This window comes from Papio anubis, chromosome X (genome assembly GCF_008728515.1).
Source record: "Papio anubis isolate 15944 chromosome X, Panubis1.0, whole genome shotgun sequence".
Classification (NCBI taxonomy): Eukaryota; Metazoa; Chordata; class Mammalia; order Primates; family Cercopithecidae; genus Papio; species Papio anubis.
Window position 1 is genome coordinate 34,927,158 of NC_044996.1, and position 144,179 is coordinate 35,071,336.

Here is a 144,179-nt window from a genome sequence, read left to right on the forward strand (position 1 = left end):
AATTAGGCCTGTTAATGGAATCTCTGCTATTTTTTTTTTTTTGCTTCTGGAGAGGGTATTGGTAGCTCTCAGTTTCATGTCTCTTTTACAAAGTGCTCTAACCATGGAATGTAAATGATGATTATCATTATTGTGCTATTAGCAGAGTAATGTCTATTATTAGAAGCAAGTAGTCCTCGTGCATGTAGCCCTTCATATACAGCAACTGGTCTTCTCAGTTCCCTAATGAGGCCTGCTTGGTGTGGTTCTGCCATCTTAGCAAGATCAAGAGGTTTTGATTAACTGTTGTGACTTTAAAGAACAGCAAGCAGGAAATTAAATGGTTCTCTCTTGGCCTTTAGTACATGTCCACTGACAGATTTAGATGGATCAGATAAGGAGTTTAATTTTTTTTAAAAGCAGTCTTATGAAGATATTAAATAAAATTTATAGGAGCCCATTGATTTGGACTGAGCTCCTGCACTAGACCCAACAGACCAAACCAAAACAGAGCCACTCATGCCAAGGTTGCATTTCACCAAGCTGAAACTAAGTTGTTTATCTGATCTGAGAAATCAAAAGAGTGAGAGGGAATAGCCAAATACCACAAGCCAGTTTTAGCCAGCATGAAAAGTCCCCTCTGCTTTAACCTTTACAAGGAAAGTAACTTTGGAATTTGCTTTTTGTTCTCTGTTTCTGCTCTCCTCAGCCCTTTTCTGTCTATAAAACCAACCTCCTCTGCTCAGTTCATGTGAACACTTATTCTGTTTTACAGGATGAGGTGCTGCTAGATTCTAGAATCACAAAGCCAATTCATATCTTTAAACTGAATTTGTTGCAACTTTGTCTTTTGACAGAGATATAATTCACATTTCACATGCCATGTCACTCACTCTAATTTTTTTTATATAACTTTTGATTATGGACATTGCTAAGCATACACAACAGTAGAGAGACCAGTGGAATGGATTCCCATGTACCCATCTCCCAGCTTCTACAATGAGCATCTTATGGGCAACCTTGTTGGAGCTATCTTTCTGCTCCCCATGCCCCTCATCCCCTCATAGCTGGGTGTATTTGCAAACAAATCTCAGACAACAGATCATATCATCTATAATACTCCAGTATGCATCTCTAACATAGAAAAGATTCTAAAACAACATGCCCACTGGACCCAGTCTGTGTTCACATTTCTAGATCGGAAGTCTCTGTGATGTAGGGTCCTTGAGCTGCAGAGTGGCTCATGAAGGGGCCTCAGAAGATCTATATGTACTCCCTGAAAATCTATGCAAAGGCTTATGTGTGTATTTTGTCAGGGGAGGCCACCAAAGGAGTGTGGGCCTCTGTGTGTATGTGCCTGTGTGGGAAACAGGAGAGACCCAGAGTTTTCAACAAATTCCCAAAGGAGTATATGATCCCATAAGGGCTAAGAGTCCCTGTTCTAGATGAAGGGGCTCGGCTGTCCTGGCCTGATAAAATACTTTCAGTGACCATTCCCAGGTGGTACATTTGCTGGGAAAACTGCTGAGCAGTGTCAGGCTTGGCATGGAAGCTTTACCCATTCTTGCCTGTACTGTATGGCAAATGCAGGAGGCCATATAGTGTCACCAGGGCCCTAAAACTTCTGAATGTAGAAGAGCCCCTGATGTGGTGTTAAACGTGTGGATTCCCAGGCCCCACCTTTCGGGATTCTGAGTTGACAGATCTGGGGTGGGGCCTGGGAATCTGCTCATGTTTACCAAAATCCTGCTTTGAGATACACAGGTGCAGTGGTTAAGAGCATGGGCTTTGGGATTCAATAGACCTGAGTTCGAATCTAGATTCTGCCTCAGATTAGCTGTGTGACCTTGGGCAAGTCATTAAACCTTTCTGTGAAGTGGACCTACTTATAGCACCTCTGCCCTAGGGCTGTTGTAAGAATTAGTTCAGGTAATGTAGGTAAAGCACTTCTACATACTGCCTCGCATGAAGAATAACGCTCCATTGGATGGGAATTCTTTATTTATGTATTTATTTCTAGAGATGGGGTCTTGCTCTGCCGTCCAGGGCTGGAGTACAGTGATGCAATCATAGCTCACTGCAGCCTTTAACTCCTCGACTCAAGCAATCCTCCTCCCTCAGCTTCCTGGTAGCTGGGATTACAGGTGTGAGCCACCAAGCCTAGCTCAGTAGTTCTTATTCTTGTTAAAAATGTCCCAGAGTGAAAGACGATGCAATGGCTCCCCTTCCTTCCACCAGGATTATAAGGGTTTATTGTCCTTTTCATGGAATTGTAGAGATTCAAAAGGTATCAGAAAATCAGAAAGTTCATATGATTCATGGGTCCTTGGGCCTCCACTGATTTCAGCTAATAAGAATAAAGCCCAGAAAATGGATGAGCTTAGTGCTTATCAAGCTGCATAGGCCAGGGTGAAACTGGAATGTTTCTTTCCTTAGGTGCCTTCAGGGATTGGTGGTCACGTTATATCAGTTTTTAGGAACATAGTGCATCAGTCAGGAAACCCTTGATAACGAAGCGAGCCTGATTTGGCAAATATATTTCTTTAGCTACACTGAAAACTCCATGAGAGAATGTGGCCAAGTCAGGGCCAGTCCATCTCACATGTAGCAAAACAACTCAAAACCACTGCAGGAGTGGGGAGTAGTGACACCTTCCTACACAGAGGAGGGCCAACCATCATGCCAATGACTTTTTCTAGCTTCAACATTTTGGTGGCCTTTAGGGACCCAAGGCTAGGAGGTACTGCCATTTCTTCTTTAAGTACAGAAAGGTCCTGCTACACTTCAGACTCCCTGAGGGCAAGGTCCTGTTGAGGCCCCACTAGAAAACCTTAGTATCCATCCAGGACCTGGAGCTTTAACTCAGAATGATCTGCTCATGACCTTGAGACCTAGAGTTATGTCTCAATTTCCTACCCGACTCCCACTTCTGCCATCCCCAGTGTAATTGGGCTTTCTCACTTTGCCCACATCCTTGTTTTTCAATCCTGCCTCCACTGTAGTGTCTACCTGGTGCCTGACATTTCAGGTCTTATCTCTTGTTTCTCGCTCTGCACTTGCCCTTGGAAATTAACAACCTAACATAGCCTTCCCCACACTGACCCTCTGGCGTCCCAGGAAATATCTTGTACTTTTTTGGAGACTTGAGGTAATTGTCTTGTCTGAGTATATTCAACTCCTAGGCATCCTTCTCAGGGGAACTTGCCTGGTCACCCCTCTACTCCCAAAGGGGTAACCAGAGAAGCTCTGGATGCACATGAGTGTTAATGGGTTCTAGAGAGGACTTGCTGGCCACGTTTCAGTGGATGGGATGACTAGTGACACAAGTGAATGAGTGAGCTCCCTTTCTTCCTCTAACCAGGGTTCCTGCCTATCCAACTGTGCCCAATGGCCCAGGGACAGGGCAATGGCTTTTTAGTATGAAAAAGAACCTTTGAGTCAGGCTGGGGCTGATCCTGTGTCTATTTTCTGATGGGTGACAAGCATGTAGACCACTTTTCTTCCCAGAGGCAGGGTCAGTGGAGTCAGTGGGGGCCTAGGCCTGAGGTCTAGATAACTCTGGCCTTCTTCTCAGCCAAGTAGAACCTTACCTGGGGAAGGGGCTCAGTGGGAATTTCTGAGAAACTGAGGCTCAAACAGAAAGCCTATTTTGTCACCCTCCTTGTCAGAAGAGTTACCACAATGTCTGAGGCTACCTTCCTGCCTTAATGTGCTCAGCCTAGTGACTGTAATGAACCTTTGTGAGGTGGTTCATCTTGATTATCTGGAATCATTGCCCAGGCTAGTGATAGAAATCAACAAAGTATAAAACTGTGGCCTCAAGCTGGGTGCCATGGCTCATGCCTGTAATTCCAGCACTTTGAAAGGCTAAGGTGGGAGGATCGCGTGAGCTTAACTTAGAAGTGCCTGGGAAACATGGCGAAATCCTGTCTCTACAAAAAAATACGAAAATTAACCAGGCATGGTGGCACATGCCTGTAGTTCCAGCTACTCAGGAGGCTGAGGCATGAGAATCGCTTGAACTCTGGGGAGTTTGAGGCTGCAGTGAGCCGCAATCCCACCCCTGCACACTAAGATTACAGCGAGACCTTGTCTCAAAAAAAAGGACTGTGATCTCAGTGTATGTCCAGGTATTCATGCATTGGTGTGTTCATTTGTTTGTTTTGGAATGTTCATTTTTCTTCCCAAAAGAGAGTTGAGAAAAATGTCTGAGGGGGTCCAAGTAAATGACCCTTTATCATCCTAAGAAATAGGACCTTCCAACATGGAATAATTTTGGTTAAGGATAACCTCGGCACTTAGAAAATCAGACAAACAGCAGCATCTGAGGAAGGCTGCCACAGTCAAGGCCAGCTTTTCCTTGGTGCTCTCAGACTAACTTTAAGTTGGGTTTCTTTATTCATTTTAATTTTCTCATGGGGAAGCAGCCCAAGGGTTAGTCAATGAAGAAAGCTTTGTAGTTTGGGGTTATGGAGGACACAGATAACTAAGAAGGACACAAGTATGTCCTTGTGGAGGACACAAATATGAGGCTATGGAGGGCACAGAGAACTAAGAAGAGAGAGCCTCTGCCATCAGCCCCTGGTAAGCCAGTTGAGGAGACACAACATAGACGTAGCATGAGATAGTTTAGTGCTTTTCACTATTCTTTATTCTGATTTCATAGGTCTAGGGTCTGGTGCAGGAATCTATTTTGATCACATTCCCCAGGAGACTTGGGGTCTATGGCAAGTCGCTTCTCTTTCTGAACCTCAATGTCTCAGACTTGCCCAGGCAATGAACTTTACAGAAATTCAGACGAGAAGGAATCCCTTCCTGGACTCAGGTGAGAATGTTCTTTCTTCATGGAAAAGCTCCACACTAGACCTTGAGGGTTGGAGGGAGGTTTTGAAGAGGGCAGAGGAATTATGTGACCAGAGGATCAAGACTATGATAGTGCCACTGCCCTGTTTCTCTGTGTGCTTCTTCTCTGGGGAGTGGAGATGGAACAGTTGGGCCTGGGACAAAAAGTCATTCACATTGAGTACCAGCCAGGGCCAGACCTCAAGTCCCTTGAAATTTCTCAGATTCCATCCCTGCCAAAGTCTGGGAGCTCTCATTAGACACTGACCTGTTGTTATTGGGAATAGGGACTTAGTGAGGCCATGAATTCATTTCACAAACCTTTTCAAATGCCTTCTTTGGTCTCAGTCTTGTGTTGAGTGCTAAAGATAGAGATCAATAAAATATGGTCCCTGCCCAGGAGGGGCCTCAGTTTGAGGAGATAATTACAGTACGAGGAGCATGTTCAAGGCCTTATATGGAACATTAGCATGAAAAGGAGAGATGGTAGTGAAAGGAGAACATACAAAGAGGAGGTGAGGTTTGAGTAAAATTTGAAAAGTGAGTAAGATTCACCAGGTCAAAGGAGGGGAAGGAAGAGGAGCACTTTTTGGATAGAGGTGGCATACAAGAGTAAAATAACATAGCATACCAATAATGAATTAGGGCAGCTCAAAGACCTATAATCTGTCCCTCCTCTTGTTGATGCAAACTGTCTGAGGCCCCCATGAGAAGAAAGAGTGTTGGAAACAATTTAGCTGGGGCCAGGGCTCATGTCTCTCCAAGTATTTTCACTTCACTACAAAGGGTCTGGGAAGACAGGGAGGTGTTTTGAAAGCAAGAAATTGACCTGGGCAGATTAGACTTTTACAATGTTCCCTCTGGTGGTTTTGTAGATGGCAGGGGGATGGAATTAACTGAGTAATAGCAAAGGGGGTATTGAGAAGAATATTGTTCTGGTCCAAGAAGAGTTGATAAATTGGGGGCAGTGCAGTGGAGGAGGACAAGCCATAAGTGCATTAGGGAGCTATTTAGGAATTCAGATCCACACAGCTTGTAGATTAGTTGACAGTCGTGCGCTGAGACAGAAGGTAGTGCTGAGGATGACCTTCCATTTCTTAATTTGGAAAATTGGGTGATAAGGAGAGGCTTAAGAGATTATGAATAAAGGGGAGAGAAGGAGCTCAACTTTGGACAAGTTGAGTTTGAAATGCCCATGGGACATCCAGGTGGAGATGTCCAATAGGCAGCTTGATAACAAGAGAGAGGCCCAGCTTTGAGGTGTTTCTGAGTAGGGATTTCTGGATTCTGTGTGAATTCCCTCCTTTTGCACTCTTAATACACTTCGAAGAACAGAGTTTGCTGATATCCCCAAATCTATATTTTCCCTTCCCCAATGCTCCTATGTCCACCATTTGTAACAGGTCACATATGTTTCCTTGAATTTCCATGATTCCTAAAGACTTTTCCTTAAATTATGAGGGCAAGTAAAAGAAGACCTCGATCACCACTTCCTGACTCCTTGAAGTCAAGTGTGGATATTCCAATGGCAACCGAGCATTTATTCAAGATTCTAGAAATCACATCTACTTTTTTAGGAGTGGGGAGGAAGAAACAGTGGGCCAAGCCTGTGGACATTCTGCCTTGAGATCAGCCCTCCTGGGATGGGTTCACATCACCATCATCAACATAAAAGAGTTAACATTTCTTGGAGCATTTCTTATATGCCAGGTACTATGCTGCAGACTTTTCATTCATGATCTCACTGAAACTTGGGTAACAACCCTAAGGTAGGACTATTATTATCCCTGTTTTTATAGATGAGAAAACTAAGGCACATGGAGTGTGAGTGACTTGCTCAAGAACCCACAGTTAATACTCAGTAAAGCTGGGTTTTAAGCCTGCAGCTGACTGACTCTAGAATCCCTGTTTTTAACCATACTTGATGCCATTTAATTCTCGTTTTTATTGATTTTCTTTCAAAAATTCTTCTAATTTTCTTTAATCTTCAGTAAGTAACCACCTGATTACTCAGCTAGTCAGTCAGCAGCCTGAATTGCATACTAGTTTCACAAGAAAACTCCACTACATGTTGAAGATGGGGTGTGAGACAAAAGAACTAGAAACCATGGTTCCTGTATCCAAGGACCTATCTGGCTTTTGCACCCATGAAATGACTTGAATGTGGTTATGCAGTGTAGGGCCAGGTAGAATTTATAAGGCAGCAAGGCTTCCTGGAAGAGATGCTAGCTGTTTACCCACCTAGAAGAAAGAGAGACAGATGGGGTGAGGAATTGGAGGCACCAGAGAGAATATCTGGTTACTAGATTCTGGTCCGAACTTCTCATTTCCTAGATGAAGAAACATAGCAAAAGAAAAGTGGGGACCTGCCCAGGTTAGGGTCCCTGACATCCCAGTTAGTGGGGCAGGAGAGGCTGAAGACCAGCATGAGCAAAGTCCTAAAGGTGCTGACTGAGAGGTCAAGCGCAGAGAAGAATCAGGCCAGGCACAGTCACAAAGCCACCTTATCCAAGGCACACTTCAGCAAAGTTTGGGAAGTTTTGTTTTGATTTCCACCTACTCTGTGGGCTTCCTTTGACTCTGGCAACAATGTGCAGCTTGCTCTTGCCGTGTGCCTCTGTAGCCCAGGCTGACAGTGTACATTTCATTAGCTTGCCCATGCTGAAGTCATACGTCAGTGGAACATGCTTCTGGCTTCTCTTTATCCAACACAGAATATTTCCAATAAAGAACCAAAGCTGCTTTATTCCAACAACAACTTACATATTTTCAAACAAAGGAACCATAGAGTCTTCATTTATAAACTTCTGGCTGCCCTGGTGTTGGGTCAGGAAATACCAGTTTTTTACATGGTGTCAAAAATTAATTGACTTTGCATTTCCTCCCACAAAAATGTTGCTATCCAGACGTAAGGACATGGGGGTTGGAATCCCACCTCTCCTGGCTCCCACACTACCTTGTCATAAAGTCCTCATAAATCAGGAGGCAACCCTTTCTGCTAGGTCTGTGTTAATCTCTGCAGATGAACAGAGGTGCCAAGTTCTGGAAGAAAAATATCTTTCTGACTCCCATCTGGAATCTGTTGACAGTTCCTTCCTGACTCCAGTTAGGCAGGGTTTAGGGGATAGGTGGATAGCAGCAGTTATGTATTCTTTGACATGACTCCAGAGTGGGCAACTGGGTGCTTCTTTCCCTCCTCACCAGCCCTGAGTCTTTGCCCGTCACCCTGAGCTTTTTGCATTCCAGGTACCCAGGACTTCGCCATCCACCCCTGACCTCTAGCCTGTTAGCCCTTAGCGGGGAGCTCAAAGGAACTGCCATCCTCTTGCTGTAGCTACACTGATGCTGGGTCATGCATTATGCCTACTGGGTTAAGGGGGTGGCGAACAGGGCTGGATGGGCATCAGCAGAATGTACCTCTGATGCATGGAGCTGGTGCACTCGAGAGCTATAAAACTGGCAGGCAAGTTGGGATATGGAGGGAGGGAAATAGATACAGTTCCTACGAAACTGTCCCGTTTAATCTGAATATAATCATTTTAAGAGAAGGGGCTTTGAGGAGCTTCAAGACCCAGAGAAATACCCCACTACTTTTATTAGGGATTTTTAAGATTAGACATCTCTGTACTTTGGAAACTTGTGTCTATCAGTTTCATTTTAAAAATTATTTCTTTTTGTTTGCAATTAATTCTTTAATTCATTCAACAAATACTTATTAAGCACTCTACTATGGCCAGGCACTGTGCTGGCCCTAGTGATGAACAAAACCACACATGGTCCCGGCCCCCATGGAACGTATAGACTAGTTGGTGAGTAATACATTAAGTACATTATCAAGAAATGAATGTTAAAATACAATTGTGAAAAAATCTAGAAAGGAGAGGTAAATGCTATGAGAACACATAATAGGGATGTTCTGTCTTTTCAGGAGACCAGGGAGGGTTTCCTCGAGGCAGTGAGGATTTTGCTGAGACCTGAAGGATGACTAGACTTTAACTAGGCAAAGGGCGGAGGGAAGGGTATTCCTGGCAGAGTGAACAGTATGTGCAAAGGCTCCATGGAGGGTCTGCAAGAAGACCAATGTGGTAGAACAGAGGATCAAGGAAAAGTAGGGTGATAGCTGAGGCTGGCAAAGTCAGCAGGCTTCCAAGGCCAGATCATGACAGACCTTTAAGGAGTCTGCTAAGAAGTTTGGTCTTAACCTTAAAAACTATGGAATCTATTGAGATATTCATGTGGTTTTTGTCTTTGGTTCTGTTTATATGCTGGATTACGTTTATTGATTTGCGTATGTTAAACCAGCCTTGCATCCCAGGGATGAAGCCCACTTGATCATGGTGGATAAGTTTTTTGATGTGCTGCTGGATTCGGTTTGCCAGTATTTTATTGAGGATTTTTGCATTGATGTTCATCAGGGATATTGGTCTAAAATTCTCTTTTTTTGTTGTATCTCTGTCAGGCTTTGATATCAGGATGATGTTGGCCTCGTAAAATGAGTTAGGGAGGATTCCCTCTTTTTCTATTGATTGGAATAGTTTCAGAAGGAATGGTACCAACTCCTCCTTGTACCTCTGGTAGAATTCGCCTGTGAATCCATCTGGTCCTGGGCGTTTTTTGGTTGGTAGGCTATTAATTATTGCCTCAATTTCAGAGCCTGCTATTGGTCTATTCAGGAATTCAGCTTCTTCCTGGTTTAGTCTTGGGAGAGTGTGGTGATTCCTCAAGGATCTAGAACTAGAAATACCGTTTGACCCAGCCATCCCATTACTGGGGATATACCCAAAGGATTGTAAGTCATGCTGCTATAAAGACACATGCACATGTATGTTTATTGCGGCACTATTCACAATAACAAAGACTTGGAATCAACCCAAATGTCCATCAGTGACAGACTGGATTAAGAAAATGTGGCACATATACACCATGGAATACTATGCAGCCATAAAAAAGGATGAGTTCGTGTCCTTTGTAGGGACATGGATGCAGCTGGAAACCATCATTCTCAGCAAACTATCGCAAGAACAGAAAACCAAATAACGCATGTTCTCACTCATAGGTGGGAATTGAACAATGAGATCACTTGGACACAGGAAGGGGAACATCACACACCGGGTCCTTTTGTGGGGAGGGGGAGGGGGGAGGGATAGCATTAGGAGATATACCTAATGTAAATGACGAGTTAATGGGTGCAGCACACCAACATGGCACATGTATACATTTGTAACAAACCTGCACGTTGTACACATGTACCCTAGAACTTAAAGCATTAAAAAAAAAAAAAAAAAAGCTATGGGAAGTTCTTGATCAAGTTCCTTTTGAAAATGTCATACCATTAGAGGAGCAATTTACTACTTAGGAAAGAAAAGAGTTGTTTTCCTTCTTTGAACGTATGTGGTGTATTAATACATAAGTAAACCTCATTTCCTACTTTCTTGGATTCCAAAGGGAAAAGTCCTTCTGAAATTGACAGAAATCATTAGGCTGGAAAGAGCCTAACAAGATGATGAGAACTGTGGCATGCTGGGAAAGGGTCTGGCACTGTTCCTCTAATAGCATTTTCCCAATTCTGATCTTCCTTTTATACCATGTGTCTATATTCTCTCCAGCCACTGTACTAGTTTTAAAATTTAAACAAATTTAAGCCTGTGGTAAAATGCATATAACATAATGTTTACCATCTTAACCATTTAAAAGTGTACAGTTTAGTGGCATTAACTACATTCACATTGCTGGGCTACCATCATTGCCATCCATTGAACTCATTTCATCTTGCAAAACTGAAACTCTGTAACATTAAATGGTAACTCCACATTCCCCCTGACCCCTACAACCCCTGGCAACCACCATTCTACTTGCTGTATCTATGAATCTGAGCACTTTAGGTACCTCAAACAAGTGGATTCATACAATATTTGTCTTTTTGTGACTGGCTTATTTCACTTAGCATGCTTTCAAGGTTCATTGATTTTGTAGTATGTGTCAGAATTTCCTTCTCAGGACTGAATAATATTCTATCATATGTATATACTGCATTTGTTTATCCATTTTTCCATTGATGAACATTTAAGTCGCTATTGTGAATAATGCTGTGAACATGGGTGCACAAATATCTCTTCAAGACCCTGCTTTCCATTCTTTTTTTTTTTTTTTTGAGACAGAGTCTCGCTCTGTCGCCCAGGCTGGAGTGCAGTGTCGCAATCTCAGCTCACGGCACGCTCCGCCTCCCAGGTTCACGCCATTCTCCTGCCTCAGCCTCCCGAGTAGCTGGGACTACAGGTGCCCGCCACCACGCCCGGCTAATTTTTTTGTATTTTTAGTAGAAACGGGGTTTCACCGTGTTTGCCAGGATAGTCTTGATCTCCTGACCTCGTGATCTGCCCGCCTCGGCCTCCCAAAGTGCTGGGTTACAGGCGTGATCCACTGCGCCCGGCCTCAATTCTTTAGAGTATATGCCCAGAATTAGAATTCTGGATTGTGAAGTGATTCTATATTTAATTTTTTAGGAACCACTGTATTGCTCTTGATAGTGGTTGCACCATTTTACATTCCCACTAACAGTGCACAAGGGTTCCAATTTTTCCACATCCTCACCAATACTTAATATTTTCCTTTTTTAAAACAGTATCCATCCTAATGGGTGTGAGTAATATCTCATTGTGGTTTTCATTTGCATTTCCCTGATGATTAGTGATTGTTATCTTTTCATTTGTATATTCTTTGGGGAAATGACTATTCAGGTTTTTTGCCCATTTTTTAATTGAGTTGTTTTGTTGTTGAATTTTTCTTCTTATATTCTAATATGAATCCCTTATCAGATATATGGTTTGCAAATATTAGTATTTTCTTGTATTCCTTGAGTGCCCTCAATTTTATAGAATGACTTTTCTTAAGGCTGGGCACAGTGACTGAAGCCTGTAATCCCAGCACTTTGGGAAGTCGAGGCGGGTGGATCGCCTGAGCCTAGGAGTTCAAGACCAGCCTGGACAACATGGTGAAACCTCGTCTCTACAAAAAATTAGCCTGACATGGTGGCGTGTGTCTGTGATCTCAGCTGCTTGGGAGGCTGAGGTGGAGAGATTGCTTGAGTCCAGGAGGTCAAGGCTGCAGTGAACTGTGATTGTACCACTGCACTCCAGCCTGGGCGATAGAGTGACAAAAAAAAAAAAAAAAAAGAATGACTTTTCTTAGAATAAGGGTCCCAGTTTTGATCCTACTTCTACAGTTGACTAAAATGGGGATAGCATACCCTGCCCTGCCCGAAAATAACAGTAACTAACATTTATCAAGCACCTACTAAGTGCCAGGCACTGTTAAGTGTTTACACATAGTAGCTCACTTAATCTTCCCAACAATACCGTGAAGTAGGTACTATTTTATTTTCATGTTTATTGTACAAATGGAGAAACTGGGTTACAGAGAGTACGTAATTTGCCTAAGTTCATACAGGCAGCATGTGCCAGAACAGAGATGTTACCAAACAACCTAGCTTTAAAACCCGCTTCTGTGAGGAGCCAGGGTAGGAGGAAGACCTGTAGACTGTTAAGTGCTGTATATGAGAGAGGCAAGAGAGGGTTTTCATTTCTGAGCATACTCTAAAAAGGATGAGGGCTCATTGACATGGAAAAGCCACTTCTGGGGCACTCTAGGATCATGAGGAGTCAGGGAGAGGCCTTTGCAAGGGGCAGGGACCTTAGGGTTGAACTTGGAGCCCAGCTCCAAAACCTGAAGAATCTTCACCTTCCTCATTTGGCCTCTGTTTGCCAAGACTCCCATTGTAAATATGTGTCCCCTAAGAATCGTTACTTGCAATGGTATAACACTTAACAAATTAAACACATATATTATTCCATCACATCTTCATAATGATCTAGTCATTCAGGAAGGGTGGAGGTTATTTTACTACTTTACAGATGGGGAAACTGAGACTCAGGAAAATTAAGTGGCTTCCCAAAAGCCCCCATGTGTGGCTAAATCAGAAGAAAACAAAGACTCCTGGACCTTTTCATTCGTTCCTCAATATATCTTTTCACAATCCCATCACAAGAATAGGCATTCTTTTCCCTGGCCATGGGCCAGAAGATCAGGAAAAGCCAGGTATGCTAACTTCTCAGTGACCTGGGCCAGAGCCTGATCCATACTTCCCACATGAAGGTTTTGAGAATTGTTAAGTTTTCCCTTCTTATCCCACTGCTTAGCAGTGGGCGCTTGGCTAAAACCATTGCTTTGAGGGACAGGGACTCAAACATTTAGATACCTCTCTAGGTCAAGGCTGCCTCCCTCCAAGATGCAGCAACAGTTCTACAAAAGAGATCCAGAGGGCATAATTCCCTCCACCTGACAGATGTGGTAATGAGGGTAAGTAACATGCCTGAAGTCATGCAGCTAATAAGTGCTGGAGTTTCTGGCCTCAATATTAATATTTTTTATCACTACACCAAGCTACCAAGTTGCCAAAAGGCAGGGTGCGGACAGTACTTAACCATGAAAGTGCTCGATTACAATGTGGTTGAAACAGTTCAAGTGTGCCGGTGTGGACATTGTGGGCAGCCCTGGCCAGTGGCAGGTAGCAGGCTGGAGCAAGCACCCAGCTATGTGGTAGGACATTGTAGAATAAACCAAGATCACCCAAACAAGAACAAAAGAGGTTATTTATCGAGAGCTTGCTATAGCAAGGGGGTCAATCACCACGATTTGGGTTGGCAGAGACTCAAAGGCAGGCAGGGGGTGGCAAAGCTTTATAGTGAACAAGGGGAATGCTAAACATATGCCCTGATTGGAGGCTGTTGGCAAGGGAAAGCTGGACCAGTTTAACTAGAAACGAGGTATCCTACATGATTGGTGTGCGGGACCTATTTCACTCTCTGTGGTTATTCCTGAGTTGGAAGTGGAAGGGACAGCGGCAAAGATAGTGAATCTGGCCGCATGGTCAATCATGAGATTGACCATGTCCTGACTGCTCTGGAGTGATTGCTGAGAGACTGTGGTTTGGTTGCCTGGCTGGTGCCTGTAGAGGTTGTGGGTCAGAATCTTACTGTCATAGATGGTCCTGGCCATTGTCCAGTCAAACTGTCCTAACTGAGAAATACACTGCTGTGGCTGAAATGTTCATTATCAACATTAGAAAAAAATGAAAGGATTTCCTGAGGTCCTTATGTCTTTCCCCACAGGTTGATGGTACTGTGTTTCTGGAGATTTTTCACACCGGCTCCAACAGGGTTTTCATAATCTGACTGATTCTGATTGACTCATATATGCCTTTCGTCATCATGCATCAGAAAACAGTTTCCTGCATGTGGAAGCAGAGTCCAGATAAAACATTGTGTTTGGAGGGGACAGGGGGCACAGTGTCTGAGGTCCTGAGGCTATGTTCAGTCTACTGAGACTAAGTTGGGGGTCAGAGGAGGGCATTAAAGAGTGGGTGCCCCCAAAATTAAGTGGGGTGGGGCTGCACACGGTGGTTCAAATTGTAACACTAGCAATTTGGGAAGCTTAGGTGAGAAGATTGCTTGAGGCCAGGAGCTCAAGACCAGCCTGGACACCATCACGAGACCTTGTCTCTACAAAACATTTAAAAAAGAAAATTAGCTGGATGTGGTAGCGTGCACCTGTAGTCCTAGCTACTCTGGAGGCTGAGGTGGGAGGATCGCTTCAACCCAGGAGGTTGAGGCTGCAGTGAGCTAAGGTCGCACTACTACACTGTAGCCTGGGAAACAGAGCAAGACCTTGTTTCTAAGATAGATAGATAGATAGATAGATAGATGGATAGATAGATAAATAGATAAATAAATCAAAACAAAGTCAGGGACATGGAGAGTAGAAGGGTTGTTACCAGATGCTGGGAAGAGTAGTGAGGAGCTAGGGGAGAGGAGGGGATGGTTAATGAATACCAACAAAATAGAAAGAATGAATAAGACCTAGTATTCGATAGCACAACAGGGCGACCACAGTCAATAATAATTTAATTGACATTTAAAAATAACAAGAATATAATTGGATTGTTAGTAACACAAAGGATAAATGCTTGAGGGAATGGATACCTCATTCTCCATTCTCCATGATGTGATGGTATTGCCTGCCTGTATCTATATATATACACAAAATATGTCATGTACCCCATGAATATATACTATGTACCCCCAAGACTTAAAAATAAAAAATTAAATGTAAAATAACCATTTTAAAGACTTGTGAAAAAATGAAAATGCAAAATATCTCATTAAAAAGTTTTATTTTAATCACAAAAAAGTAAAAAGTAAAAATAAATAAATAAATAAAAGTAGGAGTGGGCCAGGCGTGGTGGCTCACTCCAGTAATCCTAGCACTTTGGGAGGCTGAGGCAGGCGGATCACGAGGTCAGGATATCGAGACCATCCTGGCGAACACGGTGAAACCCCGTCTCTACTAAAAATACAAAAAATTAGCCGGGTGTGGTGGCGGGCGCCTGTAGTCCCAGTTACTCGGGAGGCTGAGGCAGAAGAATGGCGTGAACCCGGGAGGCGGAGCTTGCAGTGAGCCAAGATCGCTCCACTGCACTGCAGCCTGGGCCACAGAGAGAGACTCCGTCTCAAAAAAATAAAAATAAAATAAAATAAGTAGGAGTGAAGGAATGCCCAAGACATTTTTCAACTCGGACCCTCCATTCAGAACGCCTTTGCAGTTGTTTTCATTCCCCTGTGCCACACCCTACCATGACTTTTTAAAATTACTTTTTTCTATGATGACAAAAGTAGAATATATACTCATTGTGGGAAAAAACGATCTGGTTCAGAAGTACATTAATTTAAAAAGGAAAGATCCCGCCCACCCCGAATTCTCATTCCAGAGGTAACCACTGTTGAGAGAAACCATATAGGCCCTATAGGCCCTATAGGAAGTCATTTAGGAGTGAGTCCTCCTCCTGCGTCTTGCCCAAAAGGTCAGAAAAAAAAATATGCAAGAGATTTCAGATTTGGCAGAAGTTCTGCTCCCCCACTCCCTTGGGATATGGTTGCCATTTCATTTCTTTAGTTGCTTTGAAGTCAGATTCAAGTTTCTGAATAAGACTGCCTGCTTCCTTCCCATACCCCTTTATCAAAGCACCCATTAGTCTCAGTGCCCTGCTGGGCAGAAGCAAGGCCCAGAGCTTTGGGTGAACTGTCAGTTTTTGAGCCTCAGCAGGCTGTGGGCACATAGCTGCTATGTGTGCTCTTGGGCTCTGCTTTCACCTTGGATACTGGGAGGTTTGACATTCTTTTCATGAATTTTCAAGGAAATATATCTCCCATCTGGATGTAGACTGGCTGAAAAGAACTCAGCTGTGCCTCATTGGTGAATGGTTAAGCATACTGTTATACATCCATATCATGGACATTCAATGACAAAATAAGAATGAGGTATTGATACATAAAATGATGTGGATTAATCTCCAGAGAATTATGTTAAGTGAAAAAAAGCCAATCCAAAAAGTTTACATATTACATGATTCCATTATAAAACATGGCAAATGAAAATGAAAAAATTACAGAAATGAAGATTAGTCACTTCCAGGGGTTAAGGAAAAGGAAGGAGGGAAACAGGTATGGCTATAAAAGAGCAGCATGAGGGATCCCTGTAGTGATGAAACGTTCTGCATCTTGACTGCATTGATGTTAATATTCTGGTTTTAATATTATACCATGTTTTATATTAATGATATGTTACCATTGGGGGAAACTGGGTAAAGGGTATGTGGGATCTCTCTTACAACTTGTGATAACTTACAACTTACATGTGAACTAACTGCTTGTGAACCTACCTCAAAATAAGTTTAATTTAAAAAGAAAAGCCCTTTCTGTTCCTCTGTTTATCCCCTTTTCTTGGGTCCCTTGTGTAGGTGAACATTGAAGTACAAATGCTAAGTCATCTTGAGGATGGCAGTAATTCAGGAGGGCAGTTCAGTTCTGTAGTTGAGTAGGTGGCATATAGGAGGTGGCCTGAAAATCTACACCTTCCTTTCCCTCACCCCACTTCAACTCAAATAGCCTCTGCACTGTACTCAGCATGATACTCGAACCTCCTCCCATTAACACCTCTTTTGGGGACCCTCTCCGCAGGCCTACGCTCTTTGTGTTTGGAAACAAGTAATGCATCGATTGGTTGGCTTGATTACTATTACCAGCTGTTGTCACCAGGCACACAGCAAGGCTCTGAGATGCTAAGGAAAAAGGACAGAGACTTTGGGCCTGAGTATAAGAGAGAAGCCAGTGTATCTGTTCTCAAATTTTCCTTTCCAAGGATCATTCAAGAGCCTGCAGTTATCAAAGTATGAAGAACACCTTGGCCTGTGAGAAAGAGATTGCTAAGATAACAAAGAAATATATATATATTGTGATAACTTATATATATATACACACACACAGTTAACATAGATATACCTTTACATGCACACATATGTATATGTATGTACATACATACGTATATATACATATATGTGTGTGTATATGTACATATAGGTATACACACACACACGGCTCTTTTGTTTCCTGGAAGGAAACCAAGAGGCAGATAGGGACATGGTGGTGGTGAAGGGTAAAGATGGGCTTTCATGTTTCATCATTTTATACCTTGTCTACCATTAGAATTTTCCAGCCATTTTTTTCTTTGTCTTTTGGGGAAGTTTTTGGAGGCCAGCTACCCTGGCTACATGCCTCTGGTTGTCCCATTGACCAGTCACTCAGCTCAGGATGTCAGCAGCCCAGGAGGAAGCACTGAAAACTCCTTCTCCAGGATATTAAGGAAGGAAGGAAAGAAAATGACAGCAGGAGGCTGTTTGGGTAGGCCTGTGTGAATCACTGATTCCAGACCCGGGGGGTTGCTTTCCTCTTAGCTGCCTGGCCAAGGAAGCCACAACAATTCTCTGCCCGGCTAGGGGGTAAAAATGCCATTTGCTATGCCAAACCAGTGTCCCTCCTCCAGTGGGGGTGACATCCCTGGCTGGGCCCTTGCTACCCGGGCTGATGGTTGTGGAGAGGGGACGCGTGCAGGTTTTGGATAAGGCTGCCTGTGGGGGCAGTGCCTCACCCCTCCAAGCTCTGGGCTAAGTGAAGTGTGAGTGATAAATGTGTGTGTTTTCTCCCTGCTGGGGATTTTCAGGTTGGAGACTATGACTTTGGCTATGGCTGGAGGTGAGGAAAAAAATTGGATTCTTCCTCCTTCCTGAGCACTGTTCCAATCTCAGGCTCCTGAGGACCAGAGAGCTGGAGGGAGTGGAGGGAATTATTTTAGAGTTTCGTGCAGCCAGGAGAAAGGAGATGAAGGCATCCAGCAAGAAACTGGCAAGGGCCTTCCACATCCTTGCACCTTTACTCATAGCATCATTGACCCCATCTGAGTTCCAGTTTCCACTCCTGAATGGGACAATCTGAAATACAGGCAAACAAGCAGCCAGGTGGATGGACAGGTGTGTGTTTAGAGACATTGTGCAATGTCTAGTTACAAACTCCACTCATCTCTGCTCAGTCAGGCAGATCCCCTAGGACCACACCTAGAGCCAAGTTTGTGTTATGTTATTGGATATATAGCCCGAAAGTAATAAAACTGCATTGTAGACATTCTATACTATACAGACTTCCTCTAAATCTCCTCCACTACAAGAACGAGCCAGGAATGTGGTGAGTGATGGCGACTTTTCCTCCCCCGCTACTCCAACCCCAGCCAGGAGATTTCCAATGACTCTGAATACCGCCTGATGGGAGAGGAGGAGGAATGGGAAGAGGGGGAGGAAGAAGTAGTCAGGACTGATAACTGCCATTAGCAAATGTCTATATAAGCATCATTATGTAAGCATTCCTCCCTAGGAGGCATCCTGTCCTCCCCCTAACCCACCATAGTATCTTGCTGGCTCTCCCCCACCCCATTCCTACTTTTTTGCCCATAATGTGAATTTATATCAGACTTGGCCTGTTTACAAATGTTGGGGGAGGGTTGGTGAAGGTCCCTGCCCTACCAAGTGTACTTTCTTCCAGTCTAGCTCCCTTAAAGGACAACTCTGGATCTGGTGGTCCCACTTGCCCCCAGCCTCCCTAGAGTGTTGTGAGGGCAGATATTCTCAAGGCACTCTGAGAAGCCTGGTGAAATGGCTCCATAGAAGCCATAACTCAGATCTCTAGCTCATCCTCCTGGACTTCGTGAGATGTCACTCCATTTGAGATGCTCTAATCAGCAGGGTCACATGGATGTAGACACTAAACCGCTTTGTCGCTCTCATTTCTCACCCTTAAACCCACCCACACCTTTGCCAGCCTTTAGTAGGAGCTCATTCAGTGAGCCTCAGGAGGTGGGCTGAGGGGATTGGGAAAGAGAAAGCAGGGAGACATGAACCAAAGGAAGGGGAGGAGAGACAGAGAGTGAGAGGGACCTTCTGGAATGGTTTGCACCTGTTCGGAAGTAAGGACATTTCACTATTCTCCATTTCTGGATCTACTGATTATAGAGATTTTTCTTTTCTTTTCTTTTCTTTTCTTTTCTTTTCTTTTCTTTTCTTTCTAGACAGAGTCTTGCTCTGTCACCCAGGCTAGAGTGCAGGGGTGCAGTCTCTGCTCACTGCAACCTCCGCCTCCCAGGTTCAAGCGATTCTCGTGCCTCAGCCTCCCAAGTACCTGGGACTACAGGTGCCAGCCACCATGCCTGGCTAATTTTTTGTACTTTTAGTAGAGACGGGGTTTCACCATGTTGACCAGTCTGGTCTCGAACTCCTGACCTCAAGTGATCCACCCGCCTCAGCCTCCCAAAGTGCTGGGGTTACGGGCATGAGCTGCTGCACCCGGCCGATTATAGAGATTTTTCCAGAGCCGCATGTTTAAAAAGCCTGGTCAGTCCTGAAGGTTTGAGTCAGTCCTGAAGGTTTCAGTTAAATTTGTCCTGCATGTTTTAGAGTCACTGGAATCATTGGTTAGAGCCAGGAAGATCAGATTCCCTCCAAAGCAATGGAGGCATTTATCTAGGAACTGGGGTTTGGAGGGAGTCATCATGGTGTTTGTACTTTGTCTTTTGCTGGAAGCAAGTGGCTGAGCTATGTTGCACCTGGAAATCTACGTTATTGGCCCGGCATCTTAAGAATGTGCCCAATTTTCTTAGTAGAGGTTATTCCCATCCGGAATGCCAAGTAATGGAATGTATGCCCTCTTGGGATTTACAAAGGATGAACACTTTCCAAAATCCAGAGCTAAAAAAAAAAAAAAAACTCTTCCCCGAATAGTTGTTTTTGTAGTCCTATCTTCTTATCCAGCCTTATCCAGCTCCTACCATGTTATTCTAACATTTTCTACTGGTCTGTTCTAATGATGGGCTTTTGGGTATGTGATCATTTTCAAGTCAATGCTATGACCACAGATCCCACAGAATAGTAACCACAAAGTCCCTCAACAAGGTGTTTTATTCACTACCTATGATTCACTCAGCACTGTAACATGGCAAATATAAGAAAAAAATGTGCAGTTTGGGAGGCCGAGGCAGGTGCATCACTTTAGGCCAGGAGTTCAAGACCAGCCTGGTCAACATGGTGAAACTCCGTCCCTACAAAAAATACAAAAATTAGCCAGGTGTGGTGGTGCACACCTGTAATCCCAATTACTTGGAAGGCTGAGGCACAAGAATCACTTGAACCCTGGAGGCAGAGGTTGCAGTGAGTGGAGATCACACCACTGCACTCCAGTCTGGGTGACAGAGCGAAACTCCATCTCAAAAAAAAAAAAAAAAAAAAAAAAAAAAAAGAAAGAAAGAAAGAAAAGAAAAAAAGAAAATGTAAGAAATGTGTGGTTTTTTTTTTTCCTCCAGAGACTTCTAATCTAAGTTAAGGAGAAAAGTTATATGCATTTGAAACACCACAAGGACAACAAAAGACAGTATATAATAAAATGTGGAATGGAAATGGTATGATAATAGCAATTCCTATCAGTTATTGAGGTCTTCCTAAGGGCCAGGCACTATGCTAAAGGCATCACGCTTATTATCTCATTTTAATCTTCATAACAAAACAACCCTTTGAGATGGGTTCTGTTAATATCTCCACTTTTGAGCCAAGGGAACTCAGGTTTACAAAAAGTAAATAATTTGCTGTAAGGCAGCTGGTAAATGCAGGCAGAGCAAACATCCCATTCCCAACTTTTTATTTTGAAAACACTTCAAAATTACAGGTAAGTTGAAGAATACTGTAATGAAGACCCATATATGCCTCACCTACATTCACCAACTATTAACATTTTACCACATTTGCTTTATCATTCTCTCTCTCTCTCTTTCACCATACACACACACACACACACACACACACACACACACACAAAATCCTATGCATTTTTTTCTGACCTAATTGAGCATAAACTGCAGATATCATTACACTTCCTTTCTAAATACTTCAGCATGTATTTCCTTTTTTTTTTTTTTTTTTTTTTTTTTGAGACAGAGTCTCGCTCTATCGCCCAGGCTGGAGTGCAGTGGCACAATGTCGGCTCACTGCAAACTCCGCCTCCCGGGTTCACGCCATTCTCCTGGCTCAATTTTTTGTATTTTTAGTAGAGATGGGGTTTCACCGTGTTAACCAGGATGGTCTCGATCTCCTGACCTTGTGATCCGCCCGCCTCGGCCTCCCAAAGTGCTGGGATTATAGGCGTGAGCCACCGCGCCCGGCCAGCATGTATTTCCTAAGAACAAAGACATTTTCCTACACAATCACAATGCAGTTACCACACCTCAGAAACTTAAACAGTGTCAGAATTTGAACACAACTCTGACACCAGAGCCTTGACCACAGGTGCTATGAGATTTCAGTAGAAGGAGCCATCAATGCAGTTTGGGGATTATAAGATGGATTTTCTGTGGACTCTCTACTTCTGATTATTTGAAGTAATGGAAGGAAGGAGTTACACAGAGAATCACAAAGCATGCATTATCCAAACGCTAAATTAAAGCTCATCGTTTTCAGAGTGTGTTCTATTTGGGTGGGAAGGGAATGATACAGATTTGCCTTTCTAATTAGCTTCTTTTCTGGTCAATATTAAAATTGGTCTTTCTTAACTGCCTGCTGACATTACAACTGGGGTAGGTATTCCAGAAGTTATTCTTTGATTAAAAACACAATTACAGGAAATATACTAAGTGGGTAAGCAACAGCCACATATGAATAATGGAGAACTAACCACAAATTTGAGTTAGAAAGGAATTCTAGTTAGAAATTCTAGCCACAGGTCAGAATTTAGCATCTACAACATAAATCTAGTACTTGCTAAGTTATGTGTCTTTTCCCCGAAGTTAACAAGAGAGGGTCGCATGTACTGCCCTGTCCAGAGACCCCAGCCTACCCACCCAGTGAAATTCCAGAAGCAGGGTGTTGGCTATTTCAGGCTGAAAGGAAGAAAAGGCCTCTGCTACCAGACTTGCCAAGATCCCCTGAAGGGACCCCAGCCTAAATTTCTTCTTTCTTCTTATTCTTATTTGGGCAAACCCAATTTGGAAAGCCTGTCAGATTAGGCCCAGCTGGACAGTGTTTAATGCCCCTCGTGAATACATGCACAGGAGAAATCACGACCTTTTGAAACTCTTGATTCCTCTAAGTCATTTTAAAAAGCAGAATCCTGCATCTGCATTTGTTTCGCGTGTCGCACTCCCACTAGGCACTTTTAAAAAATCAAATAATTGCAGATCTCTGCATCTCAGAGGCCAAGGTAGGGACACACGCCTCTTTATGGGACTGAGACTGGGAAAAGTGCCCTACTGGGTCTTCCAGGCAGTCAACGTTAGGTCACACTTTTGCTCGCTGTCTCTCTCTCTCTCTCCAGTTCTTTTGGTTTTCTGTGGACACAATCTGATCTTCAACATCTCTGAATCCATGTAGTGTAAGCCATGTTATAACTGGGGTTCCCTGTGTACACACAACCTTTGGTAGGGACCTTCATCTCAAGAGCAGAAAATATTTCACAATTTTATGGAAATTCTTGCTTTTTTGGTTCATGGCCCCAGACTGGCTAAGGGAGTAAATAGTTTTCCTTAGGACTGAACAAGAACAGCTTAGAACACCTCAAAAACAGTGTTCACATCTAGATGGGAATGCTTGCAGCTTTGCTACTTAAATTTTCTTTCTTCCCTGTCTTCTCTCTTCTCCCCTCTGCTCCCCTCTCCCTCCAGCCTGCACCATCTAAAATGCCAGAAAGCGACTTATTTACATCTCCTTCCCAAAGCCCTTGAGTGTCCTTTACTGCTCGGATAAAAGCCTCTACTCTTTCCTTAGAGTTTCATCTCCAAATTACTTCTCACACTCAGCCCTGCAGGGATACAGAGAGGCTAAGAAAGAGCATCTGGTATTTTGCACTAAGGATGCAGTAGTGGCGGGAAGATGGAGACAGAGGAAAAAGGGGAGTTAACAGTTCCCAGCCATGTAAGGAACAAGCCCAGCCCTTTTTGGAATGAGATCAGAAGACAGCGAGAGGCCTTGGAGAAGAAATTTTATCTGGCTGGTTATTGCTTCGGCCTGCGGGTCTGGGGCTGCGTGCGTGTGGGCGCTTGAAGTGCCGAGCTGCCCCCACGTGGCAGCCTCTAAGGGCATGCCTACAGCGCGGGCTCCCATGCACCCCAGCAGGCAAGGCACGTAACCGGCCAGCGGCTCCCTCAGCAGCACCATGGCTAGCTTTCATGCTTGCCTCAAGATTTCAGAGTAAGTGGCGGGCGCAGCCGACCTACTCCCCCTAGACACCACGGAGTGGAGGGTGGCAGAACGCCAGCCGGCCTTGCAGGGGCTCCTACCCGCCCAAGTGGTGCGCTCGCCGCAAAGACGGGCGGCGAGGAATGACCCGGGGGTGGGTGGCGGGCAGCGAGACACCTCTGGGCTCGAACTTGCAACATCATTCCCCTGTGCAGCCCGCCGGTTGGGGGCGGTGTCCTCCTGGGAGAGCTCGCGCAGGTGTGCGTGTGCGTGGGAAAGCTCAGCAGCGGGAGAGCCCTCCACCCAGCTTCCGGGACTCGGCAGGTCGGGGGACACAGAGACAGGTCAACTCTACGTGGGGAAATGAGGGCCGGCTGGACGCCTTGAGGCTTCTCTGTGTTTCACGCTTCCTCTCCTTCCTGCCCGGCACCCCTACCTTGCTCACCTGGGCCCTAGGGACCCAGGGGCCAGGACGGGAAGTCGAACGTATTCCCAAGGCTGTTGCAGTTGTGGTTGGTTGACTTGCAAAGGCAAGACGGAGGGAAGCACCAAAGGGGAACTTGGCCCAGCTGCAGTGACTGACCTGGAAATACCTAGTTATTTCCGGGGTTTCCTGTCCTTTACACCGCGATTCCCTACTTCTTGGTGCAGGGATACTTTGTGGCACTCCTACAGCCTTGGCTTTGCCAGGGTTTGTAAGAAATGGCTCAAGTATGAGAAGGGAGATCTGCACAAGGGTGATGTTTATATAACAGACAGACCAGGGAGAGAGACTGGACAAAGCTATAGATTCTCTATGTGTCAAGAAACCTAGCCAACATCATCTCAAAGTAAAGCACCCCACAAACCTGGATTTTACAAGGCTCATTTCATTGATTAGTAACACCATTCAAGTAACTGACGGCAATAATTCTGTCAAATAATGTGGCTCAATTACATCGGAACATGATGTTTTGGCACTAGTAAGCAGCCAGCAAGCAGCTAGAATGACTGACAATAAATGATCTTGTAGGGAGATAAGGGAGATGGGGGACTGGGGCCAAGAAGTGGAAGAGAGAAGAGAGGAAGGCAAAGAGAGAGGTGGAAAGAGAGAGGGAAACACGGATGAGTAGAGAGAAATTACCTTAAATTTTCTGAGTTGTCTTAATTTTCTAAATTTGTTCCAAGCTGTACAATATGCAGTCTCCCAGTTACTTGATGGGGTATTATCTCCAAGATGTATATTCTTATTATGTGTCCACAGTGTTGTTTTTGGATGTTGTGTGTGCATATGTTTACATATTGCAAGCAATTCCAAAAGGAAGAAGATATTAACCAAAATGGATTTAGTCATATGGTTAATTAGTGGGTATGTGATTGTACATGATTATTGTCAATTTTCAATCATGGAGTGAACACTCTTCTTTTCCCTTAACTATTCCAACTTGGAATCACAGCCAGAAACCCATTTCACTCATTGCAAGTCTCCAGTCATTGGGAGTTGCATGGGTTCATCTGGCCCTGCAATTCTCTCCCTACATGGAAACACGCTGCATGAACAAGAACTGGCAGCCTCCAGCCTGCAGGCCCAAAGTAGAATTCCATGTGATTTCTAATGGTACTCCACCTGGAATGCTAAAGTGAAGTGGTTCAGGTACGGACGTGTGGGTAGATTGGCTGCCCATTTCCGCTTCTTCCCCAAGATCAGTACCATAACATGCTCCCATTTTTCTGCTGGTGAGTGGGCCTGGACTCTTGAAATGCTGCTGATCCCCATAAAAAAGTGCCCTTGGCAACTATTGTAAAACCCTGTCTCCAGGGCTATCATCTCACTGTTGTGCCCTCAATCTATGGCCTTGAATGGATGCTGTGGATGTTACAAGGCTTTCTCTGTGTAATTCATGGTAGCACCAGATGACAGAGACATTGTCAGTGAGTGCTTTGGGAGGGCCAAGGGAGATGATAACAGCAAGCATTTTACTCCCAGGTGAGCTTCCAAGCCCTTTCTCCCTGGGGCTCAGTGCTAGCTTATGTTAGATTTTCCTACTTGCAAACGAGCAAGGGGCCTTTCTTGGGGCCCCTTCACCCTAACGTCTACTTTCTGTGGAGGGAATTTGGAGCAACCTGAGGTCTTTTGGTTGGAAGAGGAAAATCAGTGGACAAAATGGCTTGCTCTTATGGCCTCAGGTGAAGAAGTCTCAGTCCGAGCTCATGTTTATTGAATCTGGGCTGAAGGTACAGGAGAAATGATAAGAGGGCATTTGAGATTAAGGAGCCAGGGCCTTTACAAATAAGTGGCATAGAGTGTTTCACAGGACCTAAAAGGGAAAAGAAACTTGGTATACATTTAAAAACAGTGTGTACCTACACTGTAGCTAGCTTTGTGCCGAGCCCTCTGGGAGAAACTTTTCCTTTCCCCTCCCGGAGCCAAGCAAGCACAGTGCCTGGCACAAGTATTTGTTGAAGGAATCTTGTTAACTGAACCAAGATGCACTTAAGGAGCTTGCCTTCTTAGGGGGTGACCAGGCCAGTAAACAACAGTTTGCAAGAGGTGGAGGGTGGGGACATAAGCTCAGTAGGAGAGAATGTAAAGGAGAGTAGGAGCACTTGGAAGCGAGCACATGGAGGAACTCTCGGGTCCTCTTCTTTGAGCTTTTTCCTAGGCTCCACGTGTTGTGGGAGAGGAAGACTGGGAGGGAAATGGTGCTGGCTCAAACATTCACTGCTCCCCCTGTAAACCTTGGGCACTCTCACACCCTCCATCCTCCTAACACTCCCACCTCCCTGCAACACAGGGAGGTTTCCTAGGATCACAACTTGGTCAAATCAGCAGGGTTGCACTTTCTCAATGAAGCCCAATAGGCCTTGAAATTCAAATTTGGGCAAAACACAGGATTGGTTCACAGTCTCCTCTCCCGCATACAATCGCAGTCTAGATTTTATATATAAATATATACATTTATCATAGTGGAGATGTTTGAAATGTCTGGCCAGTGGTGGAATGGGTATGTTCAGAGCAGCCATCCATATTCTTGTGGGTCTTGACTCCATGGCAAGAGCCTCAGTGGCACTTTGCTCTAATCAAATGAGTCTGTAGTTTAAAAACCCAGTTTGGGTTTTTAAATTCCTAACCAGTTACTGTAGATATAGATCTTGCTCAAGATAAGTAGTTATTAAGTTCTGTTACTATTTTCATAGAGATGGAAGGACAGCAGGTTACAGGAGAATTATCAAGAGTGGTGAATATGCTTATTGGAAGAAGGGAGAAAAGAGCAGTAGACTTGAATTATGTGACACCATATTGCCCAAGTATAAAAGGAGATGAAGGCAAAGCAAAATAACTTTTTAAATCCGACAAGACCCTGTAATGGTGGGATGGGTGACAATGTCTTCACTTTAAGGGTAAACAAAGTGGGCCCCAGAGGTTTTAAGGTATTCTCTTTGGGTCATACAGTCAGTGACAATACCAAGATTAGACTCCTGAGTACCCTGACTCCCAGCATAGAGCTGTCTAGCTCAGATAGATGAAAGATCGTCATCTGAGTAGTAGACCAAAATCATACATTGTGGGATACTGTGGCCTCTCTCTCTGGGACTGCTGCAGAGGTCAATTCAGCCTAAGGCAAAATGGTGAGCTCAGGCAACTTTTTGTTATGGTTTTTGAACAGAGTCTCTTACTCTGTCACCCAGGCTGGAGTGCAGTGGAACAATCATAGCTCCCTGCAGCCTTGAACTCCTGGGCTCAAGTGAAACTCCTGCCTCAGCCTCCCAAGTAGATGGGACTACAGGTGTCTACCACCATGTCTGGTTAATTTTTAAAAAATCTTTTTATAGAGACAGGGTCTTGCTATGTTGCCCAGACTGGTCTCAAACTCCTGGGCTCAAGTGATCCTCTCACCTCAGCCTGGGATTACAGGCATGAACCACTGTGCCTAGCCCAGGGCAACTTTGTTTTTGGCAACCCCAGTCTCTCCTGTTACAACCCATTTCCGATTTCAGTACGCCTTCCACTCCACGTGTTCTGGGCCTGAACTTTGCCCTTCTCTCCAAGCCTGTCTTCTCCAGGCCTTTGGCCTTCTAGGCCGTGGATTTCCTCTTGGCCAACACATTGCCATCTTGTGGCCCAGGGGCTAGCTCTTAGCCAACTGACCTGTGATGACAGGTTAGTAGACATTAATGATTAACTCCTGATAATGTGTATTTCAACAGGACCTGGATGCTTTTGTGTCACTCCAGTGATTGCTGGTAATCTTGGGGATCTAGCCAGGATAGTGAGCCCCTCACATCATGCTAGTCAGCTTCTCCTACTCCAAGAACAGGATTCAGGAAAGCGAGGCTGAGAGCTTCTGCAACAGGTACTTGACACCTGACCAGGGAATTACTATTGTAAATTATGTGTCAGTCTGCTCCCCTTGGCTGCAAAACTTCCCTGATGCCCCTGGAAGCAGTGTGGGTTGCAATTTGCGATTAGAAGCCATAAATATTGACTTGTAATGCGGTCCAGTTGCTGGTATTCTGGGGATCCATGCATTCTCTTTTGGCCCTGAGTAGCCCCCTGGAATTCAGATGCTAGAAGACAGCCAACCCTGAAGTGCCCTCTACTGACCTGGGCCCATCTCCCCATAGCATCTGTAACCAGTTCTTCAGAACCCGAGACCTTGTGGCATACCTAGCTGCATGGAGAGAACAATGATGAACATGAAATTTGACTCTATGTGACATTCCAGTTGGGGAAGGCAAATTTAGGCCCTTCGAAAGCACCAAAAATGTGTAGCTGCAGCTTAGCCTGCCAGATCAGACCCAACTTCCACTCCTCACTATAATTAGGAGTGTTTAATGTGGTCATTAGAGATCACTGTGGCACTTCACTTCCTTCTCTCCCTCCCTTCTTTCCTGTTTTTTTTTTTTTTTCCCCTAGTTTTAGAAGAAAGATTGTTAACTCCCCTGGCAAGGGGCTCAGTCTGGGCGTCGCATTTTGCTAGCTTGCATTCACTCAGTTGCATTTTTCATTCATGAGAGCAATAGGAGGATTGATAGGTGCCATTGGAGTGGCAGGTACCAGTGTAGGGGTCGGAGGGAGGAGGTACTGTCCCAGGCCCCTGGCCTCACCCTCTGTAGGGAATTAGGGGGAAACTGGCTCTTGGGTAATTTCTTGAATATATTATTTGCCATATTTACCAGTTTACCTAAAGTTTTTTCTTTCAGTTATTTAGAACATAAAGTATTTAAGTCTTTGCAAAAATTCATTTAGAAGAAAATGATTTTAAAAGCTTTTGGAGATTTCTCTAAACATGTAGTCAACAGGTTTCATTTGGTCTTTAGCAGCATTCTAAGGGATGTTCCATTTGTTATAGGGAGGTTTGGTTTCCTTGGAAACATATGAAAAATGCGGAAAAGTATATTATTTCATCAGGAGCCAGAATTTCAGCATATTATATGGGAATGCTTACATTTGTTTCTTTTAAAAAATTTATGTATTTTCTTGATTGACAATGGAATATTTGTGTATATTTATGGTGTAGAACCTGATGTTTTGATATATGTATACATTGTGGAATGATTAAATCAAGGCAACTAACATATCCATCACCTCATATACTTATTTTTTGTGCACTAGCTTCTTTTGAATCCTTTGAAAGTGCATTTTCAGTTGTACCAACTTTAGCATTTTTAGAATTCTTTCCTCAGTTTCTCATATAGCACAATTTTTTGTTGTGTGTTATTTCTGGAAATTAGTAACCAAAATGTAAAATGCGATGTGATTGCCCCTGTCATTTCCTAATTGATTTTCTATTTTAGCATTCTTTTAGCTTTTTAAACCAATCTGCTTCTTATCCTTCCTTCACAGTTTCATAGTTATGGTCAATGGATAGCAAATTTGAGGAATGAATCCTACAATGTATTATAGTAATCCTTTCTTGGCATCTTTACTCTCCTTCTACTGCTTTACTCTTTCATGAAATCTTCAATAGCTATCAAAACCGCCCATTCAATTCAAATTGCTATAAACTTTATAATTCACTAGAAGAAATTAGTTTTAGTGAATTGGATTGCTTTCAGAAGATCAAGTTAAGTTAGTGAAGGCTTGCCATTTGATTACTTCAAATACATATATAGTAAATACATATATAGTACTTACCTTGACCCAGTACCTCAGGGTCAAGGTAGGTACTTGTTCTCCTACCAGCTGGATGAGCTCACCTCACCTGCCACTCACCTCCTGCTGTGTGGCCCAGTTCCTAACAGGCTACAGACCAGTAGTGGTCTGTGGCTTGGGGGTTGCGGGCCCCTGTTGTATGCTATTACTTCAAATGCATGTATAGTACTTACCCTCAACTGGAGGGTGACAGGGGCATGTGGGGGATAATTTTGCTCCCCAGGGGACATTTGGCAATGTCTGGAGACATTTTTGGGGCCAAGGTATGCTACTGACATCTAGTGGTTAGAGACCCAGGGATGCTGCTAAACATCCAAGGATGAGCAGGAAGAGCCATCCCCTACCTCCCACCAAAGAATTTTGCAGCCCCAAATGTCAATCATCCCTAGATTATGAGATTCTACCTTAAACTAATAACAGTTTCCCAAAGTAGAAGTCTGAGGAGGACCCACCTTAAGAGCATTTAGACCAGCACTGTCCACTCGAAGTTTCTGTGATAATGGAAATGACCTCTATCTCTGCTGTCCAATAAGATAGTCACTGGCCACGTGTGGCTACTGAACCCTTGCAGGGTGGTTAGCATAACTGAAAAACTGAGTATTTAATTTTATTTTATTTCAAGTAATTTAAAATTAAACAACCACATGTGGCTAGTGGCTTTCATATTGGATTCAGTGTTAGAGGCATTATGATCTAGTGGAGCATAGTCCTGGGTTCATGTCCACAGTCTACCACTTTCTAGCTTTATGGTCTTGAGTATGTCATCTAGGCCTTCTGAGCCTCGGTTTTCTCATCTGCAAAACAAGAAGTAACAATGGTACCTACTTTTCAGGATGGTGAGTATCAAATTCAATTATGCCTGAGAAATAAAACATGTAGCAGTATCCAGCACAGTAAGAATTTGAGAGATGTTAGCAATTATTGCTAGAGATTTGTGATAAGTATAGTAATTGTCATCATGTAAGTGAGTCTTGTGCAGGGCTTAAAAACAAGACCTCCCCTGCAACATTATTTAAAGGTCACTTCAGAGGCAGAGCTCCAACTCTCTGCCCTCACAGGATTCCTCTAGGCATGTTCCCATGCCTCTTTGGCCGCATCTGCAAAGTGGGAATAATAAAATGCTTCTCTCCTAGCTGTCTATGCTACAGCATTGTTGGGATGTGCTCTGAAGAGTACAAAGCCCTCTGGAAGTATAAGGTTTGTGCCATAAGTTTGCACATTGCAGCTGTGCTTTCATCCAGATTCAGTACAAAATTCCTGCCTTGGTAAAACTGTCTTAAATTTGGAATGTAAGTGTCTGAATTGGGAAGGTTGTACCGGAGAGCAGCAGGAAACCGGGAGTTCCTCACGATATTAGGCCCTGCTCTGTTGGTCACCTGACCAGGGTATGGCAGGACAGCCCAGGCACCATTTTAAGGATGCATTGAAGCTTGGCATTTGGGGCTGGGAAGCCAGAGCACTATATGGACAAACCTGTCTCCCAGGCTCCTAATGAAGGAGCAAGGCATCTGGTTCAAGGGGAAAGAAGAAAGTATACAAGGGGAAAGTATAGTGTGCCATCAAAGGCCATACTGCCCAAGGGTTCAGCCTCTTAGGCAGAGTGTCTGGACTGACAGATATATATGTACACATGTGGAAAATATTTTGGTACCATATAGTAGAAAGTGCATGGGGCTTTGGAGTCCAATATGGGTTTGAATCCTCACAATGCTACTTACTAGCCATGTGGCCATAGGTGAATGCCTTAACCTTTCTGAGCCTTAATTTTCTCATCTGTAAAATGGAGATGATTCCTACCTCACAGTGTTGTCACAAAGATTAAATCAGGTAACTGGTGGGCACAAGTAGGTTGCCCTCAGTAAATATGAGTTCCCTTGTCACCTTATGTTGACAAACAAAGAGCGACCATTAACCAATTAGCTAGTCATGATCCCATTTCTGTTCCTTTGGGATAGCCAAAGGAAATGAAAGTTTCTGCTGTTGGTATAGGAAAGCCATTTAGTCCTTTCTGGAGAAGAGGAAAGGGGAAGGATTTTCCTTGCTGTGCCACTGCAGTGTCCAAAAAAGCAGTCTGAACTGTTTAAGAACAGACTCGGGTGAAAGGTTAAAAGCACAGGGCCTGGGTGGTCACAAATACAGTTAATGAGGAGCCTGAGCGGCCTCACCTGGGCTTGATACTTGCCCCAAAGAAGTCACTCCATTCTGTGAACCCAGAGAGAGGCTTTCTGGGGACAATCAGTTTCCCAGGAGTCTGGGATTGAAACTCAAGCCATATCTGTGGCCTATTGATCCAATGGTGGCTAATGGGCCAAGGGCACAGGTTGGATCCAGTTGGCTTTGCCCTCACACACCCATGGGCCCCAACCCCCAATACAGGTAACCATTGGACAAACCTGCTGGTTACTGGGGGGCTGATGGAGAGAGTATGGGTAACTGCAGAAGTCTCATCCCCTATTTTCGGGAAACTGATGAAGAGCAGGGAACATAGGTCATTAACACCATGGGGAGGAAAGCCTTCTGGTGGAGAAGAGAGAGTAATACCAATAATAGTGAACATGTATTGAGTGCTTACTGTGTTTTATGCCTCATGCCAAGAGCTTTATATGAGTGATATAGTTTAGATACTTGTACCCTCCAAGTCCCATGTCGAAACCTGATCCCCAATGTTGGAGGTGAAGCCTAGTGGGAGGTGTGTGGGTCATGGGAATGGATCCCGCATGAATGGCTTGGTGCTCTACCAGTGGTAATGAGTGAGTTCTCACTCTATTACTTCACATGAGATCTGATTGTTGAAAAGAGCCTGGAACCTCCTCCCCTCTCTTTTCTCTTTCTTTTCTTTATTCCTTTTTTTTTTTTTTTTGAGATGGAGTCTCACTTTGCTGCCCAGGTTGGAGTGCAGTGGCATGATCTCAGCTCACTGCAACCTCCGCCTCCTGGGTTCAAGTGATTCTCCTGCCTCAGCCTCCTGTAGCTGGGATTACAGGCATGCGCCACCATGCCCAGCTAATTTTGTATTTTTAGTAGAGATGGGGTTTCATCATGTTGGCCAGGCTGGTCTTGAACTCCTGACCTCAGGTGATTCACCCACCTCGGCCTCCCAAGGTGCTGGGATTACAGGCATGAGGCACTGTGCCCACCTCCTTCCTTTCTTTCACCATGTAATCTTCACAAACCAGCTCCACTTCTGCCATGATTAGAAGCTTCCTGAAGCCTTCACCAGAAGCAGATGCTGGCAGTCTTATATAGGTTGCAGAACGATGAGCCAAATCAAAGTCTTTTCTTTATAAATTACCCAGCCTCAGATATTCCCTTATAGCAATGCAAAATGGACTAATGCAGTGAGTTAGTTCACCACGTTGTCTGTGAGAGCAGGGCCCTTCTCTTTATTGAGCACTGCTCTGGGCTCTTCTTAGCACATACCAGGAGCTCAATGAACAATTATTAAATGAATGAATCTTCACAGTTAGCCTATGATGAAAGTACTACACTTAGCCCCACTTATCAGCTAAGGAAATTTAGGTTTTGAGCAGTTCAGTGTCTTGCCCAAGATCACACACCTAGTAATTGACAAGAACTAGGATTCAAACCTAGATTTGTCCAGCTTCATAGCCTAAGCCTTTCACAATTATGTTATGCTTCCTTCTCAGAAGGTCAAAGTGCCAGATTTCTCTTTCTGTGACAAAAGCACATCTGCTTAGAAACTACTGGATCAGAGTCAAGAGCACTACACAAAGACTTATTATGATGTTCATACTTCTTTCATTCTACCTATTCCCTTCCTCTCCTAAATTCTGTCCCCAGACCCTTCTATTATCATGTTCATTCTGTAAATCAGGCAACTGAGGCATGAAGGGATTATATGACTTACCTTAGGCCACACAGCTTGTCAAGATCTGCATTAGTCTGAGGTTCTGGTCCTCAAAAATTTCCCAGCCTCATAGGAAGAGGGAGAGTTTCATCTAATGAGGCCAAGGCCCCAGGAGAAAAAATTAACAAAGGGCCCCATATTGTTAAATCAACTTGCTTGAACTTTTAAAAGTAGAAAAAAAATACTTTACCTATCTAATTTGAACATTTTGAACCATATTTCTTGCTACAAACACAAAAACTTAGAACAATATAATTCAGTTATCTACTATAACATATAAGGGAGATGTTCAAAATGAGAAATAGAAACAAGAGAACAAGAAAAGAAGAGATATGGACCTGGGAAAGTCCAGATATGAGTAAGAAAAGAGCAACAGCACAGGAGGCAGTGTATTTCAGAAAAATATTGCTACAGAAAGTTGATAAAGTCATGTTGCATTTTTACATTAACGAGGTCTTTATTTCTTATTTCCTGGCCTGTGAACTTCATGAGCTAAGGACTAACTAGCCCATCCTATGAACTAAGGATCGTGATACTTCTTCCTTGCTGCATTTAGATCTTCCCTTTCCATAAGCCCAACTGTCCTGGGAAAATGGAGAGGAAAGTAAGTCAAAGGGAGAGTCTTCTGAGCTAATGGGAGAAAGGAAAGGGTCCTGGGAGCACAGGCGCATCTGCCTTCTCAGATTTGCAACAGAACCCAGTAGATCAGGCACGGAAAGTTTCCTCTCTAGAGTTTGCCATCAAGCATGTGAACAGAGGTTTCTGCTTTAGTTCACTGTTCATTTATGATAGTTGGAGGGGTATCCAGAAACCCGTTAAGGGAAAGAGAAGGGGGAAAATCCTCACTAAACCTCCAAAACCTTTTTTTTTTAATGGGGTCTTGCTGTGTTGCCCAAGCTGGCCTCGAACTCCTGGGCTCAAGCAATCCTTTTGCCTTAGCCTCTCCAGTAGCTGGGACTACAGGAATGTGCCACCATGCCCAGCCATGCCCTATTTTTGAAGGACATAATTTTAAGTTCTTCAAAAGAACTTAAAATTGTGAAGAATGTTTGTTCCTTTTGTCCTTGTGGCTCCAGAAGCCAAACATCAATGATCCTGAGACTTATTTTATACAGAAATGGCTTATGTTTGCTTCTTCAGAGTTAGAGGAAGGAGGAAACTCTTTGGGATGAGGTAGTTCTCTTTAGAAGTGGAGGAAATAATGAGTGGGGAAGTTTTAGTTAAATCTGCAACCTGTGCTTTTTTTTTTTTTTTTGGAAAGAGTCTTGCTCTGTTGCCCAGGCTGGAGTGCAGTGGCACAATCTCAGTTCACTGCAATCTCTGCCTCCCAGGTTCAAGCAATTCTCCTGCCTCAGCCTCCTGAATAGCTGGGATTACTGGTGCATGCCACCACGCCCGGCTAATTTTCGTATTTTTAGTAGAGATGGGGTTTTACCATGTTGGCCAGGCTGATCTCAAACTCCTGACCTCAGTTAATCCACCCGCCTCGGCCTCCCAAGGTGCTGGGATTACAGGTGTGAGCCACCACACCCAGCCTGTGCATTTTTTAATGAGAAATATAGCTTAGGTTTCTAAACAATCTGAAAGTAAGACAGTGTTCTGCAATATTGAAAGGCTTCTAAAAGGCTTGCTGTGAAGGCTGGGCCACCATTGGTCAACTCAGGGAGGGCTTATAGTTAGCCTCTGCAAAATCTGGCTACTCTAGGATGAACTGGGAACTTTGAAAGATCATCTCAGGAAATAATGGAATCCAAGAATGCTTGGGCTAAAAATAACCCTAGACTTCAAGTCTAGTTCAACCACTTAGTCCTTAGGGGAGTAAACGGAGGCTCCAAGAAAGGACTCCATGTGCCCCAGGCCTCACAGCTAGTTAATCGCAGAGCTGGGGTTTGAACTGTCCAAAAATTGCTGGAGGCCTCATTGGAGGCTCACACCTTAGAAGTGTTTATTAGAAGAAAAATACCTCCATCTGTGGTCACGATTCTCTCTAGATATCATTCCAATTGCTTTTTCTTCACCACGCTTGCCCTACCATCCATTTCTTTTTATTATTTATTATTCGAGATGTAGATGTAGGAGGTACAAGTGCAGTTGCATTACATGGACATATTGCGGGTAACTGCAGAATGTCTCATCACCTACTTTAGGGAAACTGATGAAGAGCAGGGAACACAGGTCATTAACACCGTGGGGAGGACAGCCTTCTTGTGCAGAAGGGAGAGTAATACCAGTAACAGTGAACATGTATCGAGTGCTTACTATGTGTTATGCTTCTTGCCAAGAGCTTTATATGAGTGATACAGTGTGGATACTTGGTGAAGTTTAGGCTTCTAGTGCACCCAACACCCTAGTAGTATACACTGTACTCAATAGGTAATTTCTCACCATCCACTCCCCTCCCACCTTCCCACTTTCCTGAGGTTCCAATGTCTATTAATCCACACTCTAGCTGCCATCCATTTCTTATGGCTTCCCAATTCAGGTGTTCTGTTTCAGCCATGCCCTGTACCCAAGGTGATTTACAGCAGAGTTTCCTTAAAGCGAGGTATTTGGAGCCCTCACCTCCCAGGAGTCACTTGGAAGGTTCTGGACTTGCAGGTTCCTGGGCCCCACTCCAACTGAAGAAGCAGCATCCCTGCGAGTGGGTGCCAAGGAATCAGTGATTGTTACACATGCTCTTGACTTACAGCCTTCCTCCTTGAACCTTATACTCACAGTTTGCCTTTATCTCTCATGGGAGTTTTGAAAATCCCACTATTTATTGAGCACTTTCTTTGTGCTACTTTCTATGCATCTCATTTATTCCTCACATGCTGGTGTATACTTTTCTCTCATGCTCAAGTGGACAAGTGGGCAGTGTCCAGCTGGGTCAGGGGCCAACCACCTGCCACCCCCATTTAGGAGCTTCTCCTGGTCACTGTGAGGACAGATGCTATCCCCAGTGTGGCTTTTTCTTTTTCCTAGGTCATTCTGACTAGGGATTCTTGTGCCTGAAGTTTAGAGAAGCCCAACAGATTTCTGCTCTCCTGGCGTTCACTGCCACTTTTCTTTTCCTTCCAAGTAGCATACTGCAGGAGGAAGAGCTTGGGCACATTATTCACTCCTTCCTGGTCACTAGGGTTTGTGGATGTCACCTGCTCTCTCTGTCCTCATCCGTAACTCATCTGTGCTGTCTCTCAGTGCCTCAGTGCTCAAGCTGTCAGCAAACTTTTCTGCCTAGCACCTGGAGCATCTTAAGTTCTGCCTTCTTGGCCGGGTGCGGTGGCTCATGCCTGTAATCCCAGCACTTTTGGAGGCCAAGGCGGGCAGATCACCTGAGGTCAGGAGTTTGAGACCAGCCTGGCCAACATGGTGAAACCCCGTCTCTACTAAAAATACAAAAATTAGCCAAGTGTGGTGGCACATGTCTGTAATCCCAGCTACTCAGGAAGCTGAGGCATGAGAATTGCTTGAACCTGGGAGGCAGAGGTTGCAGTGAGCCGAGATTGCACCATTGCACTCCAGCCTGGGTGACAGAGCGAGACACCGTCTCAAAAACAAAAAAAAAACAAAAACAAAAAAAAACCCAACAACAACAACAACAACAAAAACTTCTGCCTTCTCTATTGAGCCTTTCATGGTGACTTCAGCCTGCATTGAGAGGTCCCTTTTAAAAGTCCTTTCTGCTGTAGATGGAGCCACCCGTACAGGCACCTTCTGGTCACTTCTGTAGCTTGATGGCCTCCTATGTTGTTCCCCTTCAGTCTCACCTTCTCTTGTTCTTTGACCTCATTTACATCTAAATCTCAGCATACTAGCCTTGCTTTGCTGTTCCTTGCCATTCTCAGCTTTGCCATGTGTTATGGACACCCTTTTCTGGCTTGATCTTACCCCTCTGCCTCATTTCTGGCATCTAGCCCTCTGTACCACACATGTAAGTAAAGTACACTCCAGCTTTTTGTTCCACAACTCTTGGGGCCTACAGACTCCTCCTATATGTAGCCAGTGCCCTAGGGCAGGGGCGGCCAATATTTTGGCTTCCCTGGGCCACATTGGAAGAATAATTGTCTTGGGCCACACATAAAATACACTAATTATAGCTGATGAGCTAAAAAAAAAAAAAATCGCAAAAAAAAAATATCATGATGTTTTAGGAAAGTTGGCGAATTTGTGTTGGGCCACATTCAAAGCCATCCTGGGCCTCATGCAGCACAGGAGCCGTGGGTTGGACAAGCTTGCCCTAGAGTTTAACCCTGAGAATCCTTGTCCTAACACATGATAATTTTGCCTCATCTTATTTTACAAATGTGAGAACTGAGGTCCAAAGAGGGGCTATGACTCGGGCAGGGCTGCAAAGACAACTTTTTGGAACAGCAGATTTCAGGACACAGGCTTTCTGATTCCCAATGTAGTTCTATTCTCAGTTGTTTCATGTCTATTCTTTCTCTTTGTCATCAGGGAATCGGTCATTTTCTGTAGCACTTATTGGCTCTGGAGTCAAATTGCCTAGATTCAAATCCTACCTTCAGAATTCGAAGTTGTCATGTGCCCTGGGCAGTTACTTAGCCTTTCTGTTTCCTCATCTACAAAATGGGGGAGAAGTGAAGATAACTAGTACCTACCTCATAGGATTGCTCTGAGGATTAAATGAGATGATGCATCCAAAGCACTTCGAACAGCATTTGCACATATTCATTGTCAAGTAAATGTTAACGATTTTATTTTGTCATTGCCTACATAGCGCCTGAAACAGGTCTGAGCACATAGTAGCTGTGCATAAAGACCTTGGGGTTACTAATGAGACAGGCTCTGGGAAATAACGTTCTGACTTTGTTGTCTGATTCAAGGGGAATGATTCTGATGGTGGATATTTTAGGCCAGGTAGAAAGAGAGGGTGGTGCCGTGGCTGGGGTAAAAGGAAAGATTTGGGGCTAGAGAACCTTCGGATAACTCTTCCCATAACTCCAGGTAGGGAGCTGCCTTTGCCAAGCTGCAGGGCTGTCCATGGGATTAGGGTTAAAGAAATCTGAGGTCCTAAAGGCTCAGATGTCACCTTGACTGAGAATGTCCAGTGATCTCAGATTCTTGGAGGCGTTTTTATTTCTTTTCTAAAAAATTTTTAGAAATGTTCTAAAGTTTTAGAATTTTTTTTGTAGAAATGGGGTCTTGCTATGTTGCCCAGGCTGCTCTTGAACTCCTGGGCTCAAGTGATCCTCTGGCCTCGGCCTCCCAAAGTGCTGGGATTGCAGGCATGCAGCACTGCACCCGGCCTTGGCATTTTTATTTCTGTGGGTATGTGCCCTCTGGGTACAATGACATCAGCATCACCCCTCCTTATGCCCATTCCCTTCCTGCTAAGATGAAATTCACTCAGAGACTTCTATATCCCTCCAGAACTGGGAGACCAAAGGCTATTTCTCATAACCATGGGGTGATGCTGAGATTGCTTTCCCCAACCTCCACCCCGTGGGCCAAAAGGCTGCAAGATGAAACCAGAAAGTTACAATGTGCCTGCACAAAGAACACAGATAGTTCAGCTTGGGCTGGGAACACATTCCAGAGGACTGGTTGTTCTTTCTCCCTTATCTCCCCTTCCTCCCCTGGCCAGAGAATGACTCCTGGTGTCTCCACTCCTTGATGGCTTTTGAATTCTAAGGGCAGGACATATCTATATCAAATCCCACATAATCCAATGAGCTATGTAAAATTCACATCCTCCACTAGCAACCCCCTTTTCTTCTACTTTTTTTTTTGAGATGGAATCTCGCTCTGTTGCCAGGCTGGAGTGCAGTGGCATGATCTTGGCTCACTGCAACCTCTGCCTCCCAGGTTCAAGCGATTCTCCTGTCTCAGCCTCCCGAGTAGCTGGGACTACAGGCATCCGCCCCCACACCCAGTTAATTTTTGTATTTTTAGTAGAGAGATGGGGTTTCACCATGTTGTCCGGGATGGTTTCAATCTGTTGACCTCAGGTGATCCGCCCACCTTGGCCTCCCAAAGTGCTGGGATTACAGGCGTGAGCCACCGCCCCCGGCCTTCTTCTACTTTTACTTTTTTTTCCTCTTTGGAGATTTTTACCTCCTCCCTCAACTGGTGTGTTATTGACGGTTAGAAGCAGTAATAACAGCTACTGCAGTAACTCAACAATAAGATCAAAAGCCTTAGACACATTCTGCTGGGATGGGCTTGAGAACTGGCAGAGTATTTGGGGGCAGAGCTCTTGGCACCCAACACATGCTCAAAGCTGTGAAGTCCATCCTTAGGGCCCCTCAATTCTGACTTTTCTCTTGAGTCTTCTAGTATTCTCATGCTTTCCTGTCCCCCCTCCCCAGTGCTGGAACAGTACTTCAGCCTGACCACCCAAGGGTCCCCATGCCGCAGACCTATCTCCTTTAAGATCCCTCATCACAATATACGTATCTAGTGGGTCATTTTTGGCAGGACTCTGTGCACTGTTAAAACGTCAACAAATATCTGCAAAGGTGTTAGGGGCTGCTAATGGCCTGGTGAGTTATTCTATTTTCAGGTGATATAATAGACCAGTAAGGAAGATTCTTTAGGGCAGCAGTGAGTGGGCATTTCAAATTGACCAGATTTTGCCAAGTGAGGAAGGAGAAGAGTATAGTGGTTGAAAATCATGGGCTTTAAAATCCAGAACTGGGTTTGAGTCCTAACTCTATTACTCATAACATGTATGACCTTGCACAGACTGCCTAATTTCAGCAAGACTCAGTTTCCTCATCTGGGAAATGGGGGTGAAAAGAATAAAAGCAAAATAACCATGCCTACTACATAGGACTCTTTTGAGGACTCAATTAGATAATGCACATAAAATAATTTTTTACAGTGCCTGCCTGGCACAGACTGAGGACTCAGAAATTTCATTAGTTGGATTAGTTGTATAATATTAATTGCCCCTCACTGCACAAGAACAGAGCCTTTGATCATAGCATTTGTGGAAAGACGGAAAGACGGAATAGGACTCCCTGTCTGCTAGGCTTTGAGGCCGCTAGAGAGATCTCAGAAAGGACCTTTTAGGCCAAGTTCTTTGCATGTTCGCTGGATGACAATCAGGGTGCTCAGAGGTATTTCTGAAATGGGCTTCCTCGTGATGACGAGGTGGAGAGGGTAGATTCCATTATTCTCTGGCCTCCTAGTGTGTAAGAAAGGCCTCAGTGACAATTGCCCTGCAGCAAGTATCTGAGGCAGGCATCCCCTAGAGCCTATTTGGGCATCTGTTTGACGATCCAGATGTTGAAATACCCACAGGTGAGGGTGTGGGATGTAGAGGGGTGACCTTCTCTCCCTGGTGTGTCTTGCTACTGACATCCATGGACATTTGGAGGGTTGACTTTGCAGAATTTGCTGAAGATGTCATTTTAAGCAGTGTGCCATTGCAGTAGTGAAGATATGGAATCAATCTAACTGTCCATCAATAGATGAATGGATAAAGGAAATGCAGTATATATACACAATGGAGTACTACTTGGCTATGTAAAAGAATTAAATCCTGTCATTCACAGCAACGTGAATAAGCCTGGAGGACATTATGTTAAGTGAAATAAGACAGACACAGAAAGGCAAATAATGCATGTTCTCATTCATATGTGGAAGGTGAAAAAGTTGATCTCATGGCAGTAGAGAGTAGAATGATAGTTACCACAGACTGGGAAGGGTGTATGGGTGGCAGGGATGAATGAAGAGAGGTTGGTTAATACAAACATACAGTTAGATAGAAGGAATCAGTCCTAATGTTCCATAGCAGAGTAGAATGACTATAATTAATAATATATTGTATATTTCAAAATAGCCAGAAAAGAGGTCTTGAAATGTTCCCAACACAAATGATAAATATTTGAGGCGATGAATATCTACTAAATACCCTGACTTGATGATTATACATTCTATGCATGTAACAAAATATGACATGTACCCCATAAATATGTACAAATATAATGCATCAATACAAAATTTCCAAATTAAAAAATATAATAATGTGCCACCAAAGCCATGCATCAGTTTCTGCTTTGGGTAGATATCTACCCAGAGCTCTCAGAGCCAGCATAAATGGCCATCAAGATTGTTCTCCACCACTACACTCCAGCCTGGCAACTGAGACACAGTCTGAAAAAAAAAAAAGAAAAAAAAAGAAAAAAAGATTGTTCTCCTCTTCTACCCAGGTTCCCATGAGGGTGTTCACACCTGCTCCTAGGAGCACAAACAAACAGAAGTTCAAGGCTAGCTAGCTGGCCCTGGGCTTGCTGAGAACTGCTGCTGCTCTTGGCCCTTGCTGGGCAAATGCCAATCATTTTGTCTACATCCCACAGCCCTGATTTGTGCATGGATGTAGTTGTATCCTGGGTGGAACTTGGTATCAAACCCCTACCCCACCAAGTGAACTCTGCCAGTCAGTGGGGTGACTTTCCACAGTGGAACCATGACTACTGGTGGACTCGTGGAATAGGACTTCTGGGGCTCATTGTGTGATCAGAAGGGCAGCCATCTTCATTATGGAGTGTCCAAGGGCTGCATTTCAGGAGCTGGCTGGACCTCTGGTGCTCTCCTGCCAACCTCCTGCAAGAAAAGAGGAAGCTGTGGGATGATTATAGCCTCCTTTCCCCTGGAGGATACTTTATTTTTCAATTAAGGGGTGTAAGGGCCCTTTCTGATACTTTCATTTAAGGTGGTTCCTGGTTCCTCGATGAGTTGGCATCCTGCCATCAGACACTCACTCTAGAAGAATCCAATCACCACCATTCTCTCCTCTTACCACGCCTCAGAATGTTCAAACTCCAGGGCTCTTTAGCCACTGCTTGGTGGATGCACATTCTTGATTGAGGGCACAAAGTATAGCAATAGTTTGAAAGGGTGGGTGCAGTGGCTCATGCCTGTAATCCCAGCACTTTGGGAGGCAGAGGCAAGAGGACTACTTGAGCCCAGTAATTTGAGACCAGCCTGGCCAACATAGCAAGACCCCCCACCACGACAAGAAAAGTTTTTTAAAAAATTAGCTGGGTATAGTGGCACATGCCTGTAAGTCCTAGCTACTCAAGAGGCTCAGGCAGAAGGCTTGCTTGAGCTTAGTTCAAGGTTACAGTGAACTACGATTATGCCATTCCACTCTAGCCTGGGCAACAGAGTGAAACCCTGTCTCAAATAAAATAGTTTGAAAGGGGTTAAAGACATTGTCCTGGGGGTAGGGAAAGCCATCTCAAACAAGCTGAGTCTTTAAAGGGATTTTGCATGTTCTAACATTTTGGCAGGGTCTAATCAGTCCAGCTGACAATTCGCTTGAGAGAGTAGCAACTTAAGTTCTTTGTAAAGAAGTGTTTGCAGTGGGGTGTACTGGGGGAAGGGAGCATATAATCCCCTTGGGTACTTCTATACCAGGTCTGTGTTGCAGTTTACATGGCTCCAAACCTACCCTGGTTTTGGTTTCAACTGCAATTAGAGCTAGAGCCTCTAGGACTCTATTCGTCTTCTATTGTTGTGTTACAAATGACAAAAAAATACTGTCTTATGACAACACAAATTTACTATCTCTCGGTTTCTATGAGTCAAGACTCCAGACTGGGCTTAGCTGAGTCCTCTGCTCAGGGTCTCACAAGGCTCAATCACTGTTAGGGCTGAGATCTCCTCTGAGGTACAGGGTTATCTTTTAAACTGAATCGTTGTTGGCAGAATTCAGTTTTTTGAGGCTATAGGGCTGAGGTTCCTGGTTTCCTTTTGTTCCCCCTCTGAGGCAGGGTCTCACTCTGTCACCCAGGCTGGAGTGGAGCAATCACGGCTCACTGCAGCCTCGACCTCGTGGGCTCAATCAATTCTCCCACCTCAGCCTTAACTGGGACTACAGGCGTGCGCCACCATGCCTGGCTACGTTTTATATCTTTAGTAGAGATGGGTCTTCCTGTGTTGCCCAGGCTGGTGTCAAACTCCTGAGCTCAAGTGATCCTTTGCCTCGGCCTCCCAAAGTGCTGGAATTATAGGCGTGAGCCACTGTGCCCTGCCCAAGGTCCTTGGTTTCTTGATGACTGTTAGCTAAGGGGTTCTCTCAGCTACTAGAGGCCACATGTCATGCCCTGCCATGTGGCCTTTGACAACATGGCAGTTGGTTACTTCACGGCCAACAGGACAGCATCTGCTGCAGCTTTGACTGTCTCTGGCTTCTATTATCTGATCTCTAAACCCTCCTTTTTTTTTTTTTTTTTTACTTATGTTCAAGTTTGTGTTTTGTTTATTTTTTCAACTTTTATTTTAGGTTCGGGGGTACTTGGGCAGGTTTGTTACATGGGTAAATTGCATGTTACTGAGGTTTGGGGTATGGTTGATCCTATCACCCAGGAAGTGAGCATAGTACCCTATAGGTAGTTTTTCAACTCTGCTCCCTCCCACCCTCTCCCCTCTAGTAGTTCCCAGTGTCCAGTATCTGTCATTCCCGTCTTTATGTCCATGCACACGCAATGTTTAGCTCCCACGTATAAGTGAGAGCATGTGGTATTTGTAAACCCTCCGTTTTAGAGGCCCACCTGATTAGGTTAGGTCCCCCCACGCTGAAGGAGAGGGGATTTACAGGACATGCATACCAGGGGGTGGGAATCTTGTAGGTCATCTTAGAATTCTGTTTACCACAGACTCCGTGAAATACATTTCATCCTATTACATTGTTTAAAGAAAACCAACAACATGAGGCCAGCTGCTTCCCATTAGCATTATCCATTCTGGGAGGGCAACAGAGCTGTCAGGAAAAGTCTTCTGAATCCCTGAAGCTGAACCAGGCTGTGGTTTAAAAAATTCAACAACCTTGGAAGAAGGGCCTTTTTCCCTTTTTTCCCCCTCTTTTTCCCCCTCTTTTTCCCCCAGAGCCCTTGTTCAATCCTCCAATGAGTCAGTGTGAGAAGGAAAAGGCAGCTCTGGGCCCTAAGCATCTGGGGTCGGCCTAGAGAAGCAAACAAAGCGCTTTAATAATGACTTGATAATGAGACTCCATACCTCTGCTCTGCCAGGTTTCCTGATAACCATTATTACATGACTATGTTTGGTCCTTGGAAGTGGTTCTGAAAGCCTGTCATAATTTACTGGATAAAAACATATAGTTCCTCTTCCCTTATTCAGTTTGCCAGCTTTTTCAAGGGACTTCATGCAGAAGGGTCTTTTACTGAGAGTGTGTCTCAGTGTGTCCCCATATGTTTAAAAAAGACCACTTTTCCCAATGACTTCTGTTTGCCACTGCAAGACCCTCTCCACCCCCTGCATTTATCCATCCATAAACATATACAGTGAGCACCTCCTGCGTACCTGGTATTGCGCTAGGTGCTGGTAATACTCAGATAATCAAAACAAGGTCCCTGTTCTCAAGGTGATATCAGCTATGACAAGAGGTATGTGCAAAGGGCTGAGAGCATGGGGCATGGGTGGCCAGTACGTTTGAGTTGCGTCTTGAAGCATATGTGTAATTTCAAGGATGTAGGAATTACAGGGATGATGTTCCAAGCCAAGTGCACAACCTGTGCGGAACACAGAGAAAACAAAAGAACATGGTGATTCTGGGAGGTCAGAGCATGGGGGTGTGAGTCGGGGTGGGCTGCTGGGAGACTGGACCCCCTCCAGCGGGCAGAGAACACCAGATTGCAGAGGGCCTTGAGTGTTAAGAACTTGGCTTTTATCTTGCAGGCAGCAGGAAGCTGGTGGACAAGTTTAAGCAGGGGAGGCTCATGGTTATATTTCAGAGAGAACACTGTGCCTTTTTTGAGATTGTGAGGTGACTGTAGCTTTTTCTAAATATCATAAATAAAAGTATAGCTCAGAGAAGGCAGCCCCAAGGTCACCACCAATGAATCATGGTATGATTAAGGAACAAATTTATTTTAAATTGATATTAGCCATAATGAGGCACATGAAAGAAATATACAGTGATGCCTCTAAAAGGACATACTTGGGAAGGAAAGCTTTGTTTAATAAGATCAGCTTGTGGGGGCAAAAGGACAGAAAAGGTGGTGGCTGGAAAGCAGGAAGAGGCAGCGTTTCTTTTACTGAAACCTCTTTCTCCGTGAGGGTCCAGACCTAGCCCAGCTGAATGGGGCTCCACATTCAGGGTTCACCTGGCTAGGATATCTAGGAATGGGCTCTGTGTATCAAGGGAAAGAGGGGTCCAAGAGTGCTTGGTTCTGTACAGGTGAATAATCCAGGGCTGGGAGGGAAGACAGGTCTTGCTAAACTGGAAAACAAGGGGGTTCTTCTTCTAAGACAAGTCTTCCTCTGCCCCCTATAGCATGCCTCTGTGTCTGAAGAAATTTCGGACCACAAAGGTGGTTCTTTTATAGGAACCACTTTTATTTTAATAATATATTTTACTTAACCCAATATAGCCACCATATTATGATTACTTCAACATATAATCACTATAAAAATGATATCAATGGTATATTTTACATTCTTTTTGTTCACAGTAAGCTGCCACATCAGCTGCATCAGTCTCCTGCTCCAAAGCCCCGAGTGACTTGCCATCAAGCTCAGAGTAAAATCCACAAAGGTGGATTTTATTGAATTTTTCAATAAAAAATTGAAGAATTTTTTCTTTTATTGAATTTATGCATTAATTCAACAAACATTTATTGAGTGCCTGCTATTCCCCTGACACACCACATCTGATTCAACAGTGAATCCTTTGCCTCTTTCATTGTAGGTACCATTCTGGGTCCTGGGAGATTCAATGATGACCAAAATAGACAAGGACCCTGACCTTACGGAATTTACATTCAAGTTGAGAAGATAGACAAGAAACTAGTAATTAACATAGAATATAATTTTAGGCAGCAGTGAGGGTTATGAAGATGTTAATAAAGAATAATTGGCCTGGCGCAGTGGCTTACGCCGGTAATCCTAGCACTTTGGGAGGCCAAGGTGGGCGGATCACCTGAGGTCGGGAGTTTGAGACCAGCCTGACCAACATGAAGAAGCCCCATCTCTACTAAAAATACACAATTAGCCGAGCATGGTGGCTGATGCCTGTAATCCCAGTTACTCAGGAGGCTGCAGGAGAGTCACTTGAACCTGGAAGGCGGAGGTTTCAGTGAGCCAAGATCACGCCATTGCACTCCAGCCTGGGCACAAAGAGGGAAACTCTGTCTCAAAAAGTAAATAAAAAATAAATTAAAAAAAAAATAATGGGATGGAGAGAGAGTGGGAATATTTTACCTAGGATGATCATGGACGTGCTCTCTGGGGGAAGTAACATTGGATGCTTGAATGCTGCAAAAAAGCCAACCATGCAACTATCTGGGGAAAGAGTCCTCCAAGCAGAGAAAGCAGCAAATGCAAAGATCCTGAGATTGAAAGGGGGCATTACCAGGAAGGCCAGTGAGGCTAGGTGAAGGGATGAAGTAGGAGGGTAGCGGGTTTGGTGATCAGTGGAGCATGGGGGTGGGCTTGCATCACATAAGGCCCATGGTAAGGGGCTGGGATTTTACTCTGCGCTTAATGGCAAGCCACTGGGGGGTTTGGAGCAGGAGGCTGATGCAGCTGATGTGGCAGCTTACTGTGAACAAAAATAATGTAAAATATACCATTAATATTATTTTTATAGTGACTATATGTTGAAATAATCACAATATGGTGGTTATATTGGGTTAAATAAAATATGTTATTAAAAGCAGTCTCACTTGTTTCTTTTTTCTTGTTAAAAATGTAGCTACTAGAAAATTCAAAATACGTGGCTTGCAATTCTGCTCACGTTAACATTTCTATTTAATGGTGAGGGTCTAGGAAGTGACTGTAGTCAAAGAAGAGAGCCAAGGACAGAGCCCTGCAGTGCTACATTTCAAAATCAGGGAGAGGAGAGAGATCCAGCAAGGGCGACCCAGAAGGAACAGCCAATAAGGTAGGAGGAAAATTAAGGGAGTGTGGTGTTCCAGAAGACAAGTGATAAAATTATTCAAAAAGAAGGGCGTGGCCAATCACATCAGATGCTGCTGAAAGTTAAAGAAACTGGTGGATTCAGCAAGCGCAGTGTTGGTGGACTGGCTTGGAAACAGTTCAGTTTGGAAGCCTGATTGGAGAGCTCATGAGAATAAAAGTGAGGACATAAAGGCAGTAAGTATAGATAACTCTTTAAAGAGTTTTACTTTAAAGAGATGCAGAGGAATGGGATGGTAACAGCAAGAGAACTTGAACTCAAGGGGAGATTTGTGTTTTGCTGTCGTTGCTGGGTTGTTTAGGAGGGGAGACAGCTTCATATGTCCAGTTGGATTGGCTGATGGTGGCGTTGTCAACAGCGTGCCTGCTAAAAGCCTCAGGGTTTTTAAGATTTGGTTGGGGAAGTAAGGCAAGTATGCTACAAAGAATTTCAGACAGGACAGTCTAAGCTCAAGGGTTAAATGCGATGATTCTATTAGTGCTCTAAAAGTTCAGATGCAGCCAAGATGCCCTCTTTCTTTGTTCTCCCTCAACTTTCATATTTTTCTCTTTAGTGTTTTTTTTCCCTTTCTATCTTCTACACTTGACAGTGGTAGGTCAATGACAATGTTAGCCTACCATGGCTTCACATTTTGGTTAACGGGCTTTTTTTCCCACAGGCTTCTCTAAGATAGTTTATTTCCCCAATGTCTAAAAAGGCTTCTATAGCGGCAGGGGTGGGGGTACTGCTGTGTTTATTAAGATGGCCAGGAACTAACCAGTGACACAAATTCCTCCTGTTCTCCCTCTGAATTTCCTAAGAGCTTTTGAATTATTATTATTATTTTTTTTCGAGACAGGTTCTCACCCTGTCACCCTGGCTGGAGTGCAGTGGTGTGATCATGGCTCACTGTAGCCTCGACTTCCCAGGCTTAAGTGATCCTCCCACCTCAGCTTCCTGAGTAGCTGGGACTACAGGCATGCACCACCACGTTTGGCTAATTTGTTTTGTATTTTTTCTAGAGATGTGGTTTTGCCATGTTTCCCGGGCTGGTCTCAAAGCCCTGGGCTCAAGCAATTCACCCACCTTGGCCTTCCAAAGTGTTGGGATTGCAGGTGTGAGCCACTGTGTCCAGTCAGATGTTGAATTTTCATTCCTCTTTGCTCCTGCCAGATCTCCAGATCTTGGAAAACTAGCAGAGACAGTAATGCCAAGGGTAAAGTCATTCTTTCTAGGACAATGCATTGGTGTGTAAATCCATTGATATGGGCTCTCTTGAAGGTCTGTATATGATAAGAAAGGCGCTGTGGTTATGGAGTAGACGGGGTGTGTGTGTGCATGTGTCCCCGTGTGTGTGTGTTGAGGAGGGTAATTATTGATCACTGTGAGGGCCTGGGACTCAGTCATCTTTAGGCAGAATTGTAATATTAACTCATAAAAGTTGAGTGACTTAAAGTATCAATACCTTTCAGCCAGGAATGTACCTGTCATTCAACAAATTGGATTTATTACTTGTGGCAGTGAGGGGGAATTGTGGGGAACCACAGGGCACCTCGGTAAGTGGGTCTAAAGCAATCTTGACACCACAGCCCTGTCAGTTCTCATGGTGACTTGGAACCTTTTGTTCTCTAAGGCTTCAGTCACTCTGGCTATGTGAACTCTCAAGTTCTCCTTAGCCTTACAGCCTGTGGCCACCACTCCCGCCCTCCCACCCCCCAACTCTGGAGATGCATCAGGGATTTACAGCTAGAAAGCAGGACAGGGTGGGCCTGAAGCCCACCCATGAAAGAGCAATGGCAGCATAGCTGTCTGGGAACAGAGCAGATCTGGAGTGGCAAGGGAATTCTAGAATCTACTTAACCCCACTTTACAATAGTTCATTCAGTTACAGCAATACCTCAAGGAGAGTTATCATAGGGGCAAAGTCTCTGCTTGCCTTTCTACGGCCTTCTGGCGTGGATGAATATAGCACACTTTCTCTGGGTTATGGTGCTCATCAGATCCCCCACCCCTCACACACACATACAAACTTACTTTCTTTTTTTTTTTTTTTTTTTAGTTTTACAATTTTTTAATTATACTTTATGTTCTAGGGTACATGTGCACAACGTGGTTGGTTACATATGTATACATGTGTCATGTTGGTGTGCTGCATCCATTAACTCGTCATTTACATTAGGTATATCTCCTAATGCTATCCCTCGCTCTTGTCCCCACCCCACAACAGGCCCCGGTGTGTGATGTTCCCCTTCCTGTGTCCAAGTGATCTCATTGTTCAATTCCCACCTATGAGTGAGAACATGCGGTGTTTGGTTTTCTGTTCTTGCGACAGTTTGCTGAGAATGATGGTTTCCAGCTTCATCCATGTCCCTACAAAGGGCACGAACTCATCTTTTTTTATGACTGCATAGTACTCCATGGTGTATATGTGCCACATTTTCTTAATCCAGTCTGTCATTGATGGACATTTGGGTTGGTTCCAAGTCTTTGCTATTGTGAATAGTGCCGCAATAAATATGTGTGCATGTGCCTTTATAGTAGCATGATTTATAATCCTTTGGATATATACCCAGTAATGGGATGGCTGGGTCAAACGGTATTTCTAGTTCTAGATCCTTGAGGAATCGCCACACTGTCTTCCACAATGGTTGACCTAGTTTACAGTCCCACCAACAGTGTAAAAGTGTTCCTATTTCTCCACATCTTCTCCAGTACCTGTTGTTTCCTGACTTTTTAATGATTGCCATTCTAACTGGTGTGAGATGGTATCTGGTATCTCATTGTGGTTTTGATTTGCATTTCTCTGATGGCTAGTGATGCTGAGCATTTTTTCATATGTCTGTTGGCTGCATAAAAGTCTTCTTTCGAGAAGTGTCTGTTCATATCCTTTGCCCACTTTTAGGACAGGCACAGTGGCTCATACTTGTAATCCCAGCACTCTGGGATGCCAAGGCAGAGGAATCACTTGAGTTCAAGACTAGCCTGAGCACATAGTGAGACCCTGTTTCTCCATGAAATAAAATAAAATAAAATAAAATAAAATAAAATAAAATAAGCTGGGCATGGAGGAGCACGCCTGTAGTCCCAGCTGCTATGATGTCTGAGGTGGGAGGACCTCTTCAGCCAAGGAGGTTGAGGATGCAGTGAGCTATGATTGCACCACTGCACTGCAGCCTGGGCAACAGAGCAAGGCCCTGTCTCTAAAACTAATGTCAACATTGATTTCTAAAAGTTTGATTATCAACTGGCATGCTTCCTTAGAAGCATGACATAGAGTCATGGGAGAATTATCCTTTTTGTGATCCCTTTGGTTGTTTCCCATTTTTAACTATTTGAAACAAGGCTGTAACACACATTCTTGTATGTATATTGTTGTGTGCAAGTGTGACTATTTATCTATAAGGTAATGTTCGAGAAGTGATGTTCCTAGATCAAAAGGTATGTGCATTTTAAATTTTGATAGATATTGCCAAATTGCTCTTTAGAGAGTTAGAACTATTTACTCCAGAGTGTATGAGAGTCCCTATTTTTTCCCACCTTCGTCAGCAATGCAATATCATCCAAATTAAGGATTTTGACAATCTGATAGATGACAATACTCATTTGATATGTTGATTTCTATCTCTTTCATTATTAGTAGGATGGAGCCTCTTCATATGTGGTTATTTGTATTTCTTTTTCTGCTAACTGCTTTGTATTCTTTGTCCCTTTTAGACCAAGTTGTTTGTCTTTTATTGATTTATATGAGTTCTTTATAAATTAAGAAATTTGGCCCCTGTATCTGTCATATTTGTTGCTAGTATTGTTTTCCAGTTTGTCATTCTTTTATTGACTTATTTTTTTTCCATAAGTTTTACTTTTCTTTTTGAGGCAGGGTCTTGCTCTGTCACTCAGGCTGGAGTGCAGTGGCATGATCATGGCTGACTATAGCCTCAATCTCCTGGGTTCAAGTCATCCTCCCACCTCAGCTTCTGTAGTAGCTGGGACTACAGGTAAATGCCACAATGCCCAGCTATTTAAAAAAAAAATGTTTGTACAGATGAGGTCTTGCTATGTTGCCCATCCTCAACTCAAACTCCTGGGCTCAAGTGATCCTCCTGCCTTTGCCTCCCAAAGTGCTGGGATTACAGGAAAGAGCCACTGTACCTGGCCTGAAATTTTCATGTAGCCGGATGTTTCAGTCTTTTGTTTGTGGCTCTGCGTATTTATCAAAACAATTTTGTCTCCCTGGGCACACCATGAATAGTAATAGGCATCCAAAGTTAATGGGCCCCAACTCACAAAACAATAGATCAGGTTTTTGCATTTGTCTTTTTTTGGTAACAGCTTTATTGAGCTATAATTCACATACCATACAAGTCACCTATTTAAAGTATACAATTCAATGCTTCTTAATACAGTCACAGATTTTTGCAACCATCACCACAATCAATTTTAGAACATTTTCGTCATCTCCAAAAGAAACCCTATCCGGGCACAGTGGCTCATGCCTGTAATCCCAGGACTTTGGGATGGCAAGGCAGGAAAATTGCTTGAGCTCAGGAGTTCTAGTTCAACATAGCAAGACCCTGTCCGTACTAAAACTTCAAAAATTAGTTGGGTGTGGTGGCATGTGCCTATAGTCCCAACTACCTGGGGGACTGAGGTGGCACTTTTGCCTGAGCCTGGGAGGTCAAGGCTGCAGTAAGCTGTGATCGCACCACTGCACTCCAGCCTGAGTAACAGAGCAAGATACTGTCAAAAAAAAAAAAAAGAAAAGAAAAAAAAAAAAAAAAAAAAAAAAAAAAAAAAAGAAATCTTGTACTCTTTACCAACCCCCCCGCCCCCTCCACCAAAAAAAAAAAAAAAAAAAAAAAACCCTCCCAGCCCTAAGCAAGACATTCTCTGTGTCTATGTATTTGCTTATTCTGGACATTTTATGTAAATGGAATCATTCGGAATCATTGTCTTTTTTAAAGGAAGGATAACTCTCTGTAATGGCAATTCCATTTGTATATGTTTTCTAGGCTATTTTAAGAATATAACTGAAGGATAAGGGGTAGGGTGAAAGGATTGCATTACGCCCTGACTATCAAATGATGATCTTTTGCTTTTTATTTTATTTTAGTCATCCTACAATGGCTGAATCACTAAGTGAAATTTGTGACAGTCTGGATGTTCTGGAGGCCAGTGATGAGGGTAAGTAACCCAATAAAACTTTGATAACCAGAATTAGATTTGTTCACTGTGTTTATTTAGCTCCTAGGACAAAGAAGCAAGGCACAAGAAAACAAGCTCAGATCATTAGACTAAGTCACGACGTTTACTTTTCAGTTTTCTAATTTCTTCTTTGTCACCTCCAACTCTGATGGTCAAAGATTTGCCTGAGGTCCTGCAATCTTCTTTGAAAATGGTTACCAGATTTTACTTACTAAGGCTTTTTCTGCTTCATCACAAAAAAAGCAATCAGAACAGACCATGATCTGACAAATTCAACTGAGGTTTTACTGTAGATAGTAATTCAGATCTAAGCAATAGATTAATTTGTTGAGGAGTAAAAGGAGGTAGAAACAAAAGATGCCTCCACAGGCTTCTGTTAAATAGGATTCAATTGACAAAAATTCTCTTTGGCAAAACTTACTTGTGTATCCCTTGCCTAAATTGTGGTGCAATCTGTGAGTGATAGGTGATCATGCATGGAACAATTAGAAAGGGAGGCAAATGTCACTAAACAATGATAAGCTTTACACACACAAAAAATAAAAATAAAAAAGAAATCATAAGATGTAATGTGAGACATTGAGTGTAAAGACAGAATTGAATTTAACAGTTTATTGGGTTGTTCTTCCATTCTTTTGCCAAGTTTTCTTTAGTGGTGTATGGTACAGAAAACTTTGTCTGGAAGAACAGAGGGGAATCTCCTTGTGGCTTCCTGGGGGCCTGGCTTCACACATGATGTGGGGCAGGGGATGCTGAGAGCCTGATCACGGATTCTTAATGGCAGTGCTAGGGTCTTCTTCATCTCTGTGTTATCATTGTTTAGTATTGTGTCAGAGAGAGACAGAGAGAGAGAGAGAGAAAGAGAGAGAGAGAGAGAGATTAGGTGCTCCAAAATATTAAATAAATGAATGAATGCATAAATGAGTGAAAGGCCTTCTCACCAAAGCAGACCCAACTACCAAACCAACTGACCTATCTTTTTGGATATGGACTAAACAGATGCCTACAAAAGAAGATGGCAGCACAGTACATCTTGATGAAGAGTGGTAGTAAGGAAATGCCTTTTCTCTGTTCTCAAGTTTTTTTTTTTGTTTGTTTTGTTTTGTTTTTGTTTTTGTTTTTGTAAGACTAAATATTTGAGTACGATTTTAGAAGTTTTAGAACTAGTCAGGGCTGGCCAGAGAATAAGGTGGCTGTTGGGAGGTTAAAGGGAGGAAAGCTTAGTTAGAAATGTTTTCTTTCCAGCTAGGCGCGGTGGCTCACGCCTGTAGTATCAGCACTTTGGGAGGCCGAGGTGGGTGGATCACTTGAGGTCAGGAGTTCAAGACCAGCCTGGCCAACATGGAGAAACCCTGTCTCTACTAAAAATATTTTTTAAAATTAGCTGGGTGTGGTTGCAGGACTGTGTAGTTCCAGCTACTTGGGAGGCTGGTTCCAGCTACTTGGGAGGCTGAGGCAAAAGAATCACTTGAACCTGGGAGGTGGAGGTGGCAGCGAGCCAAGATCACGCCACTGTACTGCAGCCTGGGCGACAGAGCAAGACTCCATCTCAAAAAAAATAAAAAAAATAAAAATTGCCGGGCGTGGTAGCTCATGCCTGTAATTCCAGCACTTGGGGAGGACGAGGTGGGCAGATCATGAGGTCAGGAGATTGAGACCATCCTGTCTAACACGGTGAAACCCCGTCTCTACTAAAAATACAAAAAATTAGCCGGACATGGTGGCAGGCACCTGTAGTTCCAGCTTCTTGGGAGGCTGAGACAGGAGAATGGCGTGAACCCGGGAGGCAGAGGTTGCAGTGAGCCGAGATTGCGCCACTGCACTCCAGCCCGAATGACAGTGCGAGACTCCGTCTCGAAAAAAAAAATAAAATAAAATAAAGTAAGTTTTATTTCCAAGCAGCAATGCAAGAGAACAAGGTCATCATTATGCGATGCATTTTAAAAGCTCATTCAGTTCAATTCAGATGGGTTCCCTGTATGCATGGTGGATAAGCAAACATACAGCTTAGAGGCAACCATTTCTCATTCGATTTAGCTGTGTTTTCTTCTCTGGAGAAAAAAGCAGTCTTCAATGAGCTGTTTTCTGGCGTGTGACACACTGCAGACCCTGACTGGATGAGTATATTGAAAGCTACTTGCTGTTTGGGAATGCACAGTCTTTGGGCTTGGACAGGGAAATCAATGGCTTTGTTATAGAAGTCCAGACAGCTGTCACCTCTCAGCCGTCAGCTCACTGACTGCAACTGCTGTACCCTGTGATGACATAAGTTACCCAGTGTATAGGTGACCTATATAAACATTGCTGGGTACAAATGTGAGTTTTTACCCATACCTGCTGTCTAGATCTTTCTACCCTTTGTGCTTTTCGTAGATTTTGAAAAACAGCCTGTGGAGGGCTCAGCTGCTGGTGATTTAAAGGTGCCCCCACCACACTTTAAAAAATAAAGCTTCAAAGGCCAAATTTATAGACTTGAATATATGGCAACAACCTCAGATTCCATTAGAGTTTCAAAAGCAGCATAGCACGTAGACAGTATCCAGCTTTGTATCTCACTCCCAGGGCTCAGACCAGGGCTTGTCTCCATACATGGGATAGCAGGGGTGGGGGGTGTTGGATACAGTTAGGGGTAGGGCGGTTTCCTAATGGAAAGTAGGCTGAAGACATAGACCCTTGCTGCTGACATTGTATGTCTGGCAGTGGGTTGTCACAAAGGCCGTATCCAGCTTTCAAGTCACTGACCTAGAGCAACAGCAGCCAACTTACCATGTTTGGCAGTTACCATCTCTCCGTGTCTCCCCAGCTCCCTGCTAACAAAGCTATACCACCACTACACTCAGAGCCACACTACAGGATGAAATGGAAACATTCTTTTCTTTCTGGGGTCCATAGTTAAAAGAGACACCCATTGCTTTAGCTGTTGTTGAATCCTTGCTGGAAAATAAGTTGTTGTTTCTGCCCAGGAAAGAATGGAAAATTGGGGGGAAATTGGACTATATGCATGCTTAACTTTTAGCACTTGTTACAGTTCCAAAGTCACTAGTCATTTTGTTAATTTAGGAACATAAAAATGTGTTAATGTATAATTTTGTCCGCTCATACAATGATTATGTTTGTTGAATTCACTATTACAGCCTAAATAGTTTAGTAGACATGTTTTTATCCAGTTATTCAGTGTTTATAGATTGTGTCACAAATGGAGCTACTAGCTGCTGACTCTCTTCTCCCTGTCTTTGCTGGATTATTAGAAGCAGGTTTGCAACTCAAATTCCCTAGCTTTGCTTCCCTCTCTTCCACTATGGGATTTTGCAGCAAGAGGGGCAACAATTGCTGTGTTTCTAAATCTTCTGAGCATAAAGTTGTTCCCCTTTCAGAAGGCCAGAAGGAGATCCACCTGTCAAGAATCAATAAATCGTCTGGGCACAGTAGCTCATACCTGTAATCCAGGCACCTTGGGAGGCAGAGGTGGAAGGATCTCACTTTGTTGCCCAGGAGAGAGTACAGTGGCATTGTCATAGCTCACTGCAGCTTCAACCTCCTGGGCTCAAGCAATCCCCCTGTTTCAGCCTCCTGAGTAGCTGGGCATACAGGCACTAACCACCACCCCCAGATAATTTTTTAAATTTTCAATAGAGATGAGGTCTGGCTATGTTGATCAGACTGGTCTTGAACTCCTGAGCTCAAGCAATCCTCCTGCCTTGGCTTCCCAAAGTATGGGATTACAGGCGTGAGCCACCGTGCCCAGCCTTAAATATTTTATTATTGTAGAAATTAATTTTTTCTGAAAACATTTTTAAAAGGGATCTTGGAGAAAATATACATTTCCTGTTTCATTTTCATTTTTTATTCTTTCTCTCTTTAGGTAGAATTGCGAAGTTTTCCCAACCATGCCCCTATATAGGCACATTCTAGTAGATGAGAAATTGCCGAAGTCATCCAAAACAGAAATTACTTAAGCAGCAATTATCAAGCAAATAGTCCTATAATCTTTCGTTGCTCTATTCCATGCTGGCTTCTGCCTCCAATTTTGCATATTGTACAGTTCACTATTCAGTTATAGATATGGGTCTGCTTCTAATGAACACAGAATTGAATCCAGCCTTGATAAACAAGTAATTACTGAGTCCCTAACACTAGCTCACATTTATTGAGCACTTACTACATGCCAGATCATATGCTAAGCTCTTTACCTATGTCATTTATAATTTGCATCAACTCCTATAAGGGCCAGTGTTTAAATTAATAGTATGCTGAAAGATGACTCTGTTCAGTGGTCTCAAGTCAAGGGAAGTAACAAGCTGTGTTGGTATTCTGCGCCCCCACGTGGACACAGCTGTTACTGCATGCCTTGCACTGTGCTGGATGCTAAGGAGGGCTTGCCTGCAGCCTTGATGTGGGGGTAGTAGCCAAGACATAGGGAACTATAACTTATTTCTTTCTCACGGATACCCAGAACATGATAAGTACTTGACCTTAATAAATATTTGTTGAATAGATGAATGAACGAATGAATGAGTAAGCTAAGAACATTCAGATGCAAAACTTGTGATGCTAACAGCCAAGTTTTAGGTGTTCAGAGGACAGAGAGAAGCATGAGTTTCACTGATTGGTGGGAAACTGGATTTAAGGCAGGCCTTGAAGTTTAGGAACCTTTACCCTGGCAGGCTCAGGAGCAATCGGTGCGCAAATAGGTCATAGCGTTTCAGAGCTAAAGGAACTCTAGTTCAGCATTTCTCAAAGTGTGTTTTGCCAGACATTCTGCTTACACACATTGGGAGATAATATTGTTGCCTGGTTTCTTGGAACTTCACCATATACATAACCATTTTGAAGTTTCAGAAAAGTTTTGTTGAAAAGAAGACTACTGAACTTTGTCTAATCCAGAATTCTCCAGATTGACTGGACTACAGATCCCTGTCTCATGCAACAAACCTTATGAGCATCCCTCTGAACACACTTTGGGAGATGCCGATCAGATGCAATCCTTTAATTTTCCTGCTGAGTCCCAGAGAGGTTGAGTGACCTACTCAAGGTCACAAAGCTAATTGATGGTGAATTTAAGCCTAGGATTCCAGAATTTTCTGACACTTGGATGGTGCTTTCCATTACACCATTAAGCCTTTCATGATGGCTGCTGCATTGGCAACTCCCTTGTCTGGACCCTTCATTGCCAGCACAGAATTGCTGTGCTGATGAGACCTTCTGGAGACCAGACAGTTGGGACTTGGAAAGAGACAACTTAGTTGGCACTTTTTGCATGTGAAATCAATAAGAGCTAATTCCTTCCCTCTGAAGAATGCAGCACGAGTCCTCTCCCCCTTCTCCCCTTTAGTTTCTTAATAAGCACAATAAAAACATGTGCTTATTAAGAAACCAGAGAGGCCCAGCGTGGTGGCTCATGCCTGTAATCATAGCACTTTGGGAGGCCAAGGCGGGTGGATCACTTGAACCCAAGAGTTCAAGTTCGAGACTAGCCTGGGCAACATGGTGAAGTGTCATCTCTACAAAAAATACAAAAATTAGCCAGGTGTGTTGGTGCATGCCTATAGCCCCAGCTACTGGGGACGCTGAGGTGCGAGGATTGCTTGAGCCCAGGAGGTGGAAGTTGCAGTGGGCCGTGATCACGCCATCACACTCCAGCCTGGGTGATAGAGTAAGGCTCTGTCTCAAAATAAATAAATAAATAAATAAATAAATAAATAAATAAAGCCCAAACAGAGAACCTTAAGAGCATTTAAAGCTCACATTCCTCACTGCTGCCCTGGTAATTATTATAGATAGAGCAAACTCTCATTTATCTGCATGTGCAAAGGGCAGCAGCCCTGTAGATAATCCAAACCAATTGGCAAGAGCTGAAGAACACACACAATGATCATCTCTCTCTCACACAGACACACACACACACACACACACACACACACTCCTTGAAAAACTCTTTGGTATCTGATTTTGACATGCCTTTTACACAGGCAGCTTCTTCGCCTGGGCAGCTTTTTCTTCTTTCTGATTCCCAGCCATCTCCCTTGCTCATAAATTCCTTCCTCAAGGAAGTGTTCCTGGACTGCACTAATCAACCGCACTCACTCTTTGGGTCTGCATCCTTTGAGCACGCAGGCTGGGAAGTATCAACTCCCACTTAGACTTGGATTTCTAAGGGTTCTGAAGTGTTTTTCTCATGTGGGAGCTTGGCTCTCCTATTGGATTGCAATGACTCCAGCCATTGGGATAGAGTCAGGGGAGTACCAAGTGCTTTCATTGGCTCAATCATTGCTTCACATGAATGAACTTCTTAGGACAAAGAAAGAGATGTATATGTTAATAGCTGAAATTGAGAGGCAAGTGAATTCCTAGTGAGTTTGGCCTGAATAGAGGCTGCCCAGAGATCACAAGCTGTGGCCTGGGCTTCTCCTTTCACCAGTAACTCAGACACTTTGTTACTGAGTTATTAATGAATGTTGAAGGGTGCTGTCAGCATTGGGGTTGAGTCCAAGCTCTGCAGGCCACCTGGGTGGGATCACGGTCCTCGTTCCTGTCATGAAGGCCCTATTTCCTCTCCTGTCTTCCCTTCTACCATCACACTCTGTCTCATTTTCATTTTTCACTTCCAGGAAAGAAGAAATGCAAATTTAAAGCCCTTAAGAGCTTTTTTGGTAAGAAGAAGAAAAAAGAAGCTGAAGATACCCAGGAAGAAGAAATGCTAGAACTGAGCTCATCCAGCAGCAACATTAACATCTCTTCTCTGGAGCCTGCTCGAGAAAATCAACCAACTAAGGCCAGGTCAGCTCAGATGGGGTGGAGAGTGATGGGGAGACAGGAGAAGAGGCAGACAGTTGGATCTAGGTCACCTTTCGGCAGCCAAATCACCAGGGACACCAAGAGACCCCACCTGTGGGGGCCAGGCTTGCAGCCATTGCCAATGCAGTCATGTCTGGGGTAGGGAATGGTGCTTTTCTCTCTGTGCATATGCATGTTTGTTGTCTGAGCTGCACAGCTCAGTGGGTTGGAGCATGGCAAATGCATACCCCACTTCCCAAGAGCACTGAGTAAGAGGGTGCAGATATTCAGGGAAGCCCTGCCTGTCACAACAAAAATAACTTGAGATGTGGGGCCTGCAGCCAATGAGGACCTGAAGGCCTGTTTGATTTGGTAAGAAGGGCCTACATCATTCAGGAGGCTTGGTCTGGTTTGCTTGCCTGGCTCTCAGACTACAGATCTGGCCAAGATCTCATAACGAGTGATGAAAGCCTCATATAGTAAAGCTATCTAGCTGTGAGTGGGGTGGGTCATGAGCATGAAATCACTGTGTTGCTGTAAAAACACACACGCAAGCAAACAACCCAGATCCCTTTCTCCTTCCATCCCAGGAGACTAGGGGAAATGCTATAGTCACAAAGGGCATGGGGAAGACTGTTTCCAGCTACCACTGCCACCGCTATTCAGATATTCATTTGCAGCGCCCAAATTTCCACATCCTGTTGTGCGATCTGGACACCTAGGATCCCCAGCTGTCTCCCGATCAATCAAATCTCCCCCTATGAAGTTCTACTTAGGACTGTTCTCCTGGACTTAAATACCAGACTTATCTGGACTCCTCACAGAGCTCACCGGTCCTGCTGCCCATTCCAACCAGGCAAAACCTTCATGAGGCAGTTAGCTGACATGTTATACTGTCCCCAATACCTCCCCCAATACATTCTATAACATAATGGCCTCATAGTTATCATATACGGTTCCTTAAGAACAACCTTCATGAGTGCCTCCAGTGTGAGGAATTTCAGATAGTCTTGCTGGAAGTAGGGGAGACGGTTTTGAAAGAGGGGCTCATGTAGTACCTCACAAGTAACACTATTATAGCCCATCGCCTTGCAGTGTTCAGTAAGTCTAAGACTAGCCCTGCTAAAACCTGGAGGTCGGTCAGGGAGGGGCCTTCAGGTTTACTATCCTCTTACTTGTTCCTTCCTTTCCAGAAGTGTGTGTACACGTGAACGAGAGAGAGAGAGAGAGAGAGAGAGAGAGAGAGAGAGGGAGAGAGAAGGTGGGGATTTAACTTAGGGGGTCTGAAGATCACCCCTGATCTCAGTCTTTTGCTTAATGTGCTAGGGGAAGAAACACTGGAAAATGTCACTCTGGAGAAGGGATATCAGCTTTCTTCATTCACTGAAGCAATCAATCATAACAAAACTTATGACCAGCCTTCCCCTGGCCTGTACCATAGGGCCAGCATCTATTTCCAAGACTGTATTAAGCTGTATCTGATGGAATGGACAAATCCCGTTCCTTCATTTGATTTCTTAATGAGTGATGTTATAATAATATACTTCACTGCCCTTAAAGGCTGAGATTTTGTTTGCGATTTTTAATTTATTTTTTCTTTTCACCTCCAGGGAACAGATCAATGAGCACTAGATATGTTAAGTGGACAAGAGTTTTCATTTCTGACAAACTTGGCCACAATTGGTGCTAATTTAATCTTTTGATCAGGGAGGGCTTGGCACGATAGAGCCAATTCAACAGCTTCACTCTGGTTAATGCACAGCATGGAAATGAGAGACATTTCTAAGCCCACTCACAGCCCAAGATTTCCTCTCAGTTTTTTTGCACAAAGCAGAGGAGGCAAGGTAGTCACAGATGCTACACTGGTTCTGAACCTCTGAGCCAGTAGATCATAGAGCAGCAGTGAATGAAAGCATGTTATGTGTGCATACTGAGCATATGCGTGTATATAGAGATGTCTGGAAACATTACTCTCTCAATGCTGAGTCAATCATATCTATGCCCATTAAGTGTTTATCTAGAGAGTCACAGTAATTTTCTGCTGGACTGCTGTTTTATAAAGCAGACTACGTTGCTTCCAACACCAGGGCCACCCGGATAGCAGAGTTTTATAGGGAAAAGGTAAATAGGAGTTTAGTAAAAAGTAGCAGACATCTCTCTCCTCTCCTCTCTTGTTGGCCCACAAGCCATCTTAGAGTGGGTTCTGTTTTGATCCCCATAACATGAGATTGTCCTTATAGTGTGTCATTATCAAATACATCCATATGAAGGCCCCACTGGCTCATAAAGACAGGGCGGGTGCTAGCTCCACAATGCCCAAGCTGCTACTCTAGTTACCATTTAAAGATATTTTTTAAGTGCCAACATATATGTATTGTTCTGTAATAAAGACAATAAGTACAAAAAGGGCATTTAAACATTTTAAAGTTTATTTTATCTGTTTTTAAACATGGCTATCCCTCCCTAAAAGAAATCCTGTACCAATTAACAGTTTTCCCCCTAAATAACCACTAATCTACTTTTTGTCTCTATAAATTTGTTTATTCTGGATATTTCATGTAAGTAGAATCATACAAAGGTTGTTTCACTTAGCATGTTTTAACTTAGCATATTTTCAAGAGTCATTCATGTTGTAGCATGTATCAGCTTACTTGCTTTTTAAATTCTTTTCTTCCTTTATTTTTTTGTGTCTAATCTCATCTCTTATATACATATACACATTTTTTCCTACCTAACAGGAATAACTTTGTTATTTAAAATTTTTATGTGTCTATATAACAGCTTTCTTGAAATGTCATTCACATACTACAAAGTTCTACCTTTTAGAGTGTGCAGCTATCACTATTACCCAATTTTAGGACATTTCATCACCCTAAAAAGAAACCCTGCACCCAGTAGCAGTAATTTTCCATTCCCCTCTCCTCTTTCAAACCACTGATCTGCTTTCTGCCTCTATGGATTTGCCTATTGTGAACATTTCACATGAATGGAATTATACAATATGTGGCTATTTTTGACTGGCTTCCCTTCACTTAGTATGTTTTCAAGGGTCATTCATTTAAAATCATGCATCAAGAACTTGATTTCTTTTTTTGGTAGCAGTTTTATTGAGATATAATTCATATATTATACAATTAAACCACTTAAATGGTAAAATTCAACATTTTTTTTTTTGTAAATCCACAGAGTTGTACAATCATCATCATAATAAATTTTAGAACTTTTCCATCACCTCAAAAATAAACTCCTGTACCCATTGACCAGTCCTCCCTATTCAACCTTCCCCCGACGCCCGCCAGGCCCTAGAAATCATTAATCTGCTTTCTGTCTCTGTGGAGTTACCTATTCTGGACATTTCACATGAATGGAATGTGATCTTTTCTTACTGACTTCTTGTACTCAGTATAATGTTTTTAAGGTTCATTAATGTTGTAGCATGTATCAGAATTTCATCCTTTTTGCTACGGAATAGTAGTCCGTTGCATGACTATACCACATTTTATCCATTCATCAGTTAATGGATATTTGAGTTGTTCCACCTTTTGGATATTGTGAATAATACTGCTGTGAACATTTGTGTACAAGTTTTGGGGCAGATATGTGTTTTTATTTCTCTGGGGTATATGCCTAGGAGTGGAATTGTTGAGTCAAATGGTCGTTATATATTTAACCTTTTGAGGCACTGCTAGACTGTTTTCCAAAGTGGCTGGACCATTTTAACACCAGCAATATATGGGGGCACCACCAGCACTGTATGGGTGTTCCAATTTCTCCACAGCCTTGCCAATGCTTGTTATTATCTGAACTGAATTTTCAATTCTAGCCATTCTACTGGGTGTGAAATGGCATCTCATTATGGTGTTGATTTGTTTTTCCCTGCCAGCTGGTGATGTTGAGGATCTTTTCATGTACTTGTTGGCCTTTTGTATATCTTTGGAAAAGATATTTGTATATCTTTCTTGTTTGGAGAAATGTCTATTCATATCATTTTTTTCATTTTCTAATTGGGTTATTTAAATTTTTATTATTGAATTCCTTAAGAATTCAATAAAAAGAATTCCTATTAGTAAGAAAGAGTTCTTTATATGTTTCAGATCCAAGACTCTTATCAGATATATAATTTGCAAATATATTCTTCCATTATGTGGGTCATCTTTTCATTTTCTTGCTAGTAACCTTTAATGCACGAACATTTTTAATTTTGATGAAATCTATTTGTATTAGTCCGTTCTCACTGCTATAAAGAACTACTTGAGACTGGGTAATTTATAAAGAAAAGAGGTTTAATTGACTCACAGTTCAATCATGGCAGAGGGTAAAGGGGAAGCAAGGCACATCTTGCATGGTGGCAGTAGAGACAGAGTGCAAGCAGGGAACTGCCACACACTTTTAAGCCATTAGCTCTCATGATAACTCACTCACTATCACGAGAACAGCATGGGGGAAACTGCCCCCATGATCCAATCACCTTCCACCAAGTCCCTCCCTCAACATGTGGGGATTACAATTTGACATGAAATTTGAGTGGGGACACAGAGCCAAACCATGTCACTATTTATCTATTTTTTTTTCTTTTGTTACTTGAGCTTTTGGTGTCATATCTAAAAATCTGTTGCCAAATCCAAGATCACAAAGATTTAATCCTATGTTTTTTCTAAGAATGTTATAGTTTTAGCTCTCATATTTAGGCCTTTAATCCATTTTGAGTTAATTTTTAAAATTACACTTTAAGTTCTGGGATACATGTGCAGAACGTGCAGGTTTGTTACATAGGTATACACGTGCCATGGTGGTTTGCTGTACACATGAACCCATCATCTACATTAGGTATTTCTCCTAATGCTATCCCTCCCCTAGCCCTCCACTCCCCAACAGGCCCCAGTGTATGATGTACCCCTCCCTGTGTCCATGTGTTCTCATTGTTCAGCTCCCACTTATGAGTGATAACATGTGGTGTTTGGTTTTCTATTCCTGTGTTAGTCTGCTGAGAATGATGGTTTCCAGCTTCATCCATGTCCCTGCAAAAGACATGAGCTCATTCTTGTTTATGACTGCATAGTATTCCATGGTGTATATGTGCCACATTTTCTCTATCCAGTCTATCATTGATAAGCACTTGGGTTGGTTCCAAGTCTTTGCTATTGTGAATAGTGCTGCAATAAACATACATGTGCATGTGTCTTTATAGTATTTTTATATATGGTGTGAGATAAAGGTCCAACTTAATTCTTTTGCATATGGATACCCAGTTGCTCCAGCACCATATGTTGAAGAGACTATTCTTTTTTCATTGAATAGTCTTGGTACCCTTGCTGAAAGTCAACCATAGACGTATAGGTCCATTTCTGAACTCTCAACTCTATTCCATTGATCTATATGTCTATCTTTATGCTAGTGCTACACTGTCTTGATTACTGTAGTTTTACAGTAAGCTTTGAAATTGAAGTATAAGTTATCCAACTGTGTTCCTCTTGTTCAAGATTATTTTGGCTATTTGTGGTCCCTTGCATTTCACTATGAATTTTAAGATCAATTTTCCGGAAAAAAAAAAGCCAGCAGGAATTTCAATAGGAATTGCACTGAATCTGTAGATCACTTTGTGAAGTACTGCCATCTTAATAAGTTTAAGTCTTCCAATGAATGAACATGGGATTTCCTTTCATTTATTCAGGCCTTTGGCATTTTTCTCATCAGTGTCTTACAGTTTTCAGATTATGAGTTTTGCACATCTTTTGTTAAATTTACTTTCATGTTTTTATTCTTTTGTTGCTATTGTAAATGGAAGTGTTTTCTTAATTTCATTTTCAAGTTGTTCATTGCAAGTGTATAGAAATACAATTTTTGTATATCATTCTTGTATCCTTCAACTTAGATGAATTCGTTTATTAGTTCTAGTCATTTTTAGTGTGTTCATTAAGAGTTTTATATACACAATTACGTCATCTGTGAATAGAGATAATTTCACTTCTTCCTTTCCATTCTGGATGGCATTAATTTCACTTTCTTACCTAATTTCCCTGTCTATAATCTCCCATACACTGTTGAATAGAAATGATAAAAGCAGTCATCCTTGTCTTGTTCCTGATCTTAGGGGGAATACATCCAGCCTTTCACCATGATATTAGCCGTGATTTGTCACAAATATCTTCTATCAAGATTGAGTGCATTTATCATGGAAGGGTGCTGAATTTTATAAATTTTTTTTTCTGCATCTATTGAAATGGTCATATAGTTTTTGTTTCTATTCTATTGATATAGTGTTTGGCATTCACTGCTTTTCACACATTAAGCCGATCATTCCTTGTAAATCCTACTTTGTCGTGGTATATAATTCTTTTTATATGCTGTTGGATTCAGTTCGTGAGTGTTTTATTGAGGATTTTTGCATCTATGTTCATAAGAGATATTGGTCTGTAGTTTGCTCTTCCTGTGATGTCTTTGGTTGAAATTTTTAAAAGGTAAAATACATTACCACACTCCAAAAAGGAGTCTTTCATGTCTTTAGCCTTTCATTTGTTTTTCTCTTTCTTCTGATTTTTCTTAACATGCAATTATCATCAACGTGGTACCATTCCCAATCAGAAGGTATTTTCATCTGGATTTAGTAAGCTTGGGGAAGGGAGGGGCAGGTGGTACATAGGATGACTTTGAAAATAGGATAGATATATTGTAGAGCTCTTGTGTGAAAGAGGAAAGGATCTGATGAATGAAAGCCTCCTGTATCTGAGAAGATCTTTGATATTTTTTTAAATCAAACCAAAAACACTAGAGAAAAATTTGGGTGTGAAAGATCTTTTATAATTCTCACTGTAATAATAGCAAAACTCATGGCCTTTCCTCCCATTCCCCAGAATTGCCACTATTGAATTATATACTTTAAATGGGCAAAATGTATGATATATAAACCATATCTCAGTAAGACTGTTATGTAAAAAGGATATATGCTCATAATGTAAAAAGTAAAATTATACAGAAGGACATGAAGTGGAAAATGAACATTTCCTTCCTGTCCCTAATGTGTCATTCCTCAGAGGGAACCACCTCTAACAATTTGTGGATATCCTTCTAGATTTTTTTCTTTGAATATGAACTATATATGTGTGTATATATTAAATGGGGCCATACCATTATTTTTTTTCACTTACTATCTCATGAGCCGCTTTCTATGTCAGCACATATGCATCCCTGCTCTCCTTCTGAGGTATCTATGGTAGGGCCATATTATGAACATACATTTGTCTTCAGTTCTCATGGCCCTTGGGTTGCTTTTACAAGACCTTTCCTTTCTGTCCAGGGTCAAGAGCAGCATGGGGAGCAAAGCCCTATCCCATGATAGCATCTTCATGTTGGGTCCTGAGCCTGAAAGATCAGCAAGTAAAATGTGTCCTTCTATGGAACCCCAGAGAGGCAGACCTCGGCAGGTAATAGTGGACTCGAGCATCAGTGTCTAATTGAACTACTTCTCTTCTGTTCCCTACTCTAACCCTGCCAAAATTAAAAGGAGTGGAAACTTGATTCTGCTTCTCAGCTGATCCTGCCCCCACAGGGCTGTTGTAAGCCTTGAGTGACAGAATGTATAAATATATAATGTGCCTAATACCTGGCACACAGTGTTGATTAGTGTTGCCATATTCACTTCTTTTTTATTTTATTTTATTTTAATTTTTTGAAACAGATCTCACCCTGTCACCTAGGCTGGAGTGCAATGGCATGATCATGGCTCACTGCAGCCTCAACTTCCCAGGCTCAGGTGATCCTCGCACCTCAGCTTCCCGAGTAGTTGGGACTACAGGCCTGTAACGCCTGGATGATTTTTTGGTACTTTTTGTGGAGACAGGGTTTCACCATGTTGCCCAGGCTGGTCTCAAACTCCTGGGCCCAAGCAACCCTCCCGCCTTAGCCTCCCAAAGTGCTGGGATTACACGCGTGAGCCACTATGCCTGGCCTATATTCACTTATCTTAACATACCATAAGAATAATTATTTTGACAGCAACATTCCACTGTTTATATGCTGGCATACCAATCCTCAAGTTTTTCTCTCTCTCTTACACAGAGATCCCGTATTTCCAGAACTCTGCCTAAACCTAGGAGTAGTGTGCCTGGAGTTGTGTCTGGAGCCATGTTAGGAGCTGTGCTTCAAAATGTGCCTACAAGTGCATTCTGGGTTACTGGCCCCAAGATCACTGAGGTAACAAAGTGGAATTGTTCCGAGCATGGGCAGCTCAGTCAGAAATCAGAAATGGACAGATCTATGCTTGAATTCTTACTCTGCTGCTTACTGGCTGTGTGACCCCTGGACTAGTTGATTAACTTCTCTGAGCCTTCTTTTCCTCATCTACAGTGGTTATAATATTAACATCTACCTCAAAGAGTTGCTTGTGAGGATTGAATGAAGACTCAGAGAAGTTAAAGATAGTGCTCAAGCTCACCCTGGTAGTAAGTTGTAGACTTGGAAATCTGACCCAGGTGTATTGAACTCAAACCCCATGATCTTTCCATTACCCCAAGATACTCAACTTCTTTATACCTGCCTGGAGAGAAAGAAGGGTACACCTTAGTGCCTACGTAATGTAGCATCTTGCCTCCAGCTAATCCTAAATTTATGGTAGGGATCCATTACTCAGTCAGACTATATCTGTGATCCAGAAATGCTTCAGGGGGAGCTGGAGATATTGTCAAGGAGACAACCCTTAACAGCTGTCTTCCCCATCTCAGCCTGAGGGTGGAATTATGCCCAAGGGTCCCTGTGTAAGTGGGAAAGCCACACAAAGAGGAGACCCTTCTCCACTGGAGATATGATTATTTTCCATTTGGCAAAAGGTAAGTGGGGCTTATTTCTGACATGCCTGCTAAGACCCCACATCTCTCACTCTGGTTTCCTTTCTTCTGGATCCATTAGCTATACAGGAGAAAACACTGAGATAGACACTAATAGTGTTGACCCTAAAGTTGTTAAGCAGCCCCTAGGGTCAGAAGACTGTTGCCCTCTTGTACTATAGCAGGAAAAGTCACTTCCATGAACTATTCAATCTTCAGTTTTAAACATCAACACAAGCTTTCACTCACCGCCATAGTTACACTCCCTGCAGCCTCACGACCATGACCAAGTGGCACAGGGTTCTCACATTCAGAAAGAGGAAACTGGTTGCTTGGACTCCTCCATCTTTCCCCTCCTCTCTTAGTCCCAGCAACAGAGAGACTCATATAGCAGAGATATTCCATTTTTTTTTAAAAAAATTATTGTTTTGTGAAAGTTAAAGGAAAATATTCCAGGGGCATTACTTCTCACAAGGAAGTGGTTGGGGAAGGCCACAATAGCCTAAAGGCAAGCTTTCTTAAATGTTTGGTTTGGGCCTACACCTCACACTTTTGGCCTGATCCCTTAGTTGATACCCTGGAAAACAAGGTTGAAGACAGCATAGGGTATTAATAGGACCTAAGTAATCAACAACCAACCTGACCTTTGCATGGGAAACTTCCCTTAAGTACCAAAATGACAACTCCAAATGGAAGGATGGTTGATAGCATTAAGTCAAGGGTCCTGACACCCAGTGCTACATAAAAGCTGGGGCAAGCATGGAATTGGCCAGTGGGATCAATTCCCTTGAAGGGGCAGGATTCTAATGGATTAAGTGACATTCAGAACAACTAGGAGATTGTGAAAGAAGAAATCCAGGTATACAGTTATGTCAGAAATACTGACACTGAACCAATTTTATTTCCTGCCAGATTTTTACCTGATGTCCCATCTGAAGTGTTAGGAATGTGGATGCCTATATTACTCTCCAAGACATTTTCTGTTCCCTTTATTTGAGTACAAATAGTTAAAAAGATATAATGGCAGATTATTAGCATCTTGCTGTTGTTGAATCAAATTGAATTTAGTCATTTAAGAAACTGAGACTTCAAAACAATTTTTCTTACTGCTCACGGTCTTGACTGTCCCTCAGCCCTTCTTAAGGAAGCAGGCACACCATCTATTCCGGTTGTTGCCTTTAAACATCTTGAACTTGGCCTTCCGTATGGGCTCTCCCTTTTCTGGCCCTTATAATTAGGAGACACCAGTTCACAGTGATCAAGAACAAGGGTTATCAAGCTGGACAGACCTTTCAAATGCTTGCTCTGCCACTGGGAGAATTAGGGGAAGTTACATCATCTCTCAAACTTCGTTTTCCCCATCCGTAAAACGGAGCCCACAATAGCAAATGCTTTAAAGAATTGTTGTGAGGCTTCAGTGAGATGTATCTATGGAGAGCATTCCCTGCTTAGCACACCGTAAGCCCTTAGTAAAAGTTAGTTGTCATTATTGTAGTTATTATTAATAAAGCTGGGCTTGGAGTTGGTTGATATGGCCTCTCCCCAAGAGCTCCCAATGGGACCTGGTAGTAATAAGGAAGCACTGGAGAACCTGGCCAGGAGCACCCCAGGAGCATAACCTTGGTAAGCTTCACTGTGGCCCCTTCTTTGGCTATAGTGTCTGAAGGCTGTCTGCCCTGAGCTGAGCAGAGTCTACAACAGAAGCAAGCATGTCAGCTTCATGACAGCAATAATTTGTTTTGTTTATTGTTGTAGGCCCATTTCCTGGAATGGGATGTAATGCATTGTAGATGCTTAGCCAGTGTTTGTTAAACATAAAAAGCAGGGATTCTGACCCACATCAAGAGGACCATGGCAGGGACCACTGCCTCAAATTCAAGTGTACCATTTTCTTCAAAATGGAATCAACTAAACTGTCTGCTGAATCCCAAGGAAAATCCAAATGATCAATTTTTGTCCCTTTAGGAAACCATTCCGTAGATTTTCTTTAAAATCTATAGATTTTTAAATTCTGTAGATTTTCTTTAAAATCCCAGAAAGTCATTCTTGACAGGATTAAGATAAGCAACGAACACAGTCAAGATTCAATCCAAATAATTCATGGAATAATAGGAGCAAAGAGTGTAGTTTGGATGCCAATTCCAGGTCATAACTCAAAGATTCGCCTCTACGAGAACTGGACTTCCAAAGTCAAATTCAGACATTAAAAGAAAGATCAGAACTAAATAAGATTTGTATTTAACATCAGTAAGGAGATAACATCAGGATTCTGATTTTTCACGAACAAGCAATTTGAAGTTTCTGTCTTTGGGGATTGACAAAAGTGTGCAGCACCCCAGAGGGGAAATCAAGGCTAGTAGTCTTTGGTTTGAGTAGGTATTAGAAATGAAGACGGGAAGGTAGGAAATTCTTCCCTGGGCTTATTTTTTTCACTTTGGATTCTTAGTTCTTCAACCAACTTTGGATTCCTTTCTCTTATTAAAGAATAAGAGAAAACCACTAATTTGAGGGAGAGCGCACAGGTTTTAACTTGTTCCTTCTATTCTCCCTCTTGACAGAACCCACCATCACGCCAACGCCGACTCAGCATCATCCCACCTGTTATCCAACCTGACATAATTTCTAAGAACTTGGTAGAAATCTCTCTCGATGATGAGTCACCCAAGAATCCACAAAAGAAGGCTTTACCACATGAGAGTTTGACAGCCACTCAGGTGAGTATATATTAAGGGGCAGGTTGAGGGGGCTCACAGATCAGAGGCATAATTTCTTCTTGTGTCATCTATTCTCCTGCTGGAGCTCAACACTAGGGGGATGATTGGGGAAGGAGCTGACATTCTTGGCTTTTGATTTGCATGGTGGTTTTCCATCCAATTCTACAAACCAAATAATCACCTTTTTAATGTATAAGCAAGAGAAGATAGTATTTTGGAAAAAATAAGTTTGCAGATGTTTTGAGTTATTTCATGAAGATAAAAATAGAGACTTTTACTGAAGCATAGTCTCTACACTTTGAAATCCAGAAAATATCAGAGGTTAGGGCATATAATATTGTTTGACACATATCCATGTGAAAAATCAGCTGACACATGAGAGGGTGATGTGTCTATTTCATACGTCTAGGTTTGTCAACCAGATAATATCAATCAGCGTATAGTAGTGCGTCCCCGTATCAACACTTCCATTCTCAAACTAATGTGTCTTTAATTGAATTGGTTGTTGGTGAACTTGAAAGGGCTCTGAGAGTGAAGTAGAGTTTAGAATGATTAACCTTTGGAAATAAAAAGTAAACAGAAACCTAATTTTTAAGGAAGAGAATTGACCAGTCAGAACAAAACTCTATTTTGATGTTAAAAGATCCTATGAAGTGAAGCAGCCCTCAGTTAGATATGTCAACAAAGAAACAAATTAGGTTAAAACCAAAGTTAAAGCACAGACTGGTAGTAGGTGGATGGATGCTTATTGTTTTATGAATCTGGGTTATGACTACAAGTATTTTCTGCAGGATGCCACTAAATCAGATTAATTGGGATGCATAATCTGAATTAGTGGAAGAATTGAATTAGATAACATTTTTTATTGTGGTAAAATACAGATCACATAAATTTTATCATTTTAACCATTTTAAAGTATACAATTCAGTGACAGTACATACATTCACAATGTGATGCAATCATCACCACGATCAAGGTCCAGAACCTGTTTGGTTCTCCCAAATGCAAGCCCAGTTCCTATTGAGCAGTCATTCACCATTCGTATCTCCCACCAGCCCCTGACAACAAGTATTCTGCTTTCTATCTCTGTACTTGCCTACTCTGGATATTTCATGTAAATGGAATCATACAATATGTGGCTTTTGTGTTAACTTCTTCCACTTAGCATAATGTGTTTGAGGTTCATCCATGTCATGACATTTATCAGTACTTCATTTCTATTTATGATTAAATAATATTTCATTATATGGATGTACCACGTTTTGTTTAGCCATTCATCCATTGATGGACACTTGTGTCCTATCTACCTTTTGGTTATTGTGTATAGTGCTATTATGAACATTCGTGTACGAATTTTTGTTTGAACACCTGTTTTCAATTCTTTTGGGTATATACCTGGAGTGGAATTGCTGGGTTATATGGTAATTCTATGTTTAATCAAACTGTTTTGCCCAACAGCAGTACCACTTGACATTACACTTGTTAGGTTCCTGTTTTAAAAAAATTATAGTCATGCTAGTGGGTGTGAAATAGTACCTCATTGTGGTTTTGATTTGCATTTCTCTAGTAAATAATGATGTTAAGTATCTTTTCATGTGCTTGTTAGCCATTTGTGTATCTTCTTTGGAGAAATATCGATTTCTCCTTTGCCCATTTATTAATTGGGTTATTTATCTTTTTGTTGTTGAGTTTGTAAACCAGAAAAGTACCTAAGACAAATTGTCAGAAACAATTTGAAAATTTTATTTTGCCATGGTTAAGGATGCGCACCTGGGAGGCAGGTCTGTACCTTTCTCTAAAGATGATTTTGAGGACTTCAGTGTTTAAAGGGGAAAAGGTGGATATTGGGGAAAGATGAACACAATTTTAAAAGGTGTGGGAAGATAAGAGACAAATAGTTGCGTTTGAGTCTTTGATCAGTCTTTCACTGAATACACAATTTACATATGAGAGGGGATAGAGAAATGGTCACTTATGCCTTCATCTTCCTCAGTGAATCTGCATTTTTACATCAGAAGAAGCAATCAAATATGCATTTGTCTCAGGTGAGCAGAGGGATGAGTTTGAGTTTTGTCCTTTGTTCCACACCTGTGAAGATAAGCTGTCAATATACCTTGTCAGGGTAAAATTCTTAAAGCTTAAAGTTTGGGCTGATTAAATTCCCTGGCCTCAGTCACATTGCAGGGTAAATGCTGGTAGTTAACATTTGGGTTAAGTTATTCCACTGAATTGGCTAATAAGGAGTTAATTTAGAGTGCTACAAGTTTGCCTCTTTTTGTAATGTCTCATGCTTTACCTGGATGACTTACACCATAATTCCACAGCATTGTATACAAATAAGTCTCCGAAGAACAGAGCCATCTTTTTTTTTAAGCAATCCTCTGCTGCGTATGACTGTAGTCTCAGATACTCAGGAGACTGAGGCAGGAAGATCACTTGAGGTTAGGAACTTGAGGCTGTAGTGCGCTATGATCATGCCTGTGTGTAGTCACCGTACTTCCACCTGGGCAATGTAGTGAGACTCTGTCTCTAAAATAAAATAAAATTTTAGTTTTAAAATCCTCTAATACATCAAAGGAGAACATAATGCTCCTTCCCCCATGATTGCACAAAAATTTACAACTTTCAAAGTGATTTTCCATATATAGTTATATTCAATTCTCTCAGTAACTCTGTAAAGCAGATAGGAAAGACTCTCATTGTAGATGAAAAAAAATTGCAGTTCAGAGAGGTGAAGTGACTTGGCCAAGGCCACAGAGCCAATCAAAGATAGAGCTGGGGCTTGATCCCAGGACTCCTGACCAAATCCATAGCACTTTTCACTGAACTATGTGGCCTCTAGCACTCATCTAACTTTGTATAACCAATGCCCAGCAATAGCAACAACAGCTAACATTTATCAAGACTTTCTTAAGTAACGGGCACTATGTTAAGCACTTTCCTTGCTTATTTTTATTTTATTTAATCTTTACAACAACAAACCAAAGTATGTATTACGATTATTCCCATTTTACAGACATGAAAACTGAGGCTCAAAAGGGCTAGGGAACCTGCTCAAGGTCAGACAGCCAATAAATTGTAGAGCTAGGATGTCATATTCAGGCCTATTTGGTTTCAAAGTCCATGTTCTTATTCTCTATACTAGTTAAGAAATTGAAAAGATTGTGACAGAAGGGGGAGGGGGCTGCAGGGAATATCAGAAATTCCACCTTCAAGAACTTTCAAGTTGGCAAAAATATTGACCACAACAACTTTAAGTAACACAGATTTTGAATGAAGCAGCAGCTGTGCAGGAACTCTCAGGAACGGGCACTTTGCCACACCCAGGGAGTTAAAATCCCTACAGTCATTACTGGGTCTCACACTCTGTGCCAGTACCTCTTGGTGCAGAAGTTTCCCACCAAGAACCACTTTTCCCACCAAGAATTGCTTATTCTTGTGGAGATAGACACATACTTTTAGTTTTGACTCACATAGAACCCAACTCTCCAACATCCCAGTGTCAGTTTCAGAATGTATTTTTTCCCAGAGTGACAGCTTTATGGGCCAAATGCTTGACGAAATCTGGGCCTGAACAGCCACCTGGTAATCCCCTTATTTAAGACATTACAATCAGAGCTTTCCTTTGTCTCAAGAAGACAGTCAACCTTCTCTCTGTCCCTGCTCAAAAGGGGAAAACCCTAGCATCATACAACAGAAAAATAAATCATTAAAAAGTACTACCAAAATGTGCATTATTGACTAAACTCCTTTGCACTGGGTCTAGAAACTTGACAGAAGGGAAAAAAGAAGTGAAAATGTGTTATTATTTTCCAAAGAGAAGCCCTTATCCCAGCTAACAGCAAAGAAATGTCCAGCTCTCTAACAATCAGTGCTGAAGAATCCTTTCCCCTGGCTTGAGGTCCAACCCAGATTCCTTATCTAAGATGATTCTGGATTAGTAGGTACCAGGCCGGGCACGTCTCCCAGATGTTGAGGCACGAGAAGCCCATTTAATTCCAGATATTAATCTGAAGATGTCTGTGCTAAACTCTCTCTAAAACACAGGAGAAGAAATGAAAACATCTCAGCCGTACTTAATAATACGCATAATGGACCAAATGTTCTCCCTTATAAGTGGGAGCTAAATAATGTGTACACCGTGGACATAGAGTGTGGAAAATAAACATTGGAGATTTGGAAGGGTGGGAGCGAGGGAGGAGGGTGAGGGATAATAAATTGCTTAATGGGCACAATGTATATTATTTGGGTGATGGTTACAGTAAAAGTAAAAGCTCAGACTTCACCTCTATGCGACATATCCATGTAACAAACTACGCTTCTACCCCTTACATTTATACAAACGAAAAAATAATATGCAGATTGGGTTCGGACAGGGTATGTCGGCTGTCAGAGTGCATGGAAGGAGAAGTAGGGTTAGAGGGGAGTGAGGATGGAAAAGTAGAGAAAGGTGTCCCACTTTCTCCACTTGTTTTTCTTTCAGAATTCTGCCAGGAAGGGATTCTATTTGCTTTTCTTGGGTAACTCATAAAATCCTGTAGTTGGCTCCTGTGGTAACTTTTTTTTTTTTTTAAAGACAGTCTCGCTCTGTCGCCCAGGCTGGAATGCAGTGGCGCAATCTCAGCTCACTGCAACCTCCGCCTCCCGGGTTCAAGCAATTCTCCTGCTTCGGCCCCCTCGAGTAGCTGGGACTACAGGTGTGCACCACCATGCCTGGCTATTTGTGTGTGTGTGTGTATTTTTAGTAGAGACGGGGTTTCACTGTGTTAGCCAGGATGGTGTCCATCTCCTGACCTCGTGATCTGCCCTCCTAGGCCTCCCAATGTATTAGGATTACAGGCATGAGCCACCGTGTGGTAACTTTTCTAGGTTGCTGCTAACCAATAGGACTGAGGGAAAGAGGACTTAAGAAGGCCTAAGAAGAAGCCACACTTCCCAAAAGGAGTCCATATATTTCTGACTCCTGTTCTAAGGCAACTGACAGAATTATTCCTGAACTTGCTGTACTCATATTTGAAAATGGGAGCCTTTCTCGTCATGCTAGAGGACTAGGCAGTGGTTCTCAACTTTGGCTCCTGGAAGACTCATTTGGAAACCCTGTTAAAGCTCTTCTAAAGCCTTTCCTCTGATATTCTTACTCATTAGGCCTTAATATGTCCCCAAAACGTGCTTTTTCAACATTGGTTCCAGGTGATTTTGGTGCTGGGGGATTCCAGACCATACATTGAGAAATACTGCATAGACTTCCAGAGAGTGTATAGTTTATTTAACTCACTGGTGAGTTAAGGGAAGTCATAACATACACATATAATCTATACTCACATAACATACTCTAAACCTAACAACAGACATCCTCTTAAGACTGTTTTATTTATTTATTTATTTATTTATTTATTTATTTATTATTATTATACTTTAAGTTCTAGGGTACATGTGCACAACGTTCAGGTTTGTTACATATGTATACATGTGCCATGTTGGTGTGCTGCACCCATGAACTTGTCATTTACATTAGGTATATCTCCTAATGCTATCCCTCCCTGCTACTCTCTCCCCACGATAGGCCCCACTGTGTGATGTTCCCCTTCCTGTGTCCAAGTGATCTCATTGTTCAATTCCCACCTAGGAGTGAGAACATGCAGTATTTGGTTTTCTGTTCTTGCGATAGTTTGCTGAGAATGATGGTTTCCAGCTTCATCCATGTCCCTATAAAGGACACGAACTGATCTTTTTCTGTGGCTGCATAGTATTCCATGGTGTATATGTGCCGCATTTTCTTAATCCAGTCTGTCACTGATGGACATTTGGGTTGATTCCAAGTCTTTGCTATCGTGAATAGTGCTGCAATAAACATACGTGTGCATGTGTCTTTATAGCAGCATGATTTATAATCCTTTGGATATATCCCCAGTAATGGGATGGCTGGGTCAAATGGTATTTCTAGTTCTAGATCCTTGAGGAATCGCCACACTGTTTTCCATAATGGTTGAACTAGTTTACAGTCCCACCAACAGTGTAAAAGTGTTCCTGTTTCTCCACATCCTCTCCAGCACCTGTTGTTTCCTGATTTTTTAATGATTGCCATTCTAACCAGTGTGAGATGGTATCTCATTGTGGTTTTGATTTGCATTTCTCTGATGACCACTGATGATGAGCATTTTTTCATGTGTCTGTTGGCTGTATGCATGTCTTCTTTTGAGAAGTATCTGTTCATATCCTTTGCCCACTTTTTGATGGAGTTGTTTGTTTTTTTCTTGTAAATTTGTTTGAGTTCTTTGTAGGTTCTGGATATTAGCCCTTTGTCAGATGAGTAGATTGCAAAAATTGTTCTCCCATTCTGTAGGTTGCTTGTTCACTCTGATTGTAGTTTCTTTTGCTGTGCAGAAGCTCTTTAGTTTAATTAGATCCCATTTGTCAATTTTGGCTTTTGTTGCCGTTGCTTTTGGTGTTTTAGACATGAAGTCCTTGCCCATGCCTATGTCCTGAATGGTATTACCTAGGTTTTCTTCTAGGGTTTTTATGGTTTTAGGTCTAATATTTAAGTCTCTAATCCATCTTGAATGAATTTTCGTATAAGGAGTAAGGAAAGGATCCAGTTTCAGCTTTCTACTTATGGCTAGCCAATTTTCCCAGCACCATTTATTAAATAGGGAATCCTTTCCCCATTTCTTGTTTTTCTCAGGTTTGTCAAAGATCAGATGGCTGTAGATGTGTGGTATTATTTCTGAAGGCTCTGTTCTGTTTCATTGGTCTATAGCTCTGTTTTGGTACCAGTACCATGCTGTTTTGGTTACTGTAGCCCTGTAGTATAGTTTGAAGTCAGGTAGCGTGATGCCTCCAGCTTTGTTCTTCTGGCTTAGGATTGTCTTGCCAATGTGGGGTCTTTTTTGGTTCCATATGAACTTTAAAGCAGTTTTTTCCAATTCTGTGAAGAAACTCATTGGTAGCTTGATGGGGATGGCATTGAATCTATAAATTACCTTGGGCAGTATGGCCATTTTCACAATATTGATTCTTCCTATCCATGAGCATGGTATATTCTTCCATTTGTTTGTGTCCTCTTTTATGTCACTGAGCAGTGGTTTGCAGTTGTCCTTGAAGAGGTCCTTTACATCCCTTGTAAGTTGGATTCCTAGGTATTTTCTTCTCTTTGAAGCTATTGTGAATGGAAGTTCATTCCTGATTTGGCTCTCTGTTTGTCTGTTACTGGTGTATAAGAATGCTTGTGGTTTTTGCACATTTATTTTGTATCCTGAGACTTTGCTGAAGTTGCTTATCAGCTTAAGGAGATTTTGGGCTGAGACAATGGGGTTTTCTAAATATACAATCATGTCATCTGCAAACAGGGACAATTTGACTTCTTCTTTTCCTAACTGAATACGCTTTATTTCTTTCTGTTGCCTGATTGCCCTAGCCAGAACTTCCAACACTATGTTGAATAGGAGTGATGAGAGAGGGCATCCCTGTCTTGTGCCAGTTTTCAAAGGGAATGCTTCCAGTTTTTGCCCATTCAGTATGATATTGGCTGTGGGTTTGTCATAAATAGCTCTTATTATTTTGAGATGCATTCCATCAATACTGAATTTATTGAGAGTTTTTAGCATGAAGGGCTGTTGAATTTTGTCAAAGGCCTTTTCTGCATCTGTTGAGATAATCATATGGTTTTTGTCTTTGGTTCTGTTTATATGCTGGATTACGTTTATTGATTTGCATATGTTGAACCAGCCTTGCATCCCAGGGATGAAGCCCACTTTCTCATGGTGGATAAGCTTTTTGATGTGCTGCTGGATTCAATTTGCCAGTATCTTACTGAGGATTTTTGCATCGATGTTCATCAGGGATATTGGTCTAAAATTCTCTTTTTTTGTTGTGTCTCTGCCACGCTTTGGTATCAGGATGATGTTGGCCTCATAAAAGGAGTTAGGGAGGATTCCCTCTTTTTCTATTGATTGGAATAGTTTCAGAAGGAATGGTAGCAGCTCTTCCTTGTAACTCTGGTAGAATTCGGCTGTGAATCCATCTGGTCCTGGACTTTTTTTGGTTGGTAGGCTATTAATTATTGCCTCAATTTCAGAGCCTGCTATTGGTCTATTCAGGGATTCAACTTCTTCCTGGTTTAGTCTTGGGAGAGTGTATGTGTCCAGGAAATTATCCATTTCTTCTAGGTTTTCTAGTTTATTTGCGTAGAGGTGTTTATAGTATTCTCTGATGGTAGTTTGTATTTCTGTGGGATTGGTGGTGATATCCCCTTTATCATTTTTCATTGTGTCTATTTGATTCTTCTCTCTTTTCTTCTTTATTAGTCTTGCTAGTAGTCTATCAATTTTGTTGATCTTTTCAAAAAACCAGCTCCTGGATTCATCGATTTTTTTTGGAGGGTTTTTTATGTCTCTATCTCCTTCAGTTCTGCTCTGATCTTAGTTATTTCTTGCCTTCTGCTAGCTTTTGAATGTGTTTGCTCTTGCTTCTCTAGTTCTTTTAATTGTGATGTTATGGTGTCAATTTTGGATCTTTCCAGCTTTCTCTTGTGGGCATTTAGTGGTATAAATTTCCCTCTACACACTGCTTTAAATGTGTCCCAGAGATTCTGGTATGTTGTATCTTTGTTCTCATTGGTTTCAAAGAACATCTTTATTTCTGCCTTCATTTCGTTATGTACCCAGTAGTCATTCAGGAGCAGGTTGTTCAGTTTCCATGTAGTTGAGTGGTTTTGAGTGAGTTTCTTCATCCTGAGTTCTAGTTTGATTGCACTGTGGTCTGAGAGACAGTTTGTTATAATTTCTGTTCTTGTACATTTCCTGAGGAGTGCTTTACCTCCAACTATGTGGCCAATTTTGGAATAAGTGTGATGTGGTGCTGAGAAGAATGTATATTCTGTTGATTTGGTGTGGAGAGTTCTGTAGATGTCTATTAGGTCTGTTTGGTGCAGAGCTGAGTTCAATTCCTGGATATCCTTGTTAACTTTATGTCTTGTTGATCTGTCTAATATTACAGTGGGGTGTTAAAGTCTCCCATTTTTATTGTATGAGAATCTAAGTCTCTTTGTAAGTCTCTAAGGACTTGCGTTATGAATCCGGGTGCTCCTGTATTGGGTGCATGTATATTTAGGATAGTTAGCTCTTCCTGATGAATTGATCCCTTTACCATTATGTAATGGCCTTCTTTGTCTCTTTTGATCTTTGATGGTTTAAAGCCTGTTTTATCAGAGACTAGGATTGCAATCTTTGCTTTTTTTGTCTTCCATTTGCTTGGTAGATCTTCCTCCATCCCTTTATTTTGAGCCTATGTGTGTCTCTGCATGTGAGATGGGTCTCCTGAATACAGCAAACTGATGGGTCTTGACTCTTTATCCAATTTGCCAGTCTGTGTCTTTTAATTGGATGATTTAGTCCATTTACATTGAAGACTAATATTGTTATGTGTGAACTTGATCCTGTCATTATGATATCAGCTGGTTATTTTGCTCGTTAGTTGATGCAGTTTCTTCCTAGCATTGATGGACTTTACATTTTGGCATGTTTTTGCAATGGCTGGTACCAGTTGTTCCTTTCCATGTTTAGTGCTTCCTTCAGGATCTCTTTTAGGGCAGGCCTGGTGGTGACAAAATCTCTAAGCATTTGCTTGTCTGTAAAGGATTTTATTTCTCCTTCACATGTGAAACTTAGTTTGGCTGGATATGAAATTCTGGTTTGAAAATTCTTTTCTTTAAGAATGTTGAATATTGGCCCCCACTCTCTTCTGGCTTAGAGAGTTTCTGCTGAGAGATCTGTTAGTCTGATGGGCTTCCCTTTGTGGGTAACCCGACCTTTCTCTCTGGCTGCCCTTAACATTTTTTCCTTCATTTCAACTTTGGTGAATCTGACAGTTATGTGTCTTGGAATTGCTCTTCTCAAGGAGTATCTTTGTGGTGTTCTCTGTATTTCCTGAATTTGAATGTTGGCCTGCCTTACTATGTTGGGGACGTTCTCCTGGATGATATCCTGCAGAGTGTTTTCCAACTTGGTTCCATTTTCCCAGTCACTTTCAGGCACCCCAATCAGACGTAGATTTGGTCTTTTCACATAATCCCATATTTCTTGGAGGCTTTGTTCATTTCTTTTTACTCTTTTTTCTCTACACTTCTCGTCTTGCTTCATTTCATTCATTTGATCTTCAATCACTGATACTCTTTCTTCCAGTTGATTGAGTTGGTTACTGAAGCTTGTGCATTTGTCACGTAGTTCTCATGTTATGGTTTTCATCTCTATCCGTTCTTTTAAGGTCTTCTCTGCATTGATTATTCTAGTCATCCATTCATCCATTCTTTTTTCAAGGTTTTTAGTTTCTTTGCGTTGGGTACATAGTTCCTCCTTTAGCTCTGAGAAGTTTGATCGACTGAAGACTTCTTCTCTCAACTCGTCAAAGTCATTCTCTGTCTAGCTTTGTTCCATTGCTGGCGATGAGTTGTGTCCCTTTGGAGGGGGAGATGCGCTCTGATTTTTTGAATTTCCAGCTTTTCTGCACTACTTTTTCCCCATCTTTGTGGTTTTATCTGCCTTTGGTCTTTGATGATGGTGACATACTGATGGGGTTTTGGTGTGGGTGTCCTTTCTGTTTGTTAGTTTTCCTTCTAACAGTCAGGACCCTCAGCTGCAGGTCTGTTGGAGTTTCCTTGAGGTCCACTCCAGACCCTGTTTGCCTGGGTGTCAGCAGCAGAGGCTGCAGAAGATAGAATATTGCTGAACAGCGAGTGTACCTGTCTGATTCTTGCTTTGGAGGCTTCCTCTCAGGGGTGTACTCCACCCTGTGAGGTGTGGGGTGTCACACTGCCCCTAGTGGGGGATGTCTCCCAGTTAGGCTACTCAAGGGTCAGGGACCCACTTGAGCAGACAGTCTGTCCGTTCTCAGATCTCAACCTCCATGCTGGGAGAACCACTCCTCTCTTCAAAGCTGTCAGACAGAGTCGTTTGCGTCTGCAGAGGTGTCTGCTGCTTTTCGTTAAGCTATGCCCTGTCCCCAGAGGTGGAGTCTACAGAGGAAGGCAGGTCTCCTTGAGCTGCGGTGGGCTACACCCAATTCGAGCTTTCCAGTGGCTTCTTTACCTACTTAAGCCTCAGCAATGGCGGGTGCCCCTCTGGCAGCCTCGCTGCCACCTTGCAGTTAGATCTCAGACTGCTGTGCTAGCAATGAGGGAGGCTCCATGGGCGTGGGACCCTCCAGTCTAGGTGTGGGATATAATCTTCTGGTGTGCCGTTTGCTAAGACCCTTGTTAAAGCACAGTATTAGGGTGGGAGTTACCCGATTTTCCAGGTGTTGTGTGTCTCAGTTTCCCTTGGCTAGGAAAAGGGATTCCCTTCCCCCTTGTGCTTCCCAGGTGAGGCAGTGCCTCACCCTGCTTCAGCTCTTGCTGGTTGGGCTGCACCCGCTGACCAGCACCAACTGTCCAATACGCCCCAGTGAGATGAACCCAGTACCTCAGTTGAAAATGCAGAAATCACCCGTCTTCTGTGTCACTCACGCTGGGAGCTGGAGGCTGGAGCTGTTCCTATTCGGCCATCTTGGGCGCCCCCCTCAAGACTGTTTTAAATCACATGTCTGAGCTTGAGCTCCATAGTCAGATGAGGAGAATGCTTGATGGTTTTGCTCTTTAATTTTTATCTCTGGTTTGAGAATGGATGTGGGTCTGTGTTTAAACTGATGTCTATAGATTCCTTAGTGAGAGTCGAGCTAACACAGAGAGATCAGTGGCTGTTATTAAGTTTGATGGACTCTTGGCTTAGGCTGTGATTGGAAACAGATAAACTCTGTCCTGCACATACCCAATCTAGAAATTGCCATATTTTTGCTGAGCATGATTTTTCTGTTACGCTATAGAATGAGTTTCACTAAAGTAAACTAAGTATCTTTAGTGTTTATACCACAAGGTTTGGGATGCCAACTGAATTGAAAGGTCTTTATATTTATTAAATATGTGTTTACTTGCCATGTGGGCATCGTAAGTTGGCTTTCATGCAAAGCAAGTTGTACGGTGTTCTTTTAGGGTTTCCAGATTCAGAGACCTCCTTGTTTTTCTCCTTCTACCTTTGGCTGGAGCTAGTGAGGCCTCAGAAAGAATAACTAAAATAATACAGGGAACAGAGGAGCTTGCTCTGATGACATCTCAGAAAAGCAACTTCTGGTGGAAGCCTTTAACATAATCAAGTCACCAGTTCTAAAAACATGTTTTGAGCAACTACTATGTAGTGCTTGTGCAACTACTACAAGCACAGTTGGAGGTACTGTATCCCCAATACAGTAGTACATAGAACAGATAAAAACCCTTCTTCATGGAGTTTATATTGTAATGGGGGACATGGACAATAAGGAAGCTAAATAAGGAAAACGTATAGTATGTCAGACAGCGAGAAAAGTGACAGGGAGAAAAACAATGCAGGGAAGGGGAAACGAAGTGGCTCAAACATTTTAAACAGATTGGCCAGGGAAGACATCACTGAAAAGGTGCCTTTTTTTTTTTTTTAGTCAGAGTCTCTCACTTTGTCGGTCAGGCTGGAGTGCAGTGGGGTGATCTCAGCTCACTGAAAGCTCCGCCTCCCAGGTTGAAGTGATTCTCCTGCCTCAGCCTCCCAAGTAGCTGGGATTACAGGCGCCTGCCACCACACCGGCTAAGTTTTGTATTTTTTGTAGAGACGGAGTTTCACCACGTTGGCCAAGCTGATCTCAAACTCCTGACCTCAGGTGATCTGCGTACCTCAGCCTCCTGAAAGTGCTGAGATTACAGGCATGAGCCCACCACATCCAGCCATGAAAAGGTGGCTTTTGAATCAAAACCTGAAGGAAGTAGGGGAGCTAGCCACATGGACATGGGAGAAGAGCATGCCCAGCAGAGGGAACAGCAGGCACAATGGCCCTAAGGGGAGAGCATGCCTGAAGTGCTTGAAGAACAGCAGACCAGCAGTGTGTCTGCAGCAGGAAATGGCTGGTAATGTGGTCAGGGATAAAAGGAAGACAGATCATGTGAGGTTAGTGGGAGCATAGATGTTATCCTCCAGCCCCAAAAGACCAGAACTATGACACCACTCTGAAGTACGAAAGATGTTCAGAACAATAAAAGAAGAGCTTTTACTCTATACACTGATACCAAATTTATATTTCCAGTACATAACATAATCTAACTAGACGATATCAGGAAGAGGCAGTATATAAATTCATAGATGAAAGTTGCACAAAGAAGTAAAGGAAATCTTGGGATCAATCCTACTTTTGTGTGATTGATCCCACAAAAGGCAACTGTACTATTTCTCTGTCTTCTCCCTGAATCCAAAGCAGAATGGTCTGCAGGATTTATCATCAGCCTGACCAATTAGCACTGTGTTAAGTCCCCATGTACTGGAATGACAGTGTCATCTTCATAACCAAGGTAGTAGCTAAGATTATCATTGCATCAACATACAATGGTGGTGGGAACCATGAAGGCATGTGAAAGCTGCAAGTACCAAGGGGATCCCGGGCACTGTGCAAAACTAGCCTGAAGAGAATTTGGTGGGTAACACAAGTGGAAATTCTGTCTACTTGTTAAATTATAATATATCGTTTGCTACTAGTATCTAGCAGAGACAGTTTACCAGCTGATCTTCAAAGGGCCTTCTGCTAACAGAAATTGAAATCTTCTTAGGAATGGAAAGAGGTCTGGGGAGGCTCTTTGAGATATGGAAAATGCTATGTCCAGAAGCCCAGAGGAGACTATTTTGAAGGTCCTACAGAGGAATTCAACTAGGTGTCCCAGAACCAAATTGTATGGAGATATGGAGGCCAGCCATAATGAGGACGGGGTTACAGGCTCCATCACTATCCCACTGGAAGTTGGAGCATTCAGTTCCCGAGGGTCCTCCCATCAGTCTTGCACCCATGAATTGTCAATATAAATAAAAGGTAGTGTGCTGTCTATGAAAATGCACCTTGCAGACAGGCCCTCTTCCAACCTAATTTCCTCCCTCCACCCAACCCTCCAATATAGAAATCCCAGAGCTCTGCTGGGTTTCACTGATAACTGATTGTGCCTCTCACCCCAGCCAGATGTCCTGTTGATAAGAAGGGGATCTAGGACAAGAGAACAGGCAATCTCTCTGACTTTGCAAACTCAATTAAGTGGTTGTATTCCCATCCCGAGGACAAGGGGGTACCCCTGAAAGTTTTCTAAGCAGAGGAGTAACCCAAACTTCTTCCTGTTTCTTGTTTTCATCTGCAAGGAAACCAGCAAAATTATGGAGCTTACCTCTAATGAATAAGCCTATTGACAGGAAATGTAAGAAAAAGGGACAGTAGTTCATGAAGGATTTCTTCTTTAGGAATTCTTCAGCCAGAAGAATATCCAACTTTTGAGACCAGTAACAGCATACGGATTAACTCGTCTATTTTCTCCCACCTTCTCCAGAGCTTCTCTGAGTTATCATCCGGACCTGATTGCTCACAGTCCTTGACTGCATTTGCCACGCTTGCCTCTACCAGCAGCACCCAGCTGCCCATTGGTTTCAGCACCCCAGCCACCACCGAGGGCTGTTTGGATTCTTCAGCTGCTCGCCACAAGATGACTTTAAATCCCCGCAAACAAAAGAAGAACCTTCAAGTGATTGTAAGTCCTTCAAGAGACAGGGCACTAAACTCCTGTATAAGAAAAGATGAGTTCCAACCTTTGCAAACTACTACTAGGGAAATAGTATGGTGTAGGAGACTCATGCCCTAAGTAAGCTTGGCAAGGTCAAGGGTGCTGTCCTGAGCTTGACACCCGCAGAGGGGTGAGCAAGCTTGCATCTATTGGGTGTGGTTTCCTATCCATGTGGAACTCATATTAGAAGGGACTAAAATGAAGCAGAAACAGTGAATGATTTAAACCCCCATAAACTGCTTATTGGGTTAACATCTGGGAGTTCACTCAGCCTTATTTGTAGAGAATATTGAACCCTAGCCCAGATTAGGATTCTTTCAGTTATTAATCAGATGAGACTCATGAGTTACAAATTGCAGCACTATTCCACTTATTTGGAGGTCAAACTTTCAGCAACCCTAAACATACAGAACTTAGTTGTTAACCCATCCAAAGATCTCCAAATAGATGCCACATGACTTTCTAGGAAGCAGATCTACTGTGTTAAAAACATGGCCACAGATCAGACTCAGACCTGACAGCAAAGAGAAGTGACAGCTGATAGCAGAGAGAACGACGGAAATAATCTGGGGCCCTTTAATATAGGGCTTTGCCCACCTCAATATGTCCTTCAGGGTCACACTATATCATAGTCCAATGTAATAGATCATTTCGTTATTTGTCCAAGTCATCTAGAAAAAGTAGATTATTTTCCGTGATCCCCGTTTAAAAAGATAGAGAAATAATGCTTTTGGAAAAGGCTTTTAGTAAAAGTTAAGGATTAGGGCCAGGTGTAATGGCTCATGCCTGTAATCCCAGCACTTTGGGAGGCCAAGGTGGGTGGATCACCTGAGGTCGGGAGTGCGAGACCAGCCTGACCAACATGGAGAAACCCCATCTCTACTAAAAATACAAAATTAGCCAGGTGTGGTGGCGCATGCCTGTAATCCCAGCTACTCGGGAGGCTGAGGCAGGAGAATCACTTCAACCTGGGAGGCGGAGGTTGTGGTGAGCCAAGATCACGCCATTGCACTATAGCCTGAACAACAAGAGCGAAGTTCCGTTTTTGTTTTGTTTTGTTTGTTTGTTTGTTTTTAAAGTTAAGGATTAAAAAGTGTTAGTGTTTAGTGTTTAAAAGGATGTGTCAGTTGGCTATAAAACTCACTTTGATAAAAAACTGAATTCGCCAGTGATTCTGGGCTGAAGGGAAGAGACTGTAAATCAGAGGTGAAGAGACTAAAAGATTGTATAGTACAAACATTTTACAGGGAAGGGCGTTAAAGCACAAATAATTTCAGATACTTACCCAAAGTCAAGTAGTGGCAGAGCTAGGGCCAGAATTCAGTCTTCTGACTTCCCGCTCAGCACTTTTTTCATCCCACCATCTTGCCTCTAGCTTAGGCATCTCAATTTCACTTTAGGTTGTAGACAAAATACGAGTTGAAAGAACAGGTGGAGGAGCAGAGGGGCAGAGGGAAGCCCTCTGGTGGCCTTGAGAGGACCTTCTTAGTTTGGTGTCAAAGAAGGGGTGACCAATTACGAGGTGCCAAACCCTATACATGCATTATGCCCTGAATACCTCACAACAAACCTGGGAGATGGGGAAGGTTGGCTGAGGGAAGCAGTATGACCCTTCTAACTTTCTTCTTTCTGTATAGCCTAGTTGAGAAAAAGCCTGGGCGTTACCCTCTGAGAAGGCCAGAACATCCGCTTCTTCCCTGTGACTCTCTCCCTGTCATGTGGATGAATATAAAAAAGATCCAGGATCATTTATGACACAGGGACTACTACCACTTTCTCCCTGCTCTGTAATTTCTTAGATCTGCAAGTCCCACAGGAGGTTTCTCCTGGTCTCTTATTTATCGATGTAGACACAGTGATTCAGAGAATAACTTGCCCAAGGTCACACAGCAAGTAAATGATGAAGAGATTTTGAATCCAGCCCAATCTGACTACATTTTCTCAAAAATAAATTATTATGAGCTGTGTCTGTTTGCACAGGTACTTTGAGTGGGAGTGTAAAGAGTTGTATGTTTGTCTTTACATGTATGACATAAAGGCTTACACTAAGCAAATTCCGGACACTGTTCAGTGCAGTGCTACACTGACATTTCCAGAGCTGTATTGTAATCATCAGAAAACCTTGTTTATGCTAAACCAACTTCAGCCCATCCAGTGTAAGGGCTGAACCTTTCAGCTTTTTCTCCTTTCCCTCCCAACAAAACCCCAATTCTTTTTCTTCTTTTGATCTGGAAAGAGATAATTCATGCTTTCATTAAATTCCCTGAAAAGAAGCCAAAAAGGATTTGAATTTAGCTCACAGGTCTGGTGAAGCAAATCTGAGAATCCCAATATGGCCGAGGGCATGACTGTTGTCAGACCCAACGACCCCATTTTCAGATTCGTGACCTTCCAGTGTGGTTCAGTCATTTCCAGGGTATTTTAGAGAGATCCCTGCAGTGTGTCACTCAGACATTAGAAACTCCAAACCTGGATGAACACTTACAATAGGTAAAATGATCCCCAAGGATCTCTTGGTGGAAACAATTCCATTAAGAAATCCCTGGAAATATCTCCATTGAAATAACGTCCATCTTTAATGGTATTGTTACACGCCCAGCATCAAGAACTATTTTTCCTGATGCTTTTTCTTTGGCAACCATGCAGAAGTGGTTGGAAAGCACCTCAGTAGGATTCAAGCTCTTTCTTTTCCTGTTTCAGGTGGAACCAAAGCAGGAGGAGCCAAACCTTCCATTGGTTTCTGAAGAAGAAAAGAGTATAACCAAACCAAAAGAAACCAACCAAAAGAAGCTGGGAACGGACAGTGCAGGTTAGCATATCTTCACCCTCACTCAGAAACATGTATGACAGACTTCATTACACAGTGCTACGTTGATAGGAGCTGTACCCAAGAATTACCTAAGACTGCTGCCCTTGGTCTTCAGAGAGCTTTCAATTTTATATGCAGAAAATGTGGTCCAGGCCTCTCCATCTAAACTGCCAAAGTAATATAATTGCCACTTGTGTGGGGTTCAGGTAAAGGATCATACCTGGATTCTTATTTTATCTAAATGAATTTCCAACAAGAGAGGTGTTTTGTTTGTGAATTTGTTTCATCCTCTCTGAGGCTAACGTACATGCTGAGTTCCTCAGTGAGCCCAGATACGGGAGGACAGTCACTGATTTCCCTTCAGCATTCTTCCTCAGCAAAAGAACCAGAAAGGAATAACATAATTGGCCAAAAAATCATTTTTTAAAAGTTGCCTTTCTCTTCCTGTAGAGAGAAAATGACTTTCTTAATAATGATACTATTGCCCACATCCATGGACAAAGAGGGGTTATGCAGCTGCAGACAGATGTCCTTGGCAGCCAACACCTATTAAATCGCCAAACAACAAATATCACCAGAGTGAAAATCTCTCTGTATGTTTATGCTTGTGCATATGTTGATGCTGGCTCCAGCTGATGGCAAGCTGATTTCAAGCAATATTTAATAAAAAATCCAGTTCCTCAAATTAAGTTGAACAGTTATGTTACGTTTTTGCCACAAAAGATTTCACATGTGGGTTCAAAGACAGGATATTCCTAAACACATTTTCCCATGAAAACTAAGAAAACCACAAAACTCTCCAGAAAAAAAAAAAAGAAAGAAAAAGGAAGATTAGATGAGTACTTAAAAAAAAAATCTTTTTGAGCTTTATTTTTATTTATTTATTTACTTATTTTTTTGAGATGGAGTCTCACTCTGTCACCCAAGCTGGAGTGCAGTGGCGCGATCTCAGCTCACTGCAACCTCCGCCTCCCTGGTTCAAGCAATTCTCCTGACTCAGTCTCCCTAGTAGCTGGGACTACAGGCACCCGTCACCACACCTGGTTAATTTTTTTGTATTTTTAGTAGAGACGGGGTTTCACCGTGTTAGCCAGGATGATCTCGATCTCCTGACCTCGTGATCCACCCGCCTCGGCCTCCCAAAGTGCTGGGATTACAGGCGTGAGCCACTGCACCCAGCCTTTGAGCTTTATTTTTTAATAGTTGTCTCTTTTACACACAGAGGATAGAACTGAGTCAGTATCCATGGGGGCAGATACTTTAGTTGATTTTCCATATCATGGAAGTTGTTTGGAGCACAGTCAGCTATTCTCAGCGCTGTATGCTGGATATGAAACTACCAGATGGAGCTAGGGATGCAGCAGATAGTGAGGGAAGAAAGGCAGCGAGGGGCCCTTCCATCTGGGGATCAAAGAGAGTTCCTTAGAACTAGAAGAAAGGAGAGGAGTAATCTGTACGACTACTACCTTGTGCTTGACCTGAAGCCTGTGGACCAATGCAATTGTTAAGGCATTCCAAGAATTTCTTTGCATGTATATTACATATGATTGGTTTAAAAATGTTTTTATTTCAATAGCTTTGGGGGTACAAGTGGTTTTTGGTTACATGGATAAATTGTATAGTGGTGAAGTCTAGGATTTTAGTGCACCTGTCACTCGAGTAATGTACATTGTATACATTATGTAGTTTTTCATCCCTCACCCCCTCCTACCCTTCCCACTTTCTGAGTCTCCAGTGTCCATTATACCATTCTGTATGCCTTTGCATACCCATAGCTTAGCTCCCATTTATAAGGGAGAACATGTGGTATTTGGTTTTCAATTCCTGGGTTACTTCACTTAGAATATTGGCCTCCAGTTTCATCCAAGTTGCTACAAAAGACATTATTTCATTCTTTGTTATGCCTGAGTAGTATCACATTTTCTTTAGTTGATTTTCCATATCATGGAAGTGGTTTGGAGTGCAGTCAGCTATTCTCAGCGCCATATGCTGGGTATGAAACCACTAGATGGAGCTAGGGATGCAGCAGATAGTGAGGGAAGAAAGGCAGCGAGGGGCCCTTCCATCTGGGGATCAAAGTGAGTTCCTTAGAAAAGTACTAGAAGAAAGGAGAGGAGTAATCTGTACAACTACTACCTTGTGCTTGACATTTTCTTTATCTACTCATAGGATGATGGGCACTTAGGTTGATTCCATATCCTTGCAATTGTGAATTGTGCTTCAATAAACATATGTGTGCAGGTGTCTTTTTGATATAATGACTTCTTTTCCTTTGGGTAGATACTCAGTAGTGGGATTGCTGGATTGAATCATAGATCTATTTTTAGTTCTTTGGGAAATTTCCATACTGTTTTCCACAGAGTTTGCACTAATTGACATTCCCACCAGCAGTGTGTAAGTATTCTCTTTTTATCACATTCATCCCACCATCTATTGTTTTTTGACTTTTTCATAATGGCCATTCTGGCTGAGGTAAGATGATATCGCATTGTGTTTCAATTTGCATTTCCCTAGTGATTAGTGATATTGAGCATTTTTCATATGTTTGTTGTCCATTTGTATATCTTCTTTTGAGAACTGTTTATTCATGTCCTTTGCCCACTTTTTAATGGATTATTATAGTTTATTGTCACCTGGCTTCACTCTTTCTGTTAAGTTCCTGTGTTGCTTCTTGGAAAAAGCTCACAGCAAGAATATCTACATACTATTTTGTCTTTCCAAGTGGGAGAGACACGCTAACAATGTCTCCAATCTGCATCTTGGAAATAAAAACAACTAGGATTGTTTTAATATGAGGGTAGAAAAAAAGAAGAAAAAGGGGCCATAATCTTGCCTCCCAGATAACTCCTATTGACCCTTCTTAAAAGCAAAGCAATATGGCCGGGCACAGTGGCTCATGCCTGTAATCCCAGCACATTGGGAGGCTGAGGCAGGCGGGTCACAAGGTCAGGAGTTTGAGACCAGCCTGACCAACATGGTGAAACACCGTCTCTACGAAAAATACAAAAGTTATCCGGATGTGGTGTCATGTGTCTGTAATCCCAGCTACTCAGGAGGCTGAGGCAGGAGAATTGCTTGAACCTGAGAGTCAGAGGTTGCAGTGAGCCGAGATCGTGCCACTGCAGCCTGGTATGAGGTATGAATTCAAAGTGTGAAATTTGTCTTTTGGGTAGAGTGTAAAATAGAGTCATAATTAATTTTCAATTTCACTCCAGCCTGGGCGACAGAACAAGATTCCGTCTATTAAAAAAAAAAAAAAACCCAAAAAACAAAAAAACAAAAAAACCAAAGCAATACATGCACATGATATGAAATTTCAAGTAGTTCAGATAAATATTATGTAGAAAATAGAAATGCTAATTAGAAAGTAAAAAATTCCATTCCTCCTTCCCTAGTCAGTTTCTCCAAAGGTAGTCATTGTTACAGGTTCAAAATTTGCCTTCTGATGTGTCTCACACTGAATGGTGGACCAGACTATTGGTAAAAAGGTGATAAGCCAACCCTGGAATCAGTTTCTAGAGCTAGGATTTCTCTTTGGCTTAAAAACGTCCAATTGCAGAAACCTAATAGTGACCAAGTTGCCCTCTGTCTTCCGAATAGCTGCTTCCTCATACTAGGAAATTCAGTAGCAAATAGGTACCATTGGGCCAGGGCACAGTATTCTTATTTTAGGAAGTCAAAGTCACATGTATTTCTCCTTTCCTTATTTCTGTTTGGTGCAGATTCCTCAAGCCAGGAACAGAACAACAAAACTGAGATGTATGATAAGAAGACAACAGACCAGGCTCCAAACACTGATGCTTCTGGGAGTCAGAGCTATCCAATGTCAGCAGCATATGGAAGAAGACAGAGAAGAAAAGGAGCAAGTATTTCAGGATTGAGTGAGTGTGAATTCAAAGGAAGAAGCCTTAAACAATCCAATGAAGGGTATGGCCTGGGCGATAGAGCTGGGTCTTCGCCTACCAATAAGACTGCCAGGAATGTCCCTTTCTTGCACTTGTCCTTGGAGAAGGACAACATGGAGCAGCCTACAACTCCACAACCAGAAACCACTACCCCTCAGGGGTTGCTTTCAGATAAAGATGACATGGGAAGGAGAAATGATGGCGTAGATTTCGGATCCAGAAAAGCATCAGCAGCACAGCCCATACCTGAAAACATGGACAATTCCATGGTTAGTGATCCACAACCATACCATGAAGATGTGGCTTCTGGAGCTAAGAAGACAGAAGCCAGAGCTTCTCTTTCACTGATGGTAGAAAGTCTTTCTACAACCCAAGAGGAAGCCATTCTCTCAGTAGCAGCAGAGGCTCAGGTGTCTATGAATCCTTCTCATATCCAGTTAGAAGATAAAGAAGCTTTCAGCTTTGATTCACGAAAGGCCCAATCCAAAATGGAGTCAGCCCAGGATGTTCAAACTATCTGCAAAGAAAAGCCTTCTGGAAATGTTCACCAGGCCTTTACAGCAAGTGTTTTGGGTATGACAAGTACTACCGCCAAAGGAGATGTTTATGCCAAGACTCTGCCTCCCAGAAACCTTTTTCAGTCCTCAAGGAAGCCTGATGCTGAAGAAGTCTCCTCAGATTCAGAGAATATTCTTGAGGAGGGGGATGGTTCTGAAGAACTGGCTCATGGTCACTCTTCCCAGTCCTTGGGGAAGTTTGAAGATGAACAAGAAGTCTTCTCAGAATCAAAAAGTTTTGTTGAGGACTTGAGCAGCTCTGAGGAGGAGCTGGACCCCAGATGCCCCTCCCAGGCTTTAGAAGAGCCTGAAGATGAAGAAGTCTTCACAGAATCAAGCAGTTATGTTGAAAAGTACAACAGTTCTGAGGATTGCAGCAGCTCAGAGGAAGACCTGCCTCTCAGACACCCTGCTCAGGCCTTGGGAAAGCCCAAAAACCAACAAGAAGTCTCCTCTGCTTCAAATAATACTCCTGAAGAGCAGAATGCTTCTACACAGCAGCTGCCTTCCAGATGCCCTTCTCAGCCCATTATGAGTCCTACTGTTCAGCAACAAGTCCCCACCAGTTCAGTGGGCACTTCTGTAAAACAGAGTGGTTCCGTGGAGCCAATCCCTCCAAGACACCCTTTCCAGCCATGGGTGAACCCTAAAGTGGAGCAAGAAGTTTCCTCGTCTCCAAAGAGCATGGCTGTTGAAGAGAGCATTTCTGTGAAGCTTCTGCCTCCTAAACTTCTTTGCCAGCCCTTGATGAATCCTAAAGTTCAACAAAACATATTCTCAGGTTCAGAGGATGTTGCTGTTGAGAGAGTCATTTCTGTGGAGCCACTGCTCCCCAGATATTCTCCTCAGTCCTTGACAGATCCTCAAATCTGGCAAATCTCAGAAAGCACAGCTGTTGAGGAAGGCACTTATGTGGAGTCGCTGCCTCCCAGATGCCTTTCCCAGCCCTCGGAGAGGCCTAAGTTCCTAGACTCAATGAGTACTTCTGCAGAATGCAGCAGTCCTGTGGCGCCAACACCTTCCAAATACACTTCCCAGCCATGGGTGACCCCTAAATTTGAGGAACTGTATCAACTCCCTGCACATCCAGAAAGCACTACTGTTGAAGAGGACATTTCTAAGGAGCAGCTGCTTCCCAGATATCTTTCCCAGTTTACTGTGGGAAATAAAGTCCAGCAACTGTCCTCAGATTTCGAGAGGGCTGCTGTTGAGGCAGGCATTTCTGGGAGCCCAGTGCCTCCCCAATACGCTACCCAGTTCTTAAAGAGGTCTAAAGTTCAGGAAATGACCTCACGTCTAGAGAAAATGGCTGTTGAAGGCATTTCTAAGAAATCACGGATTCCCAGGCGTCCAACCCAGTCATTCGTGAAATTTATGGCACAGCAAATCTTTTCAGAGAGCTCTGCTCTTAAGAGGGGCAGTGAAGTGGCACCTCTGCCTCCCAATCTTCCTTCCAAATTTTTGTCGAAGCCTAAAATCAAGCACCAAGTTTTCTCAGATTCAGGGAGTGCTAATCCTAAGGGAGGCATTTCTTCAAAGATGCTACCTATGAAGCACCCTTTACAGTCCTTGGGGAGGCCTGAAGACCCACAGAAAGTTTTCTCATGTTCAGAGAAAGCTCCTGGGAAGTGCAGCAGTTTTAAAGAGCAGCTGTCCCCCAGACAGCTTTCCCAGGCCTTGAGGAAACCTGAGTATGAGCAAAAAGTCTCCTCTGCTTCTGCCAGCTCTCCTAAAGAGTGGAGGAATTCTAAAAAGCAGCTGCCTCCCAAACATTCTTCCCAAGCCTCAGATAGGTCTAAATTCCAGCCACAGATGTCATCAAAGGGCCCAGCAAATGTACCTGTAAAGCAGAGCAGCGGTGAGAAGCACCTGCCTCCAAGTAGCCCTTTCCAGCAACAGGTTCATTCAAGTTCTGTGAATGCTGCTGCTAGGCGATCTATTTTTGAGAGCAATTCTGACAACTGGTTCCTACAAAGAGATCAAGCTTTTGCAAACAAAACCAATAAATTCAGCCAAGGTTCCAAACACCCCATAAAGAGCATCCCGGCCCCTGCTACCAGACCTGGGAAGCTCACCACTGCCCCTGCTGGGCAAACATCCACTTCTGGGGACATTTGCTCTAAGAAAGAAGATCTTGAGAGTGGTGATGGTAATAATAACGAGCATGCAAACCTATCCAACCAGGATGATATTGAAAAGCTTTTTGGGGTTCGACTGAAAAGAGCCCCTTCCTCACAGAAGTATAAGAGTGAGAAACAAGATAACTTCAACCAGCTTGCTTCAGTGCCCTCGGGCCCAATTTCATCCTCTGTAGGCAGGGGGCATAAAATCACAACAAGCACTTCCCAGGGGCTCCTGGAGGCTGCAGGGAACCTCACCAAAATATCTAACGTTGCAGAGAAGCAACAGAGCAGGCCCAAATCTGAAAGCATGGCCAAGAAGCAACCTGCTTGCAAGATCCCAGGTAAGGCTTTTATCTCTCCAGATGGCAAGTAGATATCACGTGGAAAGAAGAACTGGAAAGCAAAGCCTTGAATGGGCATTAAAGTCTATTCTAGCCTTGCTTACTGAATTGTGGCTTTGACAGGGCTGGCTTATGGGTCTGGGAGCAAAATAGTGCCTATTCTAGATTTAATAGATTTGGAGGTAGTTAATTTTGAGTCTTCCCTTTCCCAATGGGGTCCCCCTCTGGACATCCATCTACATTCCACAGTAGACACATGACCATCTCCCCATTCCCTCTTCCTCACCCTCTGCACACGTTACGTTTGGATGGAATTTTATGCTTTTCTCAAAATACGTTTACATGCATTAAGCCCCTCTCTAACACCATGTGGATTTTTAAAGCCAACTCATTAGTAGAACATTATATTCAGTCTCTCAGCCTGAAATCTTAATTTGCCATAAATGTCTCTTCGCTCTAGAGCTAGGTGATCTTTTGGGCACTAATGTCTCCCAAAACCTTTGGACTTTCACACTCCATCCTTGGGAAAGTCTTTTATATTCCTGTAACCACACTTATGTAACCACACACTTGTAGGAGGGACTATGAAGTAACAAATACTCTAAGATTTTTCTAGGAGTTAGAGGAATGGCATCAATGGCCTGAGCCTCTGGCATCCTTGGGATTTTCCCAGCCCACCCCTGGCAAGCGTTGTCCTACCCTGATTTGCAGATGAGACGAGGGATGGACGAGGGAAGGGTCCAGTAAAGGGACAGGATGCCCACTTTTAAGTACAGCTTCTTTACTACCCAAGGAATTCCTGCCTTGCCAAGTTGTAGGGAGGGCCCCCAAAAAGGGGGGCCTTCTCTGGTTGATATCTGTTTATTTTCCTTTGGCAATTAACAAGGGTCCCATTTGGGATATTATTGTGGGTAAGCCCCAGCCAGGCTCAAGACCCTGCCTGCCTTGCTTCAGTTCTAACTCCTTTCATTTCTTTCTCAGGAAAGCCTGATGGTCAACAGTCAGATTATGCTGTCTCAGAGCCAGTTTGGATAAATATGGCAAAGCAGAAGCAGAGGAGTTTCAAGGCCCACATTCCTATGAAAGAGCTGAAAACTAAGAGCAGAGCTGGAGCCAATGCTGAGCCTAAGGAGCCTAAATATGGGGTAGGACCTGGGGTAGCCAAGAAAACACTCCAAAAAGGTTGCTGGAATCACTGATTAGGCTTCTATTGGGAACTTTGTGGACATGCAGCTCCCCCTCTCTTTGGGAGCATTAATCAAGGCAGGAGGAGTCTTTAGGGAAAGACTTGCTTTGCATTTATACAAATATGCCCTGCTTTTATGCTCTTAAAGGGTTTGTGCAGGCCAGGTGTGGTGGCTCATGCTTATAATCCCAGCACTCCGGGAGGCCAAGGCAGGTGGATTCCTTGAGCTCAGGAGTTCAAGACCAGCTTGAGCAACATGCTGAAACTCCATCTTTACTAAAAATACAAAAACATAACTGGGTGTGGTGGCATGCACTGACATTCCCAGCTACTGAGGTGGGAGGCTGAGGTGGGAGGATCGCTTGAGCCTAGGCATGGAGGCTGTAGTGAGTCAAGATCACGCCACTACACTCTAGCCTGGGTGACAGAGCGAGATCCTTTCTCAAAAGTGCATGTGCGTGTGGGGGGGTGTTGTGTAAAGTCATGAATATAGAATCTACAAAACAAATCCTGCCCTCAATATTCTAAAGCAAGGTTCCACAAAATTGGTTGAGAAATAAGGAGTAAGTCATTTAATTTAATTTTTTATTTTTTATTTCCATAAAAAAGGAAATTTTTTGTTTCCATAAAAAAGGAAATTCTTTATTTCCATAAAAAAAAGGTTTGGGGGGAACAGGTGGTATTTGTTTACATGAGTAAGTTATTTGATGGTGATTTGTGAGATTTTGGTGCACTGTAACCCAATTCATAGTATTTTATCCCTCACCGCCTTCTCACCCTTTCCTTCAGAGTCCCCAAAGTCCATTGTAACATTCTTATGCCTTTGCATCCTCATAGCTTAAAAAAATACCTAAAGGTAATAACTGGGGTAAGAGTTGAGTGATTACCTTTACAGATATTTTATGCCTATCTATCTATCTATACACATGTTTATAAATGGAATCAAACTATAAATACTGGTTTTTTTTTTTCATTTAACATTTTATTTCTGGGCACTTTTCCATATTAGTACAAAACAAGTTCCCTTTCTGTGTTTGATGTTTGGATTTCTACATATTGATTTGGTTTGGTGTGGCACCTACCTGTAAGTTATAAAATGTGATGTGGTAAACTAGGCTAACTACCACATGTGGATAAGAGCTGATGGGATGATGCCTTTCTCCTCTTATCAAACCTGCAGAAAACTGACTCAAGGAAACATACCAGATTCACATATCAAGAGATATGTCTAAGCTCCTATACTTTTAAGTGCTTATTAAATTTGTTGAAGGACCATGCAAGGACCTGTGTAACTCTTTGCTTTAAAGGTCTTTTCTTTTTCATCGTTAGTATTTACACGAGGACAGGATCACACAGGGGTAAAGTCCACCTTTATTAAAGCTTTTTTTTTTTTTTTTTTTTTTTTGAGACAGGTTCTCACTGTGTCATCCTAGCTGGAGTGCAGTGGCACAATCACAACTTACTGCAGTGTCAACCTCCCAGGCTCAATTATCCTTCCCCTTCATCCCCGCCATAGTAGCTGCGACTATAGGCACTATAGGTATGCGCCACCATGCCCAGCTAATTTTTAATTTTTTTGTAAATATGGGTCTCACTATGTTGCCCAGGCTGGTCTTGAACTCCTGGGCTCAAGTGGTCCTCCTGCCTGAGCCTCACAAAGTGTTGGGATTATAATCCACTGCTCTCAGCCTGATTAAAGCTTTTGTCAGGAGAGATACATTAGTGTATATAAACTCACTAATTTAGACCAATTATGAAGAGGTTAATTTGAAAAGAATAAACTGCAGAATTTTGGAAAGACCTACAGGTATATTACTTTCTAATGTGAGAAATGTTTCAAGTCATATGTCAGCTAGTTTTGAAAAGTAGAAATCTTATGGAACTCACTTGAATGAATTGATCAGATTTGTTTGCAACTACCATGTTCTGTTAGCTTGCTGTTAAGTGTTGGTAAAGTGCTAAGGAAAAGGTTGTTCTCAAGTTAAATAATTCTCTTCTTAACCTGCTTTCACTATTTGTAAAATTAAACAGCTCTTTCCTTCTGGTCTGAAAGGTGATAAACTTGAGCCAGCTTAGGTTTTGTGAACCTAAATTTCAAGCCAAAAGTCTCAATGCTATTTCTCTCCTTATCTATCTATATATCTCTAATCTTTCCTTTTGGATACTGTTAAACTCATAGTACCCAGGACAGGGCTTGCACTCTATGGTCCTCTGAATAAGCAATCTGCCATTTTAATGTCAGAACTTACAAGCTTTCTGTTTTCATTTTTGTATTAAAGGGAGCTGGCCCTGAAAATGAAAACCAACCTAAAAAGATTTCCACTTCCAGTGTCCATAAACAGGAGAAGAGAGCACAGATGAAGCCACCTAAGCCTACAAAACCAGGTAAAAGCATACATCCCGACCTCTCGGAAAACAGCCCTGGCAAAATGTTGTGAAACTTTTGCAATTTCAAGCTCAGGTAATACTTGTCTCTTACCTCCCAAGTCAGCTTAATGGTTTCTTGCGTGGCTCTTTAATTAGATACAGCTTATTTTAGAAAAATCTAATTATTTTGACTAATACAAGTCCAGTGTATAACTTTCAGAGGGTCTTCCAGTCTTTTGCCTCATCAGAGAAGCTGTCTAGGCACAAAACTGTGGTCACTCACTGAAACATTCTTCTGGTTGGGTATGCAAGAGGAAAGTACCGAGTCACTTTCCAGTTCATAGCAAAGCGGTGTTTTCTCACTTTCTACATCCCCAACGAAACTGTTGAAAATAATTCACTCTAAAGGCCCAATGATATTCAATTGTTTTTAATTATTTAGAAGGCTTGTTTAAGCCTCTCTGTATTCTGAGCAGGGATGTGTAAGTGGTGAGGAAATGTTGACAGCTGAGAGGAATACTCTGCTGGGATATAATAAAATGTGATCTCACCAGAAAGAGTTGTGTGCTAGAGAGAATTTTTTCAGCAGGAGCAGGGGAGTGGAGGATGGATTTATATTGAACCATCTTTGTCCTCTCCCTTAATCCCGTTCATGAAGAAATTAGACCAGGAATTCAGGAACCCATTTTCTGGCCATGAAATAGCAGCAGCTGACTTGCTCACAGCTTTTAATGGCCTCATGGGCACTATACTCCTATCAAGTGAATCACAACTGTCACTGTGCATCAGAATCACCTGGTGAGTTTTTAAAAAAATTACAGATGGTCCTGGCTCCATCCTTAGAGATTCTAATTCATTTGCTTCAGGAAACGGCACGGGTATTGGCGTTTTTTAAAAGAGCCCTAGGTGATTCTAATGTGTAGCCAGGATTGAGAACCACTGGTTGAGTCTAAGTCACTAAGTCAATTGACGATAAGCAGGATGAGGGAGGGAGTGGAATTAGGAGTAGGGAGGTAGTCTGCTTGGCTGGGGTAGTTGGGTTGGTACAATATTATTTACCATCAACTCTTACTGGGTGCATCTATTGAGTCATCAATCAATTCATTTCACATGAAATCATGGATTGGCAAACACAAATAACATTACCTTATTTGAAATTTTAGAAACTAAGCAGATACAGTATGTTTCCCTCTGGTCTCAGTTCAAAGATGTAAGACAATCCAGTAATAACCACCCAAAGATTGGCAGTTATAGGCATAGGTATTACCTCCCAGGCCTTCCCATGCCCAGGGCCCTGTGGCTATAGCCATGTTGATTTTACACCTTTGACATATCACACATGGCATCACACAGGCCCTAACTTTTAGAAGTCTAGCACCAAAGGGAGAAGAGTTTAGAAAGCACTAGAGCAGGGGGATCAGAGGAAGCCTGAAAGGAGGAAACATTTTGGCATTCCATAAACAACATACCCCAATATCTCTGGGATTCCTTATTGCTTGTGTGTTATTTGCTGTGGTTCCAGTTGGATTTGAAGCTCAGAAGATACTGCAAGAGCCTGCCATGGAAAAAGAAACCAAACGATCTTCAATTCTCCCAGCCAAGTTCCAGAAGCCAGTAGAGCCAGTTGAGCCTGTCTGGTTCTCCCTGGCCAGGAAGAAAGCCAAAGCATGGAGCCACATGGCAGAGATGATGCAATAAAGAGCCCTTGTGTGGAGCATCAGCATTTTTTTTTAAAGTTTTATTTTTTTGAGACGGAGTCTCGCTGTGTTACCCAGACTGGAATGCAGTGGCGTGATCTCCGCTCACTGCAAGCTCCGCCTCCTGGGTTCACGCCATTCTCCCGCCTCAGCCTCCCCAGTAGCTGGGACTATAGGCAGCCGCCATCATGCCCGGCTAATTTTGTTTTCGCAGTTTTAGTAGAGACGGGGTTTCACCATGTTGGCCAGGATGGTCTCGATCTCCTGACCTTGTAATCCGCCCACCTCAGCCTCCCAAAGTGCTGGGATTACAGGTGTGAGCCACCGCGCCTGGCCAAGCATCAGCATTTTAAATGATAATTGCTAATAGCTGTATTAATTCTATGTAGTGATCTTTTTACTGTGACCACTTTTATTAAGCAAAATAAGTATTAAGCAAAATAAGAATGTATTAAGCAAAATAAGAATTTATTAAGCAAAATAGCCTTAGAAATGTGAATTAAAACATAATTATTTGAATGAAATAAATGCCATGAATGCTTAACCTTCCATATAGCCACTGCCAGCACCCAGAAACCCAGCATTTCCTCTATTAAAACTATGGAAAACATTTGCACTGCTGTAGAATTGCAAAATCTTTAACTTTGGAATGGAAACATTCAGATGATTTGACCCAAAGATTGGCCTTTAGGTTTTATGAGCCTAGATAGATGCTGCAATTATTTGGTTGTTGCTCCAAACTTTGCAAAGACTCCTAAAAGAGATGGTGGAAGTGAAAATTCTGGGTCTCCAAGAAAATTTCTGCACAGCCTATCACCCCTTGACACATCTTCCCTGTGTCCCTGGGGGCCCCTGATGCTTTCTCCTTGAGTGATAGTAACACGCAGAGCACTTACACAAAACTCCCTCTTTGGACATGCCTCACGTCAACCTGTCACAGGCCTGGCTGCAGCGAGCACCTCCCTATGACGCAGAATGCTTCTTGGGAATTATCTTACTCCTCTGGATAGTGAGTCCATCAGTGTTTTGCTTCTTGTCCCAATACTACCGTGACCCTCTCTGATCGCACAGAAATCACTGTCTATCACATATATCCTGTTAAGCACTGAAGACCCTATTGAAATTAGAGTTCTACAGATGCCAAAAGCTGTACTTTCCATCAGGCATATGGCAAGCTTACTGCCTCAATGCACATCTGGGGCCACTGGAACTCCTTCCTCTCTGGTTCCAGCCTTAAGGTGGAGAACTCCATGTAGCTTCTTGTCCTTTTCCCTCAGCTATCTTTGCTTCACAAGGTTTTAGCCCAAAGCAAGAGCGCAATCCCAAAGCCACTGAGAAATGAACTTTCTGCTACCTGGAAGCGTTAAGTGAGTAAATCAGCTTTTCCGCACCCTCATTCCTAGGGGCACACACCTCAAAAGTTACTAGGCTGGAGAGACACTACCTTCCAGTGACCCACTCATCTCCCAGCCACGGAGAAGAGGGAAGACCAAAAAGGGAGAGTGAGAAAGAGAATGAGAGGGATGGTCAGCTATGAGGGGTGGGGGCAAGTAGCCTGCAAATGTTGATGCCTCCCTTCCCATCTTGCCACACAGTCTTTTTCTTTTGTAGCACAGCCTCCGTTAAGAACTCCTCGGCTAAGAATGAAGATGTAGGCACCTTTACCCCCAGAGCCAGTTCCTTAATTGGCTGGCTTTCTGAGATGCAGACCACCCTAGAATCTCATGTAGGTTCACTAGAAGTTGGTTAAATCTTCCTTTCTATGTCTTTCCCTTCATTCCATCCCCCAAACCCACCAAACACTAAGGGAGAGCTCCCTTTGGATGTCTGGGGGGTAAACCTAGCTCATTTTTCTAGGAGACCCAGAAGTGACTTCTCAGTATAGTTATCACTGTGTCTGCCTCTGTTACACTGTGTTGCTTTGCTTAAACAGAAATGAAGACCTGGACATCTGACTGTGCCTTTATATTCTGAGTGGGGTGCTGCCCCATGCAAAAAAATCCAGAGAGGTAGTGAGGTGTCGGAGCTAAACACTTGGTGCTGGGTTTTGCTGATGCTGGTATAATGTGACACAGTACAATTACATGCTAAATGTTGCATTTTCTCTATATAACATCTATTTTTCCTGATACCGTGCCTTTGCCATTTTGATAATGCTATTTTGATTGAGTGAATTTTATTTCCTTTGTATTCCCATAGTGAACAATATATTAAGGTAGATGCCCTTTATCTGGGTACTCCTGGTAGATTAGCTGTTACATCTCCCTTCCTTTTTTCACAGTGAACCTGTATTCAGTTATTCTCACTCTGAGAACTCTCCAATAACAATTTCTTTTCCACAATTAACAACACAGCTGTTACACCTCCCTTCCTTTATCTCACAGTGAAGAGATTAAGTTCTTTTTAAATGCCTAAAGGCACATTCTGACAAGTTTTCTACTTCTTTAGCTTTTTTGATTTATGATATATGCAAAGCAAATAAATTTAATAAAGCCTATTCTGTAGTCCATCTCTGTCTGTGACATGGGACGGGAAATCAAATAGGATATTGACAATTCAGAGCTGAAGGTTGTCAGAGAAGTAAAATGTTCTTAAGAGGTGGTGCTGAGAATAAAGGGAGTCCACGCAGGTGTGCCTGACCAAGCTGATGGCTTTCAGGTGCGCACTGATATTTGGTATGGGGGAGAAGGGCCATTGAAGAGGTTTTGGGTTTGAACACCTGGAGAATAAAGAGGGGGTGTGGTTGGGGTGGGGAGCAGAAGAGACAAGGTGATTGGTGGTTGCACTCTAGCCTGCGTCAGGGACAAAGTCCAAGTCCTATAGCAAGATGGGCTACTGGAACAAGCACTTTTCAGAAGCAAGGGGCCCTACTGTGCTCAGGTAACAAAGTGGCATGGAGAGAGAAAGGGAAAGGGGTTATAGGCCAGCTATTGACCCTGGTTCATCTGTAACATGTTCAGGGTTTAGAACAAGAGTTCAACTTGGGATCCGCATACCATATGTCTAAGTATTTGAAATATTTAAATAAACAAATATAGCATGTTTTATTTAATGGTTTATCTCCTTCCATGACAAATGTACGTTCATAATGACCTCAAAGGCCAGGTTGGGTTCTAGAATTCTCAGCCTCCTGTAAGTCCTGCCCCAGTGATGTGGGAAGAACTACTCCCCTTCCCCCTCCCGCTTTAGAAATATTTCACACCTACACAAAATTGTAGAAAACATTACTATAAACATCCATGCATCTACTATTCAGCTTAAGAAATGTAACATTACAAATATAGTTGATATCTGCTGTGGAGCCTTCTCTACTAGAATGCCCCTTCCTTTCTTTCCCTGAGAGGTAACTACCATCTCAAATGTACTTGTCTTTCTGTATGCTACACTTGTATGCATCTCTTACATGCACACCTTTTAGTCTCTCTATATGTACCCACAATCAATTTATGGTGATCATTTGTATGTTTTCTTCGAAGTCATACACATGGTATCATGTTTGTATCCTTTTGGACCCAACTTTTTTCTTTATGCATTTTTCCCCCTAGGCCTCAGCCCCTGTGAATTCTAGTCTCCTCCCCAGCCCATCCCTTGCTGTCCCTTTCAGTTTACCTGAAACAGCCCCGAGCCAGTGAATTAACCCTGGCTCTACAGGAGCTGCTGAACTTCTTCCTCTGTTGCCTGAAACCAGTGGTTCTCAAACCTTAGTGTTCATCAGAAGTCCCTGGGGGGCTTGTTAAAACACAGATTGCTGACTCCACCCTAGATTTTCAGATTCCGTAGGTCTTGGGTGGAGTCTGAGAATTCCCAGGTAATGCTGATGACGCTGCTTGGGGGCCAAACTTTGAGAACCACTGCTCCAAATCAAAGTCTGGGCCCAAGCTCAGCAATACCATGTGGCTTCTAGGCAACCTGGGCCATCCATGAAGTTTTCTTCAAAACCGTGCTCTAGAGCAGTATTGTCCAATAGACATATAATGTGATCTACATGGGTAATTCTAAATGTTCTAGTAGCCACATTAGAAAATAAAAAGAAACCAACAAAAACTTTAATATTTCATTTTAATTCAAGTATTATCATCTCAACATGTAATCAGTATGAAAATCATTAGTAAGATATGCAATATTATTTTCATACTTACAGACATATTAATAAGACTAGCCATATTACAAGCGCTCAGCGGCCACGATGTTACTAGTGACTAAGGTAGTAGACAGCACAGCTCTAAAGACTTGAGCCCCACCTCTCTCTTTTCAAAAATGGTTTTAAACTTGACATTTTAATTGACTTTTGGCTGCAGTAAAAGAATTTAAAACAATCTTACCAAATGGTGGAAAGTAATATCTTTCAGTGAAGGTATGGTGGGCCAAAACAAAGAGGTAAAAGAGAGATTTGAGTCAGAATTATTTATTGAAAAATCTCCCCATGTTTCAATTTATTCATTTAAAACAAACTCTTATTTTTAACTTGAACAAACACTGTCAAATATATTTGTGAAAGATAAAAGTTAGATGTCACTAGATACCAGGTTTGAGGTAAAGAACTTCGGAATGATATGTGTTAAAATTCTCGCAGGCATCTGAATAAAATAAAATAAAAACAATGAACAGCAGAGTCTTCTTTCTTCATCTTCTTACTATTCTTCCCAACTACAGAATGAAATGAGAAAAAAATAAATAATGGTACATTAAGCAGCACCAGTGACTTTCTAAATAGAAGAAAATGGCCAGCTCTGTGTATATCTGCAAGATTTGTGTGCTATATCTTAAACAAGCAGAGAAGAACACCTTTTCCTTTTGTAACTCGCAAGCTTAGATATCAGGGTGCTTGTGGAACTGATGGTTCCAGTCAAATGATCACACCAACCTTGTCTCCCTAGCACCAGAAAAGCTTGTTGTTGTTATTTTTACATGAGAGGCAATTCTGGGATTTAAATAAATCTCTCGAGCTTTAACAGCCTGTGCTAGTTCCACAAATGATACTCCCTTACCCTCCCAGACCCTTGGTTTCCATATCTACCATATGAGAAAGAAGCTGTTATGAAATATACAGCTGTGAAAATGCAAAAAAAAAAAAAAAGAAAAAATATTAACCATTTAAATATACTCAAAGACAGATATGCCTTAAGACTTAATTACACACATTCTTTTCATTTGTCACATAAAATACAAAGATATATAGCTAAACAAATATTTAGGTATTAGTCATTAAATATGGTCCTACTTGAAATTCTTAGCTTTTTGCTATTTGTAAGTAGTCACTTTGTAAAAGGCATTGAGTTGCCTCCTAGTTACTATGGGAGCCTGCATTTCTGTGGCTAAGTAATGAAGGCCCAACTAATGTGTGGCCCAACAAAGTTAGATGCTGTGTCTGGCAACTGTTTTCTACACAAATATTGGTCTTAGGTAGTAGGTCTGATACATTTGACACTTGTTAGTAGTCCTGCAGCTAGAAGACAAAAGACCTCAACATGAACAAATGAGTAGCCATGAAGTATATTTCAGAGCACACTGCAGTTCATATTACTAGGTACATGAATATTCTAGTAACATTTTAAGTAAGTTAAATTGAAGTTTTAAACTAAAACATTTTCTTAATTAATTTACTGGGATTTTTTAAAAAATAAAACTGTCAGTAACAGGTAAATGCCAGGAATAGTTGAGTGATCCTCAAAGCTATACACAGATACCTGGATTTTCTCAGCTTCCCCTCTGCTGCGTCTAGGTCCCTTTGGAGTTCTTCACCTTGTTTTTCTCATCCTTCTCTTTCTCTTGTTCTTTCTCTTCCTCGCCTGCAGAATCTTGGGCCTTTTCATCCCACTTTTCATGCTGATATTTAGTGACTTCTTTAGTGGAGAATAATAGAGACGTTGGGACCAGACATTCGCAGAAAATATAGCCCAATTTATAACTAGCAGCGGCATCCCGTACTCTACCCTCAGGAGAAGCAGGAGGATAGACTTAACTAAGGAAGGAATAGCTGGCCATCTTCCTACTGGTTTTCACAACAGTTCCATGGACCTCACGTTGCTGCTGCTTGATCATTTCCACAGTGACACTATTTCCCTTTTGTCCAGTAAATATCCCACCCAAAGCTGCTGATTATTTCTAGTTCTTTGGAGAAGAAGAGATTAGAATCATTGTGTCTGATCTCATTCCAAGTGTTTTGGTCAGAACTTTGTTGGGAAAATATTTGTTACCTCAAAAGACAAATTCTGTGGTGAAGCTCATTGGTTCCTCACCCCCCTGAATGTTTCATTTTTACCAAGGGCCAATGTATCACTTCATCATTTGGGGATCAACTTTCTAAGAATCTTTACACTTTGAAAAGCCATGAACCAAAAAGGATGTCTGCCATTTGCCTGTTCTTTTCTCTCCGGTGTCCCTTCTGTTTCCTGCCGAGCTCCCTCTTGAACTCCTATCTACCCGGCCATTCATCTGTGGGCCCCCCAAATGGCATCGATGATCTCAGATCTCCTATCAAATACAGGTTGGTAGAGGGCAGCATGTTTTCTCAAAATCATAGAGGTCGTTAGAGAATTGGGCTTCGACTCATTGGGACACATTTGGCCTTAAGTTTCAGGAGGGCCCTGACCCAAACTTCACCACCCGAGGCCCCGACCCCCGCTTCACCACCCTCTTCACCAGCTATGCGCACACCGCGGCCCTGCCTGGAACCCTCGGATGCACGGGTCCCTGCCTCCCCGCCACTGCAGGTAGCCCGTTCCTCACCCTCGGGAGCAGCAGCCTCCTCTGCGGCCGGTTCCTCTGCGGCCTCCTCCTCTGCAGCTGGTTCCTCTGTGGCCGGTTCCTCTGCGGCCTCCTCTGCAAGCTCCTCCTCTGCGGCCTCCTCTGCGTGCTCCTCTGAGGCCTCCTCTGCGGACTCTTCTGCAGGCTCCCTGGTCATCTCAGCCTGGTCTGCTGGCACCTCAGGCTCTGGGACCGACGCGGCCTCCTGGAGCAGGCCCAGGCCCTCGCCCTCAGGGCCCATGGCCCCCACGCCCAGCCTCTCACGCACCAGCAACAGTGCGGGCTCATTTGAGCCACTGGGCGCCGCAGTGCGGGGCCTCCGCATCAGGCGGCCGCCACGCATCCCGATCAGGATGTGGTCGTTGTGATAGATGCGGCGGAGAAGGGAGTGGACCATGTCCAGAAACTCCACGCGAAAGCCTATTATGGGGTAGCGACGGGTGGCCGCGACCAAATCAAAGTTGCCCGCCTCATTCCTCTCTTCCTCCTCCTCTTCCTCCTCCTCCTCCTCCTCCTCCTCCTCCTCTTCCTCTTCCTCCTCCTCCTCTTCCTCCTCCTCCTCCTCCTCCACCATCTCCACTACTATCCTGATCTCTGAGTCTTCCTCGGGGTTCCTGACCACAGGGGCTGCGGCCAAGCCTGCCGCCTGCTCACCCTCCTCCTCCCCAAGGCCTCTCGTGGGCCCTGTGACTCCGGCCACCTCAGCCACGGGCACCATGTCGCCACTGTCTGGGCCAGAGTCACCAGCCTCCCGGTCACCTCCCGCCTCGGCCTGTGCTCTCTCCTGGCTCACTGGGGCCTTCCGGTCCTCTTGGATCGGGTCTTGATCCCCCGTGGCAGACATGACGCCAGTCAGTGCCTCAACTGAAGTGGCGACTAGGCTGAGGCGACGATGGTGAAGTCGGTGGCCTCTGAGGTGGTTGTGGCTGAGGGGAGGTGAGGGTCTGGCTGCTGAGAGAATAAGAGTCTGTCTCCTTACTGAGGGAATAAGAGTCTGTCTCAGAGGACACCCTAAGGTGGGAAGGGCAGGGAGCCAATCCCAGGAGCCTCCTTCCAAGGCTGGCCTGAGAGGACTTAGACAAGGCGGGAAAGATTCCGGTTGGCAGGCGACAGGGGGCGGGACCGGGAGGGTCAACCAGGGGTTCTTAGTGAGCTCTAAGCTCATTTGCTGAAAACTTCAGATTGACATGCTCTGCGTCCAATGAAGATCAAGGCCCTTAAGCTCTAGGACAACTCAGAATCCAGAACTCCACCTTTTCTTTGAGGCCTTAGTGTCCAGGGCTAGCCTTTAGGTCCACACAAGTCCTGTCCTTTTAATTTTACGATTATTAGCAACACTATAGTGGTCCAATGTGGAGGCACCCTGGATTGGGGAAACTTCTGTAAAGGGCAGAGAGGAAACATTTTAGGTTCTGCAAGGCCCGGAAGCAATATGGAGACTATTATGTAATTACTATCACTAAGTAGTTTTCCTGCCTTCCATAGGACACATACTCCTCTTTGTACCACGATTTTTTTTTTTTTTTTTTTTTTGAGACAGAGTCTTGCTTTGTCGCCCAGGCTGGAGTGCAGTGGCGTGATCTCGGCTCACTGCAAGCTCCACCTCCCAGGTTCATGCCATTCTCCTGCCTCAGTCTCCCGAGTAGCTGGGGCTACAGGTGCCCGCCACCATGCCAGGCTATTTTTTTTTGTATTTTTAGTAGAGACTGGGTTTCACTGTGTTAGCCAGGATGGTCTCAATCTCCTGACCTCATGATCTGCCAGCCTCAGCCTTCCAAAGTGCTGGGATTACAGGCGTGAGCCACCGTGCCTGGCCTGTACCACCATTCTTTTCTGTATTTGCCTGGTCAGTGCCCTCCGATCTTCTTCACCTCCTACCTAAAGTGATCAACCTTATTCATTAAACCATTTATTTATTCATTTACCAAATGTATCGAGTGCCTTCCATGTACCAATGCCATGCCTCCTTAAAACTCTCATTTGTACCTCTTGCTTGTTTGACTGATGAAATCCAAAGATGACAGACTGCTCATGGTTTACATCCTAGTACCTCTTCCCCCATCATTCCTATGCCCCTCTTTGGGGTGGAGGTTAGCTCAGACCTCTGGAAGCTGAGCCCTCCCAGCTGCATAGTGTCAACGTTCCAATATATTTGCCGAGACTCCAGTTTATACTAAATCATTTCCTCTTCAGTTGCCTTGTCCACTTATCAATGAGTGTGAAACACAATGTGATGACTGCTGTCAATTTTGAGGTCTCTAGTGCACAGCAGTAGCTGCTTCTTTCTGCAGGGAGATAGGACTGGGCACTGGGCTTGTTATGGAGCAAGTTGTTGTCAAGGAGTGAGGCAGATCCTGGAGGAGATGGTTCTGTTGCAGTGGCAGTAAGCTGTCTTAACGGTTGTTTCCAAGTCCCTGGGAGGGGAAACTAGTTAGCACCAGCAAACAGAAGAGAGAGGAAAAAGCTGAGCAGGTGTGCTTTCAAGAAGTGAAGTGAAACTACCTGAAGTGAAACTGAGGGAGAGTGTCCTCCCAGCTCCCGCATTGGGGCTCTCTTCATGGCAAGTAGGTGAGCCAGAAGTCCATGGAACAATCTCCATAGCCTTGGTTATCTGCCTGAGCCTGTTGCCTGCAGATGCAGACCCATCCAGGATGTCACATTCCCTTATCTCTGGTGTGTAGTTGCTACCTTTCCTTTATCTCCAGCTATCCCACCAATGACATCTGATCTTTGCCAAGTCAGGTAGTTGGCACAACCCAGGATTTCAGATTTTCTTAGGGAAAGGTGCTCTCTTTCCCCACCCCACCTCCGTCTATCAGTCAACAGAAGTGGCCAAGTCCTTTCCATTTGCAGACCCACCATCAGGGTCAAAGTGGGCCAGAGGGAGAGACCTAAAGCCACAACAACCCTCAGAGATTTCCACTTAATGTTGGGATGGTAGGGAACACCCTGGAAGACCAGCCCAAAGATCTCCTTTACAGGCTGGCTCAAAACTCATCGCCTCCAGGCAGTCTACTTTTCTATATCTGTCCCCCACCACCCTCACCAGACATGATCCTGAATGACAGTGGTATGCATGGACATGGTTTAGCTCCTCTAAGAAAGCACAGGCCCTTTAGGGTGAACGCCCAGGCCTGCCTCAAGTTTGTAACACCCACAGTGCCTGCCACAGGGCTCTGCACCAGGTCAGTGTTTGATAAATGTTTGCTAAATGAAGCAAAGGGCTTTGGAATCACTATCACCATGAATGGTGTTCCTCTTCTACCTGCCTAGGGCTTGACTGTCTACAAAGGGCCTTGCTATCCCCTCTTCCTTTCTCTCTTGGGATCGTCTCCCTGGCCTCGTGTGAGATTTCTGCTTTTGCAACCTAGTGTGATTCTGCTGTGAGGCTGGGGACAATGAGGGATCTCACTCCGCAGGGGAGACCCTGCCCCCGCCCCCCACATACAGGGAGTGAGTTGGTCCGTTGCTTGCCTCCTAGTCTACTGTGTCACAGCCAGAGTAGGCTGTGGGTGCCTACTCTGTGCCTACTCTGGCACAAGAGTCCCATCTCCCTGCAGGCGGGGGAGAGCCCACAGTCCTCAAGTCCAGCACTTCTTGCTGCTCGTGGAAGCCACAAGAGGGGTGGGGGACAGTCTGGAATGCTGGTCTCTCTTGGGATTTGACCTTGACCCCCACATCCCAAGGGGTCATTGCACAGACTCTGTGACTTTGAGCTCAGCCCCTGGGAGTGGAGTTGCATGTCAGGGCTCCATTCTTCCAATTCTGGGCAAGTCTGCACCACCACAGGCTCCTTTTCACTTACAGGCTCATCTAGCTTGTGGGGTTTATGCCTTTCCTTGCATCCTCAGTCTTCTTCCCTACACTGAAGTTTGTTCATCATTCTTGGTGACTTTAACATCCACAGGGATGACTCATCCCACGCCCTGGAATTCCACTTCCATGACCTCCTCATCTGATCTTTTCTCCAACCTTACATCAGATGCTTACCCCCATGGTCCTACACTAGCCTTTTCCATTTTCCATTACCAGAAATGGCACCATTTAGAAAATTTTTTCTCTACTGCTACAATGTTTCAATTCCATCAGATTATTTCCCCAATCTGCTGACCTAACCACTTTTTCACTCTACCTTCCTACCATCTTCTTCATTTGCCTACTTACATAAATTCCATCCATTATGTGTTGTTATTATCACAGGCAGAATGCTGGCCTCCCCAAAGATGCCCGTGTCCTAATCCCCAGAACCCTGTGGGTCTGTTAGGTTACCTGGCAGAGGGGAATTAAGGTTGCAGATAGAGTTAATGTTGCTAATCAGTTGACTTTAGGATAGGGAGATTATTCTGGATCAGCCAGCTAGGCCCAATGCAATCACAAGCGTCCTTAAAAGTGGGAGAGGGAATTAGAAGAGAGAACCAAAGAGGTGGCAGCATGAGAAAGACTTGGCCTGATGTTGCTGGCTTTAAAGATGGAGGAAGTTCGGAACTATAAGCCAGTAAATGTGGACAGGCTGTAGAAGCTGGAAAAGTCAAAGAAACAGATTCTCCTCTAGAGTCTCCAGAAGGAATACAGCTCTGCCCACACCTTGATTTCAGCTCAATGATACTTCCGACCTCTGCAACTCTAATATTGTAAGTCTGTATTTTAAGCCACAAAGTTTGTGGTGATTTGTTACAGCAGCAATAGGAAAACAATACCTACTCACGTTAAAGTCACTCCATTCCCTTTCTCCTCTTAGCTGTCTATCATATCTACTAGGCAAAACCCCAACTCTAGTTGAATTGCATTCTATTACTTTTTCCTTGCCACTAAAAGAAGCAGATAAAAATATTGAAAATTGGTTGACTAAGTTGACTAAAAATTTGTGGTCATGAGTACGTTCAAGACTGCTTGGCAACCACAGTTTCACTACACTTTCTCTCCACCTCAAATTGTTGACAATTTTGCCATTGAACACACAAACATTTTTGTTTCTTAACTTCTACATTTCCAATGATTTGCCATCTACCCTACCTCATCCACTTACTCTCAGGACCATGCCAAGGATCCTATACCTTTCTTAATGAAAATATGCATCACTCCCAAAATCTCAAGATTAAAAAATCTTAAGAATTCCACACTCTGACCACCACTTCTTATTTTGGGTGCCCTTGCTCCGATTATGGTCCCCAATGACCACCATGTGGTCAAAGCCATCAGTCTCTTTCTATTCTCAGTTTTCTTGATCTTTCAGCAGCAGCTACCCACATTACTCTTCCTTAAACAGCCTCTTTCAGGATTTCTGTGGCATTACAGTTTTCTGAGTTTTCTCCTCTTTGGCCACTCTTTACCTCATTCCCCCAAAACTAGAGTTTCTCTGGGCTCTGTTCTGGGACTTTGCCTCTCTATACTCCCTTTCCTCAGTGATCTAATCTTTGTTTCAAGGCCTTGAATATAACCCAATGATTATAATTTCCAAATTGATATCTGTGTCTCAAACCCCTCTTCCAAGTTTATAACAAATTTGACTTGGTATCTCCACTTGAATATCTCACAGATCTCTCCAACTTGAAGTAGCTAAAATGTCATTCTTGATTTGCTCCTCCTCTCTGCTTGTTCTTCCTTCTTAAGAAATGGCGCTTCTACCCACCAAGGTGCTTTAATCGGAAACCTGGTTGCCCTCTTTAATTCCTTTCTACATCCATTCCATCTGTCAGTTTACCTCCTAAACGTCTCTCACATCTGTCCATTTCTCACCTCTTCAACTATTAATACTCGCATTCTAATGTAAACCATTAGAATTTCTGATTCGACTACTCAATAGCCTCCTAATTGGTTTTTCCCCTTCCGGTGGATTCTCTGCACATTTTAAAGAATATAATTCATATCCTTTCAGTCGTCCTGTTTAAAAACCTTCACTGACTTCTTGTGAATTAAATAAGATACAAACTCCTTACCTTACCCCATAAGACCCTGTGTGATCTAGTCTTTGCCTGGCACTGTTCTCGTAATTTCTAGAATACATGTTCTTTCCTACACATGAAATTCCATCTGCTGGAACAATCCCCTTACCCCTTACTCTCTTGTAAGATTATGCAGATTGTTCTCTACGCAAAGGTATCCAGCTGAGGTGTAGGGTGGGCCGAAGTCTAGCCTGCAGTCTGCTTGCCAAGCTTGCTCCTTGGTGTGCAAGACCTTGCTTCTACTCTTCCCATGGCTGGCTTCTTCTCAACCTTCAAGTCTTGGCTTCAATGTCAGCTCCTCAAAGAGGCCTTCTCTAACCTCAGTTATTTTCTGTCTCAGTGCTATATCTGTCTACTACCTTCATAGAACCTATCACCATCTGTAAGTATAGATTTGCTGTCTTTCTCCCTGTAAGCCCCACAAGAACAGACATCTCGTTTGTCTTGTGCCATGCTATATCACCACAGCACCTAATACATAATCACGCACTGAGAAGTGACAGTTGATGAGAAAGAAGGAAACTCCTGAGAAGAGAATTCAAAGAGCAAAGAGAGGGTCTAGGTTCTGCTTTGCCCAGGTGCCTCCTGCCACACTGATTGGCATCAGAAAAAGCCTTCATGTCATAGAGAAACCACACAAGTTTGGCCAGAAATTCTCAAATGTGGCAGCACATCAGGATCTCGTGGGGATTAAATTAAAAAGTCCTCATGTCATAGAGAAAGCACAAGTTTGGCCTGAAATTCTCAAATGTTGTATCACATCAAAACCTCGTGGGGATTAAATAAAATAACATAATCGCCTCTCCTCTGTCTTTCGGGATTCTGATTCATTGGGTCTGGGTGGCTGCTGCAGACACTCTCGGTGCACTACCTAGAGACTGCCACTGAGTGGAGCTGTATGACTCTGTTTCAGAGTAGAGGTCGCGCTTCGCTCCAAGAGAAGGCAAAAGTTATAGAAGGATTTTTTTTTTTTTTTTTTTTTTTCCCCAGCTACCCTGACCTCAGATCTTCATTCCAGGAGGGTGGCCCAGGCAGTGTCTCCAGAAATGTTTAAGTTTTGGTTTCTTTTTGCCCAAAACTTCCTGTACTTTTCCTTCTCTTTTCTTTTACGTCTCTATCTTGTCTTCCTCTTCTTTTTCTGGGAATCACTCTTCCTCAGTTTCCTTACTTGTAACAGGAGGATAAGGGTGGCATTGTGAGGATCTAAGGAGATACCACATACCAAATTGCATTGATCTAACTTGGCATGTAGATGTAGTATCTTCATAGATTTTTTACACCAATGACATTCTAATCCACACAGTGATGGTAGCTTCTCTATTCAAGCAAACACAATTTTATTAATGCATAATAAATTCCAGAAGACTCTGGAGGTCAGTGGGCTGGTGAGGCAACCTGTTGCCAAACAGTGCCAAATGGTCATTTGACCATTTGGTTTCAAGAACACGTATTATACAAAGTGAAATATGTTTCAAGAACACGTATTATACAAAGTTTCAAGAACACGTATTATACAAAGTGAAATATGTCCGAAGAGTATTTAGAGAGAAGATTTGTATGCGCTACTACCCTGCTTTTTGCGATGGGTCATGAACCAACCTCTGAGTCAACTGGAGGGGAAGGCACGGAAGAGGTAACAGAAGGGGCTAGGAAAAAGATTCTTCCAGGGCCCTAATCAGCCTGAAATGCTTTGAAACCAGCTGACCTAATAATTCTTCAGAGACTGTCAGTGCACTGGTGCCCCATGAATGCCTCCATACAAAGCTGCAAGCCCATTATCTATGGCAGTCTAGGACTGGGAAATAACCAAGCAAGGTTATAACTGAGCGGACCTCAGTTCAAAGAAATGAGAACAAAAATCATGTCGCTCTTGGCCATATTGATTTATACATATATACATATATATACATATATACATATACACACACATATACATATATACACACACACACATATATACACACACACACATATATACACATACATACACACACATACATATATATATATATATGATTTTTCCCCTTCCTTTATATTCCAAATGGCTTGCAGAAGGGATTCTTGTTTCTCATGGCAGGGCTATCAATGGGGCAATTGAAGGAGCTACTGTAAATGACTGTAACTAAAGAACATTTCAAGACAGCTCCATGGGCTGTTTGACAGGTCTAGTTCAGGAAGCCCCATGCCAACAACCAAACAACTCTCTTTGCAGTATGACCCACAGGCTCATCCTCTGGGCTGGTTCAGCTTCAAATGTCCATTTGGCACTGTTTGGCAACAGGTTGCCTCACCAGCCCACTGACTTCCAGAGTCTTCTGGAATTTAAAAGCACACATTCACTACCATAAGTTCTAAAAAACCTATAGCAGTTTCCACTCAAGCCACTCCACTGACAGTTGGAGAGGGTGGGGAGAGATGGGGGAGGGCTGAAAGGGAAATGTTGCAGACAGAGAGCTTGTTTGAAATGCATTAGGGTACTTTCTCTTTGAAGGAATTTGTAGGGAAGGGTTTTGTAAAGGAAAAAGTGCTTTGGTATGCGGGTAATATGCAGTCATTTATCTGTGTACTGAGCTTAGATCTTATCCATCACTTTTTTTTTTTTTTTTTTTTTTTTTCCCTTGAGCTCATCTCTATTAGGGAGATTCTGATTTCTCCAACTCCTTGAGAGACACCTCAGGTCCAGGGAAAAAAGGAATAAGGATGCCTTTCTCCAGAGGATGGTACTTTTTAATTCCAGATGTTCCTGCTGTGAATATAAAAAAAGAATTTGTCAAACTCGGGGGCTGAACTGCCACTTAGTACCTGCGTGATCTTGGGTAGTTATTTAGCCTCCCTGCACTTCAGTGGTTTTTTTAAAATATGAAAAATGTAGCTAATAAGAGCACTTATCACATAGGCTTGTTGTGAGTATTAAATGAACTAATAGATGTAAAATCTTAGAACAAAGCCTGGCACATAAGTAACATATGGGTCCTCAGCATATAATTCCTGCCCTCAACTAGCTTAGAGTTCAGTTGGGGGGATAAAACCCATGCATTAAAGATTAAATAGCAGTACATGCTACCACTTCACTAGACTGTATGTAGTGTTAGGCCTTAGGATATGATAGTGAGCCGGAGAGTCTTGGTATAACCAGAAAATGTCAAAGAAACAGAACAAACAATAAAGGCACTGAGATCAGAGTAGTGAGAAAGTCTTTTGGTGTGGAGTGGTCAGAGATGTCTTCGTATAAGAGGTAGGACTTGGCCCAGAAATAGAGCAGGGGTTGGACAGACAGAAACAGAGCAATTCATTGGGGTCAGAGAATAGGGCTTTGGAGGTAGAACGCCTGTGGGATGGACGGAGGTGTTCAGGAGCCTATTTGAAATGCACTTAGGGTAGCTCCCTGTGCATGCCCTTCTGGTAAAATACTGATATGAGAAAGAGAAAAGCATCTCCTAACATCCGGGAGTTGGACTAGTACTATCAGCTAGGCCTTGCTGTTGCTAGGAGCTGGCCTAGCACTAGTAGCAACACCAAACTAGGTCTTGTTCTGTTGAACATAAATCCACAGAATGCCAATATCAGACAAGGCAACTCTGTGACTATGGTGGATCAAGGCAGAAGCAAGATCATTCTGTAACGGCTGAACCCAGACAAAATGTGAACACTGTCCAAACCCCAGAAATGACCAAACATCCCTCTCCCAGCTAAAATGAATGACTGCTACTCTTTACTAACTAGAGCTGTAGCTTCCCTCTACTCTACCCTCCCTCTAGCTGAAACTTATTGAAATACTTGATCACAGAATTGTTCTACTGTCCGACAGCATACAATTTAGGGCAAACCACAGCTTTTTTTGACCTTCCCCCAAGTCATCTAGCCAATGCCCAAATCCTATAACAAATCTTTTCTAACACACTATTCTTGAGATGCCTCACAGTTCTTCATGGTGTACATGCCCCCTCACTTCAACAAGTGATAAACCCAGGTTGATCAACATGTGTGTGCCTAGTGATCTTTGGCCAAAGGATATTGACAATATCACTAAAATGATTGAGGGGTATGGATGCATCCTTCTTACTAGGGTTCATGTAAAAAATTCCAAGAAACAAAGAAATGTCTGAAATAAGTGCAGTCCCACCTCATACAACACAGCATGGTAAGTAAAATGACAGAGGCAATTACAGAGCACTGTAGGGATAGAAGAGGGACTTCTTTCAGCAACTTTTCCTTAACAACCGTTGCCAGGCACTGGGGATACAACAGGGAACAAGATAGACAGATAAAAGAAAGAAAAAGGCTGGGAGCAGTGATTCATGCCTCTAATCCCAGCACTTTGGGAGGCCAAAGCAGGTGGATCACTCTAGGTCAGGAGTTCGAGACCAGCCTGGCCAACATGGTGAAACCCTGTCTCTACTAAAAAATACAAAATTAGCCAGGTGTGGTGATGCACGCCTGTAATACCAGCTACTCAGGAGGCTGGGGCAGGAGAATTGCTTGAACCCGGGAGGTGGAGTTTGCAGTGAGTGGAGACTGCGCCATTGCACTCCAGCCTGGGCAACAGGGCAAGACTCCATCTCAAAAAAAAGATAGATAGATAGATAGATGATAAACAGATAAAAGATAGATTGGACAGATAGGGAGAGAGAGAGAGAGAGTCCCTGCTCAATGAACGAAGGAAGAGTACTTGCAAATGTTTAAAAACCAGAAATAGCAAGTATGTTCATTAACAGGGAACCATCGTCAGAGGCAGTGTAACCTAGTGGTTGAGAGCACAGCTTGTGGATCCAACCTGCCTTGGTTTCTATCTCAGCACTATCACTCAGCAGCTGCCAATAGGGCACAATCTCACAATCTACCGTGGACAGTAATTTCCTTTTTTACTGATCACCCCCCAGTTAGGGAGGTAGCTCAGCTCCTATCTGCTGCTATTCCTACACCAACACTTGAACAAGGTCTTTCCACTTCCAACCAAGACATTCACCCAAGGCTGCTTTTTCTCTGTGGTCTCTGGCTGAGGGCCCAAGGAAAATAAATCCAGACTTCAGCCTGGTTAAATACAGAGCCCAACATAATGTACGCATGGTTTTAGCATCCAGGAGAAAATTGCAATAAGTGTTCATGCAAGGAGCTCTCTTGAAGCTATTTTTAAGTGCTTTACAGGGACACAGACTTTATGTCATCCCCATCCCCTTTCTTGGTTGCATGTTTTTGAACAAACGTTTGGTTCTAAACTATGCTAACCCAGTGAGGGGGCTTGGGGAGGCAGTATGACTAAGGTATCTGACACCAACCTTATTCTCAAGGAGTAGACAACCTGATTGGGGAGAGAGTCAATTGCTGACAAACAGAGCAAGAACATAGACCCAGAAGAATGTGCTAAATTACATGGCCATCTGAAAGGCCACCTGAACTTGTATCATAAATACAGGAGGAATTCTCACAGGAAGAGCTCACTGCGGGCCAAGTGAGTCTACGAAGGCTTTGTGGAGGAAGAACCAGGGATAAAATACAATTTAGATAGAAGGATTTTCAGGGGGTATTTCCTGCCTTAAATTATCTTTGGTATAAAATGAATTGGGAAAATTAATTTTGAGAAAATTGTGCAAAAATGTTCCTTTGAAACCACTGAAGCCAATCTAGGGTGTTCCAAAAACAGTGCCAGAAATGGTCCCTTTTTACTGCAATCCCGGCTCTCCTGGGAAATGTTGCCAAGCAGCTGGCTGCACATTTAGCCAAATATAAATTTTCCCACATATGGAAAAATCATAGAATTACAAGTGTATAAAGGCCTGCTACCTCTGATTTGAAGAGTCTCCAGGGAGAGTTCCTGAACTACCACCATTAGCAAACCCCCACCTTTCACAGGTGCCAGGTATTCATCCTCACCAACATGCATTGTGATCATTATTTCTTATTTTAGCCATTCTGATAGGTGCATAGTTATATACTCATTTATTCTCCAGCTTTATTAAGGTATAATTGACAAATAAAATAATTGTATATATTTACAGTATACATGATGTCGTTATATATAATATATATGTATATGTATATACACATACATATTGTGAAATGATTAAATCAAGCTAACGTACCCATCAACTCACTTATTTTTTTTTTTTGTGGTAAGAATACTAAAGATTCAGTCTCTTAGCATTTTCAAGTACACAACACCATAACTGTAGTCACCGTGCTGTACAGTAGATTTCCAGAATTTATTCATCCTACATAACTGAAACTTTGTTCCATTTTACCAACATATTTCCACTGTCCCCACTCCCAGGCCCTGGCCACCATCATTCTACTCTCTGCCTTTATGAGTTCAACCTTTTTGGATTTCACATGTAAGTGAGACCACGTAGTATTGGTCTTTTCTGTACCTGCCTGGCTTCTTCCATTTAGCATAATGTCCTCCAGGTTCATCCACATTATCACAAATGACAGGATCTCATTCTTTCTTAAGGCTGAATAGTATTCCATTGTGTATATATACCACATTTGCTTTATCCATTCATTCATCAATGGACACTTAGCGGACTTAGGTTAATTTCACATCTTAGCTATCGAGAATAATGCTGCGACAAACATGGGATTGTAGGTATCTCTTTGACATACTGATTTCATTTCTTTTGAATATATACCCAAAGGTGAGATTGCTAGATCATATGGTAGTTCTATTTTTAATTTTTTTGGGAACGTCTACACTGTTTTCCACAATGGCTGTACCAATTTACATTCCCACAAACAATGGAAAGAGGTTCCTTTCTCTTCAGATCCTTGCCAGCACTTTTCTTTCATATTTCTGATAACAGCCATTCTAACAAGTGTGAAGTGATCTCATTGTGGTGTTAATTTGTATTTTCCTGATGATTAAGCATGTTGAGCATTTTTTTATATACCTGTTGGCCATATTGATGTCTTCTTTTCAGAAATGTCTATTAGGTCCCTTGCTCATTTTTTACTGGGTTATTTGTTTTCTCGCCATTGAGTGTTTGAGTTCCTTATATATTTTGGATATTAACCCCTTATCAGATGCATGGCTTGCAAATATTTTTTTCCATTCTGTAGGTTGTCTTTTCACTCTGTTGATTGTTTCCTTGGCTGTGCAGAAGCTTTTCAGTTTGTGCAATCCCAAACATTTATTTTTGCTTTTGTTGCCTATGATTTGGAAGTCATATTCCAAAAATCATTGCCCTGACTGATGTCAAGAAGTTATTTCCCCCATGTTTTCTTCCAGTAGTTTTAAATTTCAGGTTTTATATTTAAGTCTTTAATCTCTTTTATTTTTGTATATGGTGTGAGTAAAGGGTCTAATTTCATTCTTTTTCAAAGGAGACATGTGGATATCCAGTTTTCCAGTGCACTTTATTGAAGAAACTGTCCTTTCCTCATTGTGTGTTCTTGGCACTTTTTCAAAGATCAATTGACTATAAATGTGTTGACTTATTTGAGGGCTATCTATTCTGTTCTGTTTGTCTGAATGTCTATTTTTATGCCAGTACCATGCTGTTTTGATTACTGTAGTTTGTAGTATATTTTGATATCAGGTAGTGTGTTGCTTCCAGCTTTGTTGCTTTTGGTCAAGATTGTTTTGGCCATTTGGGGTCTTTTGAGGTTCCATACACATTTTAGGAATTTTTTTTCCATTTTTGTGAAAAACTCTTGTCATTTGAATTTTGACAAGGATTGCATTAAAACTGTTGATTTCTTTGGGTAGTCTGTACATTTTAATAATATTAATTCTTCCAACCTATGAACACAGGATATCGTTTTATTTATGTCTTCAATTTCATCAATATTTTATAGTTCTCAGTGTGTCATATTCTTATTTTTATGTATAATGTCTCATTTGCTTTTTTTGTGTTTATTTTTTCATGGTTTCATTTCTCAATTTATTGTGTGCAGGATTCAATACAGTATAAAGTTTCACATTGTATTTCCAATTGGAGTATAATTTTCTTTAGTTATGCTAATGACACATCTTTAGTGAAACAAAAATGAAATATTTAGTTTCCAGCATGGTTGTTGGGATCATTCTTGATTCGTGTTTTTATTTTTAGTTTATTGGCTTAGATCCTGATGAGAAAGAGAAAAAAGAAATGTGTTTGTTACTTTAATTATATATGTCCAGGTTTTTTTCAGAATATTTCAACTGTTTTGCATGTCCACCAATTGTGAAAATAAATTTTTGTTTGACCAAACAGTTAACAAAATGTATTCGGTTTTTTAATTTATTGCTGAAAGGCACATTAATTTCTGGTATTAACGTTTTGCTATTCCTGTAGGTGTAGAATGGTTAAATTACATCTGTTTTTTGCATGATTGTTATTTTATTTTTTAAATGGTTATAAATATATATGCACAGAAAAAACTAAAAGAGAAAAGTCAATAGTGGTTTCTGGGTGGTAAGATTGTGGGTTATGTTAAGTTTCTTTATACCTTCGTATATTTAATTTTCTACAATAAGTATATATTGCCTTTTTTAATAGAGTTTATTTTTTAGAGAAGTTTTAGGTTCACCAAAAAATTTAGCAGAAAGTACAGAGAGTTTCCATATATACCTTGCCTCCATGCATGCACATATATTGCTTTTTCTAAAGACAGGATCTTGCTCTGTTGCCCAGGCTGGAGTGCAGTGGCACCATCTCAGATCACTGCAATCTCCACCTCCTGGGCTCAAGTGATACTCCCACTTCAGCCTCTTGAGTAGCTAGGACTACAGAGGCACGCCACTACACTTAACTGATTTTTTAATTTCTTGTGGAGATGGGGGTCTCACTATGTTTCCCAGGCTGGTCTTGAACTCCTGGCCTCAGGCAATCCTCCTGCCTCAGTCTCCCCAAGTGCTGGAATTATGGGCACGGGCCATTGTGCCCAGTCTACTTTTTAAAATCAGTAAAAATGTTATCAAGGAAATCCAATATAATGTATGTGGAAAAGCATATTATATAGGAAGTATAAATAAGTGTTTACTGAACCTGAAAGATAAAGCTTTTGCATATTTTATAGATTTCATTTCTTTTGTTATAAAAATAGTGTTAATTTATTTCTCTTTTCATGCATGTAGATCCTAGGTTTGGCTATTCAATTTATTTTATTTCATGTGATTTGTTTTCAATACAATACCAGTAGTGTTTTCATTTGGTTTTCAGCTTCTATTATTGTCCCATTTGTTTTTTCCCTCATACTTATCACAGTCACATCTCATCAGTGTTACTAGCACCAAAATAATATATGCTGCAGAAAATAAAAAGTGGATATGAAATGACTGTTGACAAGGTGTTCCCACATAGAAATATTTTAGTTTTATTTTTTATAACTACTCTACATTGAAGGATAATGCTTACATACTAAATATCCAAGTCTTTTTCTTAAATGTACCTATTAAAATATCCCTTGTAGACCGGGCACGGTAGCTCATGCCTGTAATCCCAACAATTTGGGAGGCTGAGGCTGGAGGATCACTTGAGGCCAGAAGTTTGAGAGCAGCCTGGGCAACACAGTGAGACCCTGTCTCCACAAATACATATATATTTTCAATTAACCAGGCATTGTGGCACATGCCTGTGTTCCCAGCAATTCAAGAGGCTGAGATAGGAGGGTTATCTGAGCCTGGGAGATTAAAGCTGCAGTGAGCTGTGATCATGCCACTGTACTCAAGCCTGGGTGACAGAGTGAGATCCTGTCTCAAAACCAAATATGTATATATACATATATATCCCTTATAAAACAAAAGCTAAACTCTTACCCACTCTTTTACAAATAGTAATTTTAAATATCTGAACCACAGTTCCAGAAATAATTAAACTATGAAACTGAGACTGGGTGTGGTGGCTCAAACTTATAATCCCCACACTTAGGGAGGTCAAGGCGAAAGGATAGCTTGAGGCCAGGAGTTCAAGACCAGCCTGGGTAATATCTCTGCAAAAAAAAAAAAAAAAAAAAGTTAGCTGGGCAGAGTGGTGTATGGTTGTAGTCCCAGCTACTCGGGAGGCTGAGGCAGGAGGATCACTTGAGCCCAGGAGTTCAAGGTTGCAGTGAGCTATGATTGGGCCACTGCACTCTAGCCTGGGCAACAGAGCGAAATCCTGATTCAAATAAAATAAATGATTAAATAAGCAAAGAGTAAAACTAAAATAACAGTTCTGTGTGTGAATTGGCATTTCTATGTTTAATAACCAAAAATACTCAATTTCAGCTGTATTACATTTTAAAATTTTAAAGCAAGTTGACTCTGATTACAACTATTAAACATATTTTGCTTTTTATGTATTTATTTATTTTTTTTGAGACGGAGTCTTGCTCTGTCACCCAGGCTGGAGTGCAGTGGCATGACCTCAACTCACTGCAACCTCCTCCTCCCAGTTTCAAGCGATTCTCCTGCCCCAGCCTCCTGAGTAGCTGGGATTACAGGCGACTGCTACCACACTCAGCTAATTTTTGTATTTTTAGTAGAGATGAGGTTTCATCATGCTGGCCAGGCTGGTCTCGCACTCCTGACCTCAGGTGATCCACCCTCCTCAGCCTCCCAAAGTGTTGGGATTATAGGTGTGAGCCACGGGCACCTGGCCATATTTCTTTTTAGAAAATGTTTTTAGCTTTTGATACATTATCTTTTCAATGAAAAATGTGCTGGCAACATTTTTCTAAAATTTAATAAAGTATTTCTTTTTTCTTTTTTAATCCATATTTTACAGATGATCATATTTCTTTAATTATGAATGAATCACAGACCCACAATAACAAACTCAAATTCATACTCCTGAGCCGATTATCTCAGAAACTTTAAATTTAAATTTCTACTTGCACAGGAGCAACCCACTCACTAACATAGAGAAGAACAATATGGAGACTGTCTGTGTGCCACGATTTTAGACGCTTTTGAAATACTTACAATATTCTTAGTAAAATGTTCGGTCCCATTATCTTTGTCTCATCGAATGAGCTAATAATGGAAACCAGTACTGAAGGACTCCAGTCTCTGGCTATGGAATCTTTTCAATTACTTAACATTGTTTCCCATGTTTTTCTTTTCTCCCATAGTCTTGTCCCTTGATGAGTTGCTCTGGGTGACACAATCTAGATGGGAAACTGTAACTTGGCAACGTGTGTCTTTCCTACTCCATCAAATCCATACTTTCTTTCCAAGTGAAGCCCTGAGCAGTAGAGACCTAACAGCCTTAGAAGTACTGAAAAACGGCCAGGCGCGGTGGCTCAAGCCTGTAATCCCAGCACTTTGGGAGGCCGAGAAGGGCGGATCACGAGGTCAGGAGATTGAGACCATCCTGGCTAACACGGTGAAACCCCGTCTCTACTAAAAAATATGAAAAACTAGCGGGGCGAGGTGGCGGGCGCCTGTAGTCCCAGCTACTCGGGAGGCTGAGGCAGGAGAATGGCGTAAACCCGGGAGGCGGAGCTTGCAGTGAGCCGAGATCGTGCCACTGCACTCCAGCCTGGGCGACAGCGCGAGACTCCGTCTCAAAAAAACTACTTGAAGTTTATGAACCTATAGGTGTTGCAGTTTCATTTGAAGAGTTCTCAAGCCATTTGAAAAATAGAGGCCCTCCAGGATGATTCTCTTCTTCATAACGGACATAATGAATTTTTTTTCCACCAAGAAAGTTTTAAAACAAGAAGTATGGCTGAGGAGTAAATTACTACACTTTATCTCTTTTTGGCCACAGCTCAGTCAGTTTTTGTGACTATATATATATATATATATATATATGTATGTATTTTTTTTTTTCCAGAAACAGAAGCAGGCTTGTCACACAACTTGACAAATCCAATTGGCATTTTGCCTCAGTCATTAGAATATTTCAATCTTTACAATAAACTACTCATGTCATGGAATACAGAGCCACAGGATTTCCATTTGCCTGCCTCTAACAAAGCTTATCTGAGCAATGGATTTGGAATTTCTCTCCATTGTTCTCCCTGTTTGGCTCCTGTGTCTCATGCTTACCCTTAGACTTCTACATGTGAGAGATAAAGCTGCAGCAAACCCCTTATTCATGCCAGGCAAGAGAGTCTTCTGTCACTTTACCTCTATTCCTAAACCCCCACAAAGTCCCTTTGTTAGAGTAGGCAGATAGCCAGGAACGAGTAGGCAAAGGAGGCTCTGGGAAAAGAAGTCGCGGAGATGTTGCCCACTGACAGCAAAAAAGACAGGCTACACTGGCTACTTCTGACCTTGTGGTTGGGCTCCTCCAGCCCTGAAGGAGACTTATCAGGCCCTAGCCGGAGATAACCATGGTAGGGACTTCCCGGGCAGATGTACATACACACTCCTCCAATAGCTTGCCCTAGAGTACCCTTTTGCTCATTATAATAGCAAAAAACAGACCCTTGAGTGGGGATTTTAAATGTTAATGAGACATGTGTCATGCATACTAACATGTACAATCATCCAGCACGTGTGCCCAAGGGGACCACCTAAAATATGATTGCAAGTGACACCTCGTTATGCCCCTTCATGAATAATCATGTAAGATTCTCTTACAGTCCCCTCGCACCAGCTGCTGCTAGCCCATTCTTTTGAGCAGCCTGCTCTGACTCGTGCTTCCAAGTGTACTGTCCGTGTAAATAAACCTTGCTGCTACTGCTGCTGCTTTCCAGACAGACCAGCCCAGAGCTGTTTTGCAGCCAAGTTAACTGGCCCTTCTCTTGGGTTGTACTCTTATCTCTTTAACAAACCTTGACTTGCATTATTAATTGTCCCTTGGCCAAATTCTTTCTCCCAAATTAGACAAGAACCAAGGATTCCTGTACTTCCCAGTAACACCTTCACTTTTTCCGTCTTCTCACTTCCACCCTCTTGAACGGGGCTAGAAATGGGGATGTTATAGAAGAGCAAAATTGAATCATACAGAGCTGGGGTCACTTGTGGGCCTACTTCATAGTTTTCTCAGACCTGGCCCTAACTCTTCTGAGATGTGGCACTTGCTTTTCCTGGCTTGCTCACCAGTTTTTCTCATCTTAATAATCCAGAGTCACCTTTAACCAGCGAGCAAGCCATGCTCCTTCTTCCATGAACAGAAAGTAGATGACCTTAGAATAAGAGTTATGCCTGAACAGAGGGATCTTGTACCATTCTCCTGTCACACTCATCTTTTTCTTAGTATGTTAACACAATGAGGATTTCTTGATTGTTCATTTTTAATGACGTAGAGCATAAATTAGACAAGGTAATATTTTATGGACAAGAATGCTCATAGTAAGAGAGATTTTCTTTAATCACACAATCAATCCATGTTCAATGTAGAAAATTTAAAACTGCACATGATTCAATAACACAAAGAAAATTAGTGTATGGCTGGCCACAGTGGCTCATGTCTGTAATCCCAGCATTTTGAGAGGCCAAGGTGGGCAGATCACTTCAGCCCGGGAGTTCGAGACCAGCCTGGACAACATGGAGAGACCCTATCTCTTAAAAAATACAAAAATTAGCCGGATGTAGTGGCACGTGCCTGTAATCCCAGCTACTTGGGAGGCTGAGGTGGGAGGAACACTTGTGCCTGGGAGGTTGAGACTGCAGTGAGCTGACTCACGCCACTGCACTCCAACCTGTGACAGAGTGAGAGGTAAGAGCCTAAGGGGTTTCTAAAACGACATTGAAAACTATCACTTGAGTCTTAAAAATCATCTTACTTTTAAAATATTAATATATGCACAGAAAGACAATCAGTGAAAAGCAAGATTTCCTCCTGCCTTTCCCTTAAACCATCCTCCTGAGATAAACAAGATTACTGATTTCCTTGCGTACATTAAGAGATGTTGCACACTTACACAGTCTGTAACATGTTTTTCTTAGAAATGTTGCATACTAGACACTGTTGTGTGCTTTATTTTTCCCTTAACACTACATCTTGGAGATCCTTCAGTATCAAATTACGGAGAGCTGCCTCATTTTTTAAAGGCTGCATAGTATTCTATTGTGTATATATATCGTATTTTGTAGAATCAGTCTTAATTGAAGGACATAGTTTTCAATTTTTTGCTATTATGAATAATGATACAATGAGTGAATATTGATAGATGTGTGTGTGTGAGAAGGGTAAGTGCATTTTTGGTTTTAATAGACATTGCCAAATCACTCTCCAGCTTGATAGTATTGTCAGTTTACACTCTTGCCAGCAATGCATGAGGGTACTTATTTTCCCACATCTTGAATCACACAAGGTGTAAACTTTTTGTCTTTGCCAACATAACAGGTAAAAATGGTATCTGAGTGTGGTTTCATTTTGCATTTCTTTTGTTACTACTATTGATGGGCATCTTTCATGAACTGATGTAGCTCTTATATTTCCTGTGAATTTTTTATTTATTCCTTTGCAAACTTGAGTTGAATTGATGGCTTTTGTTGTTGTTGTTGTATCAATTTGTAGGAGTTCTTTATGTATAATAAGAAAATTATCCTTTTGTCTATGATACATGTAATAAGTATTATTCCCAGTCTGTCATTTTTATTTTTTACTTTTTTCTTGGTTTATAGTGTATTTTGAAACACAGAAGTTGTTTTACTTATATGAGGTCAAATTTATCAATGCTTCCTTTTATGGCTTCTGGATTTCTGTCATACTTAAAAAGGCTTTCTCAATTGCAAAATTATATATAAAACTTATCCTGTGTTTTCTTCCATTTCTTCATGATTTTGGTTGTAAAATCCTCGACCAATTTAGAATTCATTTTGGTGTAAGGGACACTCAGGTTTCTTAAAATAAGTGATGTTTCCTGGATTGACACAAGCTACCAGGTCTTCCAATCACTAGGTCTTAAAGTCCTCTTAAAATGTCATCTAATTTTCTCTTGCTATTTCAGCAAGCTGAATATCCAACAAATATAAATATAAAATAATATAGTATGTAAGTATCAGTATTTATAGTCCAAAAAGATTTTATGGATCATAATGTACGGACTAGTCACCCAAGAAACCTGCTGAGGCCATCTTGCAATGAGTAAGAACTTCAAAATTTTTTACAGTTAACGTAAAGAAAACAGGAGCACAATGTATAACCAAGACCAACAATTTCAAAATTAATCCACTCACTCTACAAAAATTAATTGGGTGTTTCAATAAATGGTGCTGGAACAACTGGGCATCCATATACAAAAAAAAGAGAATCTCAACACACACTTCACACCTTACACAAAATTAACCCAAAATGAATCATAGAGCTAAATGGAAAATGCAAAACTACAAAAGATCTATAAGAAAACATAGGAGAAAACTTTATGATTTGGAGTTTGGCAATGTATTTTTAGATATAACACCAAAAGGCTAATCTGTGAAAGAAAAAATTGATATGTTTGACTTTATTACTATTAAAAACTGCACTTCAAAAGATTCTATTAAGTGAATGAAAAGGCAAGCCACAGGCTGGGAGAATATGAAGAGGCTCATGGGATGTTTTGAAAGCAAATCTAGGACTATTTGGACTCAGGAGACAGTAAATCCAATCTCAGCAGCCATTTTCAGTTCCAGATGAAGACGGCCCATGTTCAGAATGATGATCCTGAGGACCTCCTCTTCTCAGAGCATTAGTGTTAGGACTCAGGCATGAAAGTGGATTCACCCATTTTGGATAAAAATTTTAAGGGCCAAAAACGTGGTAAACTATACGTTCTATCAAACCCTCCATTAATCAGAAGACTGATCCCTTTGGCATTTTAGTGGTTGGTTTTCCACCAGGCACAAGGATGGACTGTATGTCTTTTGACTGAGGTTCTTCACTTGGGTTCCTTTCCCAGACACTTACGTTGACACCAAGTAAACAAAAACAAAAACAAAAAAACAAAAAAACAAAAGAAGAAGAGGAAGAAGAGGAAGAAGAAGAAGAAGAAGAAGAAGAAGAAGAAGAAGAAGAGGAAGAAAAAGAAGAAGAATTATTGCAGGAATATAAGGAAAGCTGTGGTTACTTCAAATTATTTCATTATTTTTTAAAACTTTTATTTATTGTAGCTTTAAGAAAGTAATTAAATGTGACTATTAAAAGTGTTGGATAGCTCTTGAGTTAGGAAATCAGTATTTTGGTTCACTTTACTCCTAAGAGCATCCGTGGCCCATATTCACCCATTGGTGAAAGCATCCTTAAAACTGATTAGATGAAGCCAGTGATAATAAAATGGATATTGTCTATTTCTTTGAGTTATTGATGGAATGTGGTATAACTTGATTAAATGGCTAGATATATTTTACATTAAGAAATTACAAGCTTCAACATATTAGTTTTCAAATTTTAGAAAAGGGACAACAAAAATTCTAAAATAGGTCAATAAACAGAATCTGTTTAAGGACAAGTTAATACATAATAAGAAAACAATAAATAAGACACTTGAAAAGCAATATGGTTGAAAATTAAGCAAGCAAATCTGTAAATTAAGACATGGCCTCAAATGACACTCGGGCAGTTAAAAAGACTTAGGTACTTTGCAGAGTTGGGGGGAGGTAGGTTGAAGAGAACAGCACTGGCACTCAGTAGTCTCTCACTGCAAGATTTCCTCTGTGCACTTCCAAATCTAGAAGTTTCATTATGTCTGTGTATGCCCACCTTCATTTCCACCTGCAAAGACTCTTAACTATGACTTTTATGTCTTGCTATCTTCCCAGTATCTGGCATATAATATATTCTTTTTCTCTCAATATGTATGTGTTTATATTTATCTTTATATATTTATGTATATATGTACCATATGTGCATGTACACATATATTTCATGTCATACATATATTGAATTAAAGAGTAGTGAAGGATCAGAAGTCTCAGCATTCCATGACCATATGGCTAACAAAGGGCTAAAAACTCAGCAGGAATTCAGAGATGGCTATAAAACTGTTGAGTCTAAATAACTAAAAATCATAGTATTTAAAAGTTTTAAAAGAGCAAAAGGGAAATCTTATTGTGGAGCACTCTTAGTTCAAGGTGAATTCATTTCAGTTCCTAATTGTTGCTGAGCTACATTCTGCAGGAATGTAGCAAAACAGACATGAATTGTGACCTCAAGGGATTCCAGCCTAATTATGGACATAAGACAACAACCAATAACTACAATACAAGTTAGAATATGTGGTCAGTGACAAATGAATGGAAATGAGTCTTGGAGGATGGATGAGATTTCCACAGGAAGAAATGAGAGGGAATTAGTTGAGGTCAAAGAAATGCACAGACGCAGAAAAGTGTGGATGCTAATTGGAGAATGGAGTTAACCGAGATTTGGCTGAAGGCCGCAATATACGTAGAACAGTGATGAGAGACAAGGCAAGCAGGAAGAGGCATGGACAAAATAAAAAATAACTTTTTTTTATTTTTTGACATCTTTATTGACATATAATTCACATATCATACAATTCACCTATTTTAAGTGGACAAGTCAATGTTTTATAGTATAGTCACAGAGTTGGACATTCTTCACCACAATCTAATTTTATACTGAAAACTACAAAACATTATTGAGAGAAATTAGAGACCTCAATAAATTTTTTAAGAAGTGTAAAATCTAATTTTTCTGTTTCTTTTTATTTATTTTTTATTTTTTGAAAGGGAGTCTCGCTCTGTTGCCCAGGCTGGAGTACAGTGGCATGATCTCAGCTCACTGCAACCTCCGCCTCTCAGGTTCAAGTGATTCTCCTGCCTCAGCCTCCTGAGTAACTGGAATTACAGGTGCATGCCACAATGCCAAGCTAATTTTTATATGTTAGTAGAGACAGGGTTTTACCATGTTGGCCAGGCTGGTCTCGAACTCCTGACCTCAAGTGATCTGCCCACCTCGGCCTCCCAAAGTGCTGGGATTACAGGCATGAGCCACTGCACCCGGCCTAATTTTTCATTTTTGTTCCCCTTAAAGAAACCTATAGGCATTAGCCATCAATACCCATTATCCTTTACCCACCCTACCACCATCTCCCCCTACCTCCAGCCCTAGGAAACTACTAATCTACTTTCTTTCTTTCTTAAAATTTGCCATTCCTTTTATTTCATTTGTCAAGTTTCATATATGTGTGGTTATTTCTTGGATTTTCTATTGTTTCTTTGGACTATTTGTCTATCTTTGCTCTGTTACCACATTGTTTGTTTTTTTTTTTTTTTCCAGCTTTTATTTTAGGTTCAGGGGGTACATGTGCAGGTTTGTTACATGAGCAAATGTCCTGAAGTTTTCTTCTTTCATTATGTCTCTGCCAGGTTTTGGTATCAGTTTTGTTCAGGCAAAAATCCTCTCTAGGGAGGTTGGGAAATTTTTCTTGGACAATATCCTCAAATATGTCTCCCAAGTTGCTTACTCTCTCTCCCTCTCTTTCAGGGATGCCAATGAGCCATAGGTTTGGTGTCTTTACATAATCCCACATTTCTCAAAAGTTTTATTCATTCTTTTTTATTCTTTTTTATTTTTGTCTGACTAGTTGATTTGAAGAACCTGTATTCAAGCTCTGAGATTCTTTCCTCAGCTTAGTCTATTCTGCTGTTAATAATTCTGATTGTATTACGAAATTCTTATAGTGAGTTTTTCAACTCTATCAGATCAGTTTAGTTCTTTCTTAAAGTGGTGATTTCACCTTTCACTCTTGTATCATTTTACTGAATTCCTTAGTTTCCTTGGACTGGGTTTCAACTTTCTCCTGAATCTCAATGATCTTCAATGCCATACACATTCTGAATTTTATTTCTGTCATTCCAGCCATTTCAGTCTGGTTAACAACCATTGCTGGAAAGCTGCTGCATTGTTTGGAGTTAAGAAGACACTCCGGCTTTTTGAGTTGCCAGATTTCTTGCACTGGTTCTTTCTTATCTGTGTGGGATGTTCCTTTAATTTTTGAAGTTGTTGTCTTTTGGAAGAGGCTTTTTGCTTTTATATTATTTGATGTCTTTGAAGGTTTGACTGTGGTATAAATTGAATGTAGTTGACTGGCTTTGTTTCTGGATGATTTCGGGAGGCCAAGGCTCAGCTCAGCACTCCTGGACTGCATGGTCATACACTGGGGGTTGGGATTAGGCGCACAGCTTTGTTCTCTGGCCCCTCAAGGGAACTTGCTGTGCTGGAGGGGCTGAAGTGTCTCTGGTCCGCTGGCAACAACACTCCAATGGGGGATACCAGCAAAAGTACCTCACTGGGGCAGTGGCAGCAGGGTCTGCGCTGGCACACACATGCTAGCAGCAGCAGGGCAGCGGTACAGTGGGTCTATGTGCACGCCAGTGGCAGCAGGGCAGCAGCGTTAAGGTCCACACACACACACATACATGCCAATGCGAATCTACTTTCCTGGTTTTCTGTTTGTTTGTTTGTTTGTTTGTTTTTTGAGACAAAGTCTCGCACTGCCCCCCGGGGCTGTAGTGCAGTGGCGTGAATTCGGATCACTGCAACCTCCGCCTCCCAGGTTCAATTGATTCTCCTGCCTCAGCCTCCCAAGTAGCTGGGATTACAAGCACCCGCCACCACGCCCTGCTATTTTTTTGTATTTTTAGTAGAGATGGAGTTTCATGAAGTTTGGCCAGGCTGGTCTCAAACTCCTGACCTCGTGATCTGCCCACCTCAGCCTCCCAAAGTGCTGGGATTACAGGTGTGAGTCACCACACCCAGCCAATCTACTTTCTATTTCTTTTTTTTTTTTTTTTTTTTTTTTTTGAGACGGAGTCTCGCTCTGTCGCCCGGACTGGAGTGCAGTGGCCAGATCTCAGCTCACTGCAAGCTCCGCCTCCCGGGTTTACGCCATTCTCCTGCCTCAGCCTCCCGAGTAGCTGGGACTACAGGCGCCTGCCACCTTGCCCGGCTAGTTTTTTTTTGCATTTTTTAGTGGAGATGGGGTTTCACCGTGTTAGCCAGGATGGTCTCGATCTCCTGACCTTGTGATCTGCCCGTCTCGGCCTCCCAAAGTGCTGGGATTACAGGCTTGAGCCACCACGCCCGGCCTCTACTTTCTATTTCTAAGGATTTACCTATTCTGGACATTTCATATAAGTGGAATCATATAAAATGTGGCATTTTGTGACTGGCTTCTTTCTTTAGCAGAATACTTTCAAGGTTCATCGTGTTGTAAGGTACTTCATTTTTTTTTTTTTTTTTTTTGATATACTGTATGGATATGCTGCACTTTATCCATTCATCAGTTCATGGACATTTGGGTTTTATGAATACCCAAATGTGTTTGGCCATTATGAATAATGCTGATATGAATATTTATGTACAAGATTTTGTGTGGAAATGTGTTCTCAGTTTATTTAGGATATATACTTAGGAGTGGAATTGCTGGGTCATACAGTAATTCTAAGTTTAATTTTTTTTTTTTTTTTTTTGAGACAGGGTCTCACTCTGTTGCCCAGGCTAGAGTGCAGTGGTGCAATCATGGTTCACTGCAGCCTCAATCTCCTGGGTTTAAGTGATCCTCCCACCTGATTCAGCCTCCCAAAGTGCTGGGATTATGGGTTTGATACACCGTGCCCAGCCTTTGTTTAACCTTTTGAAGAACTGCCGAACTGTTTTCCAAAGCAGCTGTACCATTTTACCTTTCTACCACCAATGTATGAGGGTTCCAATTTTTCCACATCCTTGTCAACACTTATGATTGTCTTTTTTATTATAGCCATCTAGTGAGTGTGAAGTGATATTTCATGGTAGTTTTGTTTTCATTTCCCTGATGGCTAATGATGTTGAGCATTTTTTGTGTACTTATTGCTCATTTACATATCTTTTTTGAAAAAATGTCAACTCACATCCTTTGCTAATTTTTAATTGGGTTACTTCTCTTTTTATTGCTTAGTTGTAATTGTGCTTCATATGTTCTGGACACAAGTACCTTAACAGGTATATGATTTTCAAATATTTTCTCCTATTCCTTGGATTGTCTTTTCACTTTCTTGGTGGTGTTCTTTAAAGCACAAAATATTTTACTTGTGATAATGTACAATTCATCTAATTTTTCTTTGGTTGCTTGTGTATTTGGTCATGTCTAAGAAACCATTGCCTAGCTAAGATCACAAAAATTTAAGCCTATATTTTATTTTAAGACGGTTAGACTTTTAGCTCTAATGTTTAGGTCTTGGGTTCATTTTGAGTTTATTTTTATATATGGTGTGAGGCAGGTAAAAGCCCAACTTAATTCTTTTGCATGTGGATATGGTTGTCCCAGCATCATTTCTTGAAGAGAATATTCTTTTCCCATTGAATCGTCTCGACACCCTTGTTGAAAATCAATGGACTATAGATGCATGGGCCTATATCAGGACCCTAGATTGTTCTGTTGGCCTATATGTCTATCTTTATGCCCAGTACCACACTGTCAAGATTATGGTAGCTTTGTAGCAAGCTTTAAAATCAGGCAGTTTGAGTCTTCCAACTATGTTCTTTTAAACATTTATCTTGGCTATTCAGGATTCCTTGTCCTTCCCTGTGAATTTTAGGATCAAATTGTATGTTTCTTCGAAAATTCCAGCTGGCCTTTTGATAGGGATCATGGTGAATCTGTAGATAAACTTAAGGAATATGCCATCAAACAACATTAAGTCTTCCAATCTGTAAATATGATATGTCTGTCCATTGAGTTAGGTCTTCTTTAATTTCTTTCAGCAATGTTTTGTAATTTTCAGTGTGTAAGTCATGAACCTCCTTGGCTAAATTTACCCCTAAGTATTTTATTATTTGTTATGCTATTATAAGTAGAATTGTTTTCTTAATTTCATTTTTGGAATATTCATTGCTAGTAGAGATAAATCCAACTGCTTTTTGTGTATTAATCTTATTTCTGCCATGGAAAGCTTTTCACTAGGGGCATGACTTGCTTAATATTTAATTCAGGAACCATTATATTAGAGCTTAGTCTGGGTAATCTCTAACTTTTTTTCCAAGCTCTGTGCTTTTAGAGATGATGAGGTCCTGAAATAGGAACAATTGAAATGTAGAGGAAGAAGTATTTATGAGAGAAGAGAACTTTGGTTTTACTTTTTAGAGATTTTCTGTGTGTATCTTCTCCTCTCCACCATCACTATCACTGCCTCAGTCCAGGCCCTTGTGATTTTCTCTTGTAGTTGCATTAACAATGATCATTTAACTGTTATCACCTTGTTACCATTCTTGCCACCACCTCCCACCCACACAAACCCTTTCTGCATGCGGTTATTAGAGTGATCTTTTGGACATAGATCTGATATGATGCAAAATCTAGTGTCCATTTTTCTATGTGTTTCCTTCACTTTTTAGCAACATTCAAGATGCTTTACCACACTCTCCTTCATGAAACACTTTCCTCTCTAGACTTCTGGGGAACCACTCGATGGATTTTTCTTCCTATTTCACCAATCTCTTCTAAGTTTCCTTTGCTGCATCCTACCCATCTGCTTAATCTTTAAGTCTTAGAATGACCAAGGCTCTGCCCTGGGACTCTTGCTCTCCATCCCCTCTCTCTCTAGCAATGCTATCCAGTCCCATGGCTTTAAATATTGTCAATCATGTTGACACCCTTTTTTCATCTCCAGACTTGACTTTTTCCAAGAACTCCAGACATATATCCAGCTTTCCACTTGTATGGAATCTTAAATTTAATATATCCCAAATGGTACTCTTGATTTTTTCCCACCTCCAATTACAGTGTTTCCCACCTCAGTTCTTAGTTGCTCAAGCCAAAAACCTAAAGTTCATGTTTAATTGTTTTTATTTTTTTTATCACTCACCTGCAATATCTTAAGAAGTAGTATTTTCTGCAGCTCCAAAACTTATCCCAAATCCATCCATCTCAATCACCACCACCTTAGGCCAAGCCTAAGGTTATTATATTATTAAAATGTATTCTATTATTTCTTTGCCAGATGACTACAAACACATACATACACACACACTTTATTCTCTATACAGTGACCAGAGTGAACTTTTAAAACTTAATTTATTTATTTACTTATTGAGACAAAGTCTCACTTTCTTGCCCAGGCTGGAGTGCAGTGGTGCAATCTCTACTCACTGCAACCTTCACTTCCTGGGTTCAACTGATTCTACTGCCTCAGCCTCCCAAATAGCTGGAATTACAGGTGTGCACCACCACACCCAGTTAATTTTTGTATTTTTAGTAGAGACAGCGTTTCAACATGTTGGCTAGACTGGTCTTGAACTTCTGACCTCAAGTGATCTGCTCGCCTTGGCCTCCCAAAGTGCTGGGATCACAGGCCTGAGCCACTGTGCCTGGCCTGCCTTCTTCTTCTCCTTCTCCTTCTCCTTCTCCTTCTCCTCCTCCTCCTCCTCCTCCTTCTCCTTCTTCCTCTTCCTCTTCTTCCTTTCTTCTTCTTCTTCTTTTTTTTTTTTTTGACAGAGTCTCACTCTGTCGCCCAGGCTGGAGTGCAGTGGCGCGATCTTGGCTCACTGCAACCTCCGCCTCCTGGGTTCAAGCAATTCTCCTGTCTCAGCCTCCCAAGTAGCTGGGACTACAGGCACATGTCACGATGCCTGGCTAATTTTTTTTGCATTTTTAGTAGAGACGGGGTTTCACCATATTGGTCAGGCTGGTCTCAAACTCCTGACCTCAGGTGACCTGCCTACTTCAGCCTCCCAAAGTGCTGGGATTACAGGTGTGGGCCACCACACCCGGCCTTTTTTCTTTTTTTTCTTTTCTTTTCTTTTCTTTTTAAGAGACAAGGTCTTGCTGTGCTGTCCAGGCCAGTCTTAAACTCAAGTGATCCTCCCACCTCAGCCTCCTGAGTAGCTGGGACTACAGGTGAGCACCACCACACCCAGCTCAAGTGATCTTTTAAAGACATAAATCAGATCGTGGTACTCTTTTACCTATAATTTATCAATGGCTTTTTCTGGCACATAAATCTATCATGCCCTACATGCTTTATATGATATGGTTTCTGCTTATGTCTGTGACCTCATGTTGTACTAATTTCTTATTCACTATGCTCTAGCCTCTCTATCTCTGTTTCTATTTCTTGAACACACCAAGTTCAACACAACCATAGAGTCTTGCTGCAACTCTTTTCTGTTTCCCCCCATATCTTCCCATGGTTGACTCTTTTCTGTCATTCAGTTCTTCCTTTAGAAGTTATCACCTCAGGAAGGCCTGATCATTTAATCTAAATTAGCCTGTTTACTCAATTCAATCACTATCACATATCTCTGTTTGATTTTGATCAAATAATTTATCATTGCTGGATATTTTCTTCTGTATTTACTGTTTTGTTTATTTTCTCTTTCTTCTTCATTAGAATGTAAGCTCTATGAGAACAGAGACCTTGTTTATCTTATTTAGCACCTCATCTACAGCACCTAAACAAGCATTCAATAAATATTTATTGCATAAATGAACTCTTAAGTTTGGAGCAAAAGTGAGAGGTTAGAGCTAAAGAGTAAGAAAAGAGAGAGGCTGGGCGCAGTGGCTCACGCCTGTAATCCCAGCACTTTGGGAGGCCGAGGTGGGCGGATCACGAGGTCAGTAGATCGAGACCATCCTGGCTAACACGGTGAAAACCCGTCTCCACTAAAAATGCAAAAAATTAGCTGGGCGTGGTGGTGGGCGCCTGTAGTCCCAGCTACTTGGGAGGCGTGAACCTGGGAGGCGGAGCTTGCAGTGAGCTGAGATCGTGCCACTGTACTACAGCCTGGGCGACAGAGCGAGACTCCGTCTAAAAAAAAGAAAAGAAAAGAAAAGAGAGAGAGAGAGAAATATAAGAAATTGGCCCACATGATTATGGAGACAGAAACATCCCAAGATCTGCAGGATGAGTTGGCAAGGTGAAGACCCAGAGGAGTGATGGTGTAGTTCCAGTCTGAGTCAGAACAACTGAAACCCAGAAGAACCAACAGTGTAGTTCCAGTCCAAAGGCTGGCAGGCTTGTAACTCAAAGAAGAGCCAGTTTGAAGAGTATCAGGTAGGAGGAGTTCCCAGTTACTAGAAGGAGGGTCAGCCTTTTTTGTTCTATTCAGGCCTTCAACTAATTCATGAGGCCCACCCCCATCCACGTTAGAGAGAACAATCTGCTTTACTCAGTATATTGATTATAATGGAGTTTTGTTTTATTTTGTTTTGTGTTGTTTTCTTTTTTGAGACAAGTTCTCACTCTGTCACCCAGGCTGGAGTGCAGTGGCACAATCATGGCTCGCTGCAGCCTCTGCTTCCTGGGCTCAAGTGATCCTCTCATTTCAGATTACAGGCATGCACCACCATGCCAGGCTATTTTATTATTATTATTATTATTTTTTGTAGACATGGGGTCTCACTATTTTGCCCAGGTTGGGCTTGAACTTTTGAGCTCAAGCAGTCCTCCCACCTCAGCCTCCCAAAGTACTGGGATTACAGGTGTGAGCTGCTACACAGCCCCTAAATGTTAATCTCATCCAGAAACACCCTCACAGACACACCCAGAATAATGCTTGACCAAATATCTAGGCCTAGTCTGGTTGACACACAAAATTAGCCATCACAAATGATAATTTGCATTTGTATAACTTGTAACTTTTCAAAGAACATTCACATATTTTCTTATGTTGTCTATATAATCACTGTGTATGTTGAAAAAGTGGGTATTACACTTTGGGGAAACTGAGTTTCTGAGAGGATGGCTGACACTATAATCTAATTCTCCAAATTACTAACTCTGTCTATTAGTTCAAACTCTACTTCCAATGAAGAGTGGAATGTTTGGACAATGCTATGGTTTGAATGTATCCCCCTAAAGTTCATGCGTTGGAAACTTAATTTCTCTGCCTTCATGAATAGATTAATGTCAGCTCTGGCCTCATGAATGAATTAATGTTGTTATCATGGAAGTGGGTTCGTTATCTCAGGAGTGGCTTTGTTATAAAAGCAAAGTCTCTCTGACTCTTTTGACCTCTCGCTATGTGATACCCTCCACCATGTTATGATGTAGCAAGAAGGCTCTCACCAGATGCCTGCAAGGCTTGGCATCTTAGACTTCCCAGCCTTCAGAACTGTGAGCTAAATAAATTTCTTTATAAATTACCAGTCTATGGCATTCTGTTATTGCAACAGAAAATAGACTAAGACATAGTCTTGTGGAAATCATAGAGACCCAAGTGATTTGAATGGAAACTGAAGAAGACATTTGCTAAATAACCCCACAGGTTCTCATAGTTTCTCTTGTGTTTTTCTGCCCATTTGTGGTAATAAATGAGTGGCTTCAAAGTGTTGTTTTATGGTTACCTGAGTGATATAAAGGACACCTGGTGCTCAACTGCAGAGGAGCAGAGTGGGAAATGCATATGAAGAAATCTTGTAGGGGGAAAAAAAGAGAATAAAACAGAAGATAGCTTTATTACCTCAAGTAGTTTTTATTTAAGTGGCTTTATTCTACCAAAAATCAACAGAAGATTTATGAAGAGTTGGAAATGACAAATGGAATAAATAAATGTATCTTTTCTGAGCAGCTGAGAATACTCAATCTGTTTGATCAATATTTTAATTCTCGGCCGGGTTTGGTGGCTCACACCTGTAATCCCAGCACCCTGGGAGGCCAAGGTGGGAGGATTGCTTGAGGCCAGGAGTTCGAGACCAGCCCGGCCAACATGGTGAAACCCCATCTCTATGAAAAAAAAAAAAAAAATTCAGATGTGGTGGCACGCTTCTGTAATCCCAGTTACTCAGTCACTTGAACCTGGAAAGTGGAGGTTGCAGTGAGTCGAGATCATGCCACTGCACTCCAGCCTGGGTGACAGAGTAAGACTGTCTTAAAAAATATGTATATTTTAATTCTCAAATCTCTACCTGCCCACTCTTAATTCCAACTTGTGCACATTTGTAAAGGCTCATCCTGTTCCCAATCCTAAACATAGTGGTGAATGTCAATGAGAGCATTCACAAGGGGGAAGAATCTCCCAGAAATAGACTTGTAAGTGTTAACACAGGAAGTTATCTTTTCAGGATAAAAATTTTAAAAAATGTACACAGAATTCTGACATTCTGCCTTGTAGATTCTGGTCAATGTAAGTATCTTCTCTAGTCTGAGTAGTCTTCTTGGATTGGATTGGTTAGCTTAGTAAGTTAAACATTAAAAGAGTTGTGCAGTGTGATGTGCAATTTTGGTTCAGTTACTTGGCCTGTCTAAACCTCCATCTCTTCATCTATAAAGTGGAGAAAATAAAAGTTCCTACCTCCTAGCATTTGTTTTGTGCTTAGCGCAATTCTGGCAAATAGGGAGTAATCAATAAGTATTAGCTGTTATTATTGAAGGTAAAACATATGATATTACAGTGGAAAGTTGCAGTGGATATTACAGTGGAAAGTCCTGGAAAGGGCACTGAATTGGGTATCAGGGGTCCTGGATTCTAGTCTGATTCTAGTCTGATTCTGCCACTAAATAAACATAATGGCCTTGGGTAAATGACAAAACCTCTCTAGAACTTAGTTTATTCACTTGTTAAAAATGTGGACATACGAGCCCTTCCAAAGTTAAATATCATTCCACGACAATTCCATAACTCCCTTATTACTGAAAAGTCCACTCTATCTGACTTCTACTACTCCAAACGTCAGGAAACAGAAATGCTTTCCCATAAATTATTGGATTAAATGTCCATGAGGTTATCAGAGGAAAATACAGGCTCCTCACCAGTACTGTAGCACATTTCTCCCCATAGCAGTAGTCTGTCGTGAGGGGTAAAGTACAACAGGAGCCCTGGAATAACCTGTTGGAGAAGGTTGGCACAGCTTGTATGTCATTAGCATGCCCAATGAGGCTGTCAAGGCCACACCTTATTGTCAACATTTCAGTGCCTCTACTCTTTGCATTTGGAACACATGGGAGTGCTTCAGGGGTGCCCACATGATAGTTCTTTGATGACTGTGTCTTGGACAATTAAAATACCTGCACAGATCTTGCCTTTGGTTTTGTGTGTGTATACCATTACTGAAGCTTTGTTTCTGGGGGGGGAAAAAGTTGCCTCTGGAGGTTGGAATCCTATCTATTTCCTATGACTACAATCTGAGATCGAAAAGCTATGTAGTGAATTGGTCTTCACTGATTTTGGGGTGGGGGGGTATTAAAAGCACTCCCTGCCCTGAAATTAGATCTCTGAATCTGTCATGGAAAATACTTAGTAACACTTCACAGAAGCTCACTTACAGAGTTTCCTTTCTCTTGAGGGAAAAACAAAAAAACAAATTAAACATAAAGAAATTTGTTAGAAAACATCTTGATTAGGCCAGGCGCAGTGGCTCATGCCTGTAATCCCAGCACTTCGGGACGCCGAGGTGGGTGGATCATGAGGTCAGGAGTTCAAGACTAGCCTGACCAATATGGTGAAACCCCGTCTCTACTAAAAATACAAAAATTAGCCAGGTGTGGTGGTGTGCGCCAGTAGTCCCAGCTACTCCAGAGGCTGAGGCAGGAGAATCGCTTCAACCCGGGAGGCAGAGGTTGGAGTGAGCCAAGATTGTGCCACTGCACTCCACCCTTGGCGATAGAGCGAGACTCTGTCTCAAAAAATATATATGTATTGATTAATGGGCTGTTTCCAGAGAATGAAACTCGCTAAATAGCCTTCAATTTGAGAGCTGGTCAGTTCCATTGAGAGCTGAGTATGATGTTAGGGCATCTAAGGGATGCCTAAAAGGTCAAGTGTGCAGAAGAACCCAGGGAGCACCCAAGTGGTCAAAGGCCAAGTTATACTGACAGTGATGAACAACGACATCATCTTCTATATGGGCTGGACAAATCATTCCATTAGTATGAACACAGAGAACCCTGGGATAGACCCTAGCAGAAGTCTAACAAGGTAGTTAACAGAAGATAGTCACTACATTCATGGTAGAAGGTAGTTAATACATTCATACACTCCTTACCAAGCACCAGGGAAGCTCAGAGAGAAGCCCATGTGTTGTTTCATGCCTAGCTTTTTGGGATATGTGGCCTTCAATTGGGTCAACATGTGCTGAGGGTCGATCCTCAGCTTTTAGGATGCAGAAATTAGATTGGATCACTGCCTCCTCTTCCAGGGTGATGAGGTTCTGGGGAGATAATTCTCACTAATCAAACTCATAATAATGGATTTTTTTTTTTTTTCCTGTGCGGCAGAGTGAGACGGAGTCTCGCTCTGCCGCCCAGGCTGGAGTGCAGTGGCCGGATCTCGGCTCACTGCAAGCTCCGCCTCCCGGGTTCCCGCCATTCTCCTGCCTCAGCCTCCCGAGTAGCTGGGACTACAGGCGCCCGCCACCACGCCCGGCTAATTTTTTTTTGTATTTTTTAGTAGAGACGGGGTTTCACCGTGTCAGCTAGGATGGTCTCGATCTCCTGACCTCGTGATCCGCCCGTCTCGGCCTCCCAAAGTGCTGGGATTACAGGCTTGAGCCACCGCGCCCGGCCTCAATAATGGATTTTAAACACACATGGCCAATGTAGTGATTTACAGTGGAGATAACCTTCTATTGACCTCTATACAGCAGTGACTCCAAGATGAGATTTCATCAACTAATTTAACTTCCAAAATGATTTGGGGGAGTAATGTCATAATGATTCACACTCTTCGAGCACTTACTGTATGACAGGGACTTTGAGACATTTTTCACATGATTTATCTTATTTAAACTTCATGATAATCCTGTGACATATTATAAAGCACCATTTTATCTCCTCATTGTAGATGAGGAAATTAAGTCTCAGACAAAGGAAGTAATCTACAGGTGGTAAATGACAAATCTGTATGACTCTGAAGCCATAAAATGTCATAATAATAATAGAAGACACAGCTCCTTCCTCAATTAACTGGGAAGAGTATGGGAGGGAATGAGGAAGGAGGCCTATAAGCGGAAAACATAGCTTGTCTCCCACTGCCTATGACTCAGCTGCAGCTGTGACTCATAGAGGACTGAAGGTCACTCAGCAAGCTGGAAATGACCCTGGACTTTAGTATTAGAGCCAACGCATGAGTGCTGTAGCTCTGGTTGTTATCCCCAACTGACCTCTCTCACTACCACTCCCCCCGAGTTATACATTCTTCAGTCCTGCACTCCTACCTTCTCTCAGACAAACGTGATCAAAGGTAACGAATAAGCCACCTGGGTGTGCTGTTTGGGGAATGGGGAGGTCAGAGGTGGGTTCTGAGACAGCGAGGATGTTGACAAGAAAGCAATTTTCAGGGCTAAGGAGTTGAGCGGCATCCCAGACTGGTCTTTCAGCATTTGCATGATTGGTGAGAATGGGGACCCTGACCCCTGTGATAGGACTGATGTGGATCAGGCGACAGGCTTTCCTGCCACAGGATGCTGAGAAAAGAGAATCCATCTCTCTCTCCTTCAATGTGTGACCCAGGCTGGAAACAATTTTTTTCTAAGTCAACCCTCGTTCTCTTCAGCAGATGCAAAAGAAAACAGTTGCCTTGTATAATGTTCTGCAATTCCCACATTAAATGAAACTGGGTTGATTAATCTATTTGCATCTGGTTTGCAGAGGGGTTGCTAAGATAAAAGAGCCTAACCATGGGTATTCATTTCCAGCAGTCTCTGTATTAAGCACCAGGTTTTTATCTGCAACTTGTAGGCATAATGGGAACTTACAGTGGTTGGAATAGGTTGTGGGATAGGGAAGAATGAGGACTGAAAGGAATGTGTCTCTTGGATAGCTCAGCCTTCCTAATGTTGGCAAACCTTCAGGTTCCCAAGCCTAGGTTTTTTGTAACTGCCAGCAAGCCCATCCTGGTCGTCCTGTTTTCTTGTCCTCATATCGCTTTACTCCCAAGTCCAGCTGGCTATAGGGGGATAACAGTAGGCCTCCCCGCTGACCCTTCTCCCCCATCAAAAAGAGGCCTGCCCACTCTTACCAGATTAACAGGAACAGCAGGGATCATCTAGACTGGGTAGTGCCAGACTTCTAACTCAAACCTTAAGCGTTCTGTTTTCTCAGGTTTTTTTTTTCCCCCTTCTTTAATGCATTCCCCCACCACCTCCCATCCTGAAAACATAGGAACAACATGTTTCTGTTAAGCTGTCTGTTTTCTTAGGTTTTGTTTTTTCATTCTTTAATGCACTTCCCTACCACTTCCCATCCTGAAAACATAGGCACACACTTTGTCTCTCACCCCAGGTGAAGGCCCTCCTGATAAT

The 144,179-nt window shown here is 42.4% G+C and overlaps 2 protein-coding genes and 1 long non-coding RNA gene across 3 annotated transcripts; 1 reads left to right on the forward strand and 2 right to left on the reverse strand.

The window, feature by feature from the left end:
• Window positions 1–28,320: 28,320 nt before the first annotated feature.
• LOC116272061 lies at window positions 28,321–34,686 on the reverse strand. The gene is made up of 2 exons (XR_004180792.1): window positions 33,478–34,686; window positions 28,321–30,403 (listed from the first exon to the last, which is right to left on the reverse strand). It is a non-coding gene; the product is annotated as an uncharacterized LOC116272061 (long non-coding RNA).
• An 11,934-nt stretch (window positions 34,687–46,620) lies between these two features.
• KIAA1210 (KIAA1210 ortholog) lies at window positions 46,621–100,588 on the forward strand. Its single transcript, XM_021932588.2, has 12 exons — window positions 46,621–47,544; window positions 52,455–52,525; window positions 59,155–59,323; window positions 66,615–66,741; window positions 67,376–67,510; window positions 70,698–70,853; window positions 85,264–85,461; window positions 88,195–88,303; window positions 92,026–95,229; window positions 96,211–96,374; window positions 98,695–98,800; window positions 100,305–100,588. Exons 2-12 carry the CDS (start codon window positions 52,465–52,467, stop codon window positions 100,478–100,480), a joined length of 4,605 nt encoding a protein of 1,534 aa, XP_021788280.2. The 5' UTR covers window positions 46,621–47,544; window positions 52,455–52,464; the 3' UTR covers window positions 100,481–100,588.
• A 3,936-nt stretch (window positions 100,589–104,524) lies between these two features.
• LOC100998514 (cancer/testis antigen 47B-like) lies at window positions 104,525–108,702 on the reverse strand. Its single transcript, XM_031660873.1, has 4 exons — window positions 107,807–108,702; window positions 107,209–107,728; window positions 106,167–106,322; window positions 104,525–105,126 (listed from the first exon to the last, which is right to left on the reverse strand). The coding sequence occupies exons 1-3, from the start codon at window positions 108,389–108,391 to the stop codon at window positions 106,198–106,200; spliced, it is 1,230 nt and encodes a 409-aa protein (XP_031516733.1). The 5' UTR covers window positions 108,392–108,702; the 3' UTR covers window positions 104,525–105,126; window positions 106,167–106,197.
• Window positions 108,703–144,179: the final 35,477 nt, after the last annotated feature.

What these genes read in the sequence shown, in the direction of transcription:
- KIAA1210 (XM_021932588.2), top strand. Translation starts at nt 52,465, where the DNA reads ATGGCTGAATCACTAAGTGAAATTTGTGACAGTCTGGATGTTCTGGAG. An exon ending in AGAGAGGCAGACCTCGGCAG is followed by an intron (nt 66,742 to 67,375) that starts GTAATAGTGGAC and finishes TCTCTTACACAG; the next exon opens with AGATCCCGTATTTCCAGAAC. An exon ending in ACCTGCTTGCAAGATCCCAG is followed by an intron (nt 95,230 to 96,210) that starts GTAAGGCTTTTA and finishes TTTCTTTCTCAG; the next exon opens with GAAAGCCTGATGGTCAACAG.
- LOC100998514 (XM_031660873.1), bottom strand. Translation starts at nt 108,391, where the DNA reads ATGAGCTTAGAGCTCACTAAGAACCCCTGGTTGACCCTCCCGGTCCCG. An exon ending in ACTCAGAGATCAGGATAGTA is followed by an intron (nt 107,729 to 107,806) that starts GTGGAGATGGTG and finishes GAGGAGGAGGAG; the next exon opens with GAGGAGGAAGAGGAGGAGGA. An exon ending in GGAGGCTGCTGCTCCCGAGG is followed by an intron (nt 106,323 to 107,208) that starts GTGAGGAACGGG and finishes TCTCCACTAAAG; the next exon opens with AAGTCACTAAATATCAGCAT.